The sequence below is a fragment of the Pyxicephalus adspersus genome, chromosome 6 (assembly GCF_032062135.1).
Source record: "Pyxicephalus adspersus chromosome 6, UCB_Pads_2.0, whole genome shotgun sequence".
Taxonomy (NCBI): Eukaryota; Metazoa; Chordata; class Amphibia; order Anura; family Pyxicephalidae; genus Pyxicephalus; species Pyxicephalus adspersus.
The window spans coordinates 45,136,359-45,280,537 of record NC_092863.1 but is presented as its reverse complement, the minus strand read 5'-3'; the positions used below and the strand labels follow the sequence as shown (position 1 = coordinate 45,280,537).

Sequence of the window (144,179 nt, the reverse complement as noted above, 5' to 3'; positions counted from 1 at the left end):
TGATTGGCCAGCCATAGGAAGCAGAAATATAAACAAACAGAAGACAGGCGGCTCCAGACAGAGTCGGTGCGATGCCAGGCGATGATCTGATGACAATTCAGCACTGGACAGCTCCCAGCCCAGGTGTGAAGGAGATCTGTGCCCGGTGCCAGCCATCGGTATAGGGAGCCTGCCAGGCTGTGCAATATGGTGGCATGCTAGGGTAGTGCCCAGATCACAGCTGGCACCGAGTACAGAGGGGTGATGGGGGGTCGGCTGAGCAGACAGAGCAGTCTGGAGGATGAACAGGACGACATGATGGATCTGGGGCCCCTGAGAGCCGAGCCTGCAGGCTCTAGAAGTGCCGACTTCGCACTGACATCTCTGATCCTGAACTCGGAGAGGATCCCCGGGGTGTTACGGAAGAATAAACCGGCGCCCCATGTCAGGAGGGCGGCATGGATACGGGACATTCAGGCTTTTCTCCGGGACCACAAACAGGAGCGGGCACTGCACATCCTCCGCCTGCTCCGCAAGGTATGGCACAGAACATTCGCTGTATATATTCACCCGGGGCAGGACCGACATACACTGTATAGTATATATATTCACCTGGGGCAGGACCGACATACACTGTATAGTATAACATACACTGTATAGTATATATATTCACCCGGGGCAGGACCGACATACACTGTATAGTATATATTCACCTGTTGCAGAGCCAACATACACTGTATAGTATATATTCACCCGTTGCAGAGCCAACATACACTGTATAGTATATATTCACACAGGGCAGGACCAACATACACTGTATAGCAAGCATTTACACGGGGCAGGACCAAAATACACTGTATAGCAAACAAACATTCACTCTTGGCAAGACCTTTTTCAATTTATGACAAACATTCACACTGGTAAAGACCCAACATTCACTGTATTATAAACATTCACACAGGCAGGATCATGTTCAGTGTATGATAAGCATTCACACCGAGCAAGACCATATACTGTATACAATGCATTTTAATAAAACATTCTCACAGGGCAGACCATGCTCAATATATGGTACATAAATATTCACATGGAGGAGGACCAAATATACAACATATAAAGGTAAATATTCACACAAGATAATACAATATCCAGTGTATAATAAAACATTCACGCTAGACAAACCAATATCCAATGAATAATATTAAACATTCACACAATTTTCAAGGTATGAGAACATGAGCACTAAAATAAAAAACAAATATCCAATGTATAATAATAAACATGCAGACCATACAAACATCCAATGTATAATAATAATAATCATAATTATTATACATTGGATGTTTGTATGGTCTGCGTGTTTATTATTATACATTGGATGTTGTTGTGCCAATGTTTATTATTATTATTATTATTATTAACATGGGCACAACAATATCCAATGTATAATAATAAACATGCAGACCATACAAACATCCAATGTATAATAATATTAATAATAGTAAAACATGGGCACAACAACATCCAATGTATAATAATAATAATAAACATGGGCACAACAAGATTCAATGTATAATAATAAACATGCAGACCATCCAAAGTATAATAATAAACATGTACACTAGACAATACATTATCCAACCCACTTTTGGGCTTGTAAAACATTACACATTGAATTCTCCGGATCCTTCCCCTTTCCCCCTGGTATAGGCATTGTGTTCATCTGTTGCTTTATTCACCTACAGTGATGTGAATGATGTGTGTAAGGCAATAGTCCACCATTCTGGAATTCTGGTTTCTGACTTCATGGACTATTTTAGAGACTTTGCTGGAACACAGACTCCATTCATTAAGGTGTGAAAACTGATAGCAACATTTTTTTTTACCAGGGGCTGAATTAAGTCCCTTCTAGTAGCAAGAAACTTGATGCCCCCTGTATGTAGTTTGGTGAGGACTCCATGACCTTGGTCCTGTGTGTGATGACCTCCTTTGTTACTGTCTCCGTAGGACCTGGGCCTGGAAGGAACATTCCTCAATGATATCCTATATAGACATGTCACCTTCCTCAACCTGGTGGACCCCATCTCCCATGAATTGCTGCTTAGCCTGGCCAGGGAGCTGCAGTGCCCTAGGAAGGTAAGAGTTAATACGTTTCATTCTGTCTGCACACAATAGACATCTGCTGGAAATTATGCCTATTGTATCCCAAATGCTGTAACCTGTTCATGGAATCATTGGATTATAGAGTTATTCCATTTAGAATGGTTTTGTGTATATTCTAAACATTTTCATACCAGTGCAGTTATCTCTAATAGTGGAAAGACAAATAAAATGGGTTTATATTTCTGTGACAGTCTGCTGTTTCTCAGCTTTTTCTGTGCTTAGAGGGAAATCTTCCAGAAACACAAAGACTGGTACTGAATATCAATGATAAGAACATGGAAGAGTTGGTGAGGGTGGAGACTGGGAGGGGAGTGACAGAGGAGGAGAGCAGCACCCCTACCAGAGCTGGTGGGGAATCAAACACTGATGAGGAAAGACAAATTACCGTATGTGAACGAGAAGGATTTACCGACATGTTGAATGCAACAAATGAATACATTGCTGCTATATATGGGATTAAAATGATCAAATAATTGAAGAACGTATTAACGAATAAGGGAGGGATGCAGTCCACTGTAAAATCATGTCTTTACTGACACCAATTATGTCTTCCCTTCTAATTAACCCTATGTGCTGCCCTTCCAGAGCTTCAAACCTAGGGAAATGTAGAGATATGTGTATTTATTTCCCTTTACAATCCCCATCACATGGGAGTTTAGAACTAATTTTCTCAACCAACAAAATACTTTTAAAATCAATATCCAATTAGAGTTACTAGAACTAAAGAGAATTGCTGTGCAAAACTTTAAACAAGTGCTAAACTGGATTACCTGGGACTAAGCGGTCTTCCCGATTTGGGACTTGCCCTGTAGTTCTTCTTTCTGCCAATGTAAAGGTGTGCACCTCCTCTGCTCCATTGGGAGGGGCAGTATGGTTGGCTAAAACCACAATGATAGCTTTTCTTTTCAATATTTGCATGGCTAGTACAAGGGAAAAGGTTGTGGTATGTTTTAAGTATGTGTAAAGAATTTGTAGTCATAAGGAGATTGAAACATCTGAATGACAGACTTTGTTAAACTAAACCATGTTCCATACTTGTGTTTAACATGGAATTCTGAACACTCACCTACTCCGTCTCAGGGCAGAGTATGCCATTTTCCTGGGGGATCTTATAGATCAGGCATGGGCAAACTACGGCCCGCTATATAGCCCAATAAGGATGTTTCTCAGGCCCTTTGGGTGGTCCGCAGCTCTGGCCAGTGCCACCCCGAGCAGGGTCAGGAGAAGGACCCCACTGAGGGGGGCGCACAGGCCAGAGTTCCAGAACACGTCCCCTGGACCCGAGACATGATGTGATGGGAGAGTGAGCGGGTTGTGTGCAGTGACACAGCCCGCCCACTTCCCCATCGCAAGCTCAGATCTCCAATGAGAGAGTGAGCGGGGTTATGCCATCATGACATCACCCTCGGTGGCATCATGATGGCATAACTCCCCCCACTATCCCATTATCTTTGCACCTTATACAGCTTTTCTGAGCCTCCTTTATGCAATAGTCCACACTGCTAAGCTTTCAGTGAAGGAAGAAAAGAAATGCACATGTTCATTACACCAGAAGTAGAACACACATAGATTGAAGTGTATTCGAGTATTAGTATTAGACCTGGGCTTTATGTCTGCCTTGCATGCAAGTGTTGTTCTGCTGCTGTAGCACTTTTATTCTCTGTCTCCCTGTCTTTTCATATACATTTCGGACTACATTAATGCCCCTTAAGAAAACTGTTTTATTACAATTGAAGTTTATCGCCTGATTTTCTGCGAACCTCACTTCAGCACCATCTAACCTCTGAAGAGGTGAGATCACAAATAGACCTCCACCTTCCCATTACTAAATCCCATCATCTTTACTTCATTTTAAGTGTACCCATCAAATCTAAATACATGGCTTAGTTATGCATAAATGCTACAATTTTGTTTTTCAAAAGTAATTCCCACCCATGGTATAGGCGAGACAGAATACAACAGCAATGTCTGCCCTACCCCCTTTATTTTTTATATAACTTTAAGGATGAAATGTCCACCCTTCAGGACACCACAGCGATATTCTCTTGTTAAACACGGTACTTTAAATGGATGCAAAACTTGAAATTTGTGCTCCCTGCAAGTTTACCTTACTGTTGCTTTGACACGGATGCCATCTGTTTCTGCTAAGCCTACTAAACCTAGTTGTTGGTTTCTAAGTTGTACATATGGTTGTTATCCTCGGTCAGATACTAAACACCTGAAGGTTTCAAGCTGTAATTTGCACGATCCAAATATCATGTTGAAAACATATATATTTCTGGTTTATATCAGTAAATAAAAACCAGACATTTTGATCCTGTGGGAGACATCTATCTAGGAGTAAAGTGCTTTCCCTGCACAAGGGTTGATTTGGCTGTACTTGTCATGCCACTTACTCCCAGTACTTCTTAGGAGTCTCAATCCTAATTAAGCACAATGTCAATTTTGCAATCCCTGATTTAAAAATTAAATCACATCAGTATGTAACATGTTCTTGCATAGCACAACCTTTGCTAAACCCTTGGCATTTAGTGTAGGGTGCTTTTAATATCTATGTAAGAAGATTTCTTACTAAGAGTCTCAGACTTGAAATGCAAATCCCCAAACTCTTTAAATGAGTATATTGCCAAATACTTCAATTCCACTGCAAATTAAACAACACTAATCCGAAGGTGTTAAGAGCAAATTATCTTTTATAAGGCATTATGTCTTTAAACAAACAAGGTAGAATCAACACTTGACTTCATCTCTAGAGAATCTAAATCCCCATCCACTATTTCCTGTATACAGAAGAATGATGGTACCTTGGTTACCACTTCTAGATACATGTCAGGCCAAGGCGATTATATTTGCCTATATACAACAGCCACAATCTCCTAATCCTGATGAGATGAAATCTATTTACATTGTAAGAATTTGACTTCTACAAATTAACTTCCCTCCTGGTTTTCAACATAGAACCACGCAGGAAGGTCTCTTATTTTTATTGCTCCATACCATCACCACAGAACCAGTTGCAATTCTGGCAATTAGAATACAGCAACATCCTTTATAGTCGGCCTTGCATACCTTGAAAAAAAGGACTTTGTAATGGTCATTTTATTACAGATGGTTCTTGTTGTTATTGCCAAACTGGGTCAATTCTTGGATGTTCTAATAACTAGATTAAATTGATCACCTTCTCCTGTGCCCTACAACAGTTCCCCCGCATCCCTGGAATACTTTCTAACCACTATTAACATTCTTTAAGTATCCACTTATATTTAACCATCTGATTTGTATAGGATGAACAACGACCAGCTAAGTAAACTTCATATTTGGTAATTATTTCCAAGACAAATTCAAATCTACTAAATTAACCCAAATACTGCATGGCCAGAATACATTTATAAATAACCGTGCTGGCAAATGCTCATTTCTAATATGTATGCCTTAAATTCTAGGTGACATTCAACTAAACAAAAAAATATATATATATAACCATACTCTACAGCAGTAGTGACCTATTCTCATATAGGGGTCCTCAAGTGTGGCCCCTGCCATCACTTAATGGCCTTACATATAAATATTAGCAATAATGCTACAAAAAATATTCACAGTAAGTAAATAAGTGTCAAAAATCAATATTTGACTAAAGAACCTGTAAATGTAAGCAAGTCATTCAAGTGTAACTACAAACCTGCATCAATGAGTGACTGCTGGTTGTGAATGAAGAGTTGTTCATTAAACTGAGAAATGCCTGTGTAAGAGGGTGAATGGGTCAGTGTGATGAACAGGTTGGTTCAGTGGATCTAGTTCCACTCACAGTTTTAAAGAATCAAACTACATCACATTCTCATCAAAGGTTTTATGTATAGTATTTCAACTTTCAAACCTTTAGACCCCTTTTAGATAAGAGCAATTGTTTTAAAGGTGTGCATTCTCATGCATGCTTTGCCTGTTAAACTCCAATGTAATATACTCACATCATTGAGGTAACATTGGGGTAATAGCTATATTGTTATTATGCACTATCAAAATAAAAGGGGAATATATTATATAGATAAATTAGTCAACGTATAGAGATTTTTTTTTACTGTCCTAATCCCTGCCGATTTACTTTCTCAGATGTATTCTGCTCTTACATTTTAGCACAGAAAATAAGGCAAAATCCAAAATTTTGAGCTGTCTCTGGAACAGGAATAAAGGGGCCAATGTTTGATAATGACACATGTTTCTGTGACAAATGTCTAGAAAGTTTTTTTCTTCGAAGTTTCTACAGGACGGGATGTGCCTACCATTGTCTCCTTAACAAAATAAAAACTCGACAAGGGGTTTTCCCTTTTTCTATTGTATTCAAAACATTATAAAAATACTCTCACCTAATCTTATTATTTCTTGAATTACATTGTTATGTTTTCTATGCTATGACTTCTGTGTAGTATTGATGTTTATAAACATAATTTCAATTTTACATAGGAACATGATTTAATGAAGTCCACAGACCGTATTTGCCGACAACTTCTTTACCACCTGACCCCACATTCCAAGTGGCACAGGCACAGTCTACCTCGGAGGAAAAGCATGGCATGGTAAGCTGTGAGAAAAAGTGGCAACATAGCAAAAAATAGTGAATATTTAAAAAAAATTCACATAAAACCTATTTTCTACTGTTATTGCACTTTCATTTACATTTGCACTCATTTGAATCATGGTACATTTGCTTTTCTGTAACCAAAGCAATACAATAAAGTCAGACTTTCTTAGAATATAGCGCCAACTTATTACGCAGCACTGTACATTAAATACACAATCTATTTTGTAATTTAATGTTATTAAATGCAACTGTATTTTTCAAAGTAAATCAGGCCTTACGTTAGGTTACTGTGTGATGGGAGCAAAACACAAATTTTCCATAAACCTCACTTATACCCACGGCAGGAGCAAGGGTCATGGGGCTTCCAGTGAATTCAGGATTCAAATTGAAACACCATCTCTAGGTATGGAAAACTTGAATATCAGTACTACTGCCATCATACAGCAATTTCATATGAACTCTGCAAAATTTACCTTTTAGTGCAAGGTCCTCTTTAAATTCTTGTTCATTGTATACACACAAATTACAACATTAGAGTAATTTTCTGCTCAGTATTCTTGTTCCTATTACAACACTGGTCCAGTTAGCCCATAGGAAATCATTGGCGTCATGTGTAGAACACAAAGGAAGTATGAAAAGTCTACAATAAAGTCAGCAAAACTCCCTTCAAATGTATAGCTATATAACATGTGGGGGATCTTTTCTTTCAGAAGAAGTTGTGTTACAATGTAAAAATTGCAGTTCTACAACTGCTTTTAGAGATATAGGGATATTATAGTCAGATTATGGGTAAGGAATGACAGACTTTATGTAAAAAATGCATCATTACATCATGCATTTATCATTAGCAAATATTCAATGTTACCATTTCTGCTAACCAAAAGTGGGTTTACAGATTTATTGCAAATAATTGTGTTTTATTGGGCTTTTTTAACATATATTAATTGTTTTTTTGTTTTTAGTCTAAAAAACAGCTTGCAGCAAAAGTCAAAAATAGAGACATTGGATCTCTCTGGTATCTCTTTGTCACCTAGAGATATGCAACGCGTAATACTGTATTTGCAGAGCCATGGAGACATCATAACGAGTGTGGACCTAAGTTTTACTGACCTCACAGACAACACTTTGGCACATGTCATGCCTGCTTTTGCAGTTTTGCCTAATCTTACGCACCTTGCACTCAATGGAAATCGGCTTACTTGCGCCACTCTAAAGGAACTCAGTGAAGCTATGAAAGACAGTACCAACTTTCCTTCATTGGCCTGGGTGGACCTGGGCAACAATGTGGACATCTGTTCCATGCCTCAGCCTCTGCTTTTAGGACTGAGACGTCGTCTGTGCCAACAGAACCTGCTTCCTACCATTCCTGAGGTACAGGACAATGACTTGTCAGAAGGAGGAGTGTCCAGGTCTTTCCCACTGCCTTGGGACAGGTGAAGTCCCATAATGTAGTTAGCAGAGAAATAGGGACTGACCACCCCTCCTCACACCAGTATTGATCCCATCTAACATAAGCAGAGATCGGATGTCACACTCACTGTGTCATAGGTAGTATGTTTTCAGCCAGGAAGGGAGGGGCACCAAATAAAGGTACCCCATAGCCCCCACTTATCTTCCCCCACTGGGTGAGGAGCCCAAAGGCAGGGCAACCCATCCCAGCACCGGCATCATCACTACGTGTTCAGTGGAAACCAAACAAAAGAAGCCAGTGATTGCAGCCAGCAGAGACAGAACTGCAATGTCAGGAAAACCGGACAGGGGGGTGGATGCCCAAGACCCAGAGGAGGGGGCATCTGATGGAAAGGCACAATTCTGATGAGGGAAAAAAAATATATACAGCATTTATACAGCAGTGAACAGAATTAAAATGCTCCACATCTCAGAGATAATGAACACTGTAAATCTGACAGAGACTGTGCAATAACTGTAAAGGTTTTAGGAACGGAGGAGAAAAAAAAAAAAAGAAAGAAAGTACTTTTTGCCTGAAACAGTAACGCACTTTAAGCTCTGCTAATTTCAGCTGTTCAAACAAGAGAATTTGACTTATAGGTTGAGTCATGTGTAAGGAGGATACGCAGAAAGTTGTTGAAGGATCCAAGTGCATTATACTGTTAATTCACCTGCTGACACCAATACTATCATTAAAAAATGCAACTACTCCTTTATATCACATTTGGAGGAAATTCCAATATAGCCACAGAAGCGTACTGTTATAGACATTAATATGATAAAGCCACGAGAAACAAAACCACCACTGAACTGTGCATTGCTCTCTTCCTTATTTCTAGAAGGAATTGGAAACATTCTGGATCTGTAACTTATGATAAAAATATTTCTGTGATCCCTAACTTGTTTATTAGTGATAAAATCATATTGAGTACAGGTGTTATATTGTCATAGTTAGCTGTCTGTCATATTAATCTATGGAACTGTTAGGAAAATACTTAACAAGCTTTGTACACTACATTTTTATGGTGGACCTTGTGTTATGATCACACTGAAAACATTTATACCTACATTCTAGAATTGCTTATGCCTCTGTCTTTTTCACCATTGCTTGCATGTTTTGGTAGCAGTGTATTCTGCAACGGCCATATTTACATAGCCTTAAATATGTTGGCATTGGTATCCATGTTTATCATCACTGGAAACTATCATAGTGATTATTTCTAGGACAGTACTAAAAATGAGTTCTCTACAGACAGCATTGCTGTGTTCCTCAGAGATAGGAAGGCGAGCAGTTAATAATGTCTGTCAGCAATCTGTCACAATGAAACAGTATACAGTGTGGGGGGACAACTATCACAAGATTTCCAATGGATATGATAAACAGTCATTAGGGGGTGACAAATCTACCGTTATGCTATTACCTTGCTTGAAGCAGTGTTTCTTGACCTTGGGGAACCTTGAAATAATCAAGTCCCTTCTAAAATTATATCCAAAACCGTATTTTAGCGTGGTGGTCAGTGGGAAGAATGATAGCCAAAAAGATCATTGGTGTCAATGAACATTGAGCTCCAGATTTTTCAAGGAACCCCTAACAATCTGGTTCCCTAAACCAAAATTACGAAATAACTACACCCAGGACTTTTACCATATGTCCGAGATGACGTGATAAACTTCACCCATCTCCAGAGCCAGCGATTTACTCATAGAAAATACTGTAGTTGTGTCAGACAGTATTTTTATAAATTAAAGGACAACAATGGCAGAATCCATATTTCATTGGTGCAGGTTTCTTTTCAATGTTTCAAACAATGTCATATGATCCACCAATAGACAAATATATTGGAAGATTTATAGGTGTAATAAAAATAATTAGGCAATATTTTATCACAATGATCCAATACGGTGTGACAGAAATGAGTGAGAGATCCTGTGATCCTCAAACAAAGCTGGAAATATGTATACAGCCATGTGCCAGATATCAGAAATAAACTAGGTAACAGTGTTTTATTTGGAAGTCTATCGAAACCCGGAGCCTTTCTTTTCTAGGCTATGTTCACTCACTGGATAATTGTTGCTTGAGAAGAATAATTGTGAAAATATGTATATAATGCTGTTCTCCAATGTTATTCACTGATCTGTTTCGGCGGATCAATAAATGACCAAGCTAGGACGACTAATTATGAAGGAGGACACAGCGGGTGCCACTCTCTAATCCACTCCCTTTCCTCTCATCATAGAACCGAGCAGCCCTCCACATCAGTGCTCATTGACAGTCATCTGAAACTATCAGGAAAAATCACTTCCACTGACAGAAATGCAACATGTGTACAAAGCCTTAGTTTTAGCCTATTTTATAGGCACAAACTGAATATGGATAAGTTCTTCCTATTTATTTATGTTAAGTAAAGTATCCATGCCTGTAAAAGAGTTTTTCATTTAAATCGGTTCTATTTTCAGGATACTCCTATTCCTATGCACTGAAATAGTTCAGAAGCAAAATGGGCAGAACATGCATATAAACACTTTGAAGTAGATCACTACAGAAACATAAAGTTATATATTTGTCAGGATACTTGATATTCACTTGTTATGTGTTTATTACATAAAATATGATAATTTATTCCTACAGCAGTCTTGCCATAGGATGTATATAATTAACCTGTAAAACCCTCCCTTGTGCGTACATGCAAAATCCCTGAGACTGCTGCTGGATGCCACCATCATCTTGGATATGATGGAGAGAACAATACAATTGTTATCATTAGTCCTAAACCAATCATTGCCCTGTCATAGGGCTGAGTGCAGGTGACCTGGCTGTGATTTAACAAAGGTCACCAACCTGAAGCTGTGTGGCATTTGGTAAAGCAATTCCTTGATCAGTTTTTAAAAGGTACATTTAGTGTTTTCCAGGCCTTTATTTTAAATTGTTAAAAATATTTTTGTTTTTACTGATTCCTAAATCCGCTATACATGTATGATGATATATGATCCCCTAAAAGCCATATTTCTTTCATGAGATAAAATAACACATCACACTGCAATTATAGTAGGCAACTTGTATGCATTCCAATATGCCAAAACTTAAAAAAAAAAATCACTTTGAGGCTGTAAAAGCCGATGGCTGCTTGTTGATGTCTATAAAAATTATTAAGTGCTTGTTGATGTCTATGGAAATAGTTGAGTGCTATGAGAAATGCTATACAGTCATTGTTGAGCTTCTGAAAATGCTAGATACCTGACTGTTATGTTGATCTATTGACTTTAACTGTAAGGGTAACTTTTTTCATTTACTTTAAAGCTGAACGCAAACTGTACCTTTGGACTTTTTACAGTTTATATGACAGTTGCATACTCTGATTTCACTATTCGGAATGCACTTCTCATTATAAGAGTGCACCTTCCACCAGCCATAATCTGCCTGCATCGCACCAGGAAACACATTGATGACATTACTGGGTGTACAATCATATTTCAAACGAAAATTAAAAGCTTTTTGTCATTCTAGTAAGTTAGGTTTCATCTTGAGGGGTATATTTATATTCATGAATATGTGTAAAAAAAACACAATACAATACTACAATTGTCTGCATACTTTCCTGATCCCTGAAATTAGTATTAATGTCAGCTTTTTTTAAGTGTGGTAATTAAACTTGAACTCATGATCTAGTTATATGGTTCACCATTTCATCTGTCTTTTATATATCTTGTAAAATTTCAATAAAATATATTTAAAAAACTAAAAGGATTCATTTTTCTGAGTCATGTTCGATCCTAAAACTGATGAAGACACACACACACACCTCTAATAAAGCTAAAATTTGCAGTTCATATCTAATCTTTCTTATAAACACTGTGCCCACTCACTCACATTGGAGTTTCTATATCAGATTCCAAGTGAAAAAAAATGCTCAATTAGAGCTCAACTTCAGCCCCCAAGATGGATACACAATAGACCTCTATCAGATTATAATGGGTCACCTATACAATTGTGGACACAAATAGAAACAAAACTAGACTAGTTAAGACTAATCCATCCCTATTCAACAAAAATAAGTTTTTATTTGTGGTCTATTTTAAAGTGAAATAGACAGAATGGTAACTCCAGTTGTGACAAAACACGACAACTAAAGCTCAAAAAATTGAATGCTCTATTGGCAGTGCTCTGTGTTCCTGTACAAGGCTTGCAGTAGCACTTTGCCTGCCTGGTGTTTATTATCCATTATCTGTGGGTCAAACATTAATCCCCTGCAGAAAAAAAAAATCAGACTCTACAAAGGACTTTTGTTGGTTCAGAACCAACATTCATTTTCCAGGGCAGTGAGCAGGCTATGATGAGAGTGAAGTCTGTACAATAAGATGATTACTAGACACTACACACCATGACCACCCTATTCATAAAATCGGGGCCCAGTATGTGTTCAGGGAGTTCTCTTTTGCTAAGAGAAGCCTCTTACGTGACTTTTTCATCTCTCTTGCAATCTCCTTTATTTGTGATGTGATGTGCCAGCTTCAGTACGTTATTCCAATCTGTTTCCCTGTTGCACATTGACCCTTGTTTCAGGTCTGGTAAAACAATAGTCATCGTGACTAAGTGAAGAGAAGTCTTTCTGTTGGAGCCATGAAAAGAGTTCAAATTCTTCCCCAGTCTATCCAAAACCAAGAATTATTTTGGATATATATTTTACTTGGAATCAGATTGTGATCAGACAGGTAAGTTTGTTTTATTGCTGAAGAGACCTTACCCGCCCCTTGTGCAATAGGGAACTTGCCTGCTCACATCCCCCCCCCCCCATTTTTAAGTTTAGTTCTATTTTAGGATATTTTGTCTAAGTGCGAATGGCAGACATTCAAAAAATACAACATGATATAAAGATAATGTCAGAAGGTTTCTATTCTCCTTCAGCACCTTGGACAGAGTCATTTTCAGCTTTCAAATAGGTAGGAGACTGGTCATCCTTTAAGGGGTCTTCACAGTCTGACATTCCTACTCTGACTGGTAGAAAATGTAAATTCCATCACACACCTTACTTCTAAAACTGCACTACATTAGAACAATTTTAACATGTGGACAGTTTTTTTTCAAATCTACCTCCATTTTCAGATAAATTATATTGTCTGTAAGTACAAGGAGATGAACAAGAGTACATCCTATCATTGTTGCTCTGCAATATTCCAGTTTTACCACCTCCCTGCAAACCTGAAAGGTGATCTTTGAAAAAAAATTTCAGCCTAATAATATGTAAAGTAAGCTTTTTGTACTTAAATGTATTGGCAACTATTTTGTTTCCTTGCTGTGTTAATGTGCACTTCAAACCCTTAAACTCTACACAGGACCAGGCAAGTCATACTGGAACTGTAAGTAGAAGGGGATCTGTAGTTTAGCAGGAGAGAACTCAGTAGGTTAGCATATCACTTGTTTTCTGGCAGGAACCCCACGAATTTTTGTGTACTTGCATTTTGTAAAAAGTAAATATAGGGAATGTAAAATTAGTGTTGTGATGGACCCGAATATATTGTCATCTCATAGATTAAGAAGTAGGTTAATAAAACTATAAATGTGACTCTTCCTAAACATTTACTGGTGGTAAATAATAACTATAACTCAAATGTACATATCAAAATGCTTTTCTAGCAGTGACATGAACTGTGTGCCCAGATCCTGTAATAAACAGTAGTATGATATTTTTCACATTTGTATACATTTTTCGGTTCCCTATCTTTTGCATTCATTTCACATATAGCAAAACTGGCTACAGTATTTTCTTTTTATTCCTTTTATTTTTCAAAATGAAAAATATATCCATTGTTTTTTATCCATGTCAGTGCAAGCAGGTAAATCTCATTGTGCAATACACAACCTGACAATTTCCGCTGCTTCAGAAGGACTACACTATAAATTTTTTAAGCATCATGCAGGCATAGCATTTATTTATTGAATTAGGATTCTGATCCAGAGATGACTCATGTAAATCCTGGCGCCTGTGCTGTTCACAAATGCTGCAACCTCTCACCTTGTGACTTGTTGTAATTGATACAATATTGCAGTCCAATCACATAAAGAGAAGAGGCAGAAGAAATGTTTCTTCCTCCTGCTTGCAGCTGGAAGAGGGCCCAACTCAAAGGCTGCCCATTCATAAGGGTACAACTTTTTATATAAATAGTTACGTTTCCCTGTGTCATGACATGCCACGAATAATGAAAGGTTTATTTTGGCTCAAGGAAAACCAAATTCCTGAACTCCACTTACATATAAAAATGGCAAAACACTCATAATAAAAATGTTGTCTTGTAATTCTCTACAGTTTAGCAATTTCAACCGAATTAAACTGAAAATGTTTTTTTTTTTAAAAACTTGTGATAGATAATAGTAAATATGTTAATCTAAAGAACCACCCTTGTCAGTATGTTAACCCTTCTTTGCTCAGCGAAATCATTTTTTATTTATTTTTGTGGGATGAACTTACAATAAATATTTGAAAAAGTCCCCTCAAAATATATATTGTCTATAAAGCAGCTGACCCATAGTATTACAATAATTTTGTACATCATACAATACTCACACATACACAATATTTATCTTCCAAGATTCTCAGATAGAATCTGGCATTCAGCAAACACTTTGTGATAGGAAATTTAATCACTGCTATTTAAACCACATAGGCCTGGAAGAATCTTCACCGTATGTTTTCTGGATGTCAGACTCACAAGTTACAAAACATTTGTTTCTATGGCCAAGTATCTTTGTGTTGTATGGGGTGCTAGTCCATGTGTCAATCATGAGAAAGCAATTGTGAGGGAAGGCACAGAAAGACATCCACAAATTACCAGCAAGGCACAGATAACTACTCATTCCAGGTGTAATGCAGGAAATTTAATAACTTGCATATTAGGAGCCTTCCCAGACTCAGTAAAAAATTATCACATTAAGCATCTCTGGCCTTCTTTAATTTTTCATTTCTTTGAAGTTTATGTACACATTTCATTCCCTACTGCCTTAGGTCCCCACTCCTAGTCTAATAATAATAATAATAACCCGTCTCCAATACAGGAAGATATCAACTTTATAAACTCCTTGGATCCACACAGCTGCTTCCTACACACATGCATTGTAATCTCCGAGGGAGTTTTCACTCCATGCGGAATAAGTGTCACCATACTAACAGTGCAGTAACACTATAGAGAAGAACTCCAGTCCTGAGGATAGAAGAGGTGATTATATCCATAAATAGAACAAATTCATTTTAATTCTGATGCTGAGAGGATTTGTGAGCATTTTTAGCATATCCGAATAAGAAAACATTAGGTCTTCATTGAAAGGCTCACACACATACAATTTTCGGCACTGGAAGTAATCTTTTGTGATGGTTTCCAGCGACAGATGAATGAACAAGTGCTGTACACAAAGTACCTGTTCTGTTCTATGGAGAAGGGAGGACAAGCAAGGGGCATCCCGCTGCGCTCCTTCCTTGACTCGTATAGCGGTCATTCCCCATTGGTCGTCAAGCGATCAATGTACCCATGTCAAATTCTGCATGAGCTTTGAGCACGACCGTCCTTCTTGGGTGATAATCATGCATACAAAAAAAAAAAAAAAAATACATAGCAGTGCCTATGGATTAAAGTAATATACTTAACATATAAGAAGAGGTCAAACATCACGTCATTACCAGATTTGCAGTCTGTTGTGGAAAACTTTAAACTAAAAAAAAGTAAGAAATGTGTAAGATGAGTAAGGGCTGCTGTGTGGCTCCCCTTTTAATCCTTGCATTGATCATTGCCAGCATCATGTCCTTATGGCTATAATTGCAAGTCACTTTATTTTCTGTTTGGCTCTGAATCTGGGCTTATGAAAATGATGGTCAGCTGCTCACTTTATCTGAGCATTGTCTCTGGGGTCATACAATGTGCACCAGTAAACAAGAAATATGATTCAGATGGCAGTATAGTTTCTGGCTACCACAGAGATTTTAGTGAACTTTGAATAACACTTTAATCATCCAACTTGTAAGGCGTTTAATTGCGACATACATGTGACATTTTCTATCAACACCCTAATTCCCAAAACTCTGAAAAATGTTTATAGAAGGTGGCAAATACACATATGCCTGTGTTCCTTTTGTAAGCAAGACCTTATACCACACGATTTATCTAAACAGCATTTAGATCAGAATTTCTCAACCATGGTTCCTCCAGAGGTTGCTAGGTGTTCCTAGGCAATGAGCAGTTTGTGTCTCAGTGTAACAGATACCAAAGATCTTTTTAGCTATCCATCAGGATGACATTTTTCCCACTGGTTAGCAATGTATGAGGCACTCTTCCCACTGACCATCATGATAATGTACTGTGTGTTGTGGATATAGTAATTATAGAAGGAGTTCCCTGAAAGTTCTTCCAAGGGGTTCCTAATGTTATATCGATGTTAGATCAATCACAATTATGGGGCATTAAGCACAACCATATAAATAAGCATAATTACCTTCTCCAGAATAAGAGACAGATTCTTCCAATCACTAAAAAAAATGAAACCCTGTACTTCTTGCCTGACAATATCATTGACAAGCACTACAGGCAGTTTTTGGCCTAAATTTAGCTCAATCTATTTTACAAGGCTAACTCTACAATTTGCTGTATATGAATGTTGCCAATTCCTCCACCCCAATTTCTCCCCATGCAAGGATAATAAAAATGTAGTAAAGCTTTCCATAACATGGATATAAATATTCTGTGCAGGTGTATTTTTTCTTGCACTAAGGCACAAGGAGGTTGCCCAGGTATTCTGATAAAAGGTTACACATCTTGAAGAAACTTTGCTTAGTTAGCAGCTCCTGGATTTGCATCCAACTGATAGTTTGCATGATAAATGCACCCCAACCATATCAAGCTTCATCTCAATCACAAGTTAGAGAAGTGATCATGTACAGCCATATTGTGTCATAAGAATCATAAATGTAATATTAAACACCTCCTTTTAGATCTAGATGGTAAAAAATGTACTTATGTAATTGGTAGAGAACATTTAGGTTGACTGAACTTTGAAAGAGTTAATGAATGCTAAGCTCGTTATGTCCTATCTGAAATTAGCAAAGAATTTTAGCTCAATCAAAAGGCCTCCTTGGCAGACCAGGCATGATTTGGCAGAAAGTGTCTTCACCTTTGAGCTTATTAGCACTGAGGCATGAAGAGAACTGGACTTTATGCAATGAAGATAATGTACCCGTTGCTATGGCCACATCTCCCCTGCAGCTAATCCAGATCACACACTTCTCACCTCTTACCCCAACAGCCCTGAAAGACATAAGTGTGAAAACTGCAAGTCATACAAAGCCAAGTGCTAATAACACTTTCCCATGGAAGCTTCTGGACACATGCAGGGGTTATGTATACAGGTGTCCACTGCAAACCAAAGCTTTTTTTATTATTATTAAATATTAAAATATTTATTTATTGGATTAATGGTCAAAAAATCTCCCTAAGGTGTAGTATGTACACAATGAACTTCTTCACAGAAGCTGCAGCTATCCCTGACATTTATTTTCTAAGAAAACATATGAATAGGATGTAGGTCTTAAAGGATTACAGTTATTCGCAGTAGATAAAAGCAGATTATTCTGCTGCCACCTCTGCGTATTAATATAGATAAACATAAAATGTATAAAACCCTTCATCCAAAAATATTGTTATAGCTGGTGAGGTCTATGATTTTATCTACAATATATCCGTTGTTTGACTAAAGACCCTACATTGTATCCATGTGTTAATATTCATCATTTGATAGGCCAAGGTAAATTAATAATCTTGTTCATGAATGCTGGTCAAACACACACAAAGCAGATCATTATCACAGAAACAAATCAAACATGCAAATGCAAGCTACCACCAAAAATCTTAATGGTTATGGTCGATTACCTTAATTAATCATTACAGACTACATGACTTATTGCTTTCATGTCTCATGGGTTTTAAAATTGCTTAAAAAGTTCCAGCTACAAAACTCAATTTTACTCACATTGTACCAAAAATTAAAGGTTATTTGTAGAGTTTTGAATCTTTGGGTCACAAATTCCACTTAAGAAACAAGTACCTTAAATTTCATACCGAAAGTATCTCCAAGGACTTCTCCTGGGAGGCAAAAAATCTACGTCATCATCCTCTTCATCATCATAATCGTCGTCATCATCATCATCATGCCTCAGGAGCTGTAAAGTGGCTTCCATCTCCATAGTTCTGTCACAGCACGTTCCTCGGGACTCCCCTATGGTAAGATAGTCAGGACCACATATAGGGTTACCACCTCATCCAAATAAAACCTAACACACAGGTTCTGAGGTTAATCACCTGCCTAAAATTAGCAACAGGCCTTGTATAATACACAATTAGAGAAATGTTGTAGTGTGCAGGCAGCATGCCAGATCTCCATCATTTAGGTAGTACTAGAGGGTTGCCTGTAAACCTTTGTGTTTATGGAGGAATTTCTCTCAGCAGCAGCTTATTGTATGAAATACATTGTGTTTTGGTTGGAGAGGGTTGGGTTGATGTAATATTACTCCATAACATAACTTGCCTCAAGGGAGGGTGGAGGCAACTGAACTATCACCCAGTGTGAGAATAATGTGTTCTTAATACTTCTAGACATTGTCAGCATTATTCAGTATAAGTAGTAGTCAATCTTGTTCTGCTGTGATTCAAGTGAGTGCTGATCAACCAGGTTACTATGGGTTACTGCAGTTCTGCAAAAGAACCGTTCATTAAATAGGTCCATAGGTCTCGGCTGGTTTTGCTCAGTCATATGCCTACTAGCAGATGTTTACCTTATTGTTAAATAGTAATAAAGGGTAAAGAGAAACGTGTGTTTGTGTGGGTGAACAAAAATACACCTATACATTGAAGTTTTTTTTTTTTTTGCATATCTTTTTTTCTGTTATCTACATGTTTTTTTTCCTATTTTACCTACAAGAAAGACATGTCATTGTTCCGCCATAACTGGTTTGACAAGAAATTGTACCTGGAATTTCACTTTAATACCAGGATATGGATGTCTATTTTAAAGATACTGTGCTTTTCAAATCTCATTGAATTGAGATGGAAATAACTATCACTTTTTAAAAATAGGTTTCTTTACCCTGGTGGGTTTTTCTCCTTTGTCAACCCCACCTCGGTGCACCTGGCACATAAAATCTTTTTGTATCTATCTTTATTCCTCTCTAAGATTTCGCTTTACTTCATCATTGCAGTTACCTTGCAAATGCAACTTTCCCTATTCCCCACGGAAGAGTGCAACACTGTCCTAAGGTGTCCCAATTTTTTTTCTATATAATCTTTCCTTCTTTGCTAAAGGGAAGTAACAGTCGGTATGCCTGTTCAGTGTGAGCAGAGCAATGATGGTTTGCCAAATCTAGCAACTGACAGCCAACCGGGATCAAATACCATGTTACATGCTTTCTTTTGGGAAGACACATTGTTTCATTAGCTCAGCTTCATAGTTAAAATGGGTCCATACATGCATGTGTAAAGGCATTTTAATGCTGTATTTAATGTTTTGGACTGCCAAGACAGATGAACGAATGAGAGCTGTACACACAGCACTGTTGTGTTCTTTGGAGAGGGGAGGGAGGAGAACAAGCTAGCGGCACCCCGCTGTGCTCTTCTCTCTTGACTTGTATTGCAACTGTTCATGGATCTGTCAGGACTTTGGGTAACCTCTGTACACATCTGTGAGATTCTTGCTTAGCCATTCATATTGGGCAAGAATCATTTCACACGTGAATAATTAAAAAAGAGATACTCCCCTGTCCTTTTAGCTGGGTCAGAAAAAGGTATTGCTGTGCAAAACTTCTGTTTTTGATAAAGTTTTTGGGTTGTTTCACTGCTCTGCAAATGCCTGACAAAGCCTAGCATTTATTGTACATGCATTAGACATTTTATGTCATATGTTTTATTAAAACAACCCATTAAATATATGGATGGACTTTAAATAAAGTACAGTTATGTCCCTCCTTTTCCTCCTTCAAATGTATATTTATTAAAATCCCAACAGCCACAGCTCCTATCTTTGTTTGCATCCAATGGTACCTTTGCATTTGAGGTTCATAGAACAGAATAATTCTGAGTCTATCTGTGAAAGTCTATGGAGCTTTACCAGCTGTCCCAACAAGGACCCATTAAACCAACACTGCTAAATAATGCAATTGACAGACTGAGATCATATAGTTTTTTTTCTTACTCATAGTTACACTTTAACTGCAGCAGAGAAAAAAAAAGTTACCTGCTCTGACAGCTAGGACTGTGCTGAATGAAAAAATTGTATATCTCAGGAATGATTGAGCAAATATACAAATTCTCAGGCAGCTAATATAGCTTTGTCATGTATTTCTTGTTACCACGTACAAGCATTTCTCATCATTCCATACAGAACTATGGCATTACATAAGAATGTTGCACTGTCCAGTGCAATGATGTACTGCACAGGAACCATTGCACCATAATGACTAAGGAAGTTACCCAATTCTGAGTTACATGGCAAAATATGTTTTTTTTTTTCTCTTTTTTGCCATTTATGGAATTTAAAGAGCATGTAGACTTTAGTCTACAAGTCAAAGCCTTTTCAACTGATGAGGGATGATTGTTTTGAGATACTTTAACCCACCTAGGGTTAGGCACCCATATAGGGGTGGGATGTAAACTCATGAATTTTATATACATAGACAATTTATAAATGAACCAAGTAAGAAAAACTTTTCTTATATTATTATATCTGTTGTACTAGCACTATTGTATGCAATCAAAACCATCATGAGAAGGATCTGTAGGGTGTTCCTATTGAACGCCAGTACACCAGTCTGTCAAATCCATAACCGCAATACCTTTACTTCCAGCGTTATCACTCCACCCCCATTCCCTGCAGCAGTCCTATTGCTTACCAAGGGAAACTGTGGCTTGGGATGGACAGTACAGAATTCTGCCAACCTCAGATATTAGTTTATTATATACTATAATTCAGCATGAGAAAGGTATAGAAACAGTATGGAAACCATTAGAGACCTCCCCAGAAAAAGTTTATATTAGAATGCCTTAAAATTAGCATGCAATTTGTTTTTGACTGGTACCTTAATCAGTATGTTCTTGGAGAAAATGGAGCAGTTTTGGGAGCAAAATTTGCCTCTAGGCTAGCTAATTGATGTATAAATATGTATAAGGAAACAGATGAATTTAGAAGGTAGTACTATTTAAGAGGTTTATTGGGGGCACAGTAAACAAATTTTACAATAATGATTATGATATAAAACTGACAAAAATATGTGGGTATTCATTTTCTAAATTAATAGATAATTCTGAAAATTTAGACTAAGTTACATTTATTACAAATATTTTAAACCTACAGATAGGAATCCATATATACCTGTGTCTATATGTCACCATCCATACTTGGCAGTTCTGGAGAACAAGGTACCCAATATAAGCAGTAAAGTATTTAAAAATATGATAGACTAAACCCCCTCCCCAAATCAAGCTCCATATATTGTATGAGAAGGATGTGGAAGAGGTGGAGCATGCTGTGATAATAAATGAAAAAAAAATAGAAATAAAGGTTTTTAAACTGAATTTCAATTTCAAATGCCTAAAATTACTGTAACACATATAAGACAGAATTATGATGTAAAGAAATAGTATGTGCTTTTTTGGAATACAGTATATGTATAGGTGATACACTGCAGTTGGGTATTTGTCCACAAGATGGCGAGGTTTTATGGGGAGGATATTTGATATGCAGAGAGATGATGGCACCAGGAGTTAAATGGAAGATTTTTTTGATGCAAGGAATGTTTTACCTACATCCTCTTGTGAAAGCCTGTGAGATATGTGAAGGAGTAGGTAACATCACATCCTGAGTAATGACAAATGACAATAAAATTACATATAGCTACTTTTATGTTCTGTACTTTTTTACATGCAGTGTGGTCACTGTAATATATTCAGTGTGAGATTAACTTGCTAAAGGAGGTCTCCAGGGCTCCATCTTCCAGGATTGACTCTCTAGTGAGCTACCAACGCTTATCAATGTGGCCCATAGGAACAGGACCCTGGGGGAATTAATGGAAAAGGCCTCCGATGACCCACTAGCTTCCATACCCCTGGATCTTCAGAAGAGTCTAATGTTTCCACTATTCATAACAGATTTCAAGGCCTTGGCTGGAAGGTTGGAACTGACATGCCACAATGCCATTCAAAATCTGCAGTCAGAAACTGCAACCTTTTTGGCATGGATCCCCACCATTGGCTGAACTAAATCCCTGGAAGATGCCTAACTTTCTCAACAGCAAGTTCACAGATATTGAATTGTACAAAGGGCCAGTGAACCACAGATCTCACTGTTCTTGTGATGTACTATGCTGTATATATTTCTACATCACCAAAGTAAAAAAAATCTTACAAAGAGCCTGGCAACAGATTGAAGATATAGCGTCCTTCTTTATCCCCTATTCAGCAGATGTCCCTGGGTTACTTGAGAGGCTTCATATTGACCTTTCTTAGACTGTCCATGGTGTTCTCTGTTTTATTTGCCTGCAACAACAAAATTCTACCTTACCTTATATTCTGGAGCATTTTATATCTACAAGGTCACTGTGACTATTCTGTTTTTTGTTGCAAATTTGTATTTGCAGAGCCAACTGGACAATGATGACCTTCAACCTCTATGCTGTTTCAGACCCCCACTTCAAGCTGAGAACATTTTCAATCCTGGTTATCAGAACGTTTGTATTGTGGCCCCAGATAACAGTACATAAGCTACTACGGCATTGGACTGGATGGGTGGTCCGGCCCTATCTGCTTACATTATCATCAGACACTTTTTGTAGCCCCCTTGTTTTATTCCTAACAAGATAAGTGTATCCTCCTTGTATAAATGTGTATGTGTATATTATTCTAGTGACATCACAGTTCCTCTTCAGTTTTGTTTGTCTAGCTGGAGGGATGAACTTTTAGATAACTGCTGTGTTATTTCAGCTCATACTCGCTCTCTATAACACTGAGGAACAATTTTTGACAGGTATGCTGATTCTGAAAGTGCAGTTAGTTTTCTTCTACCACGTCAGGTTTTTTCTCCACTGCCTATGTTATTGAGTTTCCTGTAGCGTGGATTAGTGTAGGCTATTCATTTACACGAAAGACCGTGTGGTCAGAGGTTGTGCGGTGCTCTACGTAGTGAATAAGCAAAATGTATTTTTTACTTTCACACGTATTTCCTTTCTTTCAGATCATGCCTGGCTCTGCTGTTTCTCATTGTAAGTGCCTAAACAACCCTGATTCATTTTGTTATATCTGTGGCAGTTTCACCATTCCCAGTCAAAGGGCGAACATCAGCACATTTGTACGGCAAACCTATTTGCCATATTTCAAAGTTAAACTTGGTGATCAAGATAAGTCTTGGGCCCCTCATAAGGTGTGCAAACAGTGTGTTCAGGGTTTATGGAAGTGGACAAAGGGAACACGTGATAAGATGCATTTTGGTATACCTATGGTTTGGCGAGAGCCAGGAGATCATTGCAGTGACTGTTACTTTTGTATAGTGAAAATTTCAGGATACAACAAGAAAAATAAATAGAGAGAAGGTTATTTTCACCAAAGGTGGTAACCCAAGAGCTTTTAGAAAGAATAGTTTCCCATGTGCCCAGCCTGATGGTTATAATGAGAAAGTGAGTTTTTAGGAATAGAGAAAAGACAGGCTTTTTTAGGGCACGGAGTGTTTTTCATAAAACAATAAACTTTATTTCAATCGAAAATATTCTAAAACTAGAGAGAGATGACTTATGCTAGTGCCTAGTGCTAACATAGGAAAACTAAACTAGGTAACAGGTAAAAGTACGATGCAAGTAGTTTTGGTCCTGTTCAGAGAGCAATAGTTTTGTTTCCCACCCCACGCGTTTCACCTGATAAGGCTTCCTCAGGGGTTTGTTGGGGAGACCTTTTGAGTTGTAGGTAATACGAGAGGTCAGTTATCAAATAATTATAACAGTATATTGGTCTTAGAGTAATCAGATTGATGCTAATAACGCTTACTTGGTAGTATTACTGAAATCTTTTATGTGGAGGCCAGTTATTCTCATACTACTTGTGAAGTGATTTAGTTATAAAAGCCATAGTGCTTAAAAAAGCAACTAGGGATGAGAAGGGGGAGGGAAAGGGGATGAACAGCAGAAATTTTATTGTATAATGTAGGTTTTAAAATGATAGCAAAATTCTTTTGGTAGTTTATGTTGTGGGATATTTAACAATATAATAAGGGCTAGTCCTATGGTTAGGAATTAAACATCCTTTGTAAGGCTCTTAAAGGGCGTTTGGGTGATGATTCCTAGGTGTTAGGAGAAAATAGATATTTTTGTATTGTTATGCTACTCATGGTACATTAGTTATGATAGTGGTAGAGTTGCCCAATATTAGTATAAGTAATATTTAAAACAAATATACAAAATAACTAATATTATAATAAAATAGTAGATGGCACTAAATTTACATGATAGGAATATATATAATATAATGAGGAATACTAGAGTGAGTTACGATATATTGTAGTGAACTTAGGATAAACAATGTAACAATACCTTAGTGGGTAGTTTTTACTGAATAGTTAGGTCATAACGTTAACATATACCGGTAGAAGCTTTGGTATCTAAGGAAAAGAAGGTTTATTTTCATATTATAGTTGTTGTAAATAGAAATTGAATAGTAATTGTTGAGTATCCATCATAGAAGTTATCGGTGATAAGTTCTACCTGGTAGTGGTTTCTAGTGGATAGTGGATAATTAACTGAACATCAAAAAGGATCATACAAATAACATATTAAAAGATAGCAGCAAAATGTAAACCAAACAGTATAATCCCATATGGTGAGAAAGTAAAAGATGAATGTCCACTATACACAAAACATTAACAAAAAATAAAAATAAACAGGTAGGGCGTAAACAGGACAATAAGGAGGAGGGGGGGTGAGGGGGGTCACCAGGGGTCACCAAAATGATGATTAAAAAAGAGCTTACATAGTCAAATCAACACTTTAAACCTGTAAATGGGCATAATAGGCATCCCTCGATTCCCAGACCTGTTCAAACTTCGCAACATTATTTCTGAGGAGAGTGGTAAGATATTCCATCAAACGGACCTCCTGGACACGAGCATGTAAGTCTTCCTAAGAAAGGGGCTGTGTGGATTTCCACTTGGCCGGGATTAAAGTACGGACCGCTACCAAAATATGTGTGATAAGCTTAGATGTGGGTTTGGGGGGCCCGTGAAAGGCAATCCCAGTAGATAGTGTGGGTCAAGGGAGAACCATTGCTGGGTCACTTCTGTGATTAGCTTCTTAACCCTGTCCCAATAGCTATAAATAGTGGGACAAAACCAAAAAATGTGCACCAGGGTCCCACACTGGGATCTACATCTCCAGCAAAGAGGATCTGCAGCTGGGAACAGCTATATAATATTTAACCAGGTCTGGGGCCCCAAGCCCTCCCAATTCCTGGGGTGTACAGACCACTGATCTGGATAATCTGTGTCGCTTGTATGCCCAAATAAAATTCAGAAAACCAGCCTGCAACTTTTTCAAAGTAAAAATCGGGACCGGACTGGGAGAGTTTCAAATAAATATAGAAGCTTGGGCAAGAGCAATGCGTCTTAAAAGCGTCAGTGAGTGCCCTTTCCATTTATTTAAATAATTGTATATCTCCTGAAACAGTGGGGGGAAATTATTAGCGTACAGTTGGTTATAGGAAGCTGTGATCTTAGTTCCCAAGTAAATCAGAGAATGTTCCCGCCACATGAAGGAATAACTATCCTGTAATGCTGAGAGTGCAAGGGTGGTATATGTGGAGGCATGGCTTCTGAGGAATTGACCTTATAACCCGAAACAATGCTAAAAGCATTTAGTTCGGTCCACAAGTTTGGGAGAGTAGTAAGGGGCTGTGTAAGTGTGAGAAGGACATCATCTGCATATTGTGAGATTTTATAGGGGGATCCTTTTACTGGAACACCCTGAATATTGGGATAAGAGCGTACTCTCTCCGCCACTGGTTCAATACTGAGGGCGAAGCGCAAGGGGGACAGGGGGCATCCCTGTTGTGTCCCATTTTTGATGGAAAACATTGTAGAGGAGGCATGAGGCAATTTGACAGAGGCTGAGGGGCAACTGTAAAGGGTGAATTGCTCCCACAAAGGGGCCTGGGAACCCTATTTTAGTAAGCGTAGAAAACATGAAAGGCCAGCTGAGACAGTCAAACGCCTTCTCCGCGTCCAAGCTCAAGACAAGTAAAGGAGTTTTGTGTTTGTTGAGGATATCAATAATAATAATATTGTCACTGTCATGACAGTAAGGGATGAAGCCTGTTTGGTCCCTGTGTACAAGGAACAGTAAAAATTTAGAGAGCCGGTTTGCTAAAATCTTAGAGTACATTTTAAGATCCAAGTTCAGTAACGCAATGGGTCTGTAGTTAGTACAATCTGTCCGGTCCTCACCCGGCTTGGGGATAACAGTAATATGGGAGCATGATATGGAAGGGGGGATGGGTTTACTATAGAGAAAATCATTAAATATTTCCACTAGATGGGGAAGTAAATTCGGCAAGAAGGTTTTGTAATATAAATACGGCAAACCATTTGGGCCATGAGCTTTACGTGAAGGGAGATGAAAAAAAACCTTGGAGATTTCCTCTTCAGTAATGCGGCTATTAAGGTGCTCCAGATGTTCTGTCTTCAAAAAGGGGAGATTCAATTGAGCTAAATAGGCGTCTATGGTGGCTTGTAAAGCTGAGCCCATGGAGCTCTGCACCTGGTGCACCGTGTGATATAGTTGGGTGTAGTATTGTTCAAACCGGGGAGCTATTTGGGACGGGTCATACCTTAATACACCTTCTCATCTTTAATGGCCATAGGGGAGGAACTAGATTGTGTATCTCTGTTTCAGTGCCAGACGTGTATGTGCTTTTTTGCCTTTGTGGTAATAAAGCTGTCTAGTAGGCTGCATCATCCTTCCTCAGCTCCAGGGCCCTCAATTTTGAGCGGAGCGAAGTCACCTCCTGTAGGAGGCCCAGTGACGGTCTATCAGAGAGCTTCTCCTCCGCAACTCGTAGTTCCTGTACTGTTAAGACGCGCTGCAGGTTGGAGTCCCTTTAAAGGCGGGAGCTCAAGGTCACACACTGGCCCCTAACGACCGCCTTGTGGGCCTCCCAGACAGTGGATGTGTGCGCCACTGAACACTTGTTCTCGGTAAAAAAGTTTTGTATTCCAGCAGTAAGGAACAGTTTGGTGTCCATGTTTTTAAGAGGAAAATCATTCATCTGCCAGTGACATACTCCAGTCTTTTGAGGACATATTTGACATCAAAAATGCTGCTGGGAGCTGGTTTGCTGCCCAAGCAAAGGATTTATTTGAACGATCCAGAAAAGCTGCATCTACGCTGTACCAAGTGCATCAGTCTCGGGGGGGATATATTGAATAAATGTGGTATTTCATAACTCTGACTCTCTTTCTGGGCAAAGTCAGTAACTTCTCAGCACCAGCTCATAGATGACAACAATGATGAAGAGTTTGAAATTGAAGAGGACTCTGTTCGTAAGGGATTTGATCAGCATGAATTGAGTGATTTGGCCCGTGATTTGGGATGGCGTCAGAACTCCTAGCATCAAGCCTGCATGAGAAAAACGTACTTGAAAAATGAATGAAGGTATCGTACTTTTGAACCAGAGAAATTGCATTTCTGCAGTACTTTAGTTCTGACCGTGGCTTTGTGTATTGCCATACCTGGTTTGATTGAGAAATTGGGAATTCCAATCTATACCTCAACTGAAAGACTATTCATCGATAGCTCAATGTGGAGCTTAAAGTGTGTCCTCCTTCACAATGGCAATATATTTGGGTCAGTCCCAATTGGCCATTTATTTTCTCTTTGTGAAGAATATGCAGACATAAAGAGAGTGATTTAGTTGTTGCAATATCAACACAATTGGGTCATCTGTGTTAACCTTAAAGTGGTATGCTTCCTTCTTGGTCAGTAACGTGGATACACCATGTATCCCTGTTATCTGTGCATGTGGGACAGCAGAGCAAGTGAGAGGCATTGGCTGAAAAGGTATTGGCCCCCGAGATCTGCCCTAAAACCAGGTGATCCAAACATTCTACATGAGCCTCTTGTTGATAGAAAGAATATTATATTCCCACCTCTGCATATGAAACTGGATCTGATGAAGCAGTTTGGTAAAGCTTTGCCAACTGAAGGAGAATGTTTCAAGTACTTCATTTTGGCATTTCCTAGCCTGTCATTTGAAAATGTAAAGGCCGGTGTGTTTGATGGTCCACAGATTGGGCAGCTCATCAAACATGAAAATTTCGACAGGACAATGTCAGAAGTTGAAAAGAATGCTTGGTTATCATTCAAAGCCTTTGTCATGGACTTTCTAGGAAACACACGAGCCCGTAACTACACAGAAATTGCCCAGAAACTCTTAAAGACCTACAGAATGCTTGGTTGCAATATGAGCATCAAGGTGCATTTTCTGCATAGCCATCTTTCTAACTTCCTGGAAAACCTTGGTGCAGTCAGTGATGAGCAAAGTGAAAGATTCCACCAAGATTTGAAGGTTATGGAAGTATCAGGGTAGATGGGATGTAGATATGATGGCTGACTATTATTGGAGCATCCAGCAGGATTGTCCTAACACTGAACACTTCAGGAAAAGTTAATTTAAACAAACAGTACATTCAAATTATTTCATTATTTTTTTCATTGTATGTAAAATTTGTATGTTTTTTGACAAAAATGGAGGGTACCCTGTATTGTAAAAATTGGATGTAATAGCAAAAAACTGGAGTCATTTCTGGATTTACCACCCCAAAATTAGTAAAAAAAAAAAAAAAAATAATAACATATCATATCAGTCAAACTACCCTCTTTCCATAGTGCATCATGCCTTCATTTACATGATCTACAAGAAAAAGTGAACTGTCAAGCTACTTTTTTTTCAATGGTCCAGTGAAGATGCTCACACGGCCACTGTTGTGAACAGAGGACACATTTCTTGAAACATTTAAGGCTCTCTAAACCAATCAAAAATGAACAGAAAGAGTATAGAGTACAGATTTGACTGTTTTGAGGGGTGTGGGGTTTCCTAGACTCACAGATGTTGCAATAATATCGGAAAAAAGACTAAAAACTTAAAGAAAAAAAAAAAAAAGGTGTGTATGTATATATATATATATATATATATATATATATATATATATACATATACACACACACACACACACACACATATACATATACACACACACACACACACGGCTGGGGTTCTGGAATCTAGACCGTAGAGCTCCAGATTTACTATTACACAATAGACACCATATCCTAACTTATTCCCTGGTAATAGAATGCAAGTGCAAAATACAGCATGATTTTACAAAGGCAACGAAGAACAAGAACTGACAACTTTCACTGTACTGACAATCCTGTAGCCGGGCTACTAAGGGTTACTTTACTGAAAGTAAGAAAATGTAGTACGACATAAGGTCAGACTAGACCTTGTATTAGTAAAATCTGACAATATAAACAACACTGCTATTGTTCATAGCTTAAATAGCTAGACCAGTTCTGGAGCCAGAATTGGTTAACGTTTGGTACACTGCACATGAGTGGACCTGCAATGAAAGCATGCATTATGTGAGAGAAACATGAGCATTTTAAAGCTAAATTTTAAATCTGTCATTTTGTTAGTCTTGGCTAAAAGTCTCTTGTTGTCAATACCCAAAACGAGCAGGTTGTTTTATTTTGCACAAAAGCTCTCTTACTGTGTCAAACTGAAAGGTAACTTGAATAAATAGTTCCAGAAAGCCATGAGCAGCAGTTACATTACCAATTCCGTTAATGCACTATGAAAAGCCAGTCAAGCAGACACAAAGGGCTAAACCCACAATAATGGAACATAATGTACATTAAAAGTCTTGATTCCTGACCCAGAACCACTTAGCATTTTTAGTTACATTCACTTGCTACAATTTAAATAATTGAACTTTTCCTTATTCCAGTGAGGCATGTTTGTATAGTTCTGCAACAAGTACAAAGGATGTAATATCCTGTATATAGCATTTAATCATAATCTTCCTCTAGATCAGTGGTCGCCAACCTTTTTGGTTCAGCAGATCACTAAATTCACTGGCTCCCCAAGAGCGACATCATTATAACATAACCCCACCCACCGTCCCATCACAAATCAGGGCCTGCGATGGGAGAGTGGACGGGTTATGTGCAGGGACACAGCCCGCCTACCCGAGGGGAGAACTGTACTGGGGACGTGGTCCGCGGCTCTGGCCAGTGCGTCCCCCCAGCAGGGTCCTTTTCCTGACCCCGCTTGGGGTGCACCGACCAGAGCCGTGGACCACCAGAATTTTCTTGCAGAAGAGTGGTCCTCGGAACACCGGTTGGCGACCACTGCTCTAGATCACATTTTACCTTTGTAAACAAAAGTAAATTCATGGCCAGTGATTACCTCAGTTCTGAGCCTTATTTTTCCACAATAGGGTCACAGGTGGAAAGTCTTACATGGATATGATATGTATCTCATTGAATTCTATTTGCAACGTAAAAGAAGAAGTGATTGATAATAAATTGTTAGCAGTAGCTTATATTGTACTTTTAAAGTCCTCTTTTGTACACATTTGTTTGAATTTGGAAGTATAAAGATAAGGAACATACTTGTTCTGGGTCTTTGACTTAAAGCTAGGAAAGGACTGAAGCAAAAAGTATTCACTGTAGGAAAGCAACATTACCCCACATTTTCTTCAATCCCCATACAAATATTCTGACTTTATATTTGCTATAAGAAGGTAACTACAACTGGTAAACCATGCTGGAACTGTAGTTAAATGTTGAAGATTAGGTTAGCATGTGTAGCTTAACAATGATCAGATTTAGTACTGAGGGGTTGGAGCTTGTGGATCGAAGTGGCAAGAGCAATCAGATTTTTCAGTCCCTCCTTTTTAGCAAAATGAGCATTAATCCACCCACTTAAAAGTGCTGGCATTATACTACAGCAAACAGCAGGAAACCATTTGAAAGCGGTTTATTAAACAAAATGAGAAAACAAAAAACTGAGTTACATATCTGGGTACACTTCTTTAAAAAATATACAAATAGAAACAGTTATCGCCGTTTTTGGAAGATATTTCCTCGACCCATTCCACGCCCTCTTCCTCTCGCTGCCACTAAAGAGGGGAAAAAAAAAAAAAACATTACGGAAAATAAGGGTTACAGAATGGTATCTATGTTGTATGCTCAGACAGATGCTACTGACACTGGATAAAAAGTATGTGCAAAGCATTAGCAATAGATGGGTAAGGTTACATTTTTGACTTATAGGTTTGTTTTACATGTAGCACTTGACAAAATGCTTAAACATTATGTTGAAATGGATTCCATAGATTCCTCTATGTATTTTCCTTTTCTGCCTCCCACAAGTCTGCAAAGAGCTTAAAATCATAATTACTCAAGAATCCCTAAAAAAGAGCCATTATTTGTACATTTTAATAAAAAAAGTTAATTAACAATATATTTAAAATCTGCCATTTTTTGTTTTTGGCCATACTACGAAAGTGGGCTCCTGATTGAAGACTAGCATTTCATCCACATTGTCATTTAAGCTGCAGATTAGGTTACACTTACCTTGAGCTTTGAGAATAGCTGCTTTCCCCCTTCCAGCACCTGATCCTTGATTTTTATTTTTCATGCTCTTTAACATAGGGGCATTTTTTAACATGTCTGGAAGTATCAAGAAACGAATTTTGCTTCCTCTAATGTAGACCTGTTCAAGCTGTGCAACTCTGCCGTCTCTGTACGTTACAGTGATGTTTGACATCTGAAAACATATTGAATTTGATGACTTATGATTGAAGTGGGTTTAGACAGCTCAGACAGATATAAATGTGTTTTTTTTTTTTTTTTTTAAATATATATATATATATATATATATATATATATATATATATACACACACACACACACACACACATACATACATATACACATACACATACACACACATACAATTAAAGAAACACATGTCTAAATCATTTCTTACATCCTGTGTGTATTTCAAACATGTGTCACTTCTTTGCAAGAGAATTGTGCAGCACATTAAAATCTGTGTACAGGGATGTATGCAGACACGTTGTATATGCAATTACCAGTGACAATACGCCACCTGGTGGTCAACATTCAAATACAGTTTTTATACAGACAGCCATGTACATCTTTAAATATTTATATTCTGAAGCATCACATACATATAGGTATCCTAATGCATCGCCTCATTAACCTTTTGGTTACACTGCCTAAATAATATTCAAAAGAATTAAAGTTCAACTTTTATAAATGCTGAATCTGGCAGGTAATATTGCAGAAAGGGACAGGCGATGCCCATTCTGCAATAATCTGCCTTACCCATCTGATCGCTCTGGCTTTCCAGCGACAACGCTGAGGTACGTATGTAGAGCATCAGCTTCGGTTGCCAGAGAAGCTCATGAATCTGGGCTTCCCCTGCACATGCAGGGAATGAATGAACTCCAGTGAGCCTGTGATAGGTTCCCTTCCTACCTGCATCCCTTCTTGGTAACCCATTCCCAATCCCCTTATATAGGTTTTAGATCATTGTATTCTTGCTAGAGTACCAGGTGCACCAGTCAGCATAGAATGAAGATGGGGAAGCTACAAAGTCAAAGAGGAAAGCTTACTCCTCAGACACTGCCTAAAGAAAGCACACAGGTCTTATTACACTCTCAGGATATTATGGAATATTGCCATTTTGTAAAAGACACAGGGAGAAGAGGAAATGATGGTGCCACTCAATTCCCTTCCAACTTGTCCAGAGCAGATCTACAAATCAGCGCTGATTTATAATATCATAGAAAGGATAATGACTAAAACATTTTAGAAGAAGCAGTTGTGTAGGCTTAGACAAGGAGGAAGGTATTAAAGGATGTTTAAAAATGAAAGATATATAGATTATAAATGTTATGTTTTATGCATACTGATTGTAAGTAAACTATGCATACAAGGTTCTTCAAACCCCCAAAAAATTTACTCAGATCAACATTAATAATTAATTAAGTCCATAGTCATCTCACTAACTGTCCCCCAAAGGAGCTCACAATCTAATGTCCCTACCATAGTAATATGTCATTAATGTAGTCTAAGGTCAATTTTTTTTTTTTTTTTTTTTTTTTTTTTAGGGGGAAGCCAAATACCCTCACTGCATGTTTTTGGAATGTGGGAGGAAACCCACACAAGACACGGGGAGAACCTGCAAACTCCATGCAGATAGTGTCCTGGCTGGGAATTGAACCTGGGACCTAGCGCTGCAAAGGCCAGAGTGCTAACCCCCTGGAGCGCTAACCCCCTGGAGCAACCGTGCTGCCCCGACATTATGCAAACCATCAAATATTATTGCATCCACAGTACTGTAACAGCAGATGTAAAAGGACACTACAAATTAGGTCCTATATGTGTCTAGACTTATTGTACTCCATATATTCGGCATTTAAAAACAGATCTGTTAGTAAAGCATGTTGGGCTTACTGATTTTCTGCAATGCTGCTCCTGTAGGAGGATTACTGTGTCTGATATATGTGAAGAGAATGTCTCAGCCCTCACTCATTCTGCATTCTGAGTATATGGACACAATGACAAAATGTTTTATACACAAAGGGCATAAAAACTGCTTCCTCTAAAGTGTATTGTGGAAGAGAGTAGCACAGACTGTTACTACACATCTGTTGTTGCAGAAGCTTTAGTTTTGTCTGGATCCTCCTACCATAGAAATGTAAAAAAGGATTTGCATAGCAATAGGCACCCCATGCACTCAGTACACCAATGCCTAAACTTGCAAATGGATAGCTCTGGTACTGAACGTTGTACTATTGGATGAATGCACGTCTAATCTTTTCTACTGATAATTGTCCGAACATCAACCTATAAATAAAGCTTTGAATTTGTCACACACTTGCAATTGTTCTCGTCCGATAATCATCTCAGGGCTGATATCGGGTGAGAATCTGGCGTGTGTACAGTGCCCGTCATCAAAACGACCGTCCTGGCAGATCCCTGGACGATGAACGATCTTAATGGAAGCAAAGGGAGAGAGCTCAGCAGGGTGCCACTCCATCGTTCTCCCCCTCCCCTCTCCAGAGCAGAACAGTGCTGTATGTACAGCACTCATTCATGAATCGTGCAGTCCTTAGTCGCTGAAAAGGATTGTGAAAGATCCTTTCCAACGACAATTATTGCACATGTGTATGCAGCCTTAGACGACTCCCCTCTGTTCTAAGAGTTATAGATTATTAATTTACATAACCATTAGGCTTTCCTTCTGCACATGGACCACATACAGCAGTTACATGTCAGAGCAATTACCTGGCAGTTCATGTTATCCTCGGCCTCGATGAGCTTCCCTCTGTACACCTCGCCTGTATTTGTCTCACAGGTCACAATATGCCCTTCGGCTTCATGGAGAACTTTGATGGGAACACCAATAGACATCTTGGCTATAAAAGATTGAAATCTAAAAGGGGGGGGGGAATATATTCAGTTAGTCACAAATCTTTTAAAAAAAAGCATGCAAACCTAACATAAGAATAGAGCATTCATTACAACCAGTTCTCAATTTAACGTCACTGCCTAACAGACAACAATTCCAGCAATAAAACTTTATGAAGCTTCAGTGATCAGATCAGCAAGATCTCAAATGAATTCTTTGATTTGCCCAATTACTGAAACATTTTCCCGTCTTCTCACTACTCAAAGGACAGAAATAAAACAAATATTCTGAGGGCGGCTATAGACTATGAGCGCTCACCAATGTGGTTATTTAGAAGAATATAGAGGTTTATAAGTCCTCTCTGATGGCCCAGCCTGAAGCTTGGATGGATCTGAACAATCTCTACCTTTCACAGTAAACAGATTATTAATATTACACAGTATTAATATAGCACAGAAAATCCATGTAGAGAGAACATACAAATTCCATGCAGATAATGTCCTGGCTAAGATTTGAACCTGGGACCTAGCGCAACAAAGGCCAACCATGAAGCAACCAGCAAAGACCTTTACAAAGAAATGAAGATTCTAGCTTACTATAGCTGGAGGCCCCCAACGAATGGTTTTGATATTACCGGCTGATCAGAGGGATATGAATCACCTATAGGGGGCGCCTCTCTGATGCCAGCCATTGCCCCCCATGTAACCATACAGCACAGATGGTTTGGATCAGGGACTACGGAAGAAGCCCTAACAATACACAACGCTGCCCAGCCGGCTCCCGGACACAACAACCAATGAAGTGCCCATTGTTTCCACCCTCTGAGGAAGCCCCTGTAGCTCCGCACCCACCAGCACCGAATACACAGCCCTCCCGCCACACACACCTACCTGCCGACTCCCCAATTCCCCAACACTGGCTACAATAATACTCACTTCCTCGCGTGGTTTCTTTTGACGATCTAATGGCGTCCCGCCTACCCCACAATGCACCACGTACAGGAAACGGAAATGCGTCAGCATCTGTGATCTCTTTTTGGCTTCAATAGAAAAAAAAATGGAAACAACTGAGGAGCTCTAAAGTTCCGCCTGGTGAATAGTTCCACCTTCTCACACCAGGGGGGATTTGTTAATAAAGCTGAAGCCAAGATGGATATGCTTAGTATTATGTACAACACTTTATTGTTCAAGTGGTGAAACAGTGGGTTGGTTGGGAATTGGTTTAAGATTCACTATTACATTTCTCAGAGATTGTGAAGGGTAGATCATTTATGTGCATGTGCTGTGTCCTGGGCATTATTGCTGATAGTATATGTGAAATGTCAAAGCGGGCATTCTTTGTGGCATGGAATGGGTAAAGCCAGAGGGTTATCAGATCATGGACATGGACCTGGAAGATTCCCACTAGTGAATGTCAGATTTCCTGTTTTAAAATTTAGCATAGGTAAAACTGTTCTTATAACTCCCCCCGGATTGTTATTGGACAGTGAAAGAAGAACACTAATAATCTTGTCTCTCTATCACTCTTTGTTTTCATACTGTGAACATACTGCACAACAACTCACTGGCTCCCAGCACTGCTTCTCTCCCTCTCTCTGCTTGCAGTAAAAGTGTATGAATAGAAATAATTATTATTAGATGATTAGGAACAGAAACTCCTGCCAGGTTATTTCTTCACTTCCTGTGTACTATTAGGGAAATTTGCCTTCACTTCCTGCAGATGCACCAGAAAGTAAGTGGAAATTTTGTTTTGTTCCTACAGAAGTGCACATCTATGAAGCTCGTTGCAATGTAAAAGCTGAAACTTTGGCTGAGCCAACCTTATATAAGGACTTCAAATAAAATTGGGACTTTATGGTTACTAGCAACTGTGGAGACAAGTAATGCTTTGGCCAGACGTATGTAATGTACAACACAATGTACACACCACATGGACCAAAACTATGTAATGTAGAGAGCATACAGGCCGCCATACAGAGTGCAGGGGTCAGGAATATGTAGCATACAGGCCACCATACAGAGTGCAGGGGTCAGGTGCAGGGGTCAGAGATATGTAGCATACCGGCCACCATACAGACCATACACCTATACAGGCAATAAACAAGGATGGCGGTAACATTTGTAGAAATAATCCTTCATTAGTTTGTGTAAGTAGTGGCAATGATAGTTGGTCTGTCAGGCCCCCATTATATGACACCTCCTGTACTCTGCCCTCACACAATAATCTCAGGACATGAACGCCCCGCCCCTTGATCCCATCCCGTCCTATCACATGCCGGGGGCGTGACCAGAACACACTCGGGCTGGGATTCCCTGTGTGTCGCGGCTCCGCCCCGGATGCGTCTGTAGGGAACCGGCGAGCAGAGTTCGGTATGAGGGAAGCCCGGATGTTCCGGGAGGCGACGACACTGTCATGAAGAGTCCGGGAAATGGGGAAAGTGATGGTGGACAGGCCGCTCCGCGCTCTGCAGCCACAGCGGGCACCACAGACAATCGTCAGTAACCTTCTGTAATCCCGATTTGCCTCTGCTATCTCTGTAGGGTGTGACAGCCATAACACTGCACGGTGACCAGCCGCCCACACACCCATCCCGCTGCCAGGCAGTGCACCAGGTGTCTCACTGCAGTAACCAATAGCAACCCCTTGCTGGTGATGTCAGTGAAGGAGTGGTCTCTGGTTTAGTTGTTTTTGTGTCACATCTCATGCGGTGCTTGTATTAGACCGGCTATCTGTGTACACCGTTCATTTTATCAGTATAATTCAGCAATATAGAAGTATTCTGCTGTATGCAGGGTCATGGTGTGTTGTGCCCTTATATTGTTGCCAATAAAGCTGTGATTGTTCCATACAATGATACAGAACTGATACATGATCATTATCCTATGAGATCACACAACTTTCCCTCTTGTTTTGTTTCCAGGTGACCATGTCCAGCTGAAGGTTCCCCTCATCCAGCAGTCCTATCACTGGGATTGTGGCTTAGCCTGTGCACGGATGGTACTACAGTAAGTTCCTCTGATCACAAAGCTCAGACATTGAGGTTTGTTAGGTAACACAAAGATGAATGGAGATGATGTGCATGGCACAGGCAGAACAATGTATGATCTGGTTGCTGTGATCACTGTACTCTTTATTTACTTTTCCTTCCTATAATTGTTTCTGTGCTTTTTATTTGTTTATGAATATTTTGCTGGATGTCACTGCAGATCTATCACTTACTTTCTAAGTATCTGGAGAGCGAGCTGAATTCAGGGAAGATAAATGACATTTCATACCAAGCATCACTGCAGTACTGCTCATCCTGCACCCCCCATCCGGCCTTATTAGTATTCCTACCAGGTAGTAGTACAGAGGCTGCAGCTGAGATTAGGAATGTTCTTCAGGCGTTCAAAAACATCAGTAAAATATACTACAAGGCTTTTTTATTTTAAACCTTACATGCTAAATGCTAGAGATCTGTTACACAGGTACAATGTGCTCTGTATTCATGATAGTGTACAACAATATGTGTAAGTGAAGAACAAACAGCTTCACCAAAGCAACAGGTTCTCTTTATTACTGGCCTCCTCGGTTACTAATACCTTATGGCGCTTCATTTCCATTCTGCACACCTACCGCCACTGTCAGTAAAAAGCCCTGTGCAAAACTTGGTGTCAGATGTTTAAGGACCCTCCTGTCCCCATGTGACGGGTACTATATATGTGGGCAGAAGGACATGTTCCCTCTTAAATCCAAGACTGGTAAATGGGATTATAGTGGACCCATCATCACAATTTCAACCTAACTTAAAAAGGATGGCTTCTCTTTCATCTTTACCACTGCAGGAGTATAGATTGAAGAGTAAACTCGCATCCTCCCGAAATATTTGTGTCTCATGGAGGCCCCAGGAGGCTGTGGGCTGCTCCTTCTGTACATGTTTTATCAGGGGTTTTCCTCCAATGTAAAAAAAAAACAAGTACTCATCTCACGCATGCACAGTGAGATTGGCGCTTGTTTTTCCTATTACATTTGGAGGAAGATACGTCACCTGATCTCATGCCTAATCAGAAGACTAATCATGCCTCATGCCTAAATCAGAAGACGTCAGGAGGAACCCAGAAGACTGACACCTTTGGGCCCTGGAAAGAATCCGACACAGCACAAGTAAAGATAAGTCTTTTTTTTTTTTAATGAAAGTTCCTCTTTAAGTATTAGAGGATTAGGGCTATAAAAGGAACCTGTTACTTTACCCAGCCTAGGTGACTTGTGACTATTTTCTTTTGCAATATACAAAGAAGCAAGCGTATATGGTTTTTTTGGTCAGATTGTTTGTAGGAATAATATTGACACATTAAGATGTTGGCAAAGTAATGTGGTGTTACCAATCGAAGCCCGAATAAGCATTTCTGAGGTAATTCAGAGCTGCACGAGATCAAAGAGTTATGTCCATGCTTGCTTCCGCAAGTTCCTGAGCTTTTCATGAGACAACAGGAGAGGAGACCAGTATGAGTAGAGGGACGGTCCATATTCATACTTTATGAAAGTGATTAAACAGCTGATATAGCACCATGATCAGTTTTATTGGCAGGGAGAGGATACAGTCATTCCATGTAAGGTAAAAATGTTGTACAAGGATAAGTGCGCTTTGCACAATGTGCAATTATTTTCTCCACACTCTACGGTTGCAAAAATACTTTCAAAAGGGAATGTAAATGGCCCTTTGGATCTTGGTAAGTAGAAGAGGGAGAGTGGATTAGGTTAGGTCATTGTACATTGTACACAAGTGCAATTATACTTTCACCCTTTGGCCTGATGTGTGGCAACTAAGCAGACAGTACAGATATGGCAATCATGGTAATTTAAATCTCAGTTTTTGTGAACTGCTTACATTAAATTGAATGCTCCAGGGTGCACTTGTAATGCTGTTTTTACCACTCAACACATGCAAACAGCAGTGCACTAAAATGGGAAACCTGTATGATGGTTGAGATTATTATAAGGTTCAGCCATTTGTTAATGTTTTTTTTCTATTCCCTTTCACTTTATAGATATCTAAATCTGCTTCATGAGGATGCATTTCAGAATGCAATGCAGGAGCTCCAACTCACAAAAAGTATTTGGACTATTGACCTGGCATATCTCATGCACTACTTCGGAGTAGAGCACCGATTCTGCACACAGACATTGGGTGTAGACAAAGGGTACAAGAACCAAGTAAGTTCTTTCATCAAATCTAAAGGGTGCAATCTATATGAAATTCTCACTCCAAATAGTAAAGAACTGATCGTTTTGATCTGCAACAATACTAAATTTGCAATGCATTGAGAGCCCAGTGCTGGTAAAAGGTCATTGCACTGTGACCCATATGGTTTAGGGGTTGTGATTATACCACAATCTTGGGTAGCTGGTGTGCCAGTTCATGTTGGCAGTCACTGAAACTGCTGCTGGCGACAAACATTAGATACACAAAAGGCTGCCATTCATCAGTGTACTAGATATGGTATAAATACCCAGCATACCAAATCCAAACTGTGACTAATAAAAATTATCCATCAAAGTGCACTTCCAGCATAAACATTACTCTGTTAAAAACCTTTTGTTAATGTTTAGTTGCTGACCTGGTTAAATTTGTTAAAATTCCCCTCAATTTCTGCCCCAGGGAGTTAATTTCTTACTACTAAAATTATAGAAGTTGCTATTCCTGAACTCTTTCTTAGGGTTGCTTATTGCCTGAATGTAAAGCTGATCTTCTGGTTTGTCACACACCTAAAACAAGCATGTGGCTAACAGTGGTACAAGTTGTGTGACAATTAACTCAACATTTGTTCTGTGCCAGGAGGTATTAAAAAGAGGATCAGAAAACCAACCATGCAAGCTGTATTTTTAAGAACCAAGTCGGTAATGGAGACTTGCACAATCGATCAGAGCAGGTCCACCTTTAAACATGCAAGACATAAAAATGACTTGGGAATGACTTGGTTTAGGGGGAAAAAAAATGTCTTGGAGACAACGAGAAGGGGCATGGCAGTAAAAAAAACTTTCAATAAAAGGTGCACATACTTGCAGCCTTCAAAATACTTCAGTTAAGGCTGAATACAAAGCCATTCTTGCCTTTGTCTGTTAGACCTGATTGGTATTTTGCCAAGATGCAGATTGTTGATGCTGCCTGCACTTATATCTGCAACAGTTTTTCTTTGACAAATTCTCTTTAAAGCAATACTGAATTGGTCTCATACCTGATAAAAAAAGCAATATAATTTAGTAGGAGGCACGTCTATGTGTATGTGGACACAGTCAACTTTGTCCCAGAGTGTACAGAAACATCCTAAACTTGGTATGCTCTGTTATTTAAATGTCAGTTTATTCTAAGAAATCCTATATAATTTCTGGTCTATACCTATCTACCTATGGGGGGGGGGGGGGGGTATACAGTTGAAGACACTATGCAAGAGCAAACTGGCAGTGAATATCTAATTCTAAGACACTACGCTGTCTACCAGTTGGTGTGGCGAATATACAGATATAGATGAACAGTATGACAAACAGGTAGCAGCTGCTTCAGTGAGAAAATGTTGCCTGCTGCAGCCAACATCTAGGATCTGGGGGTCTAGTATAACATTTTCAGCAGTTGAAGATGGGAGAATATTTACCTTTAACTTGATCCAGCTCTGAGAGATGTCATACTTCTAAGAACACTAAGATAAACTGTGTTTTGCAGTGTTTGCAGGGGTATAACCACAGGGTTGAGCTGTGCTATTGATACTTTCAAGTGTCCAACTAGATCATATACCACAAAGTCAGTTACTGTACATAAAAAAAAAAAAAACTTTATAAACAAAAATGTTTTCTGGCGGGTGCAAAAATCCACAACAGGTTCTCTTTACAGTTATGTACAATTACATTTTTTTTAGTAAAAAACATTTTTAGTAATTGGCTTTGCCACTGTTTACTAACTTACAAAAATCTCTTGATATGGCATCAACTTGGCAATTTAACACTATTAGACTGCTTGTAGCATTTACACAGTATTATGGAATTTGTAATAATATCAAATTTGTTCAGTCATTCTACAGAAAGCATTTTGATGCAGAGGAGAACAGAGTTAACCAGTTATTTGCACAAGCCAAAACTCGTGGTGTCCGTGTAGAAAAACGGTACGTATTCACTTTTCTATTGTTATTAAAGTATATATTTTAGAGACCCTGTTTGTTTCTATATATCATTGCTTATGCTTACACATTTCCTCTGTTTACAGAAGTGTTACAATACAGGAATTGCAAAACCATCTTTCCCAGGGACATGTGGCCATAGTACTAGTGAATGCTGTTCTGCTGTTGTGTGATCTATGTCCTAGTCGTGTTAAGTACTGCTGTTTTCTTCCAATTGGACAGAAATGTTTCTGCAGAAGCAGTGATTACCAAGGCCATTTTATTGTACTTTGTGGTTACAACAAAATTTCTGACAGTCTTTTCTACAACAATCCAGGATATGCTGACCGTAAGTAACCTTATTTTGTATTGTAACATATTTTTATAAGTAGTAAAAAACCTCAGTTGATTGCATTTAATATTATATCCACATTTAGGATTGTGTCGGACAAGCATCACTAACTTTGAAGAAGCCCGAAGCAGCTACGGCACAGATGAGGACATCTTGTTAATTTTTGTTGGCAGCTGACACAAAGACGGAACATGCAGCACTGCTGATAACTTCCATGTATGCAGAACTGAGTCTGCAGTACATGCACTACAGAGACATTTTACATATACAGTGTGAAATGAAAATAACCTCATGGATAACAGCTGGATCCAAAACACTCACCAGGGAAGACCTCTATTACTAGGGGGAACTATATAGCACAATAACCTGGGTAAATAAGGACCTTGGTACTATTGAAGAAGTAAAGTACAGGCTCTGTAATTGAAGAATAAGTGCACTTTAACACACCTGAGCTCCTTAAATTAAGCAAGTTTACAGATATAAGTATTCTCCAATTTCCACAAAGGGCACTGTAAACCTAAACAAATGTGCGTTATCGGATTTATTTTTTTATGATTGATGAAATACTTTGTTAGTGTTCTGCTGCATATCCAGTATCCCTCTATATTCACATGCTGCCAGACCCCAGTCTTCTGTATGAATGATCAAACACATCCAAAAAGATTCTTAGAGATTCCCTGCTTTACACAATAATGTAATTCTGATTACATTCCTCAAGAGTTCTTTCTGGAGTTTTAATGGATAAAACTGCTGGGGTTCAGCCTGATATGAGGTGCAACAAACATAATTTTCATTTGTATGGTTAGGGTGTACTTATTCTTTATGGAAATTACTTTCATTGTGTTCTGACCTATTGTCTGGTTAAAGCTACATGATGAGATATAACTATCTTCAGTCGGGGCCACTGTTCTCTGCTTTATTCATTCAAGGCTAGAGATTATTTTGGGATGTCAGCTGCTTGTCCTAAACACACAGGGTGTGTACATATCTAGCACTGGTTAATAAACTGCTGACCATGTGTCATGACAAGTGAAGAACTTATGCAACCAACAACAGAATATCACTGATATTAATAAAGTGACATTTTATGAAAAAAAAAATGGATGTTCCTGTTTAATATGTCATAACAATCCCTTTGTATTTTTGTCATTTAATTAAATCAAGGATACTTGGCCATTAAAAGATTCCAAAGATTGTCCTGTATATTTTCTCCAGATAGTTCTGTCATGTATACACACAACACTGTAAAGCGCACCTGTCAGTTCTATAAAAATGTATTGCCTTAAGAACTGGCATGAACATGAGCTAAAAATCTTGTCCATTCGTCAAGGCGCCCTCGAGTCCTAGCTACACAGTTTTATCAGGCCACCATTTTCTTTGACATGGATCATCTTTCGCCAAACCAATCACAGGGCTTTTAAGTAATTCTCTGGTTGGATGTTCCACAGTAGATCCAGATCAAGGCCTCCAGCTGAACATAAATCTGTGATCTGTGGGCTCTCCTTGTATACAAAAGTCATTTGAAAGCTTTAATAAAGTATTTTTAAGCGCCTTTCAGGTACCAGATGGGTGCTTTATTCTTACATTTGGGTAGTTTTTGATAAAGTGTATTCCTGTCCCTGGCATTATTTAATGATAGGGATAACATTCAGTATTCTAGAACAAGAATATGCAATGTATACTCGGAATTTTCTATTTTTACCTTAGTCATTAAAATCCCCTGAATGATTTAGACCAGGCCATATACTGTTATAAAAAAGACAGCAACTGAGTATCCATCTCACTTGTACTATGATCCAAAAATTGCAGTATTATGATTGACAAGTGTAATTCTGCTGTCATTGTTTACCTGTTCCCAGCTGTCATGATTTAGTGCCTTATCAGGGTGTTTGTTCCAGGGTTACATATTAGAGCTAGGGACAGTCAGGTAACATTATTTTCAGAAACCGCTCAGCAAAAGCAGCCTACATATTCATCTGTGTACAGGATTCCTTTAAAAGCTGTGTATCACTTTCTGTGTTTGATGGAAAATTATTGGTATTGGTGCTATGGGTATGTAGCTATATTGTAGCATTTTCCAGTATTTACAGATGCCACTTCTAATAATGAAGTACTCAGGTTATAAAACACTGTTCTTGTCCGCTCCCATGTCTTTGTATCATATGCATGGAGATTGATGAGGCAAGCTCCTAATCACTTTGTGTACATGTTGGTGGTGAGTGGTAGGCTTTACAATAAGGAAAGCTTAGCTGCTGACCTTTGGGAACATTTCTATATTAATATTAGTGCTGTTCATTCTTCTAAGATTGTACCAGTGGTATGAAAACATTGAAACAGCAGATGGAGCACTTTATGAAGGTACCATATTATTTACATGCTTAAATGTGAAGTACCGTAACTCTGTTAAAACTTAATACATGTTTTTTTTTTAGGATATTGGGAAATTACCCTCCACCTACTTTGGTTAACTATCAGTGCAATGATGATGCATGTATGAAAACGAGTAGGACTATATTCACAATATATGAAATCGTTAATATTTCATCCAGATATTTTGCTACTTGAGCTTCATTTCCTAATACTTTTTGTACAGTTGTGGTGTAAAGATGCTGGGATTTGTTGTGTTCTTTAACAGTGCTTTATAGTTAAATATTATGGGGTCAGCTTGCAAAACATTAGGATATAGGTGGAAAAAAGCTGTAGGCTGGTGGTGGTCCCTGTATTGTGACCCAACTTTTCATTAACCACCCAAAGACTGCTGGGTGGTTACTGCAAATTGCTGGGTGGTGCACCCCACTAAAAGGGGTTATGGAGAACAATGTTAAATAAACAATCAGTGCAATTAACTCCTGGATTTAGAAAATCATGAGCCAATAGATGCATGAGCAAGCATTCATACACAATTAAGTCTGAAGCCTCCCAAAATATTGTAGCTCCCTTATAAGGAATTGCAGGTTCACATTCCCCTCTGAGGCTCGCCCTTACCTTATATAGATGGATCTCCTAACACCTCACATTCTTTAAAAGTTTTCTAACCCCTCATTATATACTTGTTTTATTCTGATGTAATTTTAATCCTGCTCCAGAATAATATTCACTCTGCTGTGGTCATGTGACCCCCAGAGACATTTCTTCCTAAGTATTGTTCATGTACATGTTTCTTCCAGAGACAGGAACAATGCACTTTGGTGTGGTTTAGCAACATATACATATATATGTTTATATATACACTGAGCCTGGGGATTGATTTCAAAACCAACAGGTGTAATTGCAAGAACTGCATTTCAGAACTGTTACCCTAAAAAATAAGCAATGAGTTCAGGTTCATTTTAAAATACTTAAAGCCCAATTTCTGGCTATTCTTTAAAAATATCTGGCTGTAAAACTCATCTTTAATCTAAACCTGTCCCCTGCAGCAGCTTTTTCCTACAAGATATCCACTGTCTTTTGCGTTGAATGCCACCCAGCATTACTGGTAAAACTGAGAAAAGACTGCAGGGTTGCATGGTGTCATGATTTAATGGCCTTCACTCTGTATTGATGCAGAGAAAAATGCTGCAGTTAGCACATCACCATCCAGGACTGCCCAAATAGAAAATGGGCCCAGCTTGTCATGTAACTGTAAACAAATATATATAACAAAAAAAATACTGTTGTAGACTGTGTAATTTTTCATGAAACAGGAATGTCTCTAAAGAATAGAAGGGTAAAGAGCCCACTGGGCAGAATTAAATGATTCTTATAGAAACAGATAGGTGAGGTATTATATGGAATCCCCTTTTGGCTGTTTATGTGAGGTCAGATCCACAGTAGAGCCTTATCAAAAAAAATATCTTACATTTAGTTTCACCCAATTTCTAAAGGTACATGTGATATTATCAATCTATTTATAAAATATTTACATACAAATCTATGTAAACCTAAAATAACACACAATGTTAGTGTGTTCTAGTCTATAGATTGAGAACTATTCATATTTATTAAAGTTTAGGTGATGCTAATGTTTTGGTACACAAACATTTTTCACATATTTGTGAATGATCTTTGTTCCTTTTGTACAAACCTGCTTTTGGAACAGGCAGGTCAGAGAGTGCCCTGCTGACCCCTGCAAGTCACATTTAGTTTAGTGTACATTCTAGGTTAGGAAAAACAAAAAAAACAAATGATTGTACAAAGGGTGGCAACCCTTAGTAACCAGATGTTTTTTTTTTAGGTTTTCAAAGTCGTGTTTTGCTGCAGCTTTATTGTACAGAGCTATTCTATTGTTTCTCTTCAGCAGGACACAAAAGCCTGGTAAGGATTTTATCACCAAATGCCCCTAGAAGAGGATGGAGAGAAAAGAATTTCCAGAAGTACTGAACTGACTAATCAAGTATGAACGATTACAACTTCTAGTAGTGGAGAGATTCATACCAACCCCACATTGACTCGTTTTCTGCGCAAGAACAAGGTATGGTCTTACAAGAACAGGATTACATGATTAAACAATGCACAATTTATCAATAAGCCTAAAATATTTGATGTATATACAGCTCTTATGAAAACTATTAACGTTTGTGTTAGAGCAGTGGTTGTCAACCTTTTCGTACCTACTGACCACTAAACGCACAGAATCCTGACCACGCGTGCACGGGGAGCCGTGTGTCACTCAAGGCGGATGAAACTTCTCCCATAGTGACATCATGATGATCATGATCAGAACCTGTCCACTCGTAGGTCTGAGCCTGCGATGGAAGAGTGGGCGGGTTGTGTCCATACAGGGGACATGGTCCGTGGCTCTGGTCAATGTACCCCCCAGGAGAAGGACCCCACTGGGGGGTGCATCGGTCAGAGCTGCGGACCACTGGTTGGAAACCGCTGGTAAAATTATTTTATTATTATTTATGTTAAGCCCCAGGGAATTTTATGCATATTTGGTGGTCTTGCCAAATGCTTGTCAGATTTTGGAAGATAATATTTCATCTACTCTACCCTCTTTTAGGAATTGTACTGCCCAGAGACCCGTGGCTATCACTCCTTCACTTTGAATCCTGTAACCTGAATAAATATCAGTTTAAACTTGGTAATGTATTGCACACGTCTGGCATAAACAATTTGTTAGCTTCCAATACTCACTTCTGTCTCTGTTTAGAGTTTCTTTTTTTGCCATGACCTAATTACTCAACACCTTTTTTTTCCCTACTTTTCCTTTCCTCATCTTGGTTACCTGTATCTTGGGAAATTGTATACTTTCCTTATTTGTACAATTATTTCTGACTTGTTAAATATCTTTTATTTTTATTAATAATAAGGCAATGGAAACCAAAACTTCCAAGGAGTAAATACAGAATATGCATGTTATACAACTAGTTACAGATCCTAGATTCTAGGAACTAGATTCTAGATACAGAGCAAACTTTTCCCCCACAACAAATGGAATTTTGTGCAAAGCATGCCTGGATATAATCTGCTCTGCTCCTCATTTATCTTTTTACAGAACAAAGGCAACAACGTCTTATTAAAGTGGTTCAAAAATCCTTTACATTTCTTGTTATATGTTTATACAGGAGAGTATGTAAAAAGAAAACATCTTTATTTGGCCTTGGCTCATTGATTATTTGATATGGGATACATGAACCTAAGGTTAACTTTTAGAGGCGTTGTAAAGGTAAAAAAAGGTTATGTAAATCTTTTGAAAAGAGCTATAGAGGCTGGCATTGCTAAACACGCTCTAATAATTGCACTTTTAGTTTACAACATTTACAGTAGTACTTTAAATAAGGCACATCTGTTCCGGGGACTAAGAAAGAATGTCTTTCTTGCTTAGCAGCTTTAAAAATCTAAGGTTTTGTTTTATTATTTTTTTGCAAAGAAAATAAAGTTTTGAAAACCTTACGATTTTAGGTAAACACATAGTAATGATATTGATGAACACATATTATTGAAGGCAGTGCATATGAGTTGTCATTTGGGTTTTGTTTTTCACTAACATCATTTTGTGAATTGTATCTTTATTCTCTCACAATGTCAGGTTGGAAATCTGGTCTGACAGCTCGTGCTAGTTCGTCAGCATACATTTCATAGCGACCAGTCATCTGTGGGCATAAATAGAACATTTAAAGCTAAGTATCTGTAATGTATTCAGATAAAACTGTAGTTTGTAAAATAACTAACAAAAATAGTGGTGGACAACCGAAAAATGATTTATATAGTCAGAATTACAGTTTTCTTAAAGACAGAAACTAACCTTCTCCAACACAATATTAGAAATATGGACAGTTAAACTATATCATATGGTCAACATGGACACAATTTTCAATTTTTCTTTTTAAAAAGAATTACTGATGCTTTGTAAGTCTCTGCTGGCTTGTTTTCAGCTAGATAACAAAAAAAAGTGAAGTTTTATCTGCACAAATGAATGGGTGATCATAGTGTATGATGTACATGATGGTACCTACCTTGAAATTCCACTTGTCACAGGTCTGACGACACAGATTAAGGTCCATCTCTGCAATCAAAAGTCCTTCACGAACTCTACTTAGACCAGGAGTTCGGCTCCCATCTGGAGCTGAAACGTAACTAGATCCATAGAAATGGCCAAAGTCATGATGGGCTGCAAAAAATACATACACATGTTTTAAACATTAAAAAAAAACCAAAACACTTTTTTTGCAGTATATATTCTCATTTACATGGAAGTCCACCTCTGTTATGATGATATAGGAATTCATAGAGGTGGAACATGCTATTGCAGGATTGGTTTAATTTTTAAACATTCTTTAACATTTCAATAACTCCTTGTGCATGGTGAATATAATATATAAACTATATTGTGTCACCTTTCTTGCCATCTCCAGATGTGAACTCATTTTCAAAATGCTCCTGAAATAAAAAAAAAATCCAAGAACACTTACTGAAGACACATTTATGGTTGTTTTGTTACAACAAATAAAGTAATCACACAAGCAGAACTGAAAATTATTTGTACTGAAGACTGCAGATTGCAATGCAGTTAATTACTTACAGTTCCCACACGGTTGATTGCACATGTAAAGCAGTGATTGGCAATGGCAGCATTCCTTGCCTCTATTGGCCATAACGACTCACTAAAGGTGAAAAATAAAATTCAGAATCACCAAACCTGAAAATAATTTCTTGAGCTCTGTTTAACCAATGTTTAAACAAATCATCAGCTTTTAATTATAATTGTTATAAAGTTATCACAGAGAGAAAATAATGGGTCAGCAGCCACAGGAAAGGAGGACAAGGGTAGGAAGGATAAGATGTAGAGAGAGAGATAGAGGAAAAAAAAGTATACATTACACAAATGTGTCAGTTTCCAAAATACACAATAAATAGCAATTAGGACCTGTTGCTGCCATAGCATTTTCTTTTCATTAGAGCTAAACTTCAGTCAGCTAAATACACAGGTTAAATACACACAACAGCTGTTTTACCTGTCAAATAATTTGTATATTTATTTAATATTTCTTGAGATTTACACAGCTCTGCCCACAATACAGCCCATTCTGGCAGGGTAGGAGATCTAATCATTTATGTTTTGCAAACTTATACTTCACATTTTTTTATATTCTTGTTGTCAATTATTTATTACCTTAGTTCCCCAATGGTGGCAGATGGGTTGAAAATAATTTCTGCTCCATTAATGCTGTACATCAACCAATTTAATGGGTGATGTCTTCCATAGCAGATATTCACAGCGATCTTTCCATATACAGTCTGGAACACTCGATGTCCTGTATTTCCCTCCATGTAGTAAGTAGACTGTAACAAATAAAGAAGAAAACCTTTTAAGGTGTTTATAGCAGTGAGAAGGTACTGCTAGCTGCTGCACAGCGCAAAGTTACACAGTGCCTTGGAGGAAAGGCTGGTCACATGACTTATTTTTGCCCATGATTATACCCAGAACAGATTCACCACCACCTAAACTCATGCCTTTGAATAGAGATAATATTCACTTTAGGATTTTTGATTGATGTTTCCCTTCCTCCGGGTCAGAAGAAGCCCCAGTATTCTAACTACATGCAATCAAAATAATAAGTGATAGTTGAAAGTAACATGGTGGCCAGGTTACTTTTAGTTTCTCTGGGTAGCTCTTCCCTATCAGAAGTTGGGTTTCTCATCTCTATTGTTAGCACATGATAGGTGCCTAGTAGGAAGAAGAGAAGTCTGCAAAGTCAAAGTTAAAAAGAGCTACAATGGTAAGTGAAGGCTTGTTTTTAACCTTATTTCTTGCTTATTAAGAACTTGTAAACATTTGAATGAGCATAATCTGATCACAGATCAACCTACAAGTTAATAATGACACTTTTCTTAGTATGCTGAACTTCTGAAACCCAAAAATTTACAGTGGTCACTATACTAATAAACCATCTACTCATCTTTTTAAGGTAAATGTATATTTCTGGATACAATATTCTTCTCTTTTCCAATTTACAAATCACCAGTATGTTTGGTAGTCTCACCTCATTAAAGTCTCCTACTCTTGGGATGTGATTTTTCCGACTCTTCCCCAAAACGGCTCCTGTGTTTGATATGACCACAGCGGTGTTCCACAAAGTATCTCCATGGTTCTCATCTCTCTCCAGAATTGGAGAAACAATTACCATGTTGTACTTCTTTGCTAACTGAAAACATATTAAATGGACAATAAAAGCATTTTATAGGAATTAGTAACATCTATACCAATTATTTAATTTTTATTTATATTTGTACACATACACCATCCACTTTGAAGACCATGTGCACCTTAAAGGACAATAACATACCACATATGAATAACAATTATTTTGGTTATGAAGGAGTTGGACATTATTCATTATTAGAGACATAACGTCCAATATTTCCAAAGACAAATCTAAATGTGAGCCCCTGAATTTCACAAAATAAAAACTGTTACTCTTATTACAATATTATCTTAACCCTCCTAGCGGTAATTCTGAGTGTGACACAGGGTGGATTAGGGAGGGTGTCGTCCCCCATCGTCCTACTGCTAGGATTCAATACAAAATAGCTGTATTGAATCCAATAGAAAGAAGTTTTCATATAATATATAAACAATTATATCAATATTATATATGCTACTGTACAGTTATATTACATGTTTAACTATTTTTTTTTTTATTTTTTTCAACAGATTTTTGTGTTTTTTTTATTTAAATTGTATTATTAAATGTATTACATATTGGACCTAATTGGGTGAGGTATGCCTAAGAATTATAGCCTACAATGTAAAGTAAATTTCCATGCAAAAAAAAATGTAATGCTTTTTGCATGGAAATTTGGACGGAATTAGAACGCTAGGGAGGTTAATATTAACTCTTGTCAAACAGCCTAGCTGGTATTAGAAATACTAGAAACAGAATTATACTCACACAAATTCTAGAGATGCAACATCTGCAAGCTCCCTCACTTGCATATTTAATCCATCTTATTCTGGGTTCAGGTATTTGGCTGTCTTGATTCACTGCACTAGAATAAATGTACTCCCATGCATTCATCCATCTCAGCAAATGCCAAAATTGTGTACTAAGCTGTGCATGAGCAGCTCAGTGTTCTTTGCAGAGAGGATTGCAAACAAACAGGTAAGAATCCTTCCTATTTAATTTACACTCTGAAGTTTACAAGTGTCAATCAGCTCTAATATTACCTCCTGGCAGAATTTTGTAGTTACTCCATTCTCAGCAGATTCAGCAAACTCCGTCCATGGCAACCTCTCTCTTGTGCAGAAAGCAAATGGCATTGCTGGAATTAAAAAAACAGTAAAACTTAGGTGAGTGAGTAATAAGTAAGTAGATGAGAACGAGTACATTCTAAAAAACTAAAGGTCATTAAAGTAGATATAGCAAAAAAGGTTTTATTTTTCGATAAAAAAGACAAAAGTTAGAGCCTTTGCTGGGTTTCATTATGGCCTTTCTCCCTGCTTGGTGGATATGCCCTCTCCATTTGTTAATGTGACCGATGTTGCCTAGACAGAAAATGATGGAAAATCCAAATTTGTGCAATTGCCACCATAACAAAAGGTAAGGGTAAATCTTCTAATAGGGACTTCAGTGTCAATGACCACAGACTACGTTGGCTATTTACATTTAAAAATGGTAACCAGCTTTGCTTATAGGCTCTCTTTGCTCCAGGAGCAGTGTGAAAGCTTGGAAGCTCCACAGTCAATACTGTATGTACTGTTTGCACCATGCCAAAATTATTTTCATTATTAATGTATTTATAAAGCACCAATACATTACTCAGAACTTGCAACTGTTATATTGTTGTTGTCCATGCACCTTTTTCTAGTAAAGCATATAGGTAGGTTTCCTGTTCACATTATATTCTACATGTTCATTTACTGTATGTGTCACCTGTGTGTCTGTTTTATACACTGTTTTTACATCTGCTGGCTACACCAAAGCAGAAGCATCAGTCAGTCCTTGAACCTGAGCTGTAGTTACAGAGAGGTCAGTTTGTTACAATATAACAGCATGTTACACATTTACCTAGCTAACACTTGACTACCTCTCACCTGAATAATTCAAATTCTCTTTTGGGTGGCTGAAAAAAAAACAGTGTTCCTATTTGCCAGTAATAGATCAATTGAGAATGCAGAGAGTTTAAGGTGTGGAATTGCAGAGATTTAAACATGAGGGGCGTGTAAAAAATCTTCACTGCTAAGTATTTATTATTGTTTGCAGGAGGCCAAATACCAGTATGTGCTGACATTACTGAATAATTAGAAAGGATTTAAGGTGAATCGTGACTTTACCATTTATCTGCTGTGACAAGTATATTTCTCTATAGGGAAAACCTATCTGCTTTAACAAACTTCCATGTAAATTCCTATGATTATGGATTTGTTATGTGCACAGCAAGTCACCCCGGTATTCCTGAATTAGAAATATAGTATTACAATAACACTGCTAGCCATTGGATGAATCTGAATTCATTATGATGTGTTAATACAAATCAAGGCAGGTTTTTTACTGTAAAAGAGGCATGCTATGACTAAACACGAGCACTGTGCATTGCACAAAACCTTGGTGCTGCAATAAATTAACTCCTCTCCTCCTCTACATGCTCAGAAGCTAATCATTCTGGCCCAGCTAGTTAAAATGGTTAGAGATTTTGGACCCAGAATAGGACCCAATGAAGATAATGGTGCCAAGAAATAGAGGGCAGGTTAGGCAGCTCAATAATTATGCCATTCTGTCCATTTAACACAGCACAACAGATAAAAAAAACCCACAACTATTTGTTAGCATTGCAATGCACCACAATATACAGTATGTGTAATGCACAACGTTTTATGCATTGCACAATATTGTACAGTGCTTTTCCACAATGAATCTCACAAAGCAGGTGTATTGCCATTTCTTACAGCAACACACAAGTAGTAATAGGTCTTAAGTATGTATCTACAGTAAAAAGCTGGCCATATATTACTTAGACGATCAGTCAATCTTTCACTTGAATTACCTAGATTGTGCACCACTCAGTATTGATCAGATTTATATATTGTTGTAGTTAGTGTAAATTCCGGTTAATTGCTCATACTAAACATTCACCATTCTTTTCTATTCATTTTTTACTGCTGCAAACAATAACAAATACAGACTGTAAGCCATTGACATAATTTACATTAGGAAGTGATTATATTAGCTGGTGGTTTTCATGCCCAGGCCCAGTAGTGCTGACCTATGTGCACCATACCAGCAGCTTACTCTTTTTTTCCTTTATTACTGTTCTTCTTATCCTAGCCCTTAACTTTGTATTATTCAATGAACCAAAAAGCTATGCAGCCATTGATCACCTTTCTCTCTCCCTTGTTCTCCCACCTGATTCAAGGAAAAAAAGCATTCTTGATCCATGCATTACTTAATATAGCACAACACTATGCCAAAATTGATTTCCTGCTATGTTCCCTCCTAGCTTGATCAACAAAAGAATAGGAATTTCCGATCAACATTAGATCAAATTTTGATTGGGAGTTTATTGGTTTTTATAGATTTACATTTGTCTTTGTGTTTATTCTATTAAGGTTTTTGTCCAATGTATGGCTCAGGAGTTCTTATAGACAAGCTTTTGTTCACTACAGAACTGCTTCGCTTTCTATACAAGTCTTTGAGATAGCAGAAGCAGTCAAAGCCGAGCCAACGCTGTGAAATGATTTCAGAATTGTCTATAATGCTTGTCAAAATCATGCTGCATTTGCCCAATAACACAAACCCCTAACCTAAGCACAACTGGGCAGTTCAAACTGAGCAAAATCTCAGAAAGGTTCCTTCCAGTGATATACAGATAGAAAAAACATTATGAAATATTGACTGACTGAAGTCTTGACTTATCCTCACCCTTATGCCATCTGGGCTTTCTATTGTCACTGGATCCACTAATTAATTCAATGTACTTATACATCAAATACACCTTTTAAATTACAGTTGGGATACTTTATTGTAGAACTTATGGATAGACTCACTCCATGCTTCTTGAAAACAGACAATGTTCACTCCACACAACGCCGCTACCTCCACGATTTCAGCAATGCGCCTATGAAGGGCATTAACCTGTTAGAACAAACAGATCATGCAAATAGTGATGAAACACAGCATCCATGCTGAGCCTCTTTGGCAGCATTGGTCAGGTTAGATTTCAAACGTGTGTGTCTAATTGTCACATTCCCAACTTTAACATTTAAACTTTAACATTTTGTATATTATTATGTAAAAAAAATTAATGTATAGGTAATTAGTATAGAAGTAAATCCTATTTTACAAGCTTATCCACATATCTAGAACCTGTTAAGCTTTGACAATCATTTGGAACATTGCCTAAAGAATAGGGTGGCATTAGTGATCCAGGAAGATCTGTTCATAAACTAGCAAATCTGACAATCACAAAAACATTTACTAGTGGAGAATCGGTCACTGCCAATAAAAGATCTGGAGGACTTTCTGCCAGGGATTGTATCAGTGAATGTCATATTCACTGCTTTAGAATATAGACCCCTTAGTGTTTTCCCTTTCTAAATATATCTTGTGTGACATTCAGTAACAGGACTCTGCTCTCTCTGGGTATACAGACTAAAGCATTACATACAGTGCCAACAGAACTTACTTATACCCTCTTAGAAGCTCATTTTAACCACACATGATGTATAAATTCTAAAAATAGGGATGTGCTGATTATCCAATGTAGAGTTCCTTTAGTTTGCATACAATATAATTTATTGTATGAGCTTCTGCTATAAAGAAATATAAAATAAATATTCCCTTTTATTTACTGTAAGTTCTGCTTTACATAATTGGTACAACTTGGATATAAACATTATTGCCATTATTGTATATCCTGGGGTAACACTCAAATACAATGTCTTCCTTATAATGAACAATTCATACAACATAATTCAACAACATAATATACATAAATGTTTTCTAGTATTTAGTATGATGTGGGATATTTATAATTATTTTATTTCCCCCAGAATAACAACTCTTTTATATCCCTATTTAATGTACAGCGCTGCATAATATGTTGGCGCTATATAAATCCTGTTTAATAATAATAATAATAATGTTCCTAGATTGTAAGCTCTTCGGGGCAGGGTCTTTTCCTACTGTGTCACTTTCTGTATTTGTCTGTCATTAGCAACCCCTATAAACCCCTATTTATTGTACAGTGCGGTGTAATATGTTTGTGCTATATAAATCCTGTTTATTAATAATAAAAATATTAATAAATATCAATCATGATGATGATAGGTCTGTACACCTAAAATGAAAACGATAGGTTCACTTTTGGCACATTTATGCCGCAAAAATTTTTTATACTTCCACGGTCATTGTTCTGGATGCCTAGTTCAGATTTACTGTGGATAAAAATATATATATACTACACCCAATGACTGAAACCAGGAGAGTTATGTCTACCGCAGCAAGACCCCCTTAGCTTTGAATGGAGCCCCCATATATATTGATATAAACTTATCTTTTAACACACCTGTTCTGCCACTGGACTTGAGGTAGGAAGTTGGATCTTATTCTGGATCAGTCCCACACGGACAATTCGTGGCCTTCGCAGTTGCTCCGCGGCAGCTTCCACGCCATATCCCTTTAACTCGAAGTCGCCCTGCGATGCAGCATTGATAGCACTGGCGGGGAGATCCAGGCTCCTAGGAGATCGGTAGTAATAATACTATTCCATAATAAATCTATAGCCCACACATAACAATCACACCACTAATCCACAGAATTCTCATCAGATTTATTCTCATTGTCACCAATGCACAAATAAAGGAACATGTTAGTCACAGCTTGATTTATAGGACACATTGAAAAATAATAAGTTTTATTTATACATCAGACACAACACGTGCAGAATGTGGAATGTGATTGGCTGGCTGCAGATTTGGGCAGGCTGATCCCCGATCACTGGTTGGATCACATGGCCCCCTCTCACCTCAGCTCCTTCCCATACAGGATCCTCCACACCTCGCCCAGCCGATCAGCCGGGATGTTTTTTTCTAGGATTCCCTCCAGAGACACCAGCTCACCCGACATGATGACCAGCGAATCCGGGCACAGCAACTAGAAGTGACAACTAGAGGTAGTGGGCGTGTCTGAGGGGGAGGAGTCACCTCTCGTGTCCACGCCCAGCACCGAGGCTCCTCCCACTCCGAGAGCTGTGCAGGTCATGGTGGATCAGATGGTTGCACTGACCATACAGATAAGAGATCTCATCCTGGGATCACACAACAGAGCCGGGGATAAACCAGTTCTCATAAAGCCACTGGGTGCTGGGGGCTCCATGAGCAGTGCTCCATGAGTGTGCTCCCAGATCTGTGCAACTGACACCAATGATCATGTTTGCTATCTATAAGGCTGACATTCTTCCCACTGGCCAGCAATGTAAGAGGCATTCTTCCTACTGACAACCATGCTAGTGTACAAGAGTTCTCCGTGTTATAAACACTGTCCTATTAATAAACAGGATTTTTTATAGCACCAACATATTACGCAGTGCTGTACATTAAGTAGGGGTTGCAAATGACAAATGAATACAGACAGTGACACAGGAGGAGAGGACCTTGGCCCGAAGAGCTTACAATCTAGGAGGTGGGGAAGTATCACACAATAGGGGGATATGAAGTGGTGGGAAGTAGTGAATGACTATTGTTCAATAAAATCTAGCATCCCCGAACGTTATCAATCCATTGTGGCAGATCGGCCAACTCCCTCTATTTTTGTAGTATTGGGGAGGATGCACTGCCTTCCACTTACCCCCTTCATAGAACAGAACACTCTGTGTGTACAGTGCTTCCACTGTCGCTGGAAATAATCACTTAGTAATTATAACTGAGCATGTGTACAGAGCTCACACATGTCTGTATGATTTAATATTCAAAGGATCATTCTTACTATCACTTGTCCTGTGCGTTCAATGGGCGACTGATTCTTGAGTTTTTAACAAACCGCATGTGATTGTAAATACTGATCAGAAACTTCTGATGTTTTGATTGAAAAGCTCACTCTTGAACCACCCATACACTCCATTGAAAGTGGGGGGCAAAATGGACACAGGGACCCCAGGAGCAGGAGGGTTCCCCTTGCCTGCACACAGCCTGCCCTTCACCTGACACTGATCACTTGTAGCTCTCATTGATAATCTAAAGCTTTGACTTCAAGAGAAAAGCAGGAAATGGCACAGCACCAAGCTATGACCACTTACCTTCTATTCTATTCTATACAGGAAGACAGGGACTGCAGGATAATGAGAATGTCACCTGTGGATTTGGTGGTAAACAAAGAAGTGAGGGCTGAATTGGATAATATGTATAGTGCAGGAATGTTTGTGCTGTTTTGGTGTAATGTGCAGATTGCATGCATATTTATGTGTAATGTGCACATGGATAAGCCATATTAAACCAAGCAGTGCTGTGTATGTTTATGTGTGATATGTAGACTGTGTGTATGTTAATGTACATAGTACAGTGCTATGTGTATGTTTGTGTGCAATGTGCAGATTATGTGCAGTCATGTCAAAACACTTTAAACACTTAAAAAATTGCTCCCACTGATACATGAGACATATGTTTTTCTATTTAATATGGAGCATCATTGTTTTTAATGACACAGGGGCCCCATTCTAATTACATATACAGGGGTACCATTCCAATCACTCAGCCAGAGACACTTTTCCTCTTTTTTTCTCCCATAGATGCAGGGGCATGTGTTACCCCTACTGACTATAAGAGACTCGGCAATAGTCATCCTGGCACAAAAGATCTGATGTGCAGGACATGAAGCAGCAATCACAGAATTGGTCAAGGAAAACTTTACATGATAGATTTTTTTTAACCTTTTATTGGACTGGGTAAGGAGTATTATGTACCACTGGATCTGTTCCCCAGGATGGATATCTGGGGGTCTCCTAATCAAAATCTTTCAGATTCCAAAAAATACTTCCCATCCACAGACCCCACAACACAGTGGTTATGTTGAGGCCCTTTCCCTTAACAATGGCTATTGCCACTATTTAGGACTCAACATAGCTGCTGCTTATTTTATGCTGTTGTATAATCGATTAGGATGTACGTATACAAGGATCACTTATGGAAATGTGCACCTACAGTATAAATCAATACTTTCATTCAGATGGGCACCTCTTTTAGCTGAGATAAATCATACTCTTTGTGTTATGCTAAGTTTACTGTTGTCAGCACAGACAAGGTGCAGCTGGAGAGAATTAAAATCTTTTTTTGCAACCAACCTGCTGCTTTTTATGGAACATGTTTTTTTCTGCTTTAAATTTTCTGAAGTTGCCTGCCTGTATGGATTTTGTCCAGCAGAGAGCAGCAGACTCCATATTGTGTGGCCTAGCTCGGTCAATGGAGGACATTAGATCTATCCTGGCTCTGTCTTTATGGCACAGTTGGCAAAGAATTTATTAGCCTGTGACCATCAGTCACAATTAATTATATTATCATTTAATTCAATGATGACTGCTATACATATATTTTTAATATGCTTGGGTCAATTGACTTTTTTTTTATTGATGTGTAAATAAAATTGTATACATTTTTATCTTTTGAACATTTCTTGTATGGTGTTATGTGCTATAAAGATAACTTAAACATTCCAATTCTCTAGTTGGTATTTTATATACCGATTAATGGTTTTGGCATCATATTTAAGGATTTGCAATAGCCTCTCTTTACTGCTGTCTGCCTCCAGTATTTTTCCTCACCCTTTGTCTCTTTTAACAGAAAACTACATTAACAATGTCTAATAAATTATTGTGTACATTGCAAACTTATAGAAATCCTGATTGCAGTGTATGTAGAATATATTCAAGATAAGGGATTCAAGTTGGCCAAATCTGGAACTGGGCCAGGTCAGCCCACTTAAAGTGAACCAAAATAGAACCAGTATATATAATTCCATTCTGTATGCTAAGTAAATCTAATAACAGTGCAGGGATCCTTAACTTAGAGTAGGCTCTATATGTAGACGGGCATTACGTTTTTCTAACGCCACCGGAGCGGCAATTCTGCACCTCTTAGATCCCATTAATGCATGCTGCGCCTTAGTCCCATAAATTACAGCACTGGTACTTTGGTAACTATTTCAGCAGTGGGTAATATATTTATCTGACATAAATGTATATAACATGGCTATTTTTTTTTCTTTATTCAAACCAAAACTGACATCAGTTGTCACCTGAGAACATTTGATATCCTAGTGTTTCGTCTCTATCATTCCATTCGTATGCCATATAGTTTTCAGGTCTCGAAGGAGCTCCAGTGCCAAGTGCAAAATATTGCCTATAGGATCAGTAACATTCCTGGCAGCCAACATTGCCATAACATCAACACACAGATCCCTGCCAACCTGCATCTGAGTACATTATTCACTACTAGGGCATTACACTGGTGTGTGGGCAGAATATGTATGTCTTACATGGGTAGTTAGCACACTTGCAGAAAGACCAGATTTGCATGTCATATGTATGTTCTCATAATATATCTTTGTCCTTTCTAAATATACATACTCACTCACTGGCCATTTATCAATTTCACATTTTTAACTGCTTGTTAATCCAAATATCTAACCAGCCAATGAAGCAAAAGAATGGGGAGGAAAGGTGATTTAAGTGAATTTTTTATGTGAATGGTGCCAGGAACAGTTGTTGGTGCCAAGTGGCACTCTTCTGAGTACTATGGTACTTGCTTGGATTTTTATGCATTGACATCTCTGGGTTTTAAAGAGAATGCTCCTAAACCAGCAGTTAGAGGAGAATGGTCAGACTGGTTTGAGCTAATACAAAGACAACAATAACTCAAATACCCACTCATTACAACCAGGGTATATTATTATTCAATGGTGTTTAAATAGCACCAACATATTATGGAGCACTGTACATAGTCATATCACTAGTTGTCCCTATGTCATTGATACAGTCTAAGGTCAATGTTGGGGGAAGCGGATTACCCTAACTGCATGGTTTTTGGAATGTGGGAGGAAACCAGAATACCCAGAGGAAACCCACGCAGACATGGGGAGAACCTGCAAACTCCATGCAGATAGTGCCCTGGCCGGGATTAGAACCTGGGACCTAGCGCTGTATATAGAAGAGCATCTCTGAATGCACCACCTTAGCAGATGGGCTACACCAACAAGAAAACGCACTGAATGCCACTTTGCGAAGAACAGGCACCTGAGGCTATAGTTTGTATGAGCAATAGACAAGATGGTAGATGGTAGACAAGATGACAAGATGTCATTGGGATGGTAGGGCCAGAATTTACCATCAACAATATAAAACTATGGGTCCATTCTGCTTTGTCTCAACAGTTGTTATTATTATTATTATTACTATTATTATTATTATTATAATATTATTATTAAACAGGTCTGGCTGCTAGGGATGTTCTCTTTGCACACTTTGCCCCCCTTAGTAGCAACTGAGCGTCATTTAAATACCACAGCCAACTTTACTATTGTTGCTGATGTCAGTTCTGAAGGCAAAAGGGGATTCAATTTACAATGCTCACAAGTGTTACCTAATAAATTGTCTTGTTTATAATAATGATTATTGTGGGCTCATTGAATGTAGATGGTACTATGTACTCTGGCCAGCACATTGCAGAATGCTATTTCTTAGGTTCAATGGAGATTGTACTCACTCATCCAGGCTAACTGCTTGGCTACCAACAGAGTCTCATAGTTCACGTAATTGAATTGCGCACAACCTGTACCTAAAAATACATCCTCTGAAAATCCAGAACAAATAAAGAAGAGGATCATTAATCAGTAACTTTGTTTATGGTACTCTAATTTTAATGTTTGCTAAGACTGTGCAAATATAAATGTTGAAAATAGCTTGTATGTGGAAATAGTATCCTGTTTATTTGTAGGCTTTCTTTACATTTTACATAGGTGCTTAGTAACACATGAACAAGTGGTATTCTACAGAGTAATGATCGGGGAGTGAATAGAGGAAGTAGAATACTAAAGGCACATTAGTATTTTAAGGTTTATTAACGAGTATTACTATTACAATGCCAAAATGTTAACTGCTTAAAAAGTTTGCCTCAGTTTTATTGTATTATTTTCTTTGAGTACACTTACATCTTTGGTATTATTGATTGTTCATATGGCGCCATCATATTACTCAGTCCTTGGCCATATACATGTATCATCAATTTTGTTAATGAAGACTGAACCAAGGTAGTCACAAAGCATTGTTGGCCATAGAAATGTAGAATTTTTCCATAGTTTCCATAATAGCTGTGCAGTTTAGGAAAGTTAAGCAGATTTATAGTTGGTTCCTATAGATTACGGTTAATAAATGCTCTCGCTTTATGCGATAAGCCTGGTGTACTCCCAGTGTAAGGTCCCTGAGTTCTTTATACCGGAAGCCATGGACTAATTACATCCTGCTCCTTCATTGCAGTTGTAATTTTTCTCCTTTTTTTCCCTAAATTCTACAATGTGATTTCATTTTTTTTGAGCCTCCTATGCCTTCTGTATCTATATTGTTGCAAAGTGTTCTTCCTGAAAAGGTGAGATCTTCTTTCACATTTTCATTATTTGTAACCCTTAGATTCTCATTTTGTCCTGATGACCATTATCACTCAAACAATAAAATGTTTCAGGAAAAGTTGTGTGGAGAAGTCTTTCAATGGGACATCCATCCGAGTAACAACTAAGAGGGGATTACCTTTAGCGTTTCAAAATTTTTTTTTTACTGTCTGTTGCATTCCTGGGATAGGATATAAAAGTAAATCTCCCAGGAAGAAACACATCCCAAAATTTTTTCAACCCATACAAATTCTTGTAAAGAATGGGGTACATATATACAACTTCTGAAGCCTCTGCTCTACATTGCAGTTGACTGTGGGATACAGTAGTGATGTTAGATCAAAGAGAGTATCCAGTGTGATACATGGGGGGACCACAGCAAAGTGGAAGTTTTTGATCCAACTTTAAGGGACCATTTGTTTCTGCCACATAGAGCAGTATTAAACTCCATGGGCAGGGAAAAAAAGGTAAGTACTGTAAATACTTATGTATAAACTGAGCTTTTTTTGACCCAAGAATGCCATTAGAACAAGAATTTCGGTTTACACTCAGGCCACTAGATGGCATTGTGTCTTTATATAAAATGTATAACAAACTTTCCATCTGAGAAAAAGTATGTGACACAGCGCCATCGTTTGGTGGCCAGAATTATTGCCAAAAGTTTATCTAAGAGCAAGTGACCCATCATTGCCAACTCAAAAGTCAAAATATTTTAGTCTGTAAAAAGAGGGGGAAAAATATAAACAGACTTAACCCATATGTTTTTATTTTTTCCTCCTTCAAAATATTGTTTTAAAAATGAGACACTATAGATGTATTTATTCAGTTTGGTTTTTTATTCAGGCAAAAGAAGATACCTCGGTTTATATTTGGATCATTTTATATTTGAGTATATACATTATGTACTGTACACTCTCCTTTGCAGGTACAGGGTCTCTTTAACTATTCGCTACACTATCCCAAACTTTTGGCCAAGGTTTGATCATTTCAATGTAGTTATCTAAATTTATCATTATTTCAAATAATTCACAATTTCATAGTAAGTTTGGGGTCATTAATTCTTCCAGTTACTTCAGCTACTGTTATCCAACAAACAATTGGCATTTTGGCATTTACCTCTATAGGAAGGCACTGTTACTGCCCATGACAATGAACGTCATATAGAATGAGGAGGCAACTTCCAGCACAAATTTGTTTTTATATCCGCAAGTTTATACAATTGCTGCAACAGTAATGATAACATTGAAGCTGTATTGTGTTTCCCTGATGAAAGCCTTAATGATGAAAGGTTAAAAAGCACAGACGAAAAAAATATGCAGCATACTGTATAAAGTGCAAGCTACACAAAACACTAAATTAAATTAATCAGATATAAATTGATTCGAAGTTTATTAACTTGTGATATCCATGTCCAGCATGTGTACTGCTCTTCTGGTAAAATAATATTTTTTAATATCACTCATTATATTTCCCTTCATTAGCTTTAGATAATTACATTTTTTTCTGTACCAAGGAACACTACAATGAAAACAAGTACAGATGTTCTTGTTTAATAAATGGGTGGTTCTAGTCAAACCATTGCCATGATACAGGAGAGGAGGGGGAAAAAACTGGGCCAAGGTGATAGAGAGATGCTGCACAAAGCAACCAAACTATCAGAGATCAACTTTTACTGGAGAGCGTACATTAAAAAACAATCAAAAGATCAATTCTTATTCCTATATTTGGTTACAGATCCAAATTTTAAAGCTATAGATTTCTTTTTTTTTCTCAAGAAAAAGAACTACAAAATAACAGTCTGGCAAAACATGCTATGTAAATACTGTGTAATACTGTGTAATGTAATACTATAAAAACTCCCAACACCTTATTGTTCATATAGTTTTGCTACCCACCTTTGTCCCAACAATAAACAATTCATCTTATTTCCCACAAAAGTGCTGGGAGTAGCCATTATGCATGATTGGGGCATATCCTGTTTAAGTAGAGGGCTGTACATGTGAAAAAAGTTTTTTTTATTGTCATTTTATCTTTTACCAGCAGTCTTCCTGGTTGTTTTCATTGTACTTTTGAAAGTAGCTTATCTTCTCCTCTCTGTACCAGCACACTGAAACTTTGTCTCTGTGCAAGTGCTTTCTATAATGAAGACCTGTCAGTTCTGCTTTCTCTCCTTGTGCAGGGGGACTGTTCTTGTATGACCTACTAATGACGTCCTCACTCATAACCTCATCACACACATGGCTCCAAGACTTTTTTAGAGCTGCCCCGACTCTCTGGAATGGTCTTCCTCGTCCTATTCGACTTGCTACTTTTTGCTCATTTAAAAAAAAACTCTTAAACATTGACTTTTCAAACTTGCCTACCGATCTTCTGTCTCCTAAACCCTTAATACTTACTCACTATTCCAAATCCTATTGTGTCCTACTCCCCCACCTCTTAGATTGTAAGCTCTTCTGGGCAGGGTCCTCTCCTCCTGTGTCATCATTTGTATCTGTTTGTCGTTTGCAACCCCTATTTAATGTACATCGCTGCGTAATATGTTGGCGCTATATAAATACTGTTTAATATTAATGATAATAATAATCTACTGCAGGTGTAGTCTCAGGACTACTGAACGTCACCTTGAATAATGCAGTAATACCTACATAAAAAGTCAAAATCATACATAAATTTCAAGCAAGTGTTACAATATAGTAATATTTGTTCACAGACATTAGAGTATGGTTGGATAATCTTCTTGTAAATGAATAATTTCTAAAATAATCCAGTATGAGGTAATCTTCTAGTAGGTTCAATAATCAATACTGGGATCTAGTAGGAGGTAGGTGGCACAAGCAAACATTGTCAGTAACGAAGGAGCAATTGGGACCAGTTTTTTAACTTGACTACGATATACCTGATAAAAGATCTTCTCTCAGGGTGTACGTCTGACACCATAGACATGAAGTTATTACCTGGCCAGAAGTAGAACCTAATATAGATGATAAAGTTTGCAGAAATTTAGATCTGCCCTGTAATGATTTTCCTATGGAGTCCAATATTTTACAGTAGCACGTCAGTAGAACAGAGCTGTGGTCTCTATGACTTACCAGGAAATCAAACTGAGTTTAATGATGGGAGACTTGGAACATTGTGTGTTTGTCTGTGACAGGCAGTGAGGCAGAACATTCACATGTATATACAAGGACTACTCAAAGGTCACCTGTGCTTTCACCTACTGAGCAGAAAATGTAATGCTTTGTGGTATACCTGAACTGAGAACTTCATTTAGAAATGGCTAATTATTGTTTTCTTTTATCTAAGCAGAATTGCACACATGTTGATTACATTTGGCAAACTTAAGTTTCCCTAAACCTAAGGTTGACTAAGCAACAAATATTTTATTGTTATTCTCATGTATCATATTGATCCCAGCAGCCAGAAGCTTGGATTAAGTTTGGAATTGCTCTTTTATTTCATTTATTTTCATTCATTTCATTTACCTAAGACAGTTTCTGGGGGAGCAATTACATTGTTTTGGAGGCATGGAGGAAACCAGACTGCTGGGGCAAATCCACACAAACATGGAGAGAAGTAGCCAAGACATGTTTTTAGCAATAATCATTGTAAAGGTGTACAGTACCAATATACATATCTTATCTCTTACAGGCTGCAATAAAAACACTGCACAGAAAACAATACATTTTTTATGCTTAGCCTCTCTCTCCCTCTCTTTACACTTCTAGGGTGACAGGCTGTCAAATAGAAAACCTAAATCATTGTGTACATTCAGCTTTTGAGGTCATGAGTGGTCCCATGAATAATTAGTAGGTATTTACCCATGATAACTTTAATTGTTAGGTGATACCAATTTTTATAAAAAGAAAACTTTTGTCAGGTTAACTGATTCAACTGATACACAATGATGCTGATTAACCTGGTCTGATCATGTAGGTTTCAAAAAACTCTGGTCACTAATTATTAAATCTTACACATTTTGGAACAAACTATACAAGGACAGTTTTCTTTTTCAGTTGTGTGCAAATAGATCGTTAAATGGTTATTATCTAGTTGCTAAGGGTTATCACACCTTGCCTTTTATTCTTCGCTTTATTAGATTTTATTCTCGGTCTTCATCTCATGAATAGAATTTGGCATGCAGTATTTTAGAGTAGCAATACATCTGGGATAATTTGCATCCTGCAATATTTGTTTCTGCAATGATCTAGCAGTAATCAGAATCAGATTTAGACAAGTCAGACATGAAATGTCAGACAGACGTGACCAAAGCTAGACTGTATGTTTGCTGTCTGTATACAATAGGGGACCCCCTTTCCCACCAGCTGCTTCCTAAACTTCCTTCCCACTGGCCTGAGCAGGAATACAGAAGGATAAGCTGGACATGTCGTTCCATCCCCCTCCACACTCAAGGGGATATACTGATATACACACACGTACACATACATTCATAATTACTGATATTTATGAGTGCTAATCATTTGCACAAGCCATCTGAGATTTTTTAAGCTAAGGTTTGCATAATGACACCAGACTGAGGTGTGTGTCCTTGTTGCGTGCAAAAACAAATCTGACAAAGAACACAAAGACCAAGCATTATGCATAGTGTATAAAGACAGCTGCCACAAGACAGTCTTCTCGGCATCACTGCTGTCTCTTTTCCCCAATGTTCTAATACCAATGCCAAATAATCCACACATCCCTATTTAATGTAAAGCGCTGCGTCAATATGTTGGCGCTATATAAATCCTGTTTAATAATAATAATAAAAATAATCACTATTCAAATCTGATCTCATTGCAAAACGTGTGTGTAAAAATTCAGTGCAATAGGTTAAAGTATTTGCCAGACACAAAAAAACATAAGAATAAAATATTCTATAGGAACTTGTTTGGAAGATGTCTAAAATGCAGGCAGGGAGAAAAGGACTACTAACCAGTTTTGCCTGGTCTGGTTGGTCCTTCTCCATTACTGCAGGTGGCCATCTTGGTAGAGGCAGTGGTTTGCTTCCTTATGCCAGAGCCTCCAGCAAGGAGAACAGTGAATAGGATGGTAGTTGAATAACCAAATCTCACTCCATATCTCTTATGAGGCTCAGTGTCTAGCCAGCCTCACATACCAAGTAATGCTTCGTATGCATGGGCAATGCTATTTTGCATAAGGATTTGCAAATATTAAATAAATATATTTTAGATTCAAATACATTTCTTAATGTATCCTATACCATAAATCGTCACCTTTAGAGATCTGGACCACTTTAATTTAATTAACTATCTGTATTAAAAAGACCATCATATTGCAAAGCAGACAGAATCAACATAGGCAAAAAAAAAAAAAAAAACAGATTAATCTCCAGCTTTAGGACAACACCCACTATGGTCACAATTTGTGTGAGCTGCTGGCAGGAACAAGCGCTCTTGCATGCCACCCTGCTAGTTGGCACCTTGACAGCCCACACTGCAGCTCTGGTTCCTAAAGAATCAGCTTTTGTAGATTTTGCAGTCCATCTGTTGGGCTGCTGTGGGTAAATGCTACATGTAGCATCTCCCCGGCGGTCGTTTAGTGGCATGAAAAAGCAGTAACCACACTGCAACCTCACCATCAGAACATAGCCTTGGTCCACATGAATGTTTCACCACCATGAAAGGGCCAGTTGACTGATTATTTCTGACATTAAAATTTAAAATTGCATCAACCAAGAATTTTTTTTGTGTTTAATTTTGCAACATAAATATAAAGGTTGTTTGATAACATACTACTTTGATGATTCTATAAACTGTGGCATGTCCAAGTATTCTTTCCAAGAAGAAAAATAAAATAGAGCCATAGAAGGGTAGTTCTGGAACTTTTGATTTTTAAAACCTGGATCAGGAATTTGCCAATGAAATTCTCCAGTGGGGCTTGAAAGGTTGAAATCCACCAGCTTGACTGACATTACAAGTTCAAAGAGACTACATTAGACACATACACAGACATCCTCCGTGAGCGCCTTCACCTCTGCATTTACTGAATTGTAGATCTGGAAGAGGCAGATGCTCTATTTTACCCTGAGCATGACCTGTTTCTCTTCAGTAATCTCATTTTACTGAACATGTGCTTCCTGCAGAAACACTGCCAGATAAGTCACCTGAAGGCCACTCCGCCACCAATCTCTGTGCTCCTGCAACTATCTACATAGACACCTAATACTTTGTCTCCTTACTGAGCTAATGCTTATTCTGCATTCTAATCTATTAAGAAGAGGATCAGATTGGTCAAAAAACTGCATTTTCAATACATTAGGAAAATAGTGGAAAAGTACCTATAATATCAGTGATAAGATAGTAGATCTGCACTGTACTATACTATAAGTTCACAATTCATACTTTTTTCCAGTCCCACATTAGGATATCTTTTTAGGGGTTTTTGAGCTAGGTGTATGGCCATAAGTTTTTATCGTCTCCTGTCTAATATCGGTGTCAGAAGACTGTAACATAGTTTATGATACCAGAGCAAAGCCGAATTATCCACAAGGCAACCCTTGCCTAGGACCCAGTGTCCCAATAAACTAATTGGGACTGTAAGACTATATGCACATGCTAGGTCATTTGTCTTTGACAGAAAATCTTTAATGTGTACATTATTCCCCTGGGATCCGCCATGGTGGCTCACTAAATGACCAACTGAAAATGACCACTGTCCTTACTCCTACCCACTGAATAGAACAGTGCTGTCTGAACAGAGCTAATTCATTTTAGTGTTGTTGGAAACATTCACGTAGGATGGGGCAAAGCTTCTACATGGGGCCCCATTTAGCCATAACCCATCTCTGCACCAGAGTAGCACAGTGCAATCTGCTGTGGAATGAATAAAGCTACTTCTATGACTGGTTATCTCCACTGTCACTAAGTCAAGCCTTATTGATAAACTAGAGAGCAGGAATAATTCCCCAAGGAAAGTAATACTCAAAAGTTAAATTAAGGTGATGAAATATGTATCAGTCCCATTGTCTGCAGCATTCTTATTCATAAGAAGAGCATATGGGGTAGATCTGGGTATTTGGGGAAAGATCCAATGATCTGACATAATCTGGGCCAGGCAATAGACTCTAGAAGGACATTGCCAAACTGATAAGGTCATTCCTGTATCTTCCAGTATTTTTATCTGCTGTTAGCTGTCCAGGCCTTTTTTGTCCCAGGACCTGACTCCTACAATGGCTTTCTTTATCCTGCACATAAACATCTCTTTCCCTTCCTTTATGCAGTAAGCCATGACAATAATTGTCAGATGGACTGTTGTATTAAGTATGTCCGCTGCTTGGAACAATTTTTATTAAAGTGTGGTTAGTGGATCTTCTAGGGGTTCCTTAAGTAATGAGCAATTTGTGCCTTCTTGGTCAGTTCAAGTGAGCGGGCATCTGTAAGGGTTCATTCTTCCTAATGGCCATGTAAGAGGCATTCTTCCCAATCACCACCATGCTAATGTACTATGAGCAGTGGATATAGAAATTATAGCAGGGGTTCCCCCAATACTTGAGTTTATTGCAAGGGTTGGGAAAGTCTGTACTACAGTGTAATCAGGAGCTAGAAAGCACCACAGCCTTCTTAAACTGGAGCTCCAAGTCCACCCAGAAGCTCTAAAACAATAATGTGTTCAGATATCAAAAGCTAGTTTTCAAATGCTGGTGTGGGCAGAAGCATAACCACAGCACATCCTAAATAGTGCTCAAGTAACTGACTGAAAAGCATCTAAATATCCTAAATATATGTTTGCTACAAACATTTCAGTATACCACCACTTTGTTAATTTTGAAGTGATTACATTAGCAGAACTTGTTGATTTTGGAATGAATGTATAGCCAGGAGTTCCCCTTTGAATATGGTATCAGTTCCTTTTTTTTTTTTTTTTGCTAAATTTAGTAAAAGAGTCTTAATAAAACACGGGTTTAGGAGGCTTCACACTTGTAAATATGAAGAGGACAGTTATAGGCTCATTATAATTGGGCTATGTAGTACAGAATTCCAGGAGATCTGCAGGTGCTGTAAACCATGTACTTTGGCTATTGCTTCTCATTACCTGGAAATTAAAGAAAACTGCCAGTGTAAGACAAATGAAGACTGCCATTATTTGCATCCTTCTAAAATTACTAGATATGTGTCTGTCACTGGCCCAAAACAAGTTTTCAACTTTGAAAAACAAAGTGAATTCTAATCTCCTGATCTGTAAACTTGCTCAAGGTCAAAGCCTCAAAAAGTATTGAATCCTTCTGAAATGAAGCGACTCCTGTAGTCTATCACTGAATTTAACAGAATCTGGTTACCCTGGATTGAATACTTTTACCACCTCCCTATAAAACATACTGCTCAGGGATTCCCTATTGTCTTGTTCACTGCATCCCCAACTCCCTTTGTATGGTTCTTTACATTTTTATGGCTCCTACTCCCCCCCCCCCCCTTCTCATCCCCTTTACATACTGTAACACATTTAGACTTCAAGTTTATCTTTTCCCTTTCCTTACTACTTTTCTCCCATTTTCTGTTCTTTGGTAGATATCCTCTCCTACCGAATAGATGTTTACTGCTGAGATGTTGGATCGCCACCAATAGCAAACATGCAGACACCCTTTTCAGTATATTGATGTGTGACCAACACAGTTTAGTGATAGATCCATGTGTCCTAATTGCTGGTTTTATTGGCATATGTTTGTTGGTGTTGAAAAGGTTGACACCTTCAGACCTTTTCAGGCCCCCCAACTACATGTGTCTTGACATCTCATGCCATTATTGCCCTGTTTATTGCGTTTTGTCTCTGCTTCACGTTAGACAGTGCCTTGATGTATTACTTTACTCTACATGATGCATTAAATAAAGATTTCATGTATACGTCTTTTTATGACATTTCTGTTTCTGTCCTTCTTTCATTGTTCAATTTAAGTATTAAAACATATTGAGGTGGAAGGAAACAATCATGCATGACTAGTTTACGTAAGTAGATATGCTGTCAATTTTGCATTAGTTCGGTCAGAAATCTCAAAACATTGCACAAACATATTCTGCCCTTTTGATTACCTCTGATGGATAGAAAGTGTTTGAATGTCATAATGGGATCAATCCAGTAGTCAACCTTTGATCAGTATTTATGATAACATCCAACCTATCTATACGATTTGAAATCTAAAAAAAATAGTCACTTACAATCGTTCAGCTCCCTAATTTATTTCAGAATTATTGAGATTCCATCATTTTATTCAATTGGAAATTAGATTAGAAGTAAAAATTGATCTAACGGAAAAAGAGATGAGTAATGGCAATCTTCGTATTTTCTCAGTATAAGTTTTCCCTATTTTGCGTATGCAGATATAAGCACTTCTGTATATAAGCATTATTATTGAATTATGTATACAGAATAAATGTTTTGTGTTGGTATTACATTTCTTTCAAGAAACAGCCATTAAATTGAGAACAGCCACTCTCAATAAACCTGTAAGACCTATCCATTGTAGTAATGCATAATAGAGTGTACATTGTATATGGTAAACTGTGATACTATTCATTTAGTATGGCACCCCAGCACGTAATATGTTCCAATGGTCCTTCCTTGTACCAAAGTATGCTACTAACCCATTTTTAAATGCAACAGCATTCAAAAAATTAGATTTCTCAATACAAAACACATTACTTATTCCCATTGTGTAGTAACAGACCACAAAGGTCTTATAGGGACCTAATGGTGATGTGTGCATTGTTAACTTGTTGAGTGTGAATCAATTTTGTCAATGGAAGTCCAAATCAACTTACAATTAAATCTGCACTGCTTTTCTACATTTAAGAATTTCAGGATTACTTCAAAGGATCGGTAAAGACAATTCAAAATTTTACTGATGTTAACATATGTACCTATGCAGCAGCAATTATACCTGCTAATATAAATAACTTTGTATAAGGAGGAAGTTATACATCTGCAGGAAAAATCTGCATGCTGTAAGATATCTGAAACCACACATGAGTAGTTTATTTTACCTTGTGCACATCAAGCCAATATAAAATCGCTGCTCTTAAAGCTTTTAATTGTAGAAAACAATAGCATTGCAAACCACAGGAAATGTATTTCTATGCCACTTATTTCCACTGCCATCCTGTCCTTTTTACTTTCTCATCACACTTTGTTCAGCAGCATGCATTTTTCTTTCTTCAGTGATCTGCATTACAATTCAAACTGACAATTGAACAATTTTATAGTTTATTGACTTTTATTAACTGCTATTGTTTATACAGTAGAAATAAAAAAAGAATAGGATCGCACTCACTCTCTTGTTTAAGGGACGCTAGGACTCGCAGACAGACATTTTGGCTTGAGTTTTACAAATCCTGAATGTTTAGGTACATACAGATATTAATTAAGCCATATATAGAATATTTTCTCATTGCTTTCATTTTTTCATTATTTTTCTCATACTTCATGAATGTAGGTAATCTCTACTTTGTGCTAGTGTAGAAGTCAATGAGAAAATCTTTCATGGTGTGACACAGAATAGCTGGCATATCTAAAACTAGTAATGTGATAGACTTGTAGCATGCAATACTGCATATGGATTAGTGCTCAGCATCCATGATACACTGGGGAAAACAAATATGGAAACATTGCATGTTTAAGCCTGCACAAAGTCCTGAACATCTCCAGTTAAGCCAGTGAATGGTCTCCAGGAGTCGAGCATGCCGCCAGCTGTCTTTTCTCTCCCAGTGGGACTTATGTTCTGTGACACTCACCCCCTGCCCCATGACCATAAAATTGTTATAATGTTCTCACAACAGTTTTTGGGATGCATGACTTTTCTCACAGATGGCTTCTATCATATCTTCTTGAGACAAGCGATTTTCTTAAAGTGTCACGTTCATCCTCCCATTTATAGAATTTACCTACCGTCATCCAAAGTTCTTTTTATTTTGCGTCATAAAAGAAAAAAACATCTTTCAAATATTTACTTATCTAAAGATTAGATCACGCTTGTAGTAACACCCATGAACATTAAAGGTGAAAGACAAAATCTTTAATTGTAGACAAGCAATGGTGTAATTAAGGATGGACATCAGTGGCAGCTTCCCAAGGAGCAGACACAAAGGTAGGGTGTAACCCAATATTACATTGGAGGAATGACAAACAAAATTTAAACTGTATCTGTACCCAGACATATTCTTAAGAAGCAAAAAAACAACTTTTATGTTCTTCAGTTTTCTGAGCAAACAAGAAACAATATGTTTGGCCTAGAAATACACAAGCAGTTGGAGAGGTCAGGTTTTAACTATTCCCTATTCTCCTCCAATTTAAAAAGGCAATGGTTATACAAATACTTTATTGTGAAGTAACTCCTAAATAATCAACAAATACTCCAGCTTTACATGTCTGTTTCTAACAGCTTAGAAACACCTGCTGGTGGTTTACATTGGAGGGCTGCCAGTCTGCCAAGATTCTGTCTTGTGTTGTGAACTTTAAAAATGTATTTCTTCACAATGATTTGTGATACAGGGTTGCATGGATGTGATATTGTCCATTAGCTTGTACAGAATATGTGAACATTTTAGTATCCACAATCTGAGCATACATTCACTTTAATGGATAGGTATCTATTGTCACTGACTTGGGACAAGTGTGCAGATCTGAAGCTCTGAATCCTGAATCAGCATTTTCAGAAGGAGAGACCAGTAATGACAGTCTTCATGTTTCTTTCATTTCCTCTAAGCTCTGTGGACTGGGATCAGCTACTTTGTGACCCAAACTAAAATTTGTAAAATGTTCTTAAATATGAGTCCAAAATAACCAATTAAATTCCAAATTGAAAAATGAAAGCAAGATAATGGATGCTAAAATTGGATTGATTTCTAAGATGTAATACAGTTTTTTACTAGTGAATGGTAAAATTCTTGTTATAATTTTTTGCCATCGCTTATGGTAATAACCCTGGTAATGACGCTAGAATAATATAGTGTATATATATGCTGTCTGTGTCTTGCCTCCTGATGTCAAGCTGCACTCTACCCCTCTACACTCTCTCTGCTGCTTGTCACTACTTATGTCAAAGTTGATGTCTCCGCAGGAAGCTCTCACTGATAATGTAATAAAGTTCTAGGCAGAAGGGCTGGAAGCTCCATGTGACCAGTCTGGGCTTTGTCAATATTGTGACTAACACAGCTGGAGCTGCAATTCATCATTTGAAGATCTGAGAAAAAAACTTCTGTCTTGTGTTTCATTCCTGGAACCAGCCCATCTTTATAAAATGGATTTGTAAAAATCAGATTCTGAACTATATACAAATGTCAAACACTAATGACCTCAGCAAGCTGTAATGGTCACCTTACACAGATTTATTTAGAATGATGCAGGTGCCAAGAGTCTGTATTATCAGAGATCACCCAAAAGCCAATAATTATATACATGGGATTGTATTTTTTCTGCAGATAAAACATTTTTAATAAATAAAATGTTTACAAATATTTGGATTTTATTTGAAGGAACTGCTTTAATAAAATTACACCTATCAGCCTGCATTTTGTTATACTCCAAGCTTGTGATCAAATTGCAGATACAGGTAGTCATTCAACACATTATTGTTTGATTAAACTGTGGTCTTTATTATCGTTATTATTATTATTATCGTTTAGGTCGTTATTTATATTTAAATAACATACACACATAACGCATACAAGACACACATGACCTCACACACGACATACAAGGGTGCCCTGTGGTATCTAGCTCTTAGAAGTTTTCAGTAAAGTCGCCCTGCCTCTACTGAACTGACATCTTCCCATAGAGCATTCTGCTGCCATCCCAAATAAATAACACACAAGATGCACCCAGTCATCCACATGATCTAAAGGGAAAATTTAGTCATCTGACCAGGCTACCTTCCTCTATTGCCTCATTGTCCACTTCTGTACCCATTGTAGGTGCCTAAAGCAGTGGACAGAGGTCAGCATAGACATTATGATTGGTCTCCAGCTACATAGCAAACTATGATACCAATTTTTTGACCAGCAATATGTTTCTGTGTTCTGCTAGGATAAGACAAATGGGCTAGCATTTCTCCCCATGCATTAATACTAACCACTGCATACTGGGACCACTGTTAAGGAGATTCTCCGACTCTAGCTATCACAATTTGTCCCTTATAAAAGTAACTCAGATCCTTACATTTCCAACAAATCACCTACAAGACTGCTTACTTGCTGCCTCATATAACCTATCCCTTGACAGGTGTCATAGTAGCCAGATAATCAATGTTATATACTGTGTATATATATATATATATATATATATATATATATATGTGCATGTATCTCAGCTGACAGGTTGTGTAGTGATGGGGCTTCTCCTTTAATTAGTTCTTTTCTCTTGTTTAAGACATGTAATTAATTCCAATTCCAGAAGAAAAAATCCATAGCCCCAAAGGAAAGGGAATACACAGAGTGCACAAATAAGAAGATAAGATGCCGGATTAAGACAAACAAGAATGTGTTATTCTTTGTATTGTTAGCATTGACTAATTAGGCCAAACTATTACCTACCAGAAGGAAATTATCATACTCGTTTGATTATGGACCTGCTATCCAGCCAGAGCTTCCAAACTATCTGCTGGATGTAAAGATGGTGCAGCTAATTCCTCAAAACTTTAGATTTTAAAGATTGGCACAATAGGGACCAGTTGTTCATTATGACCAATTACTATTCCTTTTTTTCAGGAAATTAAAGTTAAAACCTGACTAGTTGCAACTGGAAACAACCCAGCTGTTATGCTGTTTTATCAACCTTTAATGTCTAATGCCCACACAGCTGGATTCGATGATGAGCCTCATCGGACCTGGTTTGTCTCAGGGGATATCTGGGAAAAGCCTATTTAGGGAAACGTCATTCAGTTATTTGGCAGCTGTTGTTCATGTGCCTTCGTTATTTTTGGGAAAGGTGGTGACATAACTGACCGTGGAATTGATGGACTCTCATGGAAAGTAATAGTAAACAGCAAAGTTGTTGTTCAGCATTCTAAGTATGGAATATACAAGGTATATAGGAACTTGGTGTTTATATTCCTCCTAAATACAGTATTATAGTTTACGAATAGTGCTACTCAATGGATGGAACAACAAAACTAGGTCTGAAACTTGTAGCTAAACTCCAAGCAAACAGCTACATGTCCTGTGGAAATATATATGGAAACTGGTTACTTTGCAAAAAATTTGTTGCTCTGTTCAAACAATCTTGTGTTCTTGGGAATACTGTACTGTACCCTGAAACCTGTCTGAAAACTACACTGCAGCTAAGCAATACAACCTGATCTAGGACTTGCTTGTGATTGGATAATAAGCAAGAAGGAGAAAACTAATTACTAATTAACTAAACTAAAACAAATCCCTATTTAATGTACAGCGCTGCGTAATATGTTGGTGCTGTATAAATCCTGCTTAATAATTATATTAATAATAATTAGATTGTCACTCTGCTCACTGAAGACAGCAGTTTGCAATGTAATAGACCACAACTGACCCTCCCATACATCGAGGTATTTTTTCTAATAACCCAACACTGATTCATATAGTGGTATTTTATATCTGGTTGTATTTAGCTTTAAGCTAGCTAGAGGTTAGCTAATCTTCTGCCGACAGTAACCAAAGAGCAAAAATGTCTGGGTATCTTTGTAATGATCATTATTAGCTGATGGACAATCTAAAATATTACAGTTGTCACTGGAACAGGAGGTGAAGTGAACTCTTAGACTACAGACTTGTTTGGCGACAACTGTCATCACTTCTGAGCAAAGCTATTTATGCATATGGTATTATTATTATTATTAATAATAATAATACTAATAATAATGATAATAAAATTAATATTAATTAGGATTTTTATAGTGCCAACCTTTTACACAGCACTGTACATTAAATAGGGTATCATGTAAAATAGTTACAAATCTGCACTGTATTTTGTTATAGAAGGAATTGCAACCATGCAGACACTGGCTTTTATTTTATAGGCATGCTGAGTATACACCATTAAAATCATCAGTTTTAGACATTTAACTCTACAGTATTAAGCTGCACAGAATGGAAGCGTTACATGGCCTGCACCAGCCGTGGAATTTGGAATGCTCCTTAACATTAATCAGGACATTGACAGACTCAGACAGGCTGTTACCTTATCTAATTGGTGAACTGTCCCATGTCCAAGCATTCTTTTCTCAGTAACAGATTAGTTTGAAGAACATGTATGGAGCAGCTCTGCTGAGAGCATATTTGAGATTCTGAGCAGAGCCAATTCATTGATATGCGTCTCAGGAGGGTGTCAGGAGATCCAACCCACTGGCAGCAATAGTCAGAACCCCTCAGCCAAACCTCAGCCTCACCCAATCTGTAAAAGCTGCGGTTCCTGGATGCCATGGACATACTCCAGGCCACAATCTGTCAGATATGTAGTCATGCCAGGACTTCATAAATTGTAAATTCATTACATTTTTTAGTTATAGCTTCAGAGTGCTTTGCTATTCATTGGGCAGTACATAAACAATAAACTGCTCTAGCACATGTCAATATGTACAGTAATGATGACATCTGGGACAGGTTATTAAAGTGCTTACCTTTCCAGGAGAAAGTGCTGGTCCAGGCTTCCTCTAATGACCAAAAAAAAGCAATCAGGTTATTTAATTTCATTTTAAGTGTAGATAGATTAGATTTATTTTCACAGTAAGAATAAAACCAGTACTGAAGGGATTTTAAACTTTCTCTTTTCTACATAGTTTGACCACTGCTGACTGTTCATGTAGCTTTAATTTATTAAAAGATTGTAGATTAATTTTTCTTTACTGGTAATATATTTTTTTTTATCATTTCAGCTGTGCCCATTGTGCATGTTTTACATTCATTACAAAAACATGCTAAATAATAAAATCTTTTTTTAACAAACAACAATGGAAAGTTGAAGCCATTTTTAAAGAGACCTGGTCATCACAATTTAAATTTACTCAATAGGCACAGGTAAAATAAAAAATTACCTTTCCAGCAGCCCATGCTGCTTCTCTGTGTATTTTATATGTCCAGGTGAGTAAAATCACACAAGTCATAATCAAACAAATGAGCCAACAGGGGAAGGGGGGCATATATTTGTCTCATCTGATATGTAACTGTTGGTGGCTTATATGGGCTACTGAAAGGGTAAGTATACCTCTTCTTCTTTTACAGGTGGCCTGTTGAGTAAAAGTGACTCTTTGGTGAATATTCTGTATTTGTATTTACCTGGAGAAACTTTCAGACCACCTGCTTTGCCGACATGTCAGGTTGTTCTGATTGGACAAAGTTTCAGCACTTTCTGGTACTGTTGAAGCTTGCTCATATCTCCTATCTCCCACACTTTCGTATTGGCACTTAACTATAGTCAAGCTTTTAAATTTAGGTTTACACATGTGCAACGTTTAGTATGGAAAGATATGACCACTTTCCTGTCTTTTTCAGATTATTTACACTTCAGAAACAGGCATTGCTAAAAAACACAAGGATTTTCCAATTTTTTAATAAATAAAAATAGGTCTCCAAAAAGGTCTAAACAACATGAAAGTCAAATAATAGGGGACCTCCTACTGTGCTGTACAGTTCATAACACAATAGCCTTCAGTTTGAGAGGTCCACACATTTCTTCAGGAGTTTATAAGTTTCTCTTTTTGTTGTCTTTCAGCCTCATGACTTGTTGTCTGTTCAATTTTCAGCCCGGAAGGAAAGCCATTTTGATGCCAAGCCCCTTTTAGGTCACAATTGCTCCTATGGTTTTCAGCACAGCCATTATAACTAATCCTGGTGGTTCCAGTCAACTCCTCATCGGCATATGTTAGTGATTTCCCACTGGCTGTGCGTGTCTGAGGATGCTGCATTTGACCAAACAAGTTTTGTCGTAGGATCTTGCGGAAGGTATGGCGGAACTCACGTATACGATAGGCATAAATGAGTGGATTCACCACTGAATTGGCATGAGAAAATAGGATGGCAAAGTACATAAGTAAAACTGGAGGACGTTTACAAGCCTTGCAGAACAGAGTGAAGCAGTTGATGATATGCAGGGGCAACCAGCAGATGGCAAACAAACCCACAATGATGGCTAAAGACTTGGCGGCATGGACTTCACGCTGTAGAGTCGATCTCGATCGTTCCCCAGAAGTTACTTTGAGCTCTATCTGCTTCAACTGCCGACGTGCAGCCATAAAAATGTGTAAATAAATGCCAAGCATGAGCACAAGAGGCACCAAGACACAGGCAAAGAAATTGTAATATACCATATAATCCATAGTCACAACATTTTCAAACAGGCACTCCACCAAAGGAGTGCTACATGTGGAGTTTTCAGATGTGAGAAGGTCCTTTTTGTGCCAGCCCAACATGGGGGTAAGCCCAATTATAAAAGACAACAGCCAGCAGACTCCAATAGTTATATTGGCTCTTCGACTAGTAACAAGACTGTTGTACCTAAAAAAAAAAGAAAACAAAGAATGAAGTTAATGCATGTGTAAAAAATGCAAGTCATATTTGCTATTTGATAGTGAGGATTCCCTGCAGTGGAAGTTAGCTTAACTTCTAAAGCTGAAGTTTTATTTCCCTAAATCTTGTCCAACTTCCTCCTTCACCTTACATTAATATACTAATGAAATTATTAAATAAAACCTTTTTTTATCACATACTTTATTTTAGACCCAGCACCTTTCTGCTTCTCTATGTAGGCAGATCATGGCTGGTGGTAGGAGCTGAGCTTCCATGATTACAAAACCTAAAGTTTAGAAGAAAGAGTAATCCAAGGATAGTCAAGCTGGGGGAGGAAATGTCTAAACAATACTCAATGTCCTCCAGCTCTATCTAACTTGTTGCTGCAGCATATTGTTGTTAAAGCATACTATGAGAACCTCACAGTGTGCCGTTAAATCTTAATAAGCAATTTCAGTAAAGGCAAGAAGCCAGAAAAACTGGATAAAGCTGGAGCATCTGATATCCAAGATATCAGTGATGGGTGGGCTGGTCTCTAAAACATAAGAAAAAACTCAGTGATGTACCCATTCATGATGAAAATAACTTTTAATAAAGTTGTTAATTAATTGAAATTAATTAAAAGGTTCAAAACTTGACAAATATGGGCAGCACGGTGGTTCAGAGGTAAGTGCTCTGGCCTTTGCAGCGCTAGGTACCAGGTTCAAATCTCTGCCAGGACACTATCTGCATGGAGTTTGCGGGTTTTCCCCATGTTTGAGTGGGTTTCCTCCCACATCTCAAAAATATGCAGTTAGGTTAATTGTCCATCTCCAAAAAAATGACCTTAGACTGTATTAAAGACCTATGATTATGGTAGGGACATATATGACAGTTAGTGACATGACTATGGACTTTGTACAGCGCTGTGTAATATGATGGCGCTATATAAATACTGTGTAATAATTATCATTATATATAAAGAAAAAATCACTAAGAAGGGAAAAGTCAATCAAAGTAGTTTGTGTGTACATAGATAAAGTGACTGGGGAAGCCCAAATATAAACATGGAAAAAAGGAGAATTCTGGAAGTTAGGTCAAGGGATAGACAACCTGGGAATTTTGTCTATGTTCTGCAGAAATGGCAAGGTCTTCCTGTGCGTGGGATAACAGCTGGAAGACTTCTCTATCCAAGCAGAGGTGACAGTGACTAAGTCTGAGAGAATAGCAAGAACATGGAGACTATAGCATCTGGCATGCAGTCACCAGGGACCAGCATAGCTCACAAGCATAAATTATAGTGTTGATTTCAGCTATGCAGCATCTGACATACAATGAGAACTTTTAAACACTGGACATCATGGTTGCTCATTGGTTACCATAGTAGACTTGTAACGCTGCTGTCCAGAGTTCAGTTCTCACAAGGGGCAATGGAGTAAAAGTGTATTCCCCATGATTGTATGAATAAGTTTATTTCTCTTCAAACAACCAAAGAATGAAGCAGGATGACTAGCTTCTTATTGTCCCTATAGTGTGTTTTGGACATAAAAGTATATGACGCGCTTTGGAGCATGCACTGATGTGCTCAGCCCTGTGAATTATCACTGAGCCATATGGTTTCTTTATATGCAATAAACAAGTTTATAGTCATATAGTCAGCAACAACCAATCACATTGCCGCTCTTATGCTATAATATATTCTGAAGGAAAAATAGCTGAAGGCTGATTGGCTACTTTTGTTAAGGCTTTTTTTATTCTACATTATACAAACCAATCACATCAGCAGCCATGAAGAAAGGGCACAAACAGGCTCCTTTAAATATATTATATACATATCCACCATTAGGTGTGAGCAACATCACTGTATTGTACAGCTTTAGTAACAAAGTATTTGTCGGTAATTCTCCATTAAACGCTGAATTGATTCATTTAAATCCAAATGCTAAAGAGGATGGGTTTATGTATAAGGCTATAGCGCCACTTCTTGTTTAGACAATAAAAGGTTGGTAACATGAAATATGTCATACTATAAATGTACAGAATATGACAATCCAGAGCTAAAAATACATTTAGGGGAGTAAGTATAACTGATACAGAAAATTCATGTAGTTAGAAAACTCTAGTCATATGACCAGCTGCACCAGCTATAAAGGCAAATGAAGTGGATCATTCGGAAACATGGCTGTAAAGAGCAATAGTGGGAGCTACAAACTTTATGGAACAATTATACTGGTTACAGGTATGTGTCATAAAAAGGACTTCAAGGTATAAAGCAACTATAAATTTTACGCTGCCATATACATATGTACACAGCACTTTATGTGAGCAGAAAACAGCAAAACATCTACAAATGTTGCTTCACCTATAGGCATTATACAAAGTTTACTGCTTGATTCTTCATTCCTGAAAGGTTCAGTCTGTGCTGACAGTCAGGAACATTAAACCAGTGTTTTTCAACCTTTTTAACATGGGAGAGCCCTTTTATTAACTTTCAGGTCTTTAGGGACCCCCTTCTATAATTACTATATCCACAGCTCACAGTACATTAGTGTTGTGGTCAGTACATTGGGAAGAATGTCACTTATCTTATAGATAGCCAAAGAGATTATTGGTGTCCTGAGAGATGTAAATTGCTCTTTGCTCAGGTAACCTTTAGCAACCCTCTGGAGGAAGCCTACGTTTCATTCCACAGAACCTTGGTTGGGAAACACTGGGTGCCTTAAGCTACGTACACACGTCCAATGGGTCTCGCCTGATAAACAGCTCAGGGCCGATATCGAATGAGAATCTGGCGTGTGTACAGCGCCCATCGTCTATCGTCCAAACGACCGTCCTGGCAGATCCCTGGACGATGGGCAAAGAAAGATCCTAATGCAAGGGAGGGGGGAGCTCCATGGTTCTCCCCCTCCCCTCTCCATAGAGCAGAGCGGTGCTGTATGAACAGCATCGTTCATGCATCGTAAAGAAAGATCCTTTCCAATGACAATAATTGCACGTATGTACGTAGCTTAAGTTTGGGAGGTCCGAATGAAGTTGGCAATGTTAGGATCTACTGAATGGTTTTCTATTGAGTAGGGAAGGAAATATGGTAAAATAGAAGGATATCTAAGCACGAAAACAGAATGTATGATAATAAAGATTACTAGTCCCTAGCTGCAGAAGCTTCATTTGGTCTTATTTTTAGCAAGTGCAAAAATGCCTATTGATCTTACTTGAAATTCAATGGCCTTATCACTTCCTGTACACTGAACCGAAAGCACACATAATATTGCAGTTCTTCTATAAACTACAAATCGCATCTAAAATGGAGATGAAGAGAGATAGACATGTTTGAAGCCCAGTCTGGGAAAAAAAACATGGCTCCTCCATAGATACAAAGGAACAATGAGCATAGCCAGCCTAGGAAAGGAAGTGGATTACAGGATTTTTAATTGAGATAAAGGAAAAAAGCCTGAGAAGGGAAACAGGTGTCCCCATTTGGAGATTTGTTATCACTTTCTTTCCAGGTGACATCTGTTACTGAACAGATTCCCCTTACCTCACATAAATAAAATGTTTTTTGGCTATGACTTTTGTTTAGATTACAGCTGAGTGGTGATATTATTACAGACAAAGTATAAAAAACTAGTATATAAATAACACGAATGACCTGTAGAGAAAAGGCAAGTGTAGGTCTGGTAATGAGCAATAAAGACATTACAATTGGCTATGGCATACAGATCTGAGGATTTAAAGAAATAGGCAACTTTAGCAAGAAGAGGAGATCAGTATAAAAAGTTTGCAGAGGTTGGAAGAAAAGCTTCAGGTTGACCTGTTAGGTGGCTTCCTTCCACTTTTTTTTTGGTGATTTACAGGGAAAATATGTCTTCTGTAACAGGAAAAGGGGGACACTGCCAGTTTGGCAGTTTCAGGAGGGGTCAGTGTCAGGTAGCTTTTAGAACAATTGTAATTTTGGCTTTGCAACACCTGGGATCCGGTTTTGATTGCCTCCAGGGTGCTATTTATGTAGAAGTGAAGAGGGGGTGACTGTGTGGCCAGTATCTTACATTTTAGAAAGTATTATGACTAATGTTCCATTGTTATTGAGATGTCATAATCGGTCAGCCAGATATATATTAACAGAAATATTTTCAATCACTCACCTGAGGGGGATGCGGATGGCGATGTAACGATCACAAGCAATGGCTAGAAGGCTGAAGATTGAGCTCTGTGTCAGCACCAGAACAAAGCATGCGATGAAGAGGCAGGCATGAAAGGTGGTACAAAATCCAGTGCTAATTGCGATAGCAAACGGGATGGCAAGGACACCCACGGCAATATCTGCTGCAGCCAAGGATACCACAAAATAATTGGTGGCGTTCTGAAGGTTACTGTTAATGTACACGGCCCAGCACACCAACACGTTGCCAAGAATGGCCAGGATGGCAATGGCCACTTCTAGGACTATATAAATCACGTCCTCTGTGTAGGTCTCGCTTCCCTCCTTTAACATGGTGATGGTGACATGGGGTAAAGGAGTGATGGAGCCTCATTGGTCATTGCTGCCGTGACCTCAAAGTGGTATTTCAGCTGTCTTTCAGGTAAAATTCTCTCTTCATTGATTCAGAAATGGAACTTTGACACTACTTAGCTCTTCTTCAGTTTAATATTCCCAGGTTATCCATCTTCATGTGTAATTCCTGCCATTGAGATAAACAATCAATCATAAAAATGAACAATCAATACAACCGCACAATGTTTCCAATGCTTTCAAACTGACCTCAGGCTACAAGTACATAGATTGTAAATCTGTTCACCTGGAAGGACCTGAGGTATAACTGGAGCCTTTTAAGAAGAACACATAAAAGTCTTTGCAGGATGGAACCTGTCCATGTATGAGGCTTATTAGTAATGATTTTTTTTAATACCATCAGCTCTAGTAATTTAAAGCTAATGATTATGTGCTTGAGAGTGACAGAGGGCGAGAAGTAACACAGTTATGTTTTCCTAGACTTGGCCATAGTTTATCAGCGCAAAGCAGCATTTAGACGCCCCCAGATCTATAACAGGTGCACCACACAGATACGCTATGAGTAAGCGAGAACCGCTCACCAAAACACAACTCAGCTCTGACACACCCAACCACATATGCATACTAAACACAAGCATACGTATCAGTGGATGTATTCAAATCAACACAAACTATTTACATATCTAAATACAGCCCATAGCATACTTCTCCATGGAACCTCATTGTGCATCTATCCTGCACCACCTCTATGCTCCAAGCTGCCTATAGCCAGGACAGCTTTATTTATCATTAGGAGCTATAGGCCCATGTATATAGATGCCTGGAGGACAAAACTGTCTTAGCAACACCGGCCTCACCCAAATTAACTACAGTCCTACGCATTCCTCACAAGGTGCAAATCCCTATCCAAAAAATAAAAAACTACCACTTTAATACCTGCTATAAATGGTAAAGTATATTTTGCCTACATAAATGGAGAATCTTTAAAATTCCATTGCTGTACTTGTGAAAACCCACAGCGTATATAATGCAATATAAACCTCCCACATCTTGGAAACCACAAAAGTCACAACTCCGAGAACATTCAGCATATAAAACATTTTTGCTTGAGCAATCTCAATACGCACTTCACCCTATCTAGACATCTGTGTAGAATGCTGCGTTCTTTCAATTCTGCTATGGATGTCAATACGTTATTATATCATAAAATTATAAACATTTATTATTAAACTGCAATATAATCTTACCACTGCAAAATTTTATTTTCTCTAATAAATTTGATTTCTAAGTGGTTTCTATAAACTATTTGCCCTTCATAAAAGTTTTCAAGTACTTAAATGATATTTCCAGACCCTTGTGAAATATTTGCTATGAGATAACAAGCCATGTCTCACCTACTATGGATGTGTCCTTCCCATACAATGTGACAGCACACAGTTATCACTCCCATGCACTTGGTTCCTCTGCTGTCCCTGCTGCTTTGCTTTCCCCAAACTGCTGTGTGTGTGAGTCTCTCCTCCTCCTTCCCCTCCCTCCCTTGTGTGACATTGTCTCTCCTACCAGTCCTTCTCACACACCTCTTGTTTCTCACACATATATACACACACAGGGTTTTCCATTTAAATTTACTTAAACTTTTTTTTTTTTCTTTAAAAAAGATTGCATGCAGAATAGTGTTCTGAATATAAAACTCACACTCACACCCTGTACACATGATTTCTGATGCTGGAAACAATTTTTTGTGATAATTTCCAGGGACAAGAAAATGAATCGGCACTATACATATGGTCTGTTTAATAGAGAATGGGGAGAGGAGGATTAGTGTGTGGCACCCCACTGTGCTTTCCTCTAAAGGACAGAACAACCGTCATCTCTGCTTAGTCATTTATTGATTCATCAGGACAGTTTGATGATCAACATTGGGGGACCATTGTGCCCATGCTAGATTTTCAATCACCTTGCATTTGTATGTCACTTAAAAAGGCCACTTGTCTGGCTGCATTGTGAACATATGGCTTTTTTTAAAAAAAAAAAAAAGTTAATTTAAAGGCTTTTAAGCAGTAGGGGAAAAATATTGTCTGTGTACCATTGAGTACATTTAATACATTTCCTGTCCCTTAAATGCAACAGGAAGTTAGAGGAGATCTTCCAAAGCAAGGAGAATTCCTATTTCATTTTCCCCTGAACAAGTTTCCCCATTAAAAGTTTTACTGTGACCTCTTGATCTGGAAACAACTCTAAAAATGTGGATCTCCACACTAAGAAAACAAATTACAATAATACTGACTCTAACCCTTCTTAAAGTAAGAAAAATGTTCCTCTAATTTTATATTTTAAATATAAGAACTGATAATCTTCCAAATCTCCTTGCTAGTTCTTGGTAAGGACCTAACAAAGTATCAAAAACAATGGCAAATCGCATTTGTGGAAGCAGTGGCAATGGCAACCCCCATAGTTCTCCCATGGTTTGCTTTAAGGGTCCATTTTAATAACTAACTATGGTGAAAACATTGTAAGCTTTCAGGGTACAAGTCCTTATGGCACATTGCCTTCAAAACGTGGAATGATTTCTACTTTAGTTAGTTATTAATGTTATCACAGTAAACGTACTTTTGTTATTATGATCTTCAGACGTTCTGAACATGTTGCTCTTATTTATATCTGATTTTGTGTTTTATGGCTTCCTAAGGGTTACATTTAAGCTACGTACACACTTCCAATTATTATCGTCGGAAAACGAACGACGAACGTTCCTACACGATATATATGAACGATCGTATAGCACCGATCCTGCACATAGAGGTAACGACACGATCGTTCGTAGATATTGTACACACAATAGATACGATCGTTTAAGCGATAGAGGAACTATGTGCACGACAGGAAAGTGAACGGACGTTCGTTCATCACGCATGCTCTGAACATGGACGATCAACGAACGACCGTACACACGAACGATGTTCAACGATCGTCGTCCAATCCGATCCGCCGGTCCGGTCGTTCGTTTCCAACAATGTTCCTCGTTCGTCGGCGTCGTTGGTTACTTTTTTACGAACAATTTTTTGCCCAATCGATCGTTCGTCGTTCGATTGGAACGATAAAAATTGGAAGTGTGTACGCACCTTTACATTCAATGGACACTATAGATTGGGGATTCCTTGATCAATTAAAACAGAAGTGTTTGAAATAGCAAAGCTATAGAATAGGAAGCCCCTGATTTTATTATGTTCAATAAAAGATCAAGGTCAATCCACTAAACCTGCATCATGCCAAGCGTTTGTTCAGTGCAATACATTGGAAGGAGTTGGTTTGCCTGTGAACAAAGGACTTATGTTTATACCAACATTTTAATGCAGCCAAATGCTCAACAATATCCATGGCATAAATCAGATCAAACTGACATGGAATTGTGTCCAGAATGGGTTGATTGGAGTGGGGGCACACCTACTTTTTTAATATATCACTTTTATTATTATAATTGAAGTAATGTTTGCAGTTTTAAGATTTTATCTAAGAAAGAAATGATTTACCTGCAAAGTATGTAGGTTAAGCTAGGTACACACGTGCAATAATTGTCGTTAGAAAATGAACGACTAATGATTATGCACAAATATTTTGAACAATCGTATTGTGCACAATTCTGTACATGCAGTAACGATACGATCGTTCAAATATAATCCACCAATAATGTATACACGCTAGATACGTTCATTTGAACGATGCAGGAAGTGACATGTAAAGGAGAAAGTGTACTGCAGAACCATCCACGATCACCGTACACACAACAGATAGCGAACGATTGTCACCCAAACAGATCCACCGGGACGGTCGGTTTCCAGGGACAATCCTCGTTTATCAGTGTTTTTTTTTTTTGTTTTGTTTCAATCAGTTTTATTGAGTTTTCAGAGAAAAAAATAACAGGTAAACATAACAAAAAGAATCAGATATACAACACATACATCATATCAAACAACATTGTAGGCTTCGTATTAACAGACATATAGTACCAGGAAGCTGCATATACCCAAAAAATATGACAAAAAACATAACAGTTCTAAGGGAATCATATAGCACATAGTAAACCTGTACAAAAACAGCTACATATCCGCTAGCGGAAGCATATGGCACAGGGTGTAAACCAATATTCTTAAACAACAGATAAAATGTCATTTTTTTTGTTAACGATTATAAGACGAACGGTCGTTAGTCGTTCATTTCCAGCGATAATTATTGCACATGTGTACGCAGCTTAAGTGTTGCTTTTAGCAAATGGAGAACAGCTGGAACATTCAGTGTAGTGGTTTAGAGCCACATACAACCCCAAAACATCAGTTTGGCATGTCTGCTGTAAAGAAACAGGGCTAATCATATATTGTTATTACAAAGTATTTAAATATAGCCATTTCATTAACTGTCCCTCTATGGGACACAAAATTATATGTCCCAGTCATGGTGTAGGACCAACATGGGGGAAGTCAATTAACTTGCCAGTATGTGTTCAGGATGTGGGAGAAAAATGAAGTGCCTGGAGGAAACCCACACAAACATAAAAGAACACTCAGAACTCATATCAATTGAGTCTTGGCTAAGATTTGAACCGGGGATCATAGTGCTGGAAGGAGGTGGAGTTGGAAAACAAATCCTTTGAAATGAATGATGTCTTTGTCACATGTTGTTGTAGCTAAACAAGTAGTGGCCATCAGGGTGCTGATGGTGGTGGTCATCTGAATTTCTGCACATTCTAATGCACATTGTGAGAAGCTGTGAGCTTATAAAATCAGAATAAATCATTTCACTACAGAGCAGGCTATACAACTGCAAAACTAAAGGTAAGGCTGGAGTTTTGCTTTAAGGCTATCATTAAGTCCATGAAAAATTATACAGTAGCTGTAAAACAAAGCTGGATTCTTTGGCTGTTTTCAACCGAATAAAACTTTTATTCATCCAATGAAATGAAATGATTGTGCACAATGTTCATGGATGTTTTCTGGAAGTTTTGTTATGAACATATCTGGCACAGTAGGAGGTGTATTTTGTGAAGGAACATTTCTTTTTTTTTAACAGAGGATCTCTTACTGAATATGGAATGATCTTGATACGAAAAATAATTTGTAATAAAGTCTGGCAGGCACTCTGTCATGTCTTTTGGAAGCCTCAGACAAAGCTTGAGTTATTTATTTGAAATATCATTACCTCATTGGTCAAAACAAATACATACGCTACCAAAGGAAGTCTGGGAAGAAGTAAAGGAAACCGTTTTCACAACAATATTAAATACACACAGCTATTCCAACCTTGATTTATGTATCAGCTTGGTGACACATGATATAAATTTAAAGTACTGAAAGTCGGAATGTTTGTGTTAGGTTTAGATGGGGTAGGGAGGGAACTTCTGTCAGTTTTTCATGCTGGGAAAATAGTGGAAAGGTATGGGGTGATGGATCTCCTAAACCAGTATCTGATGCAACCATACTAATTACCCCAAATGTGTATGTTCAGTACACACCTTGTTCAACAGTACATAACCCTGATGAAGGGGGACCCTTTGACCTCCGGGCTCGTGTTGGATATAAACAAATAAGAAATAAAGTGAATTCTTTCTATGTTCTGCTTTCATCTTTGTACAATCAGTTCTTACTCACCAAAGGGAGAAAGTGATCATCCTCATATATCAGAAAAAATATTGGATCATTATAGATAAATAGTTTATAGGGTTTTACAGCTATTTGTGTGACAATTGGGGACATTCACCCTTTGAGTAACACACTGTGATATCTTATAAAGGAAACCTGCTATCAATAGAGGTGACAAAAGTCAGGTCACCAACTTAGCTGTGCTGTATAATGGCTTTGCCTAAATCTTAAAACTGGATTAACAGAAATACCTTTTCATATATCATATATGATTGCCTGCCAGTGTTTTCTAATTTGCCCTTTTTAGCTGTTAGCTTGGAGTCTAGATTATATATATAAATACAATATATAGCTTATAATGTATCCACAATTACATTTAGCTATATTATCCAAGCATTGGGCTCAAATATTTTATTTTATTGTTTACTACCTGGGCTTTTTAGTTCAAAAACTTGGTTCTACATTTATAGGTGGTATTCAAGAACTTTTACTTATTACAGATATTACAGATATATACAGATATATTACAGAACTTATTACATTATTACTTCTTTTGCACATGTAAAATTTAATTTTTTCTTTGGAAAGGCTCAGGTCAAAAGGAAAGATTTCTTTGACTTCTTGTACAAATCCTGCACATAAATTCTAAATGGTTGTTTTCCAATTTTCAATTTGTACTACAGCAGGTATGTGCAGTGCTACTTTCCTGTGTTAAAAAGCATCAATATGTATAGTGTTTATTATACTTTTAAACAAAAAATAATGCAAATTAAAAAAACTGTTCCCAGGCTAATGTAATTTTAGCACAAGTGATGATAGCACCAAATACAAAGAGAATATTTTTCAAAATAAAATGTTTTTTCTATGAAAAAAAAGGTAAATTTCTAGTCTTATGCCTAAATGGGGTCAGCATAGAAAGTATAGTGTATTATTTGGGGTTAACTATCCACTAATATTTTTTATTTAAACTAATCACTGTATAATTACATTAAAATCATTTATTGAACACAGTGGCATTTTTTTCTCTTTTTTTTGGTTTAGCATTGCTGCTTACCAGTAGCTAAAGTGAAGGAATTGCCTCTGTTCGTCATTCCTATGACTTCATTTGCATGACTTTCATAAATTCCCCTCTTTTAATTTCCACTAAATGGAAATGGAAGTGGAAGGAATGCATTTAACAACTATTAATAAATGTACTAAAAGTTTTCCATTCAGTTTGTTATTCTTCAGTATAAACCATTCCACTTGCTTTAATAAATCTTAGAAAATGTAGCAATATTAATTATTAATGACATTTTTAAAATCGTACATTACTGTTTAAAAAACTGACTTTAGTGGCTATGACACCTAAATGTGAAGATATTAGAGGTAGTTTGAGTCAGTGAATCTGATTTACTGGGGCAAAGTAATTCAAAATCCATATAGAGGTCATATAATTCAATGCAAAGTAGCGCCAGTGTACATCCAATAATGGCTTTCACAATACCAGTGCTACCATTTTTTTCATATGGAAACCCTTTGCCGAACCAAAGAAAAATCCCCTAATGTGCCTGATGGGGTCCATTATTGCACCCAGGGCAGGCAATGATTGGAATTATGAATTTTCATGGAGTATAATAGGGGAGTTTTCCAATATCCAGAAACAGATGATTGTATTTGGAAGGTTCATATGACAAAAGATCTGTTGTATGAAAGATCTCTCTGTTAACCTGTACAATCTTTTTGGAGACAGCTCCTAGGTTTTCCAATCTCAGGGAAAGATTGACCATCTGAAAAAGATTTATCCACGACTGCTATTGTTTCCCTGAAATATTGTTGAAGACATGAGGGTCTGTAAACATTCATGTTTATGTAAAGATCTTTTTTAGTTTGAATATTTGTATTTATTGTGGTTTTCTAAATATGAACATAGTTATGGGATACCGAGTCTCAGTGAGTAAAACTCCTAAATGAGCTGCAAGGATAAAAAGCAAATTGGATTTTATGGTGATTTTAATTTTTTAATATTAAGTGACTATCATTATGTTGGTTTCTACAAGCTTATTATAAGGCCCTGTAATAACATGGTGGTCAGTTAATATTAAAGTTGGATTTAAAAGGTATGTAAAAAGAAAAAAAAAATATTAGAGCAAAGGGAGGGGTGAGAAGATAGGCAGGAAAGATGACAACAATAAAAAAAATGTATTTCTTTCTGTGTATTCAATTATTTATAAAATAAAATGGACTCCTGTTTTATCAGACAGTTCTGTTGGACGTTTGATTCAAAGAGACCTGATTCAAAGATTCATCTGCTTTGTTGTCTGCTTAGTTAAGTTTTAGTGCTCTAAGAATCATAAATGTATTCATAAACCAAACATTGAATTACCATGTTGCTAAGTTGACTTCTTATTTAAAAGTTCAAGCTCTGATGTTGTCATTTTTTTTACTAATTAGCACGACACTAACACAGTACAAGTTTATATATATCCAGTGTTAAGACTCTTCACTGGTTGCTTTCTGGTTTTGGGTCAGTGACCCACTAGGCAGTAATTCAAGTGTATAGATGATGGATTTCAACTTGAAAAACAAATATGTTCTGGCTGTTTAAAGCCTAAAAATTTACTTTTGTTCCTTTTAAAACTGTAAAATATACAAATAAATGCATTGGGTATATCAGTTTGTTAAGTGCAAAAATATACCTGTACTACAAAAATTGTCTGAGCAGATAATGATCTGTGTGCTCTCTGTTGACTGATATCAATTGTTCCCAGCAATTTCAGACTGTAAACCTCCACTTCATATTTTGTAGCAGGAAAGTTAGCTGTCTTTGATCCTTTTCTTGGGTGGCAAGAAAGTGTGTCACTGGCAGAAAAAAAACTGTGACTTGTAGGTGGCAATATATTACATTTTTGTTTGTGTGGGTTTAGATACTTTTTAAGTACAGTATATGTCCATTAAGCTTCCCATGCCTATCATACATTCCAATAGTCTATACCAATATGTCATTATTACATAAAATAAATTTAAAAAATGATGCTCCCATGCATTAGGCTGGCAGTACATGGGCAATCATTTCTTGTGTGATGACTCCAGTTGTCAATGAGTAATCACTAGTAACCACCTGACAAGCAGTTACATGTGACAGTAAATGGCTCACACAATAGGATGATCAGTTTGGAGCATCCTTAGCAAACATTGCTATTACAAGCTATGCCCCATTGTTCCCTGATCCATGCATAGTGATCAATCATTATTCGCTATTGATTATGGATATTGGTCACTATAGCAAAAAAAGTTTGCATAGCATTAGGATACTCCAAACCTTCCAGACACACTGGACTGGTAGCTTATTGAGGTATAATTGTATTTCCATCAACATCCATGGGAAACATCAAAGTCTGGAGAAGACAATTCCCTTACTGTTCCCTTTCTTTCATCCCATCTTTTTTAACTCACCTCTATTACTTTTTCCAAAGCCCTTTGTATTGAAAACTAACTGATCCTTTTAATTTTTGAGCTTCTGTCCAGTCCCCCTGGGGCACAACATAAACAAAAGCATTCCATTCCATTGTGTAGACACAAAAAAACAACACAAGTAACTTATTAGTTTTACCCAGCTAGGTTTAGTTGCTGAGGAAATTCTTACCAATTCTTATAGCAAACTCACATCCCCCAAATCACCTTATTTATTCCACAATTCACCCTATATGTTTCATATAATATATATGTGATTGTCTAGTTCTCAATAGGCTTGCGCCTGCAAATTCCATTTAGAATGAATTCATTCCACTCCTCCAGATTTAATTAAATTGTATGGTGGCCTATTGAAATGGCTAAAATGGCTGCAGAACAATAGCAGATGGGTTGCAACTGCTCAATATAAAGCTACCAAACATAACCCAGACTTAGCTAAAGAAGCAAGCAGGATATAGGTTGGTTCTATATAGGCAAACTTTAGCTGATCAGTGATTTTACATATTTGGATTTCATTAAGAAGATGCAAAGCCCAATTGCAAGTGTGTTTGTATTTCTAGGTTCCATAGGAACAAACGGTTGGTTATTTTATATGAAAAGGATGGATACTGTAATTTATTTTTGCCATGATTGAGGCTATCCTTTTCACAAACACATCTCAAAAACTGGTATGCATCCACCAATAAAGCCACAACCAATGTTTATATCTAGTGGGTAACATCAATCATTTGCTGCTGGCTGGGTGATGTTGGTGAACACAACCCCCACGAATGGAGGTCAACACACTCACCCCACTTTGTGTAAACTCTCTGTTGAGGAAACAACTAAGAACTTGATGTGTAACTAAAGCCAAAACTTTTTTGTTTTTGATTAGATTACACTGGGGAATATTTTTGAACAAATTTTTGGTTGACTTCAATTTTTAAGCTTATTTACTCTAAAATAGGTATGCTGTTTCTGAAAGTGCAGTTACTTTTCTTCTATCACATCACATTTTTTCTTTACTGCTTAAAATAATGCGATTACTGTAGCGTGGATTTGTTTAGGCTTTTCATTTACAAGCAAGACAGTGTGGTCAGAGGTTGTGCGCTGCTCTACGTAGTGAATAAGCAAAATTTATTTTTTTATTTACACACGTATTTCCTTTCTTTCAGATCATGTCTGGCATGTCTGACAACCCTGATTCAATTTGTTATATCTGTGGCAGTTTCACTATTCCCAGTCAAAGGGCGAACATCAGCACATTTGTAGAGCAAACCTATTTAGCATATTTCAAAATTAAACCTGGTGATAAAGATAAGTCTTGGGCCCCTCATAAGGTGTGCAAACAGTGTGTTGAGGGTTTACAGATGTGGACAAAGGGAACACGCGATAGGATGTCATTTGGTATACCTATGACCTATCATTTCAGTGACTGGTACTTTTGTATAGTGAAAACTTCAGGATATAACAAGAAAAATACATTTAACATAGAGTATCCTAGTCTACCATCGGCTATACGCCCAGTGGCTCATTCAGATGAAATCCCAGTGCCGGTTTTCGTTACACTACCCTCTCTTGAAGAACATGATTATGGTGATGAACTAGGTGACAACAATGATGAAGAGTTTGAAATTGAAGAGGACTCTGTAAGGGATTCAATCAGTATGACTTGAGTGATTTGGCATGTGATTTGGGACTATCGAAGAAGGCTTCAGAACTCATAGCATCAAGACTGTGTGAGAAAAACTTACTTGAAAAATGAATGAAGGTATCGTACTTTCGAACCAGAGAAATTGCATTTCTGAAGTATTTTAGAGCAAACAGTGGCTTTGTCTATTGCCATAACATACCTGGTTTGATGGAGGAATTGCGAATTCCAATCCATAACTCAACTGAATGGCGACTATTCATCGATAGCTCAAAGCGGAGCTTAAAGTGTGTCCTCCTTCACAATGGCAATTTATTTGGGTCAGTCCCAATTGGCCATTCAGTTTCTCCTTGTGAAGAATATGCAGACAAAGAGAGTCAATTGGGTCATCTGTGTTGAGCTTAAAATGGTATGCTTCCTTCTTGGTCAGCAACGCAGATACACCAGGTATCCCTGTTATCTGTGCATGTGGGACAGCAGAGCAAGTGAGAGGCATTGGGTGGAAAGGAATTGGCCCCCGAGATCTGCCCTAAAATCAGGTGATCCAAACATTCTACATGAGCCACTTATTGATAGAAAGAATATTATATTCCCGCCTCTGCACATGAAACTGGGTCTGATGAAGCAGTTTGGTAAAGCTTTGCCATCTGAAGGAGACTGTTTCAAGTACCTCATTTTGGCAATTCCTAGCCTGTCATTTGAAAAAATAAAGACCGGTGTGTTTGTTGGTCCACAGATTCAGCAGCTCACCCAAAAGATGAACATTTCATCAGGACAGAAGTGGTCAGAAGTGGAAAAGAATGCTTAGTTATCATTCAAAGCCATTGTCAAGGACATTCTTGGAAACACATGAGCAAGATTTGAAGGTCATGGAAGGACGGTATCAGGATAGATGGGGTTATCATATGATGGCTGACTATTGTTGGAGCATCTGGCGGGATTGCCCTAACACTGAACACTCCAGGAAAAGCTCTAAGCGTAAATTTTTACCTTAACCGCTTACCCGATTAATTTTCATGTTTTAATGTAAAAAAATGTCATAGAGTAACAATAAATCCTTTGTATGAACAAAAGGAAATTTAAATAAACATTTACAAGTTATTAATACAAGTACATTCAAGTTATTATTTCATTATTTTCAGGGCATAATATGACACATATGACAATAAAACCTACCAGTAGTTTTAACTGTCCCCTACTCCTACTTTCCAAAATGAAAAAGTTTTTTTTTATTTTGATAAACATACAGGTAGGCAGGTACAGGTATATTATATGTGACCAAAGTATTTGTATACAGTCTTAAACTTAGGTCTACTTCACACTGGCCCATTTTTATTTCCATTTAATTAAATATTTGGATTTGTCAGTATTTGGTTAGTTGCAGCAATTGGAATGGCAGAATATAGTGCATGTGTTTTGGGACTGAATTAACTAATTAACTAATTGATCAGTAAATGAGTTGGTTGAGCATACATTTGGCAGCAGTTTTGCTCCTGTGTACAAGGCCTAATACCTATAGATACTATCTTACAAAATATCCTATCTTTCTTTTTTTCTTTATTGACCCCAGTGCCTTATTCTTCACACACATATATCATGCATATGGAAACCCATCATTGCTATCTGATGACATAGAAGCTGCCTTTCTTTGTCTATATTGTATTAGTGAGCCCGTGTCAATATGTTGCCTGTACTTTCTCTCATTTAATGTATTGCTCAGCAAAGTTTATGTTATTATTCACAAACAGTTCAATTTATATCACCAGTGTTTTTAGTCTAAATATTTGCCTTATGAAAACTTTCACATTTTCCATATATTACTCCCAAGAGTCTTATCATTGAAAGCTGTGATTTTTTTATTGCAAAGTATACAACCAATATGAGACTGAAGGCCAGACATTTTCCCTAAAAATTCCTTAAGGAATGTAATAACATGTCTGTGCTGACCCCCCATGACCTTTCAGGTTGTTACGTTTGGCAAACCATGGGATTTGATCAACCTGCAGGCTTGGCATGTGGTACCTTTTCTTTGCAACATCAGTTGGATCCCTACCCAGCCTGCAGGGCCTGGAATGCACAGACCAGATCAATTCTTCTTTCCTGCTGAGTCTTGCACTAACTAGGGCAAAAAGTCAAAGTTTATGACATATGTAACCTTTTTCCAAATGCAAAGCCGCCTAGTGGGAAGAGAAACACAAGTCAGAGCATGTCATAGCTAGTAGGAATACATATGAGGACACAAGAGCTGTCACCTTTTATGATGGGATGCAGCCTTGTCCATACAGGAAGCACATAAATAACAAACAAATAGCAAATGACTTTTAAGAAATCTATGCCAGGTTTTCCGAATCACCCAGCTTCACTGATGAAAGTGTATTCTCTCAAGTCTTTGGGAGTTTTAATAAATCAGGACCATTGTTGTTTGTTTACACAAACTAGAACACAAAGAAACTGATTAAAAGCCAAAACTGTTTTTGGGAATAGATTGCAGAAAGGTTAAAATCCCAGCCTTAAAAAGCCTTAAAACTCCTGACCGTTTTTTTGCTGTCTGTGTATTATTGAAAAAAATCCCCATTCCCAAAATAAAACAGGAAGGGAATAGAACAATACAAAAGTGATAGAAATTACTCTGTTGGACAGTTGTCCCAAAAGTATTTGTCACCATTAAAAGGTATTTTTGGGGGGATAGCTCTAAACCTTTGAATGTCATCTCACTTTATTTCCTGATAGCCATTGTCACTAATACAAATACTAAGTTGTCACTGCATTAAGTTTTTGTTTTTTTTCTGTTTTTATGACAACCAAAAATTAAAAATGTTTTCCATGACAGTTAAGGTGTTATGTGCAAAGATAATATAAACAATATCTGTATATATATATATATATATATATATATATATATATATATATATATATATCTTTTTTTGTCCAACTTCAAAATAAACAGGCCAATAGAAAAAAATGACTAAATGAATATACAATCACTTTGAGAGCTCATGTGTTTAAATAAAAACACAAGTAGTAAGGTGATACATAGAAATAGCTTTACAATATGGTACATTGCAATGGTAATGTGATACAGGGTCACCCGATATTATTACTGCCTCATGATTAATTCATGTACTTAACATTTAAACTGTAAGCTATTCCCTATATCCCTCATTTCTACCCTGTAAATACAAAATCATATAATTATATGTCTGTTTATATTCCTTGTCATTACTATTATTATTACTACTGAAAATGTGTGTGCTAAGACACAAGTCACCAGAGGATAATATGTACTGGAAATATGCCAAGTGTGGTGTTATATAAGAAGTATATATATATATATATTAATATACATATACCTTTATATTTATATATTTATGTTTCATTTATTTTACTAGTGTACACAATACATTATAAAGGCTGATGTAGTTAATAGGCTAGAAAACTGTTTCCTAAAACTAAACAGGGAATCATTATTGCCCTTGGGTATTTGTTCTGTTTTTATCACTGCAATAAAAAGTAAAGTAAGACAATAAGCTAAAACGAAGAATATAAATATTTACACACTATCTAGGCTGTTCATTGTCCCTTTTCCAGGCAAATATTAACACATACATAATACATATATAATAATACATATAAAACACATACATACATACATATTAAAAACACATTTTGTATTGTTTAATATGTCGCACAAAATATAGGATTGGAAAAAAACAAGAAAAAGGAAAAGTTGTTGTTTGCAAATAATTGAAAAATTCATGGTGCCATCAGGCTGGGAATGTTTAAATGTACACAGTACAGTGTGACTATAAAAGATACACAATGTTTGCCCAAATGTTTCCTAGACATATTATATAGGAGTATTAGATAAATGAACAAAAAAACGCTAAAACAACCAAAGAAGAGAAACGAAATCTAGTTTTCATCTATACCTACCCAGTCCACTGCAGTCTTGAGCTCCATGTGTGATGAAGACCTTGTTGTCTACTCCTTGTGACAGTCCCTCTGCTCCTTACTTAGTAGTACACCGGAGTCCAATAATCTACAGTTTATGGTAGCTTTGTGCTCACCTTCCTCTTTCCTTCCTAACGCATCAATGGTCAGTGGGGCAGGTCACAGTATCAGCTAGCTTATTGTCTGGAAAACTAGTTAAGCGACTTTATCTCTTAACCATGCAAGTATGTCCGATAAAGCAGAGGCATCATATGCATAGTTTATGCGTAAGGCTATGTGCCTGGTCCATCAAAACCAGCATTGAAAGTAATCACAAATCCATATACTATGATTTGGAATTATCAGCAAATTTACAGAATTTCCACTAACATGCATTTAGGTGGCCAATGATCAGATGGTCATATATTTTTTATCTTGAAAAAACCATACCCTGCTTGTCTGCACAAGATGATGTGTTAGATGATGTGATTAGATATGAGTAACACAGTCTTGATTCTACAAAAACAGTGAAATTATTACCAGTTGTAACTAGTTTTTAGTTATAATGAATTGTGGGAATATAGTATACAATAATAGGTGAACGGGATTGGCAATTATTCCTGTTTAACAGGTAACTCTTTTGTGAAGGGTACATACAACTTCTAAAAAAGTTTTCTTGTGTAGGTTACTTCTTCAGATTGTTTTAAATATAAAATCCTTGATCTCTGCATCATAGCTCACTTTGTTATTTGGACGGGCCTGGGGAATCAAACAGACTCTGCATCACTCTCCCTTTCTAAATCCAATACAGCGACATGCCTGAAAGAGGAGAACAATAGCAACCTGTCCTGAAATCCATACTACCTGAACCCACAAGCCAGCTTGGACATCAAAAAAAACCTTTGGGCAAGGTAATGTTTTGTTAAACTGGCTGTAAGTGTCAAACATTCTCAAATACTAATAGATACCTTTTAATAGAAGATACTGTACATTAAGTTATACTGGAAAGTTGTGTCACTCCAATATATCCTCAAAAATAATCCCACATTTATAACATAATATATATTCAGATTGATTCCAGTGCTAATTTTCTGGAGGGCTTGGGATTATTTTTTGTTGCATGACCCAAGTTTAGCTTACTTTTTTACACAATGCTTCTGCATTCTGACTTGTTCCTTGTTAAATAAATAATGACTCACATGAGTGTAACATATCATATTTTGTCGGTTATCTGAGATTGCTTTTAACTAATTTTAGGATTTGATGACCAAATGATGTTATAATATGTCCTGATACACAATACTTTAGAAATAAAAGAAGTCGTACTTCACATGACTGTACGGACATATAAATTTTGTTATTGCCATGCCTTTGTTTTGGTATTTCAATGGTTTAGTCTACACTTATGTAGGGTTAGACCGGCTTAAAGATAAACAGTATGTGAATGAATGTGAAATACTTGATGTAAACCATAGTAAGTGACAGGTAGTAATGAGCTAAATGACAGCTTACAGATTTAGCCATTTACCATTCTTAGGTAAAACAAGACAGAAGGGCATCAGTCTACAAATATCTAACTGTGCGTATCCAGCCATATCTGAGCAGGACAATACTCATAACAACAACTATTACAGCTGTCAAGGTTTCCTTTAAATTCCACCCTGCCATTGTACTCATCGGCTAAGCACCTCCAAGAGGAAAATGTGCTAACAATTCACAGCCTTTGCTACGAGGCTAAAGGCTAAATTGTCGGCATTTCAATATGGAGTTATTATTGTTCACAAGAACCACGCTGGATGGGAATTAAAAATCTGCACTCTCATATAAAGTACAGGAGGCTATATTTGTGTATATGAACAAATTTGTAACTCCCAATGGAACAACTCTGTTTATCTAATGGCACCAGTGCCAGCACATTACAATGCTGAGGGCCAAGTGCATAAGCTCCAGTGAATTCAGCTTTTTTATCAAAACAGAAGTGAGGCTAAACAGCCCACACAGACTAGCTACATCCCCAGAATATTTTGATTGGAGGTCCAAACTTGCAATTTCTAACCTATTTGCAAAGTAATGAGGGTCATGGAATCTACCCTGGCCGTGGGAATTAGAGATCTACCCATGTAGACAGAGGAGCACTCTATGCAAGTCCTATAGTTTCATACATTGCATGACAAATGCTTTCAGTGTGAACAAGAACAATGCATATTTCAGGTAAAATAGGGAGCTGAAGTTGTACACAAATAAAATACAAATATTTGAGCAATTTTACCTGCCAAAGATTTAGTATTTGTATCAATCCAAATTTGTACAGCTCTGCCATGCAGCAATATCTTGCAGGGAATGAGACCTGATTTTATTTTTAATGCAATCACATAAAACTTACAGTTTTTTTTTCTCCCAATTTAATGTACAGCGCTGCATATTATGTTGGCACTATAAAAATACTGTTTAATATTAGTAATCTTGTGACTGGGCAATGAAAGGAACAACACCATACTAATGAACTTATGTTGTTCTGTCCCTTCCTCCTTTCAGAATGTCCTTTGTTAGTACATAAGCACTGCAGAACAACTGGCCTCTTGTGTGGTTTCTCCATCAACTAGTCCGAACTTTGCTGAAAGCTGAAACCAGCACAAATTCAGATATTTATATTGCTTGCATTTAAATAGATTTAACATTGCAAAAAGAAAACAGAGCTGAGTAATTTGCATCTTTGATAGCTGCCAGGAGTTAAGCTGATCTAGAAACTTATTATGTAATTTAAATTCTATTAGTAGTTCCTATTTATTAATATTTATACTGTAAATCGGTATACTTGGTTTCATGACTCTAAAGCTTTGTAGAGTCATCAAATTTCTGTTATAATATTTCATGATCATTAGTCATTCATCATCAGTATAATGAACAAGTTCTGAATACACAGTTCTATGGAAAGGGCATGAGGAGAGATGAATTGGTGGCACCTCGCTGGGTCGTTCCTTGTAGGAAATTACAGCCATAGTCCACAGGAAGTCATTTGGAGATTCACCACGGTGAATTGCTACATGACATTGGAAGACCAAACATGCTATATTTTTGACTGAGATGATGACAATTGTTTGTCTTGGGGGGCAATTAACTAAAGTCTGTACATAGGTTAAGGAAGAGATTCATGTAACAAGGTAGGTATGCCTATTAGGCAACAAGAAGTGGTGGGAGAAGCATGTGGACTGTATTGAGAAGGCTTCTTGTAAACCCAAAGAACAATCATCTATGACATTTATCGGTGTGGTAGGGCCACTAATACAGTAAGTTGGTGAATTCCCAAGCTAATGTACCAATAACCATGATCTATGAACAGGTTTCTAGTATTTTGACAAGGACACAATGTACAGATCTGTGTGAATTAGATCAGCTTGCACCTTTTCCATACAAATATATTACTGGTGTAAAGATTTATTCTGTTACAGGAAGGGAACCTATTATCTTAATACACATTTACTGTAGCTGAAAGGAAAGTTACCGATAGCACAGGAAACTTGTGGTTACAACCAAATAGGCGTTTTAAGATTGTTATGAAAAAAAAATTATTTTATTTATTGGGGTTTCCCACCTCTAACAAGAAAATGGAAATCCCCTCCATTTGGTAGCTGACAAAGTCCAGCTGAGTCCCATATTTTCCATCCCTGAATCAACAGCTCCAAGGTAACCTCTGCCATTCATCAACAGCTATTGAAAGAATGGAAAACCCCATTGAAAATGTAAATATCTGTAGCCATGGTACTTATGATGTTTTTTTTATATAACCATAGGTTTATATACACTGCTGTGGATGAATCACTTTAGCTAATTGGAATCCAAATTTGAACAGCACCAATATTCAATAATTTGTGAAGGTTCTTATATTAGAGTTGCAGTTAATCTAAAGGTCAGTCATATTGAACTTCAGAGCATTTTGAAAGGGGAAAATATAATAATAGCTTTATGTTTGATATCCACACACATATTTTTATTATAATTTTATACATTATACATTATTTTACATTATAATTATTTTGTATTGTTAAAATGATTTAGAGGATAGTTTATAGAGGATGGTGCAATGGGTTTATTTCTTTAAAGCACATAAACAAATAAACACATCCCATGGTGATTCACACAGGCACTATTTGAAATAAATGACAAACTAGATTGGGACATTTGCCATCTGTAGCATGAGAATTGGAACCCGGCATGTGTTGGGACTCAGTGAAGAACATTGTGCAAATGGGAGTATGTATCTGAACTGTATGAAGTTGCCTATTTAATGCTGAGGAGTTCAAAAAAAGAGGGATGTCTGGAAAGTCTTCTTTAAAGCAACCCTGTTGCTTGGATAACAAAACATCATCAAGAAGAGCCACTCCTTTCTAAGATGCTGAACATTTACCTGTTCAACAGGGTTAAAAGTCGAATCCTTGGCTCTATTCCAGACATATTGGAGAAGTAATGACATAGCAGGAAAGATTGGACTCACCAGCAGGATAAGTGTTTTACATTTTTCTTAAACATGAATCTTTTTCTAAGCTTTTTTTTCTATTTTTTTTCTAGTGACACTTTAAAGTAAGCCTGTCATTGTCAACATGTACTAATGCAGTACGGTCCCTGACCTCCAACTCTGCTCTGTTCACTAGATGATGCCCACAAATATGCCCGGTAATTCTAGGTACAAAGCACGTGACCATTATCTGTTTCCTCCTTAGTGGTTCTCACACGGAGGAAGGGGGATATGTGTATGCTCCAACCCAAACCAAAATGCTTACAATGAATTTCCTACTTGGGGTAGCTCCAGGCTAATTGTTTTGGAAGAGTTTCCAGTGCGCAAGTCCTCAAAATGACTGGTGTCATAGTTGGTTATTTGTGCACCAATATATTGCAATAACATATTATGCATCGTTGTATAATGAATAAGGGTTGCCAATGACAGACAGATACAAACCATGACACAGGAGAAGGAGAGGACCCTGCCCAAAAGAGCTTACAATCTAAGAGGTGGGGTATAATAAAAACAAAAATGGTGTTGTCCTCAGCCAACATGTAGATTCTCCCTTACATATATACTTCTGCTTCACCTTCTTTTCAAGAACTTCAAATTTTATTTAAGTCTAACTCTATTCTGAAGCTTAGAGAATTAAAGGTTGCTTCTGCTTAATGTCTTCTATCTTCCACTTTAAAAGATTTAATCTTTTCAATTTTTTGCCAAAACTCAATGAACATGATGATGAGAAAAAAAACTGGTCTCCAAAGAAGAAAGAAAACAAAATAAGTATGTATTTCTTTGGAAAATAGCACTTAAATTTCAAAAGAAACTTTTTTTGTCTTTGCAGTGGTTTTTTGGTGAATTTTACGCGTCATTGTCGTCAGTAGAACGTCCACTGTGGAGTCACGTCCTTCTTCGGAGATCTGGGCAGCATTATCTGCTGAGGCTTCTGTGTGTTTGTTGCTGTTCTCTAGATCTCAAAACATTATGTTCCTATTCTTCTCATTTTAAAATGTCAAAAAATGCAGGAAGGTCACGTGATCATCTGGCGTACAGATGCCTTGTAAAAACAATTTATAATGAGATAGATAAGAGTGGTACTTTGTTTTTGTAATGATGGCTATTAGACATATAGCCAGCAAGAGCAGAGATCACACATTTCCCCCTTGTACTATTTTTACTTTATTATAGAAAAATGAATAATAATATAGAATACTAGATTATTTTAGGTTAGCATTGCCCATTAAATCTTCCTTCAGTGTCATTACACATGAAAGATACTGCAAGGCAAACTTGTTTGTATTGGTCTTTTCTGATGTGACCTCTTCTGAGATAAAACAGCTTTCTTACCCCCTTACTGTTTTATTGATTTGACAATTTGGACATGATCAGACGTCCTGGTGTATCACCAGCTGTATACAATATATGAGAAGTCATAACTATTATTTGGATAGTATTTACCACTCTATAATATTCAACTCTTCAGCCAAAAATTCCTCATCACAGCAGGACCTGAACATTTCCAAAATATGTTCTGTTCCTCCTCAAGTTAGGTTTTATGTCAGTAGTTTTATGCCCATTTCTGGAAATTTGGTTGGTTCTTATTTATTTAATTCTGCAAAATAAGCAAAAACTATGAGGAAGAGAACAAACTTGTGATGTAGAACTGGTGCCAATGATTTATCTTGGTCACAGTTCAACATGTGAGCTTGTGGCAGAGAGTATAGGGTGAAACTTGGAAGGGGCATAGATCACAAATAGATGAACATTAAAATACTCTCAAGGTGCCAATCCGTCATCCAAAGGACGAAGCAAGATTAACAAGCATTATAGTGAAGAGCTCGGTTCAAACCACTTATCTAGCGGATGGGCTGGAAAAATGGAATGCTTAGTAAACATCTGAGTGTTAAACCTCATATCAATAGTGAAATGGGTAACCTCAAATAATCTGTAATAAGTTGTATGAAGTGGCAGCACTTTTAATAAACATAGACATATTAAAATAATAGCAAAACTAAAATAATTAAACCCTCTTAACAAGCTCGGGGTCATAAATAAGAAAGGACCTGTGGATGGCGTCTGTGAAAATGCCGAAACCTTTATTTCTTAACGAGATGCAGGACAATTTCCCTTACATTGTCTTATTAAGAAGACAATTGTGTAGACTATAGTAAATGCCTGCTACACACCTAATCACATCAATCCTGTATCTAAACCAATCTGTAACAGGGAACTGTGGTTAGAAATAATCGGTATCATCACAGGCTGTGAACAAGAGTACTGGACCAGTATATCTCCTAGATTTTATTCTTCTGCCAATTCTGGTGGTGTTAGTTTGATAAATTGGAATCACAGACCAGGATACAAACATATGTGCTTTATAAATTTATTTATAAATAATAAAATAATATCTTCTGCCATTTAGATTGCAACTGATCTCTGTATTTTTACTGTTGAAAAGATTTTAGGTTATCTTTAATGTTTTATAAAGGATCATCCCAAAAACATTGCTTGCATTTTGTTAATCTTTATTAGTTAATCTTCTGAACACTATGGGCTCCATGTAAAAAGCAGGGAAACAACTACTGACATTGAGACACATGGACCTGGAAGATTCCTATCAGGGAATGTCAAATAACTGTTTTATATATAAAGCCCTTTGTGGTTTTATTTCCTTTGTGTTAAAGTACAACTAAAGACAGGTTTCTGGATAGAGTAAGAAAGCATTAAAACCACCATCAGTTGGTATATTTCTCCATCAGGGGCAAAAAATAAAGGTAATCCATCCAAAATCATTTTTCTCCCCATTTGATGATCTCTGTATGCATCCCTTCTTCTTAATCCTTTTGTCTCTGGGATGAGACGTGATGGAATCTTCCATAGCACACACACACCTAGAGGTTCCAAATCTTTCCACTGGGGTTTTATTTAAACTTTCAGGATGTGGCTGCTTTACATTACACTAATAAATACTAGGTTATTTCAGAAGGTTGTATGACTGTAATTTGGTAGCAGAAGTTTGTCATCAGACCAGTGTCATACAAACACAAAGTTGTGGGAAAATCGAAGAAGTTAATTGTTCAGATCTGTACAAAAAATTATCTAATGAAGAATAACAAAACCAGATTTTCTATTTTCTTCCCTTACATTTTACCCTCTGGTTATAGTTACTTAAATGAAACATTTATTTCAGAATTCTAAAAGAAAAACATTTCCCAATTATAAAAGAAAGTCTATATAAAGCGAGAACAAAGACACTCCAGCATCTCCCGTGGGACGTCATATTAGAACTTAAGCCAATTACTCTTTTTATTATAATTTGATGCATTTCAGATACAGAATAAAAGTACATTTACAATCCCATGAATGGGGAGGGGGTTTGGATACTTAAAAGGCTAATATTAGTTACAGAGACACAAATGATATTTGGCGCCTGTGATGACTCAAGTTATTTTTGTTGCTTACAGAGAACAGTTAGAAATTGGCATTTTTCAGAATGAGTCTTCACTAAATGGTTTAGAAGCCTTACCTCTTGGTGTGCATGCTGATCTTTAGAAAGTAACCTCCTCTTACCAATGAAAGGTAGGAAAGAAATGCAATAAAGGAGTCACTTACCAATGACATGAAAGTATACACAGACATTAAATGTTGATCATTGTATGAATGAGCTACATAAATACTTCTGGAATCCTATAAACCAACTGTGACTTTCTGCACTGACCTTCAATAACCTTATAACTGCACTTGCTTTGTTTGCATTTACAGGAATAGAAATAAAACTCTGGTCTGGTGCTCCTACTTTTCTCTTGGATTTCACCCAATGTACATCCTAGAGGCCTCATCATAATGTGAAAACTAAACTTACAGTTAGCCAATGAAAAAAGTTGCAGACGCTTCTCTCTCCAACCACTAATGTAAGCTGTATGACAAAGCTTAACTTTTATGGAACCCAACCATTACACATTGGCCAACGTATTAGGTATACCTGGATCAATGGCTTCCTAATACAAATATCTAATCAGCCAATCACATGGCAGCATCTCGGTACATTTATACATGTAAACTCTGGCAAGAAGTGAAGTTCAGTCTGAGCACCAGAATGGGGAATAACCACTTGTTACTACTGAGGTATGCAGAAGAGCATCTCTGAATGAATGAATATTGATCTGATCTGTCTTAATTTTTGCTGTGATATTCAAGTGTTAGGGTAAGAACTTTTTAGAGGTGGTGAACAGTAGATTTGCAGTAGATATGCAGCCGATAAATCTGCAACAACTGCATGATGTGTCAATATGGACCATAGTCCTGGAATGGAATTTTTCCAGCATGTTGGTGAACCCCTGCCACAAATAATAACAATGTATGAAGACTAAAAGAGGGTCAAACCTGGGACTAGCAAGGAGTACCCCATAAAATGGCAACAAGTATTTATTAGCTTGTTGGATATTCCAAAACCATGAGTATTATTATGAAGTTGAAGCTACCACCCTATTAGGCTATAAACAACCTCTGCTTTTCTGGGCAGGATGTACATGAGTTCCCATAGAGTTTTAAAAGGGACAGATTCACCTGAAAGTTGTGCTATAGGTTTAAAGTCAGGGCTCTGAGCTGGGCACTCTACAGAATTATCAAACCATGTCTTAATGGATCTGATTTTGTGCTCACAGACTTAAGTCTTGCCAAGACCAGAAAGCAGCGTTCCTAGTATTTACAACTGTTCCCAAAAGGATAGAAAAGCAAAGTTGTATAAAATGTCTTTGTAATGTATATTTTGGCAAACTTCACTTGAAATTCCTGAACTCAATACTTTGGAGGGGTAGCTACATACTTTGGCCATATAAGATCGGCTAATAACCAATACTTAGAGAAGATGGGATCACTTGCTTAACCAGCCACTTAATTGCAGTGTTGAACAAAACCTCTTCACAGAAGTAAAGGTACGCTGACACTGGAGCAAGTGCTTAGTGCTGTGATTTTTTTCAATTTCTGAACAGGATGTGGACATAAAGCAAGATAACACAGAAAGTGATAGATAGGTAGGCCTTTTACATAGGTAATGCACACAGAACAGTTTGGCAGTAAGTCACTGATTACTGATAAGCTTGGTGGGGGCCAATCACAAACTTCAGTCTAGTATCAGCAACACCATCTTGCTACATCAGATATGAAAGAATACAAAAATTAAACATCCGTAACCATAATCCGCCCAACACTTTCTGAAGCCATGTACAATTAGCATTGTGATATCAGTGCATTCAGAAAATATTTCCCACCCTGTTATTGCATAATATAGGTAATTAGCTAAACACATGAAAATATGTAAATAGCTGTTCAAACAAGCATACGAGCAAAGCAGGTTTTAGATCTAAAAAGAAAACACATACTATTTTGGCTCATGATCAACTTAAGTATCACAGAAACATCTATTATTCAAAGAGTGAGTCTTTGGTTTAGGAGAAATATACAGCACTAATAATTTTTTGTGCAATATTTATTGTGTTTTAAAATATACATGTAGGATACACATAAGGATTAAGTGTAAACGCTTATAGCTTATTGTATTGTTAGATTGTAAGGTTTTTTTTCTGGCAGGGTCCTCTTTTCCTCCTGTGTCATTGTATCTGTCATTTGCAACCCCTATTTATTGTACTGGCTGAATATTATGTTTGCACTTTATAAATAGTTTATTAATAATATGCTGTACAACTTGTTTTTTACTATATATTTTCATTGTGGATAGTTACATAGTAGGTTAGGTTGAACAAAGACATAGGTCCATCAAGTTCAACCACTAGGGAAATAAATATATCCCAGATATAAAACCCTATAAGACATAGTTGGTACTCTTACTTGAGTTGTGAACTTTATGGCCACCATATCTGTAAAAGAAGTCTGTAGAGTCTTTGTGATGATGGTAAAGGCAGCAGAAAAGTAAGTAGTCTTCTTTTACAGGTTGACTTTTTTTTAAATCTTACTATTGGAACATGGCAACTTTATGTCATTACTCACTTATATTATTATCAAAAAGCAGAATGTGTGCTCTTCATAGAGGTGATGGATGATTTCATTTTTATTTGTTTTATAATTATATTTAATCAAAGCCAAACTGTAGGTAAATTGGTAGCAGAAGGACCTGCCTACTATAAACAGAAGACGAAAGCCTGAAAAGAAACAAACCTGTCATGAAAGAAACATGGAGGCTGCCAATGTTATCCTCTGCTCCTGAAGATGCTAGCTGCCTGACTGGCATGCATACACTTAATGTTGCAGAACAAGAAAGCAGGTTTCTGACCTTTCTTCAACTCTCCTGATCTGCATATATTTTCCCAGGTCAATTAACAGATATTAACAGCATTTTAGACCAGCAATAACAGCGACAGGTGTACCTTAGGTATGATCTAGCAGGAGTTTCACAGAACTGGGGTACAGAATAGTTATATAAAACATGGGTTAAAACAAAATTTACATTGGACAGATGCAATTCTAAATGCACAAAATCTAAATGGCAATGAATATTCAAATGAAACAGCACTGTAAATTATTAACTCAGGGATGATTAGATGGGCTTTAGGGAACAGAAAGAAACATATACCTTGCTGAAGTACATTGGATTGTGCATTACTAAAGATTTTGTTGCATTGCTTTGGAAGGAACAGGTGTGTGTAAAGTTCAGAGGATGGAATTTTGCTTTAAACTCAACAGATGTATCTTCTTTTCTGTATAAAATTAGTTAAATTGTCATCTCTAAACATATCAGTGCGGGTAACACAAACAGGAGAACAGCTCCATACTTTCTTCCACCACCGACTTCACAAGTAAGGCTACGTACACACGTCAGATGATCCTTGTCCGATAATCGTCTCAGGGCTAGTATGAGCGTGTGCACAGCACTCATCTGATGTCATTCATGAATCTATCCTGGCAGATCAATGAACAACAAACAACCCTAATACAAAGTGAAGGGGAAAGAGCGCAGCGGGATGCCGCACCGTCACCCCCCCTCCCCCCTATATGTGTATGTTCAGCACTAGTTCATGCATCCTTCAGTCATTTGTCATTGGAAAGGATAGTGAAAGATCCTTTTCAATGACAAAAATCTAACGTGTGTATGTAGCCTAAGCAGAATCAGTTTTTTTTTTTTCATTCATTCCATTACCTAATGATTATTCTCTCATTAAAATGTACAGATAGCTCAAGGGTGTGGAATCAATACTTTTAAGGCCAATAAATATTAAAAGCCTTTTTTCTAATGATTTATAATTTTAATACTATCCCAAATGATAATACATTCATGCTTTTTGAAGTAGATCCCTCAACCAGAAGACCCAAGTGTTTTAGCACACAAGAAATCCCTGCCAACATTTTTTTTGTTTATTCAGTAAATTCAGCTACTCAATATGGTCAAACCTTTAGACACTAAGGGGGTTGGGAAAAAAAGTTAAAATGAGCAAATATACACTGTAATAAAAAAAAAAAAGTATAGACAAGGCAGTTAATAAAAAAGTGCCTTGTATATGAGCATTAAATAAAATCTCTTCTTGTCTGTCTGTTATTCCCAAGTTGGGTGTCAAGTATCTGCATGCTTGTTCCAGGTGTGAGAATAAAAGATTAGCTTCACATCGAAGCAATTAGAATTCTTTGGAATGGCAGCTTCCATCCTCTCTCAGGTCCACTTTAACTGCATGAAAAAGGATTATGTCTGCTAACTTTCTAAACAAGGCTGTGCTTAATAGCAGAGCTGTATACATTTTGCAGGTAAAACCACTACTTTATATGAATTTCTTTGGGTGTTTAGCTATTGGGAATCCAGCTTTAAACAAATACAATACCTTTTCATGTGCTGACAACAGTGTACAATTGGGTATGTTTTAGATATGGACTTAAAGTGTACATAATGATTGTGTGTATACTTATACCTTTGTTTGCACCTTTATTAGTCACAATTTACTAATCAGTAATTCACTTTAATCAAGAAACCAGCACAAAAACTAGATAAATTGAAGCTTACTTTTATTTCAGAAATGCCCTTTTGCATCGCAAAGCCAATGCTTGTTTAGGTATAACATATGTATTATATATATATTTATATAACATTATTAATAAAATATTAAAAGGCTGCCTGCCATTAACACCTTGCTAGCAGACAGGTCTGCAGATAACTATTTGTATGTTCCAGAACTGCTTTGTACTTGGTTGGCGATCCCTTTACAGGATGTGGTTAAAGCTTTAAAATTATCAATGCAGTCTGGCCGCTAGAAAGGTCTGCCAGTTTCAAGGCAGTATATGCTCTTACATTTAAAGTGTACCTGACCTATATGCAGGGAGGTGGCAGACACTTTGAGAGGTTGGTCAGCAACATGTTAAATCACAAATGTCACCCTCCCTTGCTAGGAAGCCCTGCAATTAATATTGATTCTAAAAATGCTTATCAATAAAGGAAGAAGGAAGCAGTATTGTTATTGTCAATTAATCACCAGTTATTTTTGGGACCTTCATTGAAGTGAAATAGGATTTAACTAACAATTAACCTAGCTGTAGGTTAACGGAGCTACTACCACACAGCCCAAAAATAAAACCCAGCAATATGTACAGTGCTGCACTGCTGCAGGATCTGATTTAATTTTCAGACACATTTGCCCAAAAATCACAAATCTTGTGAAAAGAAATTATTTTTTTATCCGCATTACTAGGCCATCATGGACACACTGATGTAATCTATCACTTTGCTAAAGACATTATTGTAGCAGTTTAGCCCACTAACCATTTACCAATATAGGTCGATATAGATATCTGCACTTTGCATGGTTGACAGGTACACTTTAATGTTCAATGACAGCAGAACAATTTATTCATACACATAAACATGAACTCAATTTTCTGTCATGAAAAAAAAAAACAAAAAACATATCTTTTTTTTGGCAAACCGTTTACCTACAGTTGTTCGGAGACGTTAAGAAATATAGCAAAACAATAAATTAGCTAGGAAAAAAATGTACAAATATAAAATAAACTGTCTGTAGTGTTGTAAGCCACTGTAAATGGTATTTAACAATGAATGCCCTATGTACTTGACCTAAAATCATACCTCTAACTCTGGCAATAAGAAGTCTGGGAATAAAATTTAACCCACAGTGCCAAGAGTCAAAGAATAACATTCATAACTGCAAGTATGTAACCACAGTGAGGAGAGGCAGGCAATGTGATACATATGCGGTGTGTTCTGTTGACAAGACGACTGGTAAATTTGTAAATGGATTTTTAACTTTTTGACCAAAGAATCCATTACTAATACTGAGCCAGTTCTCCCATTTTGGTTCCTTTTTGCAGACCTGACACTAATGTACACTATCATCTCAATTTGAAAAACTGTCTGATTTCTGCACTTTTTAAAAAAGAATAAAACAAATTCAGTACAGATGTTTCCTATAAAAATGCAGAATTGCCATCATCTTGACTTGTCTGCCTACTGAGCTACAAATTATAACAGCACTTTGCTCTAACTGTATGAAATCAAATTTGGAATCCATTTCAGAAAACTGCCATAAACAGAAATGTGGATTGGTTGCTGCAGATTGTAAAAGAGAAAATTAACCATTTTACTATTACTTCTCTTGAGCCAACACAACCAAGAATGAAAAGACCATGCCTACATGTCTTTGTGCAGGCTAATTCTACCGAGGTGCTAAAATTGTCTATTTTGCTCAGAAATGTTTGCTCAGAACGACACAAACATGGTTTCGTAGAGTCCATGCACTTGAAATATAAATGGAGATAGTTGGGAAAGTACTGCTTTCCCGGGCCTGGGAGACAGCTTGTAAAAGTTTGTCAACAAAGTCTCTTGAAGGAATGTAAAATACGAAGTTTGGGATTAACCCTAGCTGTGGTTACTCTGCAGATACACGCAGCAATATGACGTCTGACGGTTTCTGCTATGACCCGGCTGAACCCAAGAACAGGCCGGCAGGCAGGCGCAACATTCAAATGTATTAAACACTTAGTGTTACAGGCACAAAGAAATAAAGACCATCAGGACCCATAAGGCAGCAGCGAAGATGTTGGCACACTATGTGCTTTTGGTGAGTATTGGAGTATGATGAGTCGGAGCAGCTGTAAGGTGCACACATTGCTAAGGCACTAGGTAAATATGACTAAGAAACCAATTTGCCCACGTCCCTTCTACTGCCTTGGCACAAGATGCAGCCTGAGTTACAGTAAGCTGAAATTATCTGTACATTACCTGTGCCATGCAAAGGGCACTAGTAAAGATGGGGATGACCCTTAGCTTATGTACAAAAATGTATGTCCTAGTACAGACTGGTTGTATTGGTAGAAGAAGCTGGGCAGTGAAAACACTACAAAGTTCCTCATATTAAAGGGCTGTCCGATTCACTGGTAAAGTCTCTGCATCCTCACACAAGGAAGTTTATTTGAATTTTCCACATGGAGATGGATACAGCACCCCAGGCCCGACAGGCGTTCAGGTTTCAAAGTATTTGTAAATCGCTGTAACATATGTCATGAGACACTGCCAATCCGGTCGCTCTGTTCGTACCATCTCATTAATATCCTGCAATTGACAAATAGCAAAAATGTATGATTTTGCATGATAACAAACATGCATATCATGCAGTGAATGTCTATTTCTTGGCTACAAAGCTTACCAGGGTAGACTTGATGCCTACACTTTCAGCTGCTTGAAATGCCAATGTAAAATTTCTCCTCTGTGGAATAAAAAAAAAATGTATGATTTATTGAGCATACAGGAAAGACATTTATGTATTGCTTTGTAGTAGTGCACATGTAATACCAAGCAAAAGATCTGTATTACCTTGTCCTGATTGCTCAGCTCCTGGTATGGAATGTGGGCAGGAAGATAAGTGTGCAGCAAAGCACAGAAGGCCAAACCATCGTTCCAACTGCTACTGAAATTTGTGATGTCAATATTCTAAAACAAGAGAAATACAAAGAACACACATGTTCAAGTAATGTGTAAAAGACAAAAAGAAATGTAATGGTAAACTCTTAAGCTCATATCAATAACATGAATCATGACATTTTGCCCCTTTTCACTATTCAACTCCAGATCCAAACCACAGATAACCAAATCCTTTGCAACATAGCAATGGGGAGAGGTCTGAGTGGGCTCCTAATTCAAAGCAATGCATGTTAACACAACAGAACACCCAAGTCTTAAGAAATGAATTGCACAATTTTAATGGAAACCCACCCTCTGCTTTGTGGTATATTATTTGAATATTAAGTACTTTACTTAAAAAGCAGCTCGACAGGAGATATGTAGATCATTTAATTTCCATAGTATAGGCACAGGTACACTTTAAAATATGAAAGGAAAAACAAGCCTGTCAAACAGTTATTCAGTTCAAAGGCGTTATTACATGAACCATAGAAGTGTAGCAAACAATCAAATTCAACGAGCTGGGATCTTCTTGTATAGTTCAGAAGATAAAACTGACAATTAGTCATTAACAAAGACAAAAACATACAGTAAAAAGGTTTCTTTTGTTCAGTGTATATAAATCATCCATAACATTGCCTGCATTCTATTGTGGTAATTTAGCAAAGAATTTAGCAAGATGCTGGGGGCACTTCTTTGCCACTATAAATCATTCTCATTCCTGTTAGCTGTTGTCATTGCTAATAAGGTTCCTAGAAATGAACCAGGTAGACTATTGCTGAGGTTTATGTCATTATAGAGGCACTTTTACGTTTAGGGCAGGTTCACACCCGCCTTGTGATGAAACGATCCTACACAGCTCTCTACATCAGACAACTTGCCAATGAGTTGGACACTTGCATTGCAGCGCCTGCACATTTGACAGCTAGTGGTAGTGAGTGATATGAATACCGCTTACTGCTGCCCCAATTCATTCGGTATGGAGCTGCCTCAAAACCCTTGTTGAGAATGGCTGATCTAGAGTGAGCTCCCTAGGACACATAGAGCTCCATTTATAAAACAGGGAATTAGACATTCCTTCAAACATTCTTTCCTGGGAATTTACCAGGTTTGCTGACTGAGTACTACTAACAAGAAGGCAGCAAAGTCTGTGTAGGAAAATATGGCTGTTCCCATAGAAAAAAATGAATACAGAATTGGTTTTAAATACAACAAAAATATTATCATTATTCAATATATTAAAATATCTTTATAGATCTCTTGTTAACAATAAAAAGACAAGACAAGTATTAAAATGATTGATTTAAAAAAGACAGGTATTTGTTCCTCCTGTCTAATATTAATAATCTAATATGATGCCTGCTGATAGGATAGATTGATCGATGTACAACTCTGTGGTTCACGTTCCTCAAGTTTTATTATCTGTGTGTCTATGCTAATACAAAGGAATCTTCTGAATGGAGCAGGAAGTTCCCTCCCACTGCCCTGTCCTCTCTCTCCCCATCCGTCACTGGGTCAAATTCATTTCTGGGAAGAAACTAAAATAATAGCAATAATAATAAAGAATTTACTTCCTGCCTCTCATACAGCTGTACGTGCTGAGGAGCGCACACACTGATGGAATACAGTAGCCATAGCCGGCCTGCTTGACTGTGGGGTCCCAGCCCAACACTTATCAGAGGAGACAGGCAGGAGGTAGAAGACATTAAAAAAAGACAGAGCTTCTGGACAACCTCCAGTGCATGGGGATCACATTTTAAAATGCCTTTAATGAATATTGTTAATAGTTGTGTTTTAGAAAGAATTAAAAATACGACATTAGGCACAAATAGTGAGCAATTAAAGAGCCAGTGACAAATCAAATAGGTATTTATTTTCTGTACTTAAAGGGTTAAAACTGGCGAAAATATCTACATACTACAGACACACTATTCTTTTTTTCCTTGATGTAAAGGAAAAATGCTAAAAAAAGTTACCCTCCAAAAATAAGAACCGTAAACAGCATGGTAGTGACATCACCAAATCTCCTAAAACTAGATGTTAGGGCAGCAGTGCCTTAGGTCTTACCCTGCAGATATACAGTTATGAGATTGTATGCACAGGATTGTACATTCACAGACATTTTTAAGAGCAATGCTAGATACCTTGTTTTCAGCATTGTGCTTGGGGACAATTACCATTTCTATAGGCTCCCCATAACACAGCATTTTCTTTTTTACTTTTGTGTTCATCCCTACTTTAAAACTGTTGAAATATACAGTTGTGGGTGTCAAGCGTCTTGCTATTTTGCAATGATTCATTATTAAGTAGTAATGCTCCTCCTGGGTGACTAAACACGTTCTAGTATAATTTTTTATACATTCTGAACAAAATCATAGATAAAACCATGTCTGTTTACAAAGAATATATTTATCATTCCCATGTTCTATACTTTCAAGTGCACATAGAACACACCGGAGAAGTTCATTGTTAAGAGTTCACATATGCCTTAAAAGAAACCTGTATTGAGACACGGTGGCTGCTATTCAGGAAATGTTCGTTTCCTGGCTGTCTTTGGTTTCTATACTCTGAGTCACTAACTTAGAACATTATTGCTGATCAGAATCAAGTCATAACAGGACATCTGTGCCAAAGCCACATGATCAGGCAGGATACTAGTATTGTCACAATGCAAGGTCAGCAATGACAGCATTCATACAGAAGTGCAAGTTTCCTATAGACACCATAGCTTTGTACTAAAAAAAAAATAGCCAAGGCTCATCCAAACAAGGCTCTATTCCGGAGTATTCTGGAGACTAGTAACATAGGTCCATCAATTTGACCTCTTCACTTACCCAAACTATTCTGTGATTATGCTTTAATGCAGTGTTTGCCCCAGCTCTTTTTAGCTGGGTACAATGCCTCCAAATTCGCCAATCGCTTACAGCTTTTTCCCAAACCAGCTTTAAACCTTTCTGGGGAGAACACTATAGTATGATTATGTGTTTGTATGCACAGGTCTGAACCTGGCATATCCCATATAGAAGTTTCATTCACATCTGCAGAGTTGTCAGTGTGCTGTGTTCTGTAAAGTTTTGTTTGCTGCGTCCTTCGATGTGATTTGTAAGTAAAAACATTACCAAGAGTTCAATAGTCCAAAAGGTACATGGTGTCTATTATTATTAATAATATTAATAATAATAATAATAATAATAATATTAATAATAACAATAAACAGGATTTATATAGCGCCCACATATTACGCAGCGCTGTACATTAAATAGGGGTTGCAAATGACAGTCTAATACAGGAGGAGAGGACCCTACCCCGAAGAGCTTACAATCTAGTAGGAGTACCAGCAATATAGCTAAAGTGCAGAGAGAAGTATCTTAAAGATACAGTGTATAAAATTCCAAGAAAAAAAGCAGTCCTGACAGGAATTATGGCAAATAAGATCCACAAGCCAGAAGTTGCAAGGAAAAAACAAATGTCATGAAAAATCTATGAGAAAAACCACATGTATGAGAAACTATATTGGGCCTGGTGGCAGACAAAAAGCCTGTCATTTTTTACAAGTAGATTGTCACACTATATTTAAACTATACAATACAAATTGTGAGTGATAGCCTATTATTCCCCCATGTTTTCAAAGGGTATATGGCACATGACAGCTTATATCACATATAATCTTTGTGAATATGTGTTTATTGAGGGGGAAAAAATTGTTGAGAAATTAAACTCACCCTTATATTTTAAAGTGGAACTCCTACCTTCTGGAGAATGGTGCCATCTTAGCGATTATGAAGATCTGAAGTAGTCATGGTGCTGTAAACATAACCAGCCATGACACCAACATCTGAAGGCTTCAAAAAGCGCACAAAAAAATAGCACACTAGCAACTGTTAGCATGCCTTTAATGTAAAATGTATTGCAGACGTACTAGTAGTAAGAATGTAGATAAATAACACTATATACATATATTGGTAAACATTTATATATTAAATATACTGGTAGTTTTAAAATAAACTTGTGATCACCAGCACCCATTAGTTTAGAGAGGAAGTAATTGAAAAAGTAAAATGGAATTGCTGTGCATTCAGGTGCAAGGTCTCATCCAGTGTCAATCTTTAAGGTTTGCTAATGAAAACAGCTCATGTACAAAATTTGCATTTCACACGTACTGACCAGCACATTCACAAAGGTCACAGAGGGTGACCAAGCAAGGTGCATGAACAGACTTGCTCCAGTCTATCATGCAAACTAAAGAAAGGTCTTTGTTCTTAAGGACTATTACAGGTTTTGCTGCAAGAATGCGCTTTTCGTCAGCTTTTAATTAATACTTCTGTTTACTATTTCAAACACATTAGTTAATAACCCCCTGAAGATCAACACCCACTGAGGGTCATCACCAAAATCTGACACTTGCAAAAACATTTAAAGCTCAAAATCTATTTTAGTAGTAAAAGCATAATTTTCCCTTATGAGTTTATCACCTGACTTCATCTATTCAGATTTGCAGACATTTGCTTTAACCAGATAAAAAACAGAAAATAGACTTTCTAAATTCTCAAAGTTCGCAAGAAACCTCTTGTTGCAGAATTCCGTGCCTATAGTTCTGTAATTACCTGTGTCCCTTCTGTACTACAACGAAAACTATACAATAAGTAGTAGAAATCTTCTTTTCTCCATCATCTATTGAAGGGCAAAGGAATCTGATATTAGCAGGATGTTCAAAAGCAGTCAACTGAAACGTGGACCCAACCAGATCAACTAACAGGTTCTAATTAGTTGTCTGTGTAACAAGCCATCAAAAATAATCAGACATCTGAAGCCAGAAAGGAGGCCCAGACTTTATTGCACCATCATTTCAGACACGGTTACAATCAAACCTGTACAACTAAGAAAATACTTTACCCAGCATACTTATGGAGAATCACAATTTGTAGCACTTTGGGAAGCAACCTTGAGAACACCACAAGACTACATGAGCAGGGGTATAAATGTATTAAGGGCAAAGAGAACTCCACAAACAGATAAAATTAGAACAAAACAGATTACACAGAAAATGAAAAAAACCTTCATCTCATCCTACATAAAACTAACCATTAGAGGGTTATAGATTTGTTACACAGTGATGGTGGGATCTTCCATAGTTGTAATGTAGGGTTTCACTACATTGCTTCCACAGGGCTTATATAAAAAAGCATTCACCATGTACATTAAAATGGACTTTTTTTGTTTTTACAAATGTAAGTAAAACAGTTATGGTGAAACAGGAAGAAGGCTGGAAATTGGTGGATCACAGGAACGTGGGATAATAGTTTGCATTTAAAATGTCTAAAAATGTGCCAGAAATGACCCAGATTAAGACAATTTACAGTGCAAACATTGCTGAACAAGGAGTCTGGCATGTAAAATGTGAAGGGTCCTATATCACCTAGTTATAAGTGTGTATCCCTCTTGTAATAACAGACATTTTAATAATGAAAAACATTATGGAGAAATTGACAGCACTTTTGTTTGGTTGTACCAGTGTACAATCCTCCTAAAGGTGGCACATTCTCATTAGTCAATAGAGAAATAAAGTTTTCAAAGGTTAGTCAACTTCATCAAATGATGTATTATTGGGAACACTGTCCACCAATCATTTGCACCAGTTTGCATGTTGCAACCTGTGAAGCAGATGACCAATTCTTTACATTGGTAGCAGCCCTAGGTACCCCTAACATATGTCCAGGTATTCCCATCGCAAGATGAAAATGAATTGATAACACTGGCTAGGAAGTTTGGAGTAGAAATTGCTTCAAATTACCTGGCATGTTAGTGCTTTAGATCAATTTTGCTTGCTTGCAAATGGGGAACTTGGAAAGTATTGATATTGTACTAAGATTTGTGCATGAACAATAAAGGGGTTCATTTGAAGGGCAAGCAAATCCAGGGTAACTTTGCTAATAGGAAATAAAAGTGTTCAGAGTTGGATGAAACATGATTATGGAAAATGTATATCCTACTGACATGTATGGTGCTAACACAATGTGCTCTTGCAGTCTACAGCTGCACTACCCATAGGATGCAGGACCCTTTCAATGGCGCCAGCTTGTTCTCATAGATCTGCAGTGCAAAGAATGAAGTCACATGATTATTGGGATGTCTGGTTCATAGAAAAACTAAAACTGGCAGGAAATCAGATGCTACCACCTCACTTACACATTCTGTATTCACACAGACGACACTTCATGCCTTATCTCCAGTCTAGTGCACCATGTAAGTGAACAGGAAGACGCCGCTCTGCTCTCTATGCTTCCCTTACACAATACCTTTATTCCTTCTCAGGAAGTCATATGACCTCTACACCAAGGATCTAGCAGTTTTATTGTCTTGCTAGCTATCACACGCATCCTCCCCCACCAAACACAGGCCTGACAAACAAACCCCCAATCGGTAAGTGGTGTCTTCAAGCAAATAAACAAATGCCCCCCATGACTACAGGTAACCAAATAATTGTGCAACCTTTGTCAAAGCTTTCCAAACATAATTCCTGTTCATCACATTACTACAATTCAACTTGTTCATCAAAACAGCCACCAAGCCTCCTCACACAGCTACAGTGCCCACTTAATGATTAAATACACCAAGGACTGCCAAGCGATTTGGCAAACATTTAAACAGATCAGCTCAATACACTAATGTAATCTTTGCAAGATACAGTATACACACAGAGCTATTCTGTTCAATAGAGACGGGAGGGGGGCAAGTAAGCAGCACCCCACTGCAGTCTTCTTCATAGGAGTGAATAGTGGTCGTTCATTAATCTGCTATGGTGAAGTGATGATCAACGTTGTGGGACTGCTGTCCCCTCGATGAGCACAACCGTTCCTCTAGGGTTATTGTTTTCTGATGAAAGTACATCATTACAGTACTTTGTGTTGGATCCTAACTCTGTAACTGGCCTGCCTGACAGCCCGAGTATAGAAGATTTTTGCTGCTCCTGGATACAGAGAACTCTGATTGGCTAGGAATCACCTGACACAGCAGTAGGATAAAAAGGCTCACTCGCTCCACTTTTAGTCTTATCAGTCTAGGGAAACAGCACATCAATACGTTACAACCTTGATGACACCCCCCTGCCCCCCCCCCCACCCCCCCCCGCAAAAAAAAAACATATCACAAAATCACTCAAAATACAGAAAAATTGCAATATTAAGCAGTTTAATATATACACTGCCAAACACCAAAAATTGCTAGTCATAAAAGGAATAAGGACGTGAAAAACATATATTTTACATTTTAAAGTCCTGTCAACAGCATCTGATTTTGAAATAAAGGGTTCATTCAATCTCAAAGCACACATAAAGATGGAAGAAAAAAAAGTCATTCTTGAAATAACTGTTTTAGAGCAAAAGCTGCAAGAAGCATAAATAGCAGTAGTTACCTACCCACCATCTGTGTATGCTAAGAGCATTTGTTAATTCCTTCCTGATTCTGGACAGATGGAGCTACATGTATCCCGGTAACTATCCTTCATCCGCTCCCGGGAGAGGGAGAGTGCTGCTTAATAACCCAGGACCTAATTACTAACCTAACAATCTGCCTACACCTGTTCAGGGTCAAATCTACATTTAAAGGGGATCTAAAGTCTTTTGAAAGTTATTGAGAGGTATGTAATTAGCTTAGTGGCTCATTTACACTCAATGTGATTGTACATAGACTGAAGCATTTTTAATGCAGGCAAACTGTAGGATAGTTTAAGAATCCTCCTATGTCATTGCAACCTATTTTGACCACAGCAATGCAATGCTGAGTGCTTTGAAAGTACCCATCCTGCTGTCCCTTTTAAGTCCTTGACAAATCAGTTTATTACTGGGGCTTGACTTGCCCTGACTTAATGGCTGAGCTACCACAATATCAGGAAACACGGGATTCCTGTACACAATGACTTATTTTACTGGACACAGATATTCTCTGGGCAGTAGAAGACCGGTTGGCAGGGGTCTGCCATGGCAGAAAAGCCAAGCTCAGATAAAGTCCAGCAATAACAAAGCGACACTAAATCAAAGGAGGAGACAAAAAAGCTAGAAGTCAGCCAAGTATTAGTACTCACCCTCTGAAGTCTAAGCTAAGGTAATACTTTCATGTTTGAACATTAAAGGTCAGAACTTAAAAACAAAAGAAAAACACCCCATTGATATGAAGAGCAGAGAACATCTGAGGAAAGCCCATTCCTCAGTGCTTCCATGTTCAGAGCTGTTAAATCATGACCAGTGCAATCAGGTAAGATGCAGATCTGGGATATTCTGAGACACTCCAACCCTGATCCTTTAAAGAGTGCAACAGAGCCATGATATCTCTATAGGAGACCTGCGACCAGCAAATAATCACACAAGGGGTCTTACCAACCCCTTTGCAGTAGTAATACCATTTTATTTTTTAAAAAGGAAAAAAAAATCTAAAACATGTCATGTAAAGGTGACAGTGCACCATTGTTGCTATTGTGGCCATGAGCTTACTTTCTAAAACTTTTACTACAACAGATGCAGGTTACTTATTTTTTTTCAGTGGAAGCTGAAAGGCTCAAGACTATTTCTAAAATACTTTGTGAGACAGTTTTGATGGTGAGTGCTGTAAAAATTTATTATGCCCATGGGCTTGTTTACATCCTTTTACAGTGCTATGCTCCAAATTATTTATGACAGTAGCAGTGGAAAAGTTAATGTTTCCTTTAAAGGGTCCTTGCTAATGCAATTAGCTGAGACTGGCATGTACCGTCCATGTTTCTGTCCTGTAAGGTTGCACAGCAGAGATTTTGTCTCTAACAGATAAGTAAAAATTTAAACCAAAACTTTCTTTAGTTTAATTTACTTGAATTACAATAAATGTCCAATCTATGAAGGTTATGCAAGTTTTACTTTACATGAGAATCCTAAAAGGTACCAGCTGGGTTTATATGTAAAAGCGGTATAAGGCTAGGTACACAAGTGCAATAATTGTTGTTAGAAAACGAACAAATAACAGATCAACAATGATTCCCAAAATCTTTTAAATAATAATTGTTTAAATATAATTCCACCAATAATGTACAAACACTAGATATGATCGTTTGAACAATGGAGGAAGTGACGTGTACCGCAGAACCATCCACCATCACTACACAACCTTACACATAATAGACAGTGAACGATCGTTGCCCAAATGGATCCGACAGGACGGTCGTTTGTTTCCAGCGACATTCCTCGTTCATCACCGTTGTTGGTCTGTCGTGCACTTTTTTTTATTAATGATTATCCGACAATTGGTCGGTAATCGTTCATTTACAATGACAATAATTGCAGGTGTGTACATAGCCTAAGCAGCAGACAAGACACATGCGTTCTTTTCACAATTTCATGCTTACCGGGTAGCCCTCAGTCTTTTTCTGACACCACTTCAGCAAAGCATTCCTCTTGGATCCACCATACTCTCGTGCAAGGGCTGCCAAGGGGTCCTTTCTTTCCTCCCTAAAATATGCAAATTTGTAGTAAGTCTTTTAAAAAGTCTATAATATAAATAAATCAAATATGAATAGAGAATATGATTATAGTCATCTTTCTGTACACGCATGGATCATAAAAGATTGTGTAAAGGAACAACTTTCTCACAGTGTAGAGCTACAACCACAACGATCAATCAGTGAACATTGCTGCTACAACACAGCAAGGCGTTCCTACAACAATAAGGGGTTGGTATCAACCAATACATTTTGCTTCATAGGTAAGTTACTAGATGTCTAACACAATATAAATTTTGACTATTGGCAATTAGCAAAGCTCATACTTTATTCCTATTTGAGAGCTCTACCGCTGATCCAGGAAGAATAGTGTTACATTCCTGCAGTGAGACCACTGCTTCCACACACACACTGCAAGGATCCCACACTATAGCATGGACAGGACACAGGCTTTTCTACAGTTTGTTTCAATAAGACTGACACCTAAGCTAGGTTAGGTTGGATGGTATTTACATCTACAACTTTTAAAAGAGGGAAATAGACAGGAAGAAATATAATGCTGACTCATTTCCATGTCTACATAAAGTAATAGCTTTATTCCAAGAAACACATTTTTTTGAATGAAGCTCCATCCACTTTGTCTAAGAGACAAAAGAGCTGCCCAGAAGTCAATGAAGAATTTGTTTACCACACAGGATGATAGAAAGGAGTTGCACAAAATTTTTAATTAACCAAAATGTGAAGACAATGTAAGTCCTGTCTATGTAGTCATAAATAAGGAAAAAGAATCCATTTTTATTTGTTTATAGTATAAAGTAATGCAAATATTTTTGTTTACATTTAGATAGAGTTGTGGGGGGGTCACAATCATTGTATTTTTTTTTTCTTCCTGTATCCCGTATGGGAGATTGACTAATGTCAGAGGAAATGTAAGCGAGGACTAAATTTTGGGATTAGACATTCATTACATGGCAGCTATTCATAATTTGTGGAGAATTATTCATTCATAAATCACAATTTTGTTATTTTCTTTATTTTGCCATTCTACACAGATTACATAGATTAACAGGCGGACTTTCTGAATCAAACATTTTTTAGACTGCCAAATAAGAGAGTAGCAAGATGAGAAAATAACGTTGCTAATTAAATTGGAGCTTCATAGACCATTCAGGACATCAGTAGGAGAGCTGGATGCTCTTAATTAATTTCTGAAGATGCAAATATATGTTGCCAATAATGCAACAAACCGCCATACTAAGTTTCATCCAAAAACTCATGTCTTTTTACACAAAATATCCCTCCAGATGTTAGACCAATCTGCTAAAGCAGCTGCGGAGTTTACAAGAAAGAACATTCAACACTTTTATAAAGGCAGGCTGCCAGTGTGATTGTTTTTCCTATACTTCCACATAGCTAAATGTTCAAATACGGAAAGTTAGTGGGACAAATTAAAGGCAATAGGTTTCATTTAAATTGGTATGTACACATCTTTTACCAGCATAAAATATTAAAATAATGTTTTGCATTTAAACCCACTGCAACTTTCTCTCTACAAAAATTGTGGATCAAAATTTGTCCTAATAAATAGCCACTTTTAAAGCAAGACATTTCCAGCATGCTGTAAGATATATAACTGCACAGTTACACAAGGGAGTATAGAAAGTAACGAGTGGGGAACCAAGGAGGTTGCAGACACAGCAATTTATACAATTTGAAGCCACACAATAGAGTCAGCGTAGAGGGTAGCCCAATTTCATTTTGTTTGACCAGTGATAGCCATCAACAGGAACAAGTGTGTGAAATCGAGAATGTGAGTGATAGGTTTGTTGTGTACATAGGCAAGTGACTGAATTATATAGCATGGGTAAAAGTCCCGTGGGCAAGAACTCAAGCAATACGTGTGTTTCTCTGGTATAAGATAAAATGAAATCACTTTCATTTACAGAAAGCAGGAAATGACTGGTCTATGTTTGACAGGAAACAGAATTGGTTTGTGCTTGCTCTGGATTGGCATAGTGTTCCGTCTCCTTGCTTTCACTTGTTGGTTTGCAACTCCACCTGTATCTGAGGACTACATTGAGTGCTTAGAAAGTAACATCTTAGACTTCTAATATACAAACTATCTATTTACATAAATGTTACAAAACAACATATTTTATTGAATTGTATTAATACAACTGAAATACAGTTTTGAAATACAATTTTTATTGAATGCTTAGCCAGATGAAATATTGGTCTTTTATATCTGCTTGGAATTCAGCTTGAAATGAATGAGCTTGTTTGCTGCTCTGTCACACTTTTACCTGATTCGGTTCCGTGCAGTGGGTGTGACAGATGCGGTAGGAGAGGAAGAAGTAAGAGACAGTTGTGATGAAGGTGAAGTCATTGACATCAAAGGAGAAGCAGAACTTCCATCTGGAACAGTGATGTCACGTTTCAGTTCCTCGCTACTACGGCGTGACACTAGAAAAAGAACAGAAATAACCTTACAGAAAGTATATAAAAGGAAACAGCTTTTAGGCTCTGATAATGACACCAAGAGGACACGTTGGGCACATGATGCAATTTCCGACATATCTCTATGTACAAATATGGCTCTTAATTTGATGACCATACTTGTTAAGAAGAAAGTTGACAGACATGCCGAATAAACAATACGGTATCAAAAGAATTTTAAATTGCCTGTTTATTTTTAACAATTAGGCTTGGGTGAATACCAACTAAAAACTTTCACATTATAGCAATTATTACCCAAATTCTAGCCTGTCTCTACCTCATGAGACCTCAGACAAGCACAGGAAATCCCTGTGGAAGTTCAGGTTAGATACTTCCTCAGAAATAATATTTCTATTCTAAGCACAGGAAGTAAAAAACACACACAAAACAAAGGGGGAAGACAAACAAATGATTTAGTAAAAGCGTAAATGTAACAAAAAACACATACTCAATAATACATTTGGAAGCTACAAAATAACATCTACACACAATCATTACTGGAAACACTCATTTCCCTATAGAAAATCGGGCATTACCCCAACTATTACATACTAAACTTTACCCAATGTTCCCACATTTGTTTATATGACACTGATATCCACAATTTAGTTAAAATAATCCTAATCCTATAGATAGACCAGAAATGACATTCTCCCAAAGTATACTTATTATTGAACATTATAAAAATCTATGCAATGACTGTATTCACATTTTCTTCCTTCATTTATAAAATTGTTTTTTATTAAGGAAAATGTATGAGTATTATAATAAAATTGTTCCTGGGTAAAGCTTTACATTTATTTGAAATATTTAGTAAATTAGTATAATATTATAATATTATATTAGTATAATAGAAGTGTATTCTTCTCAGATTTACTTAAGTCAATTGTCTAAAGAACCTAACAGCACAAGCTGAAATGTACATGCTTTGGTAAATGATTCACTGTAGTGACCTAAATGTTAGGGCCCATTCACACTTGCATTTCATTGAGCAAAACATTTGCATTTTACCACATGAAAAACAATTGCAAGAAAACTGCAATATTTCAGTGTCAAAGTTCCAATTTCTGCACAGCAGTTAAGTGTGCTTTAGAAAAGGTAAACTCTGTGAGCTCATTACCACACATGGCAGTTGAAAATTGCTTCCTTAGCCATATCAGTTTCAATATGAGTTAGCCTGCTTTCTAGTGTTCTTTTTAGCACTACAATTATTGTACATATGTAGTAAAAGCAAAATACAATTTTATCTGCATAAAAAACATGAACTGTATGTTTATCTAAAATTCACTACAGGTAAATTTTCCTTGTTGTGATTCACTGCCTTATAGAAATAATGGATGCTAAACCATTAGTTACTCTGTAAAAGTTTCACATTGATAGTCAACAAGTTTATGCTTTACCAGAGATGGATTTTGAGCTGTCTATAGCTGGGACCCGAGGTAAAGCTGCTGCTGTTCTGCTGCCAGAAGTTCTTAACAGATGCTCTGCAATAAAAACACAAAATTAATGTGTGCTGTTCATTTACAGCTATGGATATAATTAGTGCAGACTTATGTGCCAAGACACAAACAGCAACATGCCACTCAATCCTTCCCATGCTACATACCTTGTACAGGTATTTCAGCATAACTTGGTCTTTTCTCTGACATGCCTGGCAATGATTTAGTAGAAGATATAGGCCCACTAATGGAATGTCTCTGCAAGGACAGAAAGAAGAGAATGAAACATCAACATTAGGTTTTGTGGCATATCTAATTAGCTGATGTAATAGAAAAGCATAATACAGGCATATATAAAGTATACAGAATATTTAGGGTGATATTTCATTACAGAGAATGCCAGTAACACATACAAAAATGAAGGAGTCATACACACAGTCATTAGGGACCCAGGATTCACACATTTGTAAATAGACCACTAAATTATAAATTCCATTATGCTCCTTTCAACTCGTCAGCTCTGTATGCTCCCCATAGGATGATTTACTATTTCAGTTTGTCTTGGTAACCAATGTCACTGGGACACCAAGTGTCATGTTGTGGTAGTCATCAGAATAGGGGAGGGTGAATCCTCAAATGGAGGACACCATATTCATGAGTGGATCACTTGTTACTTTACATGTTTGCCCAATTTGGTTGGATTACGAAATAGCTGTATATCTTTATAAGCATTTTCCAATGTACGTTAGCCAAGCCTGTCTGGGAAGAATGGATTTGCATCCCATTGTGACAATCCCCTCCCTCCCCCTTCTTCCTCACCAGACTGCTGACAAAATGGAGAAAAATGCCCGAATGATACTAAAGGAAACGTCTATACAACAAGTTTGGTATGGAGGAAAGGCTTTAATATCCATTCTCTATTCTAAAGCACTAAATGTGCACTTCCTTTGTCAGACATTTCTCAAATATGACTATTGTCTATTAGCAGACAGCCTAGCAAATAGCAAGATCCTAAATGCACACTTTTAATAACCAAGCAAAAAACCTTTTCAGGATTTTTTTTTAAGAAATGTACCGATACATAATCATACTTATTGTACACAGGACACAGAAATATTCAATAAATGACTGTCCTGTAGATACCTGCATGGGGGACACAGCAGCAGCAGGTGGGGTCTTCATAGGGCTGGGGCTCAGAGGTGTGCGGGGAATTGTGGTTGTTGTTGCTGCTGCTGCAGCTGCTACTGCCACAGCGGATGCAGGAGTGGGGGCTAAAAAACAAAGAAATATGATTTTCTGTAGTGATTTCAGAGAACTCTGAACTAAATTGAAATAAAACCTTTTGTATTATTACCTGGAGAAGATGCATTATCAAAGGATTTGATGAGGGTCTTGACAGTGGGTGTGGGCTCAGAAGAGGTGGAAGACCTGCGACTAAGACCCATTCCCTGTCTCAAAGCAGCAAGATCCCTCTCCACAGCATTCATGTAATTATAGACACGACCGCGCTCCTCCTCCTGCCTAGAGAGCCATAAAAAATTAAATAAGTCAAAAGTTAAACACACAAGGACGTTTCCTTGTTGCTATACTAGCAAATGATATTGATCTGCTACTATACTAGCGTTCTTACTTGCGAGATGTGGCATTCTCCAGTTCCTTGTTAAGCTTTTCATTCTTCTCCTGTGCTTCTTGCAGCCGCCGTTTAAGTTCTCCAATTTCTTCCTGCGCCTCAGACTTGATGTCATTAGCAATTACAACAGCAGTTTGCAAATCAGCTTGGAACTGGCGCCATTCAGCAGATTCCTCCTGGGATAACCATCACATTGAGAACCATTAGAACCGTAGTGTAAAACACACCATTAATAGAAACACCTAGTAAAGCAGGCAGCAACAATTTTATAAACAACCCATTTCCGTCCTTGACCATGATAGGACAACAGTGTCAGTACCAAGAAATTTGGTCACATGAAAGTCCAGACCCAACCAAAATAGCTACAGCTAAATTGGGCTGCAATGTAAAGGCCAATGTAGAACAGTGCCTGGTTTACTGGATTGGGCTACAGGTGTTGATAAAACTGGGCAAAACTATTTTTTAAATATTTTCTTTTTCATTGTCTTTATAACAGATATGATCATGTTGATGGATCATCACATTTAAAACCATAGGAATGCTATGCTGAAAAGTATGCCAAAGCTCACAGAGAGAGCATGATGTATCGGGTGCAGTAAGAACAATAACAACACGTAATTGGACAGATAAAATGGGACTGATCTGGCCATTAAGCTGTATGACCCTTTTTAGGTTCAAGTATAGAAAAAAAATGAGTAAGAGATGGACCTTGCAGGTGGACATATCTATTTGCTTGTAATTAGAAAAATATCATCACTTATGAGCTGTTCTTTTAGAAAGAACTCCACCAAATGATTCAAGGTAGCGGTATTTGAGATCAATTCAGATTTTATTAAACTGCAGACTGAGGTGCTTGACAGACAGCTACAATGTCACATAAATCAAGAGTAATCAGCCAAAATACTATCTATGGACACTTCAAACATTAACCTCACACAAAATTGATGGTGTCCTTACCCTCAGCTTCCTGTTCAATATTTTGATTTCACGCTCCATGTCATGTTTCTGATCCTGCAGCTTTTTTACAGTATCTGTATTGCAAAAGGAAAAAATCAAGTAGGGGTTGCACACAACAATGAATTAATATACATGATGCACTTATTGCACTTATGGCTTTGCAAGGGTAATACCCTGGGGATAGATTTATAAAGACAAAGGTGTAAAAGGAAATAGGAAAAAATATTAACATTTAAACTAGGGGCCACATGTGAAACATGACTTGATAAGTACGGCCTTAACACCTCCTAAGGGTAACATTTCTGCCTGGCGATGACAAATGTTGTTGAAGCTGCAAACATTGTTTCAGCCACGGAGACAGAGGAGCTGAAGGCAAATGGCACGTACAGGACAGGATGTCATCTAAAGACCGTTTGTAACCATGTCATTATAAACTGCTGTCACTTCAGAAACACTGTAATTAGGACAATAGACTTGAAGATAAGTAAATTTACTACATACGCAGGATTACAGTAAATAAAGCATAAATCAAATTTTTTTTTTTTTTTTTTGGACACATGCACAAAGACACATGTCCCTACCAAAACGTCCGATTTACATTTCATTTTTCTAGTTGTCTTTGCGTCAAATTCAGATGAGTGATTTTCATCTCTGAAACTGGATGTGTTTATTCACTTAGGACCCAGGTATATGGACAAATCTGGACTAATTTCTTCATATAGTTGATCTGAGGGCCCACTTTTTTTGATAATATATATTGTCCCCCCCCCCCTCCCCTTTTCCTTTATAGACAAATGCATTAAAAAAAAAAAAAAAGCATGCTTTTTAGTAAAGAATTAAACTATTTACATTTCGGGTATGTTCATTTGAGTCCCTGGACACCCCCAGCAATTTTGGACACAATACTATGTTTAGTTGCTTTGCAGTGTGCTTTTAAATTGGCAAGCAGCTTAAAAAAAACAACATGATTCTTAAAATATTTTCACCGAGGACATGTTCCCAGATGTTCCCTGACAACCCCAGCAATTCTAGTCACAATACTATTTTTATTGACTTTTTAATTTTTGTTTACAATAACTTGAAAAGTTGGCGGGCAGCCTAAATACAGAGGTTTTAGGATTATACCTTCAATTTTACATCTACCTTTTACCAGTGAAATCAACTTTATGAAATGTGCCTGCACATCATTAGTATCATGTAAAGAAGAACTCTTGAATGAGCACAGTAGGACACAGCCAGCAACCAAATATTCTGTTTTAAAGTGCTCAGACTCAAACAATAACACAAATGTTGATCATAGTTTTGAGTACTTGTGTTAGTTTTTTTTTAAACTATTGATGGTAAGCTGGTTCGGACTTCAGAAAAAATACAACAATGATCTATAAGGCATCTGCATTTAATACCTTTTTAATATATATTTGAAACCTAATTTTAAGCCAAACTAGAAACTAAATGTTCAATCTTTACACACAGTGCCACCTGCTGGTTACCTTGATCAATTACAAAGTAGGCAACTGTACATGCACCAGTAGTAGTTAATGTGGACCTTGAACCCGTTTGCTTTGGTTTATAAAATGTGCTTCACTGCATTGCTTTATTGTTCTAAATCAACACACTTATACCCCAACCAAATCCTATGCTATCTTGTTTTTCACAACCCTGCCGCCTTATGTCATGTCCTACACCGCTTTTCCAGTCACAGTATCTTCCTGGTCTCCTGCACCTGGCCCCTGATGACAAGGCTCCAGATCTCACACGTACAGAACAAGCACTGACAATGGGTCATTTGCTGGTGTGGTACCTGCCGCCTCCTGGGATTTCTAGGTATCTCAGGGGGTTACAGGATTAACATGTCAGTGATCAACTAGGCAAAAAGAAAAATATCAATTAAAAGGTACTAAAAATAAATACAAAACAAAGTGGATCACAGTATTAAGCCAAAAAGTCATTTCTAATGAAAATTCTGCTTTTATAAGGGCCTGAAAAACACAGCAGCTAAAAATGTAGGGTTTATAAAAAATGCCCTTAATGCAGAACTTTAAAAAAAAGTCACCTTTACCTCTGCAGATCTCTCCAGAGCTTTCCGGGATTGGGTCCCACGATGTCCAGTTAAACGTCTTCGTCCTAATGCGGAAGAAGCACCATTCTTTTTTACACTTTTTCTGCCTTCTGCTTACATAACCTGCGGTAAATGGGTTGGGGGTGGGGTGTGCTGATCCACTGCTCATCTGTGAGATCGGCATTTTTTTTTACCCCCATTGAAGAAAAAGCTTCTTCTGTGCATGCCTAAGATCCTCATGAGCAGGAGCAGCAGCCAAATCCCATCAGGCTCTGCGCTCCCACTCTGTCTTTACTGCTGCGGTAATAAAGACAGAAGAGGAGGGGGCCACTTTAAATAAATGTTACAAGTGAAAATATTCAGATTTATGCTTATCCAAGCCAGGTAAAAAAAATGCATTTCTGCAAGTCTTGCATTATCTCAAATATATATGCAATTAGCCAGTCAGTCATTCAGAAGGTATTAAAAGTTTTAATGGTTTCTCATAGGATTAGAGTGAAAAGGAAGTAAGCTTGTGAATGATGTATCTTTTCATATTTGCAAGCAAGAACACTACTTACTCTCCAGGTCAGATATGATGAGGTTGTCATGCAGCTTCACAGCTCTGTGCTGTTCCACTTCATCTTCCAGTTCAAATATGGTCTCCTTCATATCACTGCGCTCCGTCTCCTTTTCCTCCAATTCACTCCTTACTTTATCAAGTGCCAGGGTCAATTCTGACACCTGCTTTTGTGCTTCTTCACGGAATACTCTGTATTCATCTTCCAGCTAAAGACATTCATAAGAAAAAGTCAAATTCTATTGCAAGCATACACCATGTTACCTAAATATAACAATTTACACTAAGATCTGACAGAGGCACTCCAATAAACAATTTCACATTGTAATTTGTGTATATCACTCAGTAATAACATTTTTACCTTATCAAAGGCATCTTGCATACGTCTGAGATCACTCTGTACATGCAGCAACTCCTCCTGCAAGTTCCCTGCCAGAGCTTCTGCTTTTTCTTTATCAGAACGCACACTTTCCAGTAGGTTCTGGATGTGAGTTGCATCATCTGAGCTGTGGATAGAGTACAGTTCTGCCACTCGTTGTTTCTCTTGCTCCAATTGAGACTTAAGACGGGTACATTCAGCCTGCTCTGTATTAAGGGATGCTTTATACTCTTCTAGAGTGGCTGCTAATGCTTGCTTTGCATGTTGTTCAGCTTCAGCAATACGCTCCATATGGTGGTTCCGCTCTTTGAGTGCTCGAATCACATCTTGAGCATCCTTGTTATCTTGTTCTGCCATCTTGAGAGTGTTGCTCAAGTGCTGTTGGACACCCAACAACTGCTCTCGTTCAAAGCGGCTACTTTCAACCAATTCCATGTATCGCTGCTCAAGCTCTAAGTGACGGTTACTTTTAAGGTCCTCATCCAGAGAGTACTGTACATGGTGCTCATCAAGGAGTGCTCGTGCGTACTCCAATTGGCGACTGAACAGTTCCAACTTGTCGCTTTGCTGGCAAAGAGAGTCCATTAAAATGACCTTTTCTTCACCCAACCGTTCATTCTCACTATTTAGCTCCTGTGTAATTTGCTGCAAGTCAGCCAGCTCCTGAAGAGTGGCTTGTAGCTCCTCAGCTGTGCTATGTTGGTTCTCTTCCATTTGGTGAATACGCTCCGTCAGACAAGCTACTGACACCTCACTCACGTTGCCACTGCTACCTTTTCGTGAACGCTCAGTACTTGGTAGACCTTCTGATTCAGAGGATGAAGATGGGGCATCCAAAGCATCATCACTAGATGTGAGTGGCTGATAAACCTCACTGCATTCACTATCTAAGTTATCCATAGAACTACTCCTCCTTTCACCAGTCAGTGTGCTCTCATCCTGGCTCAAAAGGTCCTCCATGGACCCAGGAGCAGAGCCCTCCACAGATGAAGCTAAAGTGCCCCCTCCACAGTCACTGTGGCTGCCAGCAGCCATATCCATGGGTTGGTAACAGTAAAGCTTCTCTGTAACATCAACTTGTTGACCCAATGAAAAACCCAATGCATTTAGCCGATCCTTAAGCATTCTGTTCTCATTTTTCAGCTGTTGGAGTTCTTCCCGCACAACAGCATTCTGTTCTTGTAACTGCAAAACAGGGGGATCTTCAGAACTCTTGTCAGAAATGTCAAGTCCAAGCTGTGATTTGATATCCCTTAGCTCTGTACGGAGAAGCAAAATCTCAGCATCTTTGTTTTTGGCAAGACTAAGCAGGTCCTTCACCTTGGCTTCAAGAGCAACGCGATCACTGATCTGGTTATCTGATTTGGATTTGCTCATACGAAGAACATCAGACTCTGCACGAGCTCGAGATCGTTTAGTGGGGGCTGTTACCTCTCCTGCATTAACACCAGATCCTTGTGGTTTCTTGATAGCATTTAAACGAGATCTCTCTCTGACTCTTTCCCGGGAAGATCCCGCTTCCTTTGCCCCAGATGAGCTACTTCTTTTACTGATGGAGTTGCTGCCTGTATGAAACAAACACAGCAACACTAAATCTCAAGAGACACTTAGGTTTAACAATATTATTTTACAAATCAGCATATAACTAAGAATGTGTCCAGAATATTCATGCTTAAAGAATTTACACATACCAAACATGAAGTGGATGTGCGGCAGACTGCTGGCCTTGTATTTTGAAGCTTTATAAAAATAAGTATGCAGAAGTTATCTCATTCTGGCCTGGCGATTTGAGATGGCCAACCATGAAAAGATGCTCAGATTAAAGATCCTGGCTTGCAATTTAAGGGTTAGTTCCACCTGGCTTGCAATTTAAGGTTTAGTTCCACCTTATTTTGCATATAATCAAACAGACCTTAGAGCAGAAATGGGATCAAAAAACAATATTTCACAATGGCTGCATAAAAAAGTTACCATTTACCAAGTTGCCATGGCTTTCTACTGCACCTGTTTGGAAGAGATGTTAAATATCTATACAGTAACATACTTGCTGTCCATTTACAGTTTCCAAATAGAGGTGGCAGGGCTCTTATAAGTATTTTTTTCTAAAATAACCACCACACACAAATATTTACTTCAATCTTAAAGTTATCTGAGCATAACTTGGTTTGATTGACTAAATCATAATAATCTGCCAAACATCAACATGGGAAAAGAAAACTTAGAGTAAGCAACCTTACAGGGCCTGGTATTCCACAAATCAGTAAATTGTTTCATACAAATTCAGTTCAGGGGTATACAAGAGTAAAGTGCTTTAAGAGTTATTTTTTGAAGATGTATACATTTACCTGCACTGCTTTTTGCTCTTCCATCTGTTCCACTCATTGTTGCTCCAGAACTAGCGTTGGTTGCAGCACTGCTCTTCTTCACCTTTACACTGTTGCTTGTGGGTGGCACACCAGCCAGGAGATCATCATTACTCTTGGCCTAAAAACAATAAAAAACTAATAAGAAACATTGTAATATTTGGAAAAATGTAACAGGAATGCAACATTTCTAACCTTGCTATGGCAAAGGGTACTTTCTTTTGTAACTGGTTCTTTTTTAAAGGTCCCAGTTAACAGATTTTTGTAATAAAAGTAGATGTAAACCCACCTAATAAAATTTGATATATTTATTGGTATTTTACCACTTTCATTAAACAATGCTGCAATAAAGGTCATTCTTCAGGAACAATCTGTTATACGGTAACATAAATCCTTGCTGTCCTACATAGCAAACCTGTCAAGATGTGTTTCTGTTATAAGCAGCTGTGATAGCATTCATTGATACATTGATGGAATGTTTTTCCTTCTTACTTAGCTTTAAGTAATTTGCCTAAATTGTTTAGATCCAGGTGGCTGACAGGTCACCAGCTATCTAGTATTCAGGTGCAAGGCAAGAGACCAACTCAGGCTAAAAATGTTATGGTCAACAAGGGGCAAAATACCACATACATCAAAGAGATGTTTAAACAATTTAGGACTTACATGAGCATTTACCGTATTTATTCGAGTATAACGCGCACTCGTGTATAACGCGCACCCCTAATTTTCGATTAAACATCGGTATAAAATTTTGTTTACACCAAGCATTTTAATTGACAAAAAATATTATTGAACACGTGCGGCCATGATAAAAATCATTTATTAACAACTTAAACTGATATAAACACAATACCGAAATAAAATTAGCGGCAATGCTTACCGTAACGTGTGGGCGAGGAAATGAAGCGGCAAACCCAATTCGGGGTTGGCAGGGCTGGGGTGGCAGTGGCGGCCGGTCCATTGAGGGCGTACGCGAATTGTGAGTTTGCACTGCGCCTTTTCCGGGCTGCAGCCGCTCACTGTACGCGAGGGCGAAGGAAAAAAAAACGTCACCGCGTCGCGTACAGTGAGTGGCTGCAGCCCGGAAAAGGCGCAGTGCAAACTCACAATTCGCGTACGCCCTCAATGGCCGGGCCGCCACTGCCACCCCAGCCCTCGTTTATAACGCGCACCCAAACTTTGATTTCTTTTTTTGGTATAAAATTTTGCGCGTTATACTCGAATAAATACGGTAGATCTGTGACTTATTCTCTTTAAAGGTTTATGTTGGACAAAACTGCTATATTCATCCCATTGTGACCCATTATGGAAATATCTCTTTAGCCATATTTTCCACAAACACCTATCCCAATACAATATATGTTTACTGTACAATTTATTTATGACCACTTCTTAAAGATCGGTCTACCTTTTTTTTAGAGGTGCTTCCTATATCATTCTAAAAAACATTTATACTTAATAATTTATTGTTACAGTAAATGTCAAGGTGCACATGCTCATGCGATTCCAGCAGATCGCGGAGTGCAGCACAGGGCATTTTCCTGAAGATGCCTTTTGTTGAACAGTACCAAAAGACATGCAAACTGTTGAATTCATTCTATTTTCTGAAGCAGTGCTGCAGTGTGAATTTTGCACACTGATGTGAACAGGGCATCAGACCCAAGCCATGCAATACTTGAGGAAGGAAAGGGAGATGGTTAGGCTAACAACTTAGCAACTCAGAAACCAAAGCACCCCAAATGACAGCAATATTTCTACAGTGTCAAACAAAAATATAAAGACACAAAATAAAATATATTTGCACCCCTTCGTACATTGTTTGAGTAAAATTTGAAGGCAACAATTACATTTTGTTTTTATTTATTGTCAACCTACAAAGAGCATAAACAAAATAAATTTTAATCAAACCAATATTTACAATGGGAGAGTGGGTGGGTTGTGTCTCTCCCATGCCCACTGCATAGGAGAGACATGGTCCGTGGCTCTGTCCAGTGCAGCCCCCCTATCCGGGGCCTTCTCCTGACTCTGCTGGGGGGTGCACCGGACAGAGCTGCAGTCCACCAAAATTTTCTCCACAGGTTGGGGACCGCTGATCTAGAGAACAAACCACTGCTATTTGGTGAATTTAGGCTGTCAGTTAATTCTTTCCCTTGGTGTAATTCGGGACTGGCCCAATGATGTTGAGATCCGGGCTCTCTAGGGGACATACCATCTTACAGGACATTACAGGACTGCTGCTTGGTCATTTTGTTGATGATAGTTCATTATAACTTTGGTTTAACTTTGTTAAGTCCTTAATCCTCCTGCCTCCATGATAGTATTGCATGATGATATAATGGTATTGTACCCGTATTTGGCAGAATTAGAGAGAACATTCATTCTGGCCAAAACTCCAATTCTATGTGCAGAAATGTAACTACAAACCTGCATCAATCCTCACAGCTGCTTACAGACACTTACCCCTGTTTTGCCCTACAAGACATCAGCAAACAAGCTGCCTTCTGTGTTTCAGGTAAACAATTCAATTTTGGACAATGCTTTGGACAATTTTCTGCACAGCAGTAATTGCACTTTTGTGCATAGGCAAGTTGCTTGGCCTTGAACGTTTAATGGTTTAAACACAGCCTTTTTCTTTGTCCTTCTGCTAAGACTCCTGGATAATAAATTAGGAAATGTCTAACTTAGAGAGAGTTTATTGATGCTTTAGGACTTTGTTTTTTTGCTGTGCTATTGCATAAGATTTTTTTTTTTTTTACAATGAACTACCTTTTATACCAAATAGCGTAATTTTCTGTTTATACCTTTTGTAGGTTGTAGAATAGGTTTATTTATTTATTGTTAAATCCTACATTTACAATATTAATAGGGAATTTTGCAGTGTTGTGAACATACACTTGTTGCCTGCATAAAAAAATAAAAACATGCCACTTTCCCCCCCACCATTGAGACCAATTAAAAAGATATGTGTAGACATCAACCACACACAATCTGTTTCAGGGATCTGTATGTACATACAGTAGTATGCGCTCATGTACAGACATACAAAACACTCCAGAATATACCGGGTTTAAAAAAATAGTAGGAGCACCATCTAGTGGCATGTGCACCGTGCAGGAAAACCAAGGAAATTTTAAAAAGCGTGCATTAAGTACACAATGTTATAAAAAGTGCTCAAAAGGTTCAATGCAACTATTTTTTAATAATAAAAAAAAATTATGACAATGCAGGATTTTCTATGCTACTTGGTAACTTCATGCATTGTAAATTGTTTGAATAGACCATTAAAAAAAACACATCTCATGGGTAGAGGGGGTGTGCAGGTGAAAGTTTATAGAATACATACCAGAGAAGAGGGGGAAAGTTAACAAGGGTGACTTGAGCCAAAAAGCTGTTAAGGAGGACCATAAAACAGCATGAGCATATATGGAAAGTCAGCTACAATAAAACCAGAAAGCTGGGACTCTTTGGAAACAGCATTTCTGGAAAAATGTTCAGCAATATTAATGACAGATTTGTAATAATGAGGCGGGTCTGACCCCTTCTTACACAGAGCTATATTTGTCATTGGTTGATGTACTGCTCCTGGTTTACATGCGTTATTTATTTATGGAAACAGGATGTTTGACAAACAATTTTTCTTGTTTAGGAGTTGAACAAAATCACTTGTATGTAAATACATATAAATAAGTTGTTTCTCTTTACACAGACTTTGGAAATAAATGATAATCACCATCTTTGTATATCAGCTACTGTGCCACAAACCGCTACAGCTTGTAAAGTAATATTTAAAAAGACACAAGCAACATTTTCTAAACATAACCGCCTCTGCATTTTCCCCATTTTGACTGTACAAACGGGGTCACTTAACTAGATGATGTTGGCCTTCCATTAGTGTGATGGATACAATCTGTTTCTGATAGTTGTCTACAAGGACCTTCCCCAGGCAAAGCCTTTTCCCAATAGCATCTGGCTATATTTTCTCAGTCACATGGGAACTGCAATGTTGCACAGGAAGGAGCGAAAGGGCACGCAGATTCTTCAACTGGTGTAGTGAAAAAAAATCCCAGTACTAGCAAAACAATCTATGTGCCTGTTCAATATTTTCTGTGTAGCTTAGGCAGCAAAGCAAATTGCAGAAGAACTGCAAACAAGCCAAAAAGCCACGGGTAAACTGTTTTCACCCCATGGGTGGGGAAGTCCTGCTGTAACACATATTGACCAGAACATAAATATTTCATGCCATCATCTAGTAAGAGACACTTTTTTGTACACAGAGGGAGGGAAATCCATGAAGAAAGCGCTTGTGTCCAGAATGTTTGCACAGGGGAGGAAAAACTGCATAACGGTATAATCATCATTACATCATAGTAAGGCACGTGTTTTCTTTTCAGCAAGTTACTACAACCAGTACAATTACTAGAGTATCTGATTGGTCATACATCAAGCCGAGAGAAATGTCATTTGAAATGAGTAAAAATGACATGTCCCATTTAGGCAGATCCATTGAGGATGGCCATTACAATTATTGATCCCAGACAACGATAGAGGCAATTCAGCCTATGAAAGTAGTGCCAGTTACTAGTTTACAGAGCAATTACAGAGCGATTTCAGAAATCTAGCGATATACCTGTTCTGAACTAGCATTGGTTCTAAGAATTAGAAATCAGGATCCTCAGGTGTGACAGGTAACAGCTATAATTGCAAATGGTAGCTTAACTAAACAATCTAATCTATTTAATGTACAGTGCTGCGTAATATGCTGGCGTTATATAAATCCTGTTTAATAATCTAAATAATAATAATAATCTCATTACAGAACACTCTTTCTTATAACATGACCAAAGCTTATTATTTTACCTTTGACAAGGATGATCCTGGGCGGGATATTTTGGATGAAGTAGGCGCGTTGCTCTCGGATTTTGCTCTTTCAGTGCCCTGTGGTTTATTTGAGGCAGGTACTTTGGGAACGGAGCCTGCACTCCTGCTTGTTTTCCTCATCCTGGGAGGCCTGTTTGTGATGCATTTACAGCTGAATCTGTGTCCAAGAAAGAATACAACATTAAAACAAGCTAATATTTCATTGCAACCTAATCTTTGCTTATCACAGAAATTTTAAAAGCTTTTTAATGTAAATTTTAATACTGGAATATTGACAGGGATCTGCATTCTGCTTTATAAATGCAAGCAGAGCCATAACCAGGGAAATTAAAAGGATCCGGTAGATCTGAATTGTTGTCATCTTCTAAAGGTAGATGCAGAAACTCAATAGTTGCAGATTATGGCAAAAATCTTTGGATATACTTCTGTGGATATACTTCTGTAACAGGATACCTATTTTTTTATTTGTAATTCCAAAATTATTGGATATATAGTAAAAGAAGTGAACAATTACTCACTAAGGTATTACACAAGTAACATCAAAGGTGGAAAAGTAACAGTATACAGTAATCATCTCATTTATTGGCAATCATCACAGAACCATACCTATTTTTCAAAGTACAACTAAAGACTGCTGTATGACTGTATAAATGAGTACCAAGACCAGGTATTATGTGAAGCAGAGTCCTTGTAAACCACACAAAATAAAATCCCTTTACCTTCCCTGACTGAGCCATATCTTCCTCCATTTGTCTCCCCTAGCACACACTGAGGAATTTATAGGCTGTGTGGTCACCCAGATGGCAGTGGACAAGACTAGGTGTGTCCAGGTGCCATATGACCTACAAGATGTGAATCAGTAATGAGAATGATCATAGCCACAACCCAAAAACATTTTCTCATCCCACAGTAGTGGAAGCAGACACAACCTACAAGAGTGTACAGATCATGCTCTAAATCCAGGAGCGATGCAGCCCTGTTGCCACCCCATCACAGAGAGCTACATTAGATGGACTTCATTGGCAAGCTCAATGGGTACTTGTGGGGCTCTGCACAGTTTTTAGGACAAACATGAAGCATTTATAATTTAGCTTTGCATCAGGCTATGGTTCTACTTTAATAAACTAGATATATTTCACACAGGCTACATGCTTTCATTTGTGTGTTTTTAATGGAACCCAATCTCTAACTTGCACAACGCCATGCCATGGCGTCTGAAACACACACCTGTACAAAAACTATTTTATACAGACAAGTGCTTAAAAAGAAGATATTACACAACTTTTGATTTACTGTTAAACATACATTACTTAGGGCCATCATTTACTGGTCTTTAAAAACCCAGCGAGAACAAGTTGTGGCCTACCAGGTTACAAAACATTTTTAAGGCTCCCTGTTGTCTACATGCAGCTAATTAGAGCTGTACGGTACTCATGGATCAATGCCAAATTACAGATAAAAGGGATAGCAACAATTACACAGGCTGTAGCTTGTGCTCAAAAAAACTAGAATGTTCTCAAATAATCTTTAAGCTATCACAAGCAATCCTATGTTTCTCAATATGTAAGGTAGTTTTCTTGTACAACTGATCAATGAATACTAATAGGTTTCTATTTTGAAAAAAAAAAAAAAAAGGCTGTTACTGACACAGATTATACAAACATTCTCCACAGTTTGAATGTATATTTATGTTTGCTTTGTGGTAACCTTTGGTGATAAAGCATTGCACGAAATTCTTTTTGAATCCAGTGATACAAAACTATCTTTGTTCAAATCTCCAAGTCTTAACAAGTCCAACTCCAGGCTCATTTTTTCTTTTAAAAGTTGTTGAAACTTTTTATAGATTTGTAAAAAAGCTTCCCTTAATTATGTCACTGTCCCCCACAGCCATTTTAGTATTCCTGCTTTAGTATGATAACAATTTCAATGCTAAGGACATCAGACCTTAGTGAAAGTATCAGACTCCTGAAAGTATCAGACTGCACAATGTACAGGTAAATCACATCCACTTTCTGTATCATAGACAAATCCCAGCAGATGAAAAGAGAAAAACTGGAAAAACTCCACAACTTTTAATGAAACCCAGTCTATAGCCATGTTATGAATCTGTATGGGAAGCCTATCATAGCAGCATGATTGGGGCTGCCACTGATGACAATGTTATATGTCTGGCTGCCATGCTGATCCTCTGGCTTTTTAGTGACATTAACAAGTATGTCGTTTAGGACTTGATTTGTTCTGAACCCAATTCTTACACTTAAGCTCCATACACACTTCCAATAATTATCGTTAGAAATGAACAACCAATGACCGATCGGTGGAAAATCATTCAGAAAAAGGTGATCAACTACGCCGACGAACGAGGATTGTCGTTGGAAATGATCGACCGTCACGGCAGATTTGATTGGCCGACGATCGTTAACTATCTATCGTGTGTACAGTCGTTCAGTGATAGTGCATGTTTCTGCAATACACTTTCCCCTTTACATGTCACTCCCTGCATGGTTCAAATGATTGTTTCTAGCGTGTGTACACTATTGGTGGTTTATATTTGAACAATCGTATGGTTACAGTATGTACAGAACTGTGCACAATACGATCGTTGAAATACATTCGTGCATTATCCTTGATCGGTCGTAATCGTTCGTTTTCTAATGATAGTTATTGGAAGTGTGTACCTAGCTTTAGTTCAGGTCAGTCAATCAGAAAGTTCAGAAAACATGTATAACAACTAACATTCACATACTATAAATGGTAAATGTGAATGAAGACAATATATACTCCGGACAGACGTGAGTTTTAATACCACTAGTTCTGCCCGGAATCTGCACACTGTACCCTGAAATAAAACACAAGAAAATACATTCTCAGTACCTGCTGTTAGTCTGGGTGCTCCTAGGAGAACACATGTAGGAAAGCTGTTCTGGACTATGTCTGATACCACTCTGCTATAACACTACGGGATAAATATGGCATCTACTCCCCTCCCTCTCACCTTTCAAAAATCACTGCAATCCAATAGAAGTGCGCAGCATTCGCATCGCCAAACGCTTTGAATATGGCACGTCATCTGTTTCTGCCCTCAGCCTTGTAACCACATCGGAAGGGTGAAAAAGGTAAAAGGATTTGAGTTTAAACCACGCAGATGATGCCGAGACTCCAGCTTGCATCGCCTGGACAGATCTTCCTTATTAGGAATCTCACATAAGACTGCAGGGATTCTGACAGACATTAAACGTCCCTAATATTTGGAATTCCTTGGAAATGACAGACAAAAGAGGGATCCTGTTCTCCCTCCCCCATCTACAGCAGCTGTCCAATAGTAAATATATTTATGAACATCTTAGCTGCACACATAGAAAAATATGTATGATGGCTAAGAAAGAAATGCACACAACTGTTAGTAGAGCTCTTTTACTCTATCCTCATGCAATGTCACAAATTTACTGATCATTTCTGACCAGGGCTGACTGTAACCATTCTGTTTAGATGTCTAGTACTGCCTATGAATTTTTTTTTATAATCAAAAGTTTTTCGGTATACTGGAATACTCTGCAGATGGCTGTGTGCTGGGGTCACTTACAGTAGGTGGTCACTAAAAGGTGACAATGACAAAAAAGGATTTTGATATTCTTTTACAGCATGCCC

At 37.6% G+C, this 144,179-nt stretch overlaps 7 protein-coding genes across 13 annotated transcripts in view; 2 read left to right on the top strand and 5 right to left on the bottom strand.

The window, feature by feature from the left end:
• Positions 1 to 18,554, bottom strand: part of GGT1 (gamma-glutamyltransferase 1) — a 70,882-nt gene extending 52,328 nt beyond the window's left edge. Inside the window, exon 1 of one of the 2 annotated variants that reach the window (XM_072415570.1) lies at positions 18,263 to 18,554. In XM_072415570.1, coding sequence (XP_072271671.1) covers positions 18,263 to 18,387 — 125 coding nt within the window. In that variant the 5' untranslated portion in view covers positions 18,388 to 18,554. Of the gene's footprint in view, positions 1 to 18,248 lie in introns of both variants that reach the window. The other variant, XM_072415572.1, reaches the window with a different exon arrangement.
• On the top strand, positions 38 to 11,903 carry LRRC75B (leucine rich repeat containing 75B). Its single transcript, XM_072415573.1, has 4 exons — positions 38 to 516; positions 1,987 to 2,115; positions 6,601 to 6,713; positions 7,681 to 11,903. Exons 1-4 carry the CDS (start codon positions 244 to 246, stop codon positions 8,153 to 8,155), a joined length of 990 nt encoding a protein of 329 aa, XP_072271674.1. The 5' UTR covers positions 38 to 243; the 3' UTR covers positions 8,156 to 11,903.
• A 12,693-nt stretch (positions 18,555 to 31,247) lies between the features above and the next one.
• SNRPD3 (small nuclear ribonucleoprotein D3 polypeptide) lies at positions 31,248 to 35,819 on the bottom strand. Of its 2 annotated transcripts, none has more exons than XM_072415575.1 (4): positions 35,668 to 35,819; positions 34,609 to 34,756; positions 31,864 to 32,056; positions 31,248 to 31,406 (listed from the first exon to the last, which is right to left on the bottom strand). In XM_072415575.1, the coding sequence occupies exons 2-4, from the start codon at positions 34,732 to 34,734 to the stop codon at positions 31,345 to 31,347; spliced, it is 381 nt and encodes a 126-aa protein (XP_072271676.1). In that variant the 5' UTR covers positions 34,735 to 34,756; positions 35,668 to 35,819; the 3' UTR covers positions 31,248 to 31,344. The 2 variants fall into 2 exon arrangements, with proteins under 2 accessions (XP_072271676.1, XP_072271677.1); XM_072415576.1 differs by lacking the exon at positions 35,668 to 35,819 and adding an exon at positions 35,623 to 35,666.
• Positions 35,820 to 37,036: 1,217 nt separating this feature from the next.
• On the top strand, positions 37,037 to 43,414 carry GUCD1 (guanylyl cyclase domain containing 1). The gene is made up of 6 exons (XM_072415569.1): positions 37,037 to 37,226; positions 37,653 to 37,737; positions 39,760 to 39,925; positions 41,774 to 41,865; positions 41,967 to 42,208; positions 42,297 to 43,414. Exons 1-6 carry the CDS (start codon positions 37,145 to 37,147, stop codon positions 42,386 to 42,388), a joined length of 759 nt encoding a protein of 252 aa, XP_072271670.1. The 5' UTR covers positions 37,037 to 37,144; the 3' UTR covers positions 42,389 to 43,414.
• A 4,352-nt stretch (positions 43,415 to 47,766) lies between these two features.
• UPB1 (beta-ureidopropionase 1) lies at positions 47,767 to 56,809 on the bottom strand. Its single transcript, XM_072415564.1, has 10 exons — positions 56,657 to 56,809; positions 56,198 to 56,369; positions 54,678 to 54,765; positions 51,861 to 51,955; positions 50,677 to 50,838; positions 49,806 to 49,975; positions 49,215 to 49,296; positions 49,030 to 49,072; positions 48,649 to 48,803; positions 47,767 to 48,285 (listed from the first exon to the last, which is right to left on the bottom strand). The coding sequence occupies exons 1-10, from the start codon at positions 56,755 to 56,757 to the stop codon at positions 48,202 to 48,204; spliced, it is 1,152 nt and encodes a 383-aa protein (XP_072271665.1). The 5' UTR covers positions 56,758 to 56,809; the 3' UTR covers positions 47,767 to 48,201.
• Positions 56,810 to 78,791: 21,982 nt separating this feature from the next.
• ADORA2A (adenosine A2a receptor) lies at positions 78,792 to 85,738 on the bottom strand. Of its 3 annotated transcripts, none has more exons than XM_072415560.1 (3): positions 85,647 to 85,738; positions 83,885 to 84,421; positions 78,792 to 79,751 (listed from the first exon to the last, which is right to left on the bottom strand). In XM_072415560.1, the coding sequence occupies exons 2-3, from the start codon at positions 84,232 to 84,234 to the stop codon at positions 78,932 to 78,934; spliced, it is 1,170 nt and encodes a 389-aa protein (XP_072271661.1). In that variant the 5' UTR covers positions 84,235 to 84,421; positions 85,647 to 85,738; the 3' UTR covers positions 78,792 to 78,931. The 3 variants fall into 3 exon arrangements, with proteins under 3 accessions (XP_072271661.1, XP_072271664.1, XP_072271662.1); XM_072415563.1 differs by having other exon boundaries at positions 85,651 to 85,671; XM_072415561.1 differs by lacking the exon at positions 85,647 to 85,738 and adding an exon at positions 84,502 to 84,866.
• A 25,648-nt stretch (positions 85,739 to 111,386) lies between these two features.
• The window catches only part of SPECC1L (sperm antigen with calponin homology and coiled-coil domains 1 like), a 43,532-nt gene continuing 10,739 nt past the window's right edge, over positions 111,387 to 144,179 (bottom strand). Inside the window, exons 1-16 of one of the 3 annotated variants that reach the window (XM_072415558.1) lie at positions 143,527 to 143,952; positions 140,511 to 140,688; positions 135,636 to 135,774; positions 133,273 to 134,855; positions 132,913 to 133,120; positions 130,294 to 130,367; positions 129,337 to 129,512; positions 129,061 to 129,227; positions 128,850 to 128,977; positions 127,874 to 127,964; positions 127,668 to 127,751; positions 126,075 to 126,234; positions 123,679 to 123,781; positions 114,222 to 114,338; positions 114,055 to 114,114; positions 111,387 to 113,960 (exon numbers count right to left, since the gene is read on the bottom strand). In XM_072415558.1, the coding sequence (XP_072271659.1) occupies positions 113,871 to 113,960; positions 114,055 to 114,114; positions 114,222 to 114,338; positions 123,679 to 123,781; positions 126,075 to 126,234; positions 127,668 to 127,751; positions 127,874 to 127,964; positions 128,850 to 128,977; positions 129,061 to 129,227; positions 129,337 to 129,512; positions 130,294 to 130,367; positions 132,913 to 133,120; positions 133,273 to 134,855; positions 135,636 to 135,774; positions 140,511 to 140,651 (3,321 nt within the window). In that variant the 5' untranslated portion in view covers positions 140,652 to 140,688; positions 143,527 to 143,952 and the 3' untranslated portion in view covers positions 111,387 to 113,870. Of the gene's footprint in view, positions 113,961 to 114,054; positions 114,115 to 114,221; positions 114,339 to 123,678; positions 123,782 to 126,074; positions 126,235 to 127,667; positions 127,752 to 127,873; positions 127,965 to 128,849; positions 128,978 to 129,060; positions 129,228 to 129,336; positions 129,513 to 130,293; positions 130,368 to 132,912; positions 133,121 to 133,272; positions 134,856 to 134,981; positions 135,124 to 135,635; positions 135,775 to 140,510; positions 140,689 to 143,526; positions 143,953 to 144,179 lie in introns of those variants that run through there. The other 2 variants (XM_072415557.1, XM_072415559.1) reach the window with 2 other exon arrangements.

What these genes read in the sequence shown, in the direction of transcription:
- GUCD1 (XM_072415569.1), top strand. Translation starts at nt 37,145, where the DNA reads ATGAAGAGTCCGGGAAATGGGGAAAGTGATGGTGGACAGGCCGCTCCG. An exon ending in AGCGGGCACCACAGACAATC is followed by an intron (nt 37,227 to 37,652) that starts GTCAGTAACCTT and finishes TTTTGTTTCCAG; the next exon opens with GTGACCATGTCCAGCTGAAG. An exon ending in ACAAAGGGTACAAGAACCAA is followed by an intron (nt 39,926 to 41,773) that starts GTAAGTTCTTTC and finishes AAATTTGTTCAG; the next exon opens with TCATTCTACAGAAAGCATTT.
- SNRPD3 (XM_072415575.1), bottom strand. Translation starts at nt 34,734, where the DNA reads ATGTCTATTGGTGTTCCCATCAAAGTTCTCCATGAAGCCGAAGGGCAT. An exon ending in AGGATAACATGAACTGCCAG is followed by an intron (nt 32,057 to 34,608) that starts GTAATTGCTCTG and finishes ATATGTTTTCAG; the next exon opens with ATGTCAAACATCACTGTAAC. An exon ending in AGCTATTCTCAAAGCTCAAG is followed by an intron (nt 31,407 to 31,863) that starts GTAAGTGTAACC and finishes TCCCCTCTTTAG; the next exon opens with TGGCAGCGAGAGGAAGAGGG.
- ADORA2A (XM_072415560.1), bottom strand. Translation starts at nt 84,234, where the DNA reads ATGTTAAAGGAGGGAAGCGAGACCTACACAGAGGACGTGATTTATATA. An exon ending in GCCATCCGCATCCCCCTCAG is followed by an intron (nt 79,752 to 83,884) that starts GTGAGTGATTGA and finishes TTTTTTTTTTAG; the next exon opens with GTACAACAGTCTTGTTACTA.
- UPB1 (XM_072415564.1), bottom strand. Translation starts at nt 56,757, where the DNA reads ATGTCGGGTGAGCTGGTGTCTCTGGAGGGAATCCTAGAAAAAAACATC. An exon ending in CAAGTCCAGTGGCAGAACAG is followed by an intron (nt 54,766 to 56,197) that starts GTGTGTTAAAAG and finishes TTGTTCTAACAG; the next exon opens with GTTAATGCCCTTCATAGGCG. An exon ending in GTGACAAGTGGAATTTCAAG is followed by an intron (nt 48,286 to 48,648) that starts GTAGGTACCATC and finishes TTATGCCCACAG; the next exon opens with ATGACTGGTCGCTATGAAAT.
- LRRC75B (XM_072415573.1), top strand. Translation starts at nt 244, where the DNA reads ATGGGGGGTCGGCTGAGCAGACAGAGCAGTCTGGAGGATGAACAGGAC. An exon ending in TCCTCCGCCTGCTCCGCAAG is followed by an intron (nt 517 to 1,986) that starts GTATGGCACAGA and finishes CTGTCTCCGTAG; the next exon opens with GACCTGGGCCTGGAAGGAAC. An exon ending in AGCTGCAGTGCCCTAGGAAG is followed by an intron (nt 2,116 to 6,600) that starts GTAAGAGTTAAT and finishes AATTTTACATAG; the next exon opens with GAACATGATTTAATGAAGTC.